The sequence below is a fragment of the Trifolium pratense genome, linkage group LG7 (assembly GCF_020283565.1).
Source record: "Trifolium pratense cultivar HEN17-A07 linkage group LG7, ARS_RC_1.1, whole genome shotgun sequence".
Lineage (NCBI taxonomy): Eukaryota > Viridiplantae > Streptophyta > Magnoliopsida > Fabales > Fabaceae > Trifolium > Trifolium pratense.
In genome coordinates this window covers 50,806,375-50,929,812 of record NC_060065.1, presented here as the reverse complement: position 1 = coordinate 50,929,812, position 123,438 = coordinate 50,806,375, and the positions used below count along the sequence as shown (strand labels likewise).

At 34.6% G+C, this 123,438-nt stretch overlaps 11 protein-coding genes, 1 long non-coding RNA gene and 3 other non-coding genes across 19 annotated transcripts; 7 read left to right on the top strand and 8 right to left on the bottom strand.

Moving 5' to 3' along the window:
- Positions 1 to 2,479: 2,479 nt before the first annotated feature.
- On the bottom strand, positions 2,480 to 5,016 carry LOC123899058 (putative dehydration-responsive element-binding protein 2H). 3 transcript variants are annotated; one of them, XM_045950109.1, is made up of 2 exons: positions 4,792 to 5,016; positions 2,480 to 3,360 (listed from the first exon to the last, which is right to left on the bottom strand). In XM_045950109.1, the coding sequence occupies exon 2, from the start codon at positions 3,300 to 3,302 to the stop codon at positions 2,727 to 2,729; it is 576 nt and encodes a 191-aa protein (XP_045806065.1). In that variant the 5' UTR covers positions 3,303 to 3,360; positions 4,792 to 5,016; the 3' UTR covers positions 2,480 to 2,726. The 3 variants fall into 3 exon arrangements, with proteins under 3 accessions (XP_045806065.1, XP_045806064.1, XP_045806063.1); XM_045950108.1 differs by having other exon boundaries at positions 2,480 to 3,328; positions 4,792 to 5,015; XM_045950107.1 differs by having other exon boundaries at positions 2,480 to 3,333; positions 4,792 to 5,013.
- Positions 5,017 to 9,003: 3,987 nt separating this feature from the next.
- Positions 9,004 to 9,656, bottom strand: LOC123898912. The gene is made up of 2 exons (XR_006805461.1): positions 9,244 to 9,656; positions 9,004 to 9,165 (listed from the first exon to the last, which is right to left on the bottom strand). It is a non-coding gene; the product is annotated as an uncharacterized LOC123898912 (long non-coding RNA).
- A 3,465-nt stretch (positions 9,657 to 13,121) lies between these two features.
- Positions 13,122 to 15,405, bottom strand: LOC123899414 (xyloglucan endotransglucosylase/hydrolase protein 9-like). The gene is made up of 4 exons (XM_045950529.1): positions 15,125 to 15,405; positions 14,777 to 14,877; positions 13,915 to 14,108; positions 13,122 to 13,788 (listed from the first exon to the last, which is right to left on the bottom strand). The coding sequence occupies exons 1-4, from the start codon at positions 15,282 to 15,284 to the stop codon at positions 13,365 to 13,367; spliced, it is 879 nt and encodes a 292-aa protein (XP_045806485.1). The 5' UTR covers positions 15,285 to 15,405; the 3' UTR covers positions 13,122 to 13,364.
- Positions 15,406 to 18,616: 3,211 nt separating this feature from the next.
- LOC123896584 lies at positions 18,617 to 19,974 on the top strand. Its single transcript, XM_045946955.1, has 3 exons — positions 18,617 to 18,847; positions 19,301 to 19,405; positions 19,503 to 19,974. Exons 1-3 carry the CDS (start codon positions 18,617 to 18,619, stop codon positions 19,866 to 19,868), a joined length of 702 nt encoding a protein of 233 aa, XP_045802911.1. The 3' UTR covers positions 19,869 to 19,974.
- An 11,439-nt stretch (positions 19,975 to 31,413) lies between these two features.
- On the bottom strand, positions 31,414 to 36,035 carry LOC123897773 (probable terpene synthase 11). Its single transcript, XM_045948551.1, has 7 exons — positions 35,783 to 36,035; positions 33,613 to 33,877; positions 33,142 to 33,514; positions 32,658 to 32,876; positions 32,219 to 32,357; positions 31,882 to 32,124; positions 31,414 to 31,768 (listed from the first exon to the last, which is right to left on the bottom strand). The coding sequence occupies exons 1-7, from the start codon at positions 35,960 to 35,962 to the stop codon at positions 31,490 to 31,492; spliced, it is 1,698 nt and encodes a 565-aa protein (XP_045804507.1). The 5' UTR covers positions 35,963 to 36,035; the 3' UTR covers positions 31,414 to 31,489.
- A 4,902-nt stretch (positions 36,036 to 40,937) lies between these two features.
- Positions 40,938 to 59,289, bottom strand: LOC123893549 (probable terpene synthase 11). The gene is made up of 7 exons (XM_045943277.1): positions 59,090 to 59,289; positions 45,567 to 45,831; positions 43,111 to 43,483; positions 42,447 to 42,665; positions 41,939 to 42,077; positions 41,596 to 41,844; positions 40,938 to 41,326 (listed from the first exon to the last, which is right to left on the bottom strand). Exons 1-7 carry the CDS (start codon positions 59,270 to 59,272, stop codon positions 41,027 to 41,029), a joined length of 1,728 nt encoding a protein of 575 aa, XP_045799233.1. The 5' UTR covers positions 59,273 to 59,289; the 3' UTR covers positions 40,938 to 41,026.
- A 2,966-nt stretch (positions 59,290 to 62,255) lies between these two features.
- On the top strand, positions 62,256 to 62,343 carry TRNAY-GUA. Its single transcript is given in 2 exon segments — positions 62,256 to 62,292; positions 62,308 to 62,343. It is a non-coding gene; the product is annotated as a tRNA-Tyr (tRNA).
- A 1,425-nt stretch (positions 62,344 to 63,768) lies between these two features.
- LOC123898089 (scarecrow-like protein 32) lies at positions 63,769 to 65,760 on the bottom strand. The gene has a single exon (XM_045948954.1). The coding sequence runs from the start codon at positions 65,664 to 65,666 to the stop codon at positions 64,296 to 64,298; it is 1,371 nt and encodes a 456-aa protein (XP_045804910.1). The 5' UTR covers positions 65,667 to 65,760; the 3' UTR covers positions 63,769 to 64,295.
- A 12,419-nt stretch (positions 65,761 to 78,179) lies between these two features.
- Positions 78,180 to 91,551, top strand: LOC123900121 (histone-lysine N-methyltransferase ATXR3-like). Of its 2 annotated transcripts, XM_045951446.1 has the most exons (20): positions 78,180 to 78,450; positions 78,674 to 81,206; positions 81,341 to 81,397; positions 82,157 to 83,311; positions 83,479 to 83,849; positions 83,938 to 84,486; positions 84,575 to 84,675; positions 85,050 to 86,085; positions 86,201 to 86,272; positions 86,912 to 87,022; positions 87,123 to 87,223; positions 87,755 to 87,854; positions 87,962 to 88,057; positions 88,607 to 88,774; positions 88,863 to 88,988; positions 89,436 to 89,489; positions 89,869 to 90,116; positions 90,206 to 90,314; positions 90,411 to 90,713; positions 90,943 to 91,551. In XM_045951446.1, exons 2-20 carry the CDS (start codon positions 78,785 to 78,787, stop codon positions 91,108 to 91,110), a joined length of 7,347 nt encoding a protein of 2,448 aa, XP_045807402.1. In that variant the 5' UTR covers positions 78,180 to 78,450; positions 78,674 to 78,784; the 3' UTR covers positions 91,111 to 91,551. The 2 variants fall into 2 exon arrangements, 1 of the variants encoding a protein (XP_045807402.1); XR_006805804.1 differs by lacking the exons at positions 87,962 to 88,057; positions 88,607 to 88,774; positions 88,863 to 88,988; ... (3 more) ...; positions 90,411 to 90,713; positions 90,943 to 91,551 and having other exon boundaries at positions 78,189 to 78,450; positions 86,175 to 86,272.
- A 2,479-nt stretch (positions 91,552 to 94,030) lies between these two features.
- TRNAK-CUU lies at positions 94,031 to 94,103 on the top strand. The gene has a single exon. It is a non-coding gene; the product is annotated as a tRNA-Lys (tRNA).
- A 5,210-nt stretch (positions 94,104 to 99,313) lies between these two features.
- Positions 99,314 to 100,678, top strand: LOC123899623. Its single transcript, XM_045950796.1, has 3 exons — positions 99,314 to 99,501; positions 99,704 to 99,906; positions 100,123 to 100,678. The coding sequence occupies exons 1-3, from the start codon at positions 99,403 to 99,405 to the stop codon at positions 100,292 to 100,294; spliced, it is 474 nt and encodes a 157-aa protein (XP_045806752.1). The 5' UTR covers positions 99,314 to 99,402; the 3' UTR covers positions 100,295 to 100,678.
- A 67-nt stretch (positions 100,679 to 100,745) lies between these two features.
- LOC123899622 (formin-like protein 3) lies at positions 100,746 to 106,569 on the bottom strand. The gene is made up of 6 exons (XM_045950795.1): positions 105,929 to 106,569; positions 104,368 to 104,962; positions 103,806 to 104,280; positions 103,514 to 103,710; positions 102,672 to 102,907; positions 100,746 to 102,219 (listed from the first exon to the last, which is right to left on the bottom strand). The coding sequence occupies exons 1-6, from the start codon at positions 106,073 to 106,075 to the stop codon at positions 101,329 to 101,331; spliced, it is 2,541 nt and encodes an 846-aa protein (XP_045806751.1). The 5' UTR covers positions 106,076 to 106,569; the 3' UTR covers positions 100,746 to 101,328.
- A 3,135-nt stretch (positions 106,570 to 109,704) lies between these two features.
- Positions 109,705 to 109,777, top strand: TRNAA-AGC. Its single transcript has one exon. It is a non-coding gene; the product is annotated as a tRNA-Ala (tRNA).
- A 1,279-nt stretch (positions 109,778 to 111,056) lies between these two features.
- On the bottom strand, positions 111,057 to 116,981 carry LOC123899491 (beta-amylase-like). 2 transcript variants are annotated; one of them, XM_045950637.1, is made up of 8 exons: positions 116,508 to 116,981; positions 113,931 to 114,002; positions 113,449 to 113,847; positions 112,586 to 112,750; positions 112,212 to 112,475; positions 111,874 to 112,083; positions 111,417 to 111,656; positions 111,057 to 111,335 (listed from the first exon to the last, which is right to left on the bottom strand). In XM_045950637.1, exons 1-8 carry the CDS (start codon positions 116,733 to 116,735, stop codon positions 111,120 to 111,122), a joined length of 1,794 nt encoding a protein of 597 aa, XP_045806593.1. In that variant the 5' UTR covers positions 116,736 to 116,981; the 3' UTR covers positions 111,057 to 111,119. The 2 variants fall into 2 exon arrangements, with proteins under 2 accessions (XP_045806593.1, XP_045806594.1); XM_045950638.1 differs by having other exon boundaries at positions 116,504 to 116,838.
- A 4,029-nt stretch (positions 116,982 to 121,010) lies between these two features.
- LOC123896583 (sulfated surface glycoprotein 185-like) lies at positions 121,011 to 121,487 on the top strand. Its single transcript, XM_045946954.1, has one exon. It carries the CDS (start codon positions 121,011 to 121,013, stop codon positions 121,485 to 121,487), a length of 477 nt encoding a protein of 158 aa, XP_045802910.1.
- Positions 121,488 to 123,438: the final 1,951 nt, after the last annotated feature.

Sequence of the window (123,438 nt, the reverse complement as noted above, 5' to 3'; positions counted from 1 at the left end):
ATCAAGGCAACTTTGGTCATTGTGAACATTAATTAATGTGTGATGTTGTAATAGTTGTTTAAGGTAATGGATAAGTTGAGATTCTATGGTTTCTAGTTTGAAGAGAAGTGTGAATGTTAAGCAAAGAAATGTGAGGGAATGCACAATGGGTGAAGGGGGTTTTATAGAGAAGGGGTGAAGGGCAAGATCCTTTCTTTGGGAAACTTATTTTGGGACTTAGATCCGACGCAATAACTACATCACTCAGGAGTGCGTCTTGGTCGTTCGATTAAAATCAACAGTTGAGATTAGTTATATGTGAAATTGTATAATTAAAAATAATATTAGATGAGAATGATTAATATAGAAAAACTAGTGGTCTTACTTCCACAAATTCACTCGTTTCATTTTTCACAATTATCAAATGAAAAATGCTAAATAGTGCTCTCGGGGCACTCTTTAAACATCTTAAATAGTAAGTTTTTGTTAAAATCGTCTTCAAAGTTTAAACTGTTCGACGTTAAATCAAATGGTCAAAATTACTTACGAATGTGCGATGTAATAAGATGTAATAACATCAGGGAATCGAAATCCTGATTTTGATAGGAGGTTCATCTGCCAATGAAGGGTCCCACTCCCACAGATAATTAATGTCCTATAAGTAGGAGTTTGGTTTTGGGATATAAATAAAAGAGCTAGGTAATTTAAATTCACCTTAAATTTTACTCTAACATTGCAGAGCAGCAGTGAACTTTATTTTTGCATTAAAAATAACGCGGAATACCTTCTCAAGTCTCAACCGAACCTTAACTTCATAGTGTGTATTTTATTATTATGCATCTTCTTTTTCCTTCATTCATTCATGTATTGTATACTTTGGATTTTGACTTCAAGTCATTGTCTTTGTTAACTGTAATTTATCATTCATTTAATGTTCATTTAAAACTAAACGTATAGTAGGAAATTAAAGTGTTTGGTGGTTCAAAGTATCCATCAAATTTTCATTTGCAACTTTGGACAAAAAATACAAGAGTTAGAAAGAAAAGAAATTCACTACAAATATTAGCAATATATAAATGCTTTTGAACATATGTAGCATAAATCCAGACCCTAGCAACCTTTTGAAACAAGATACGCCACACCACTCTCATGAACAAGAAATTAGTGAGTAATCCTTACATGATATACAAAAAGGTTTAGTTTAAATTTGCCTAGTGACTAGAAATTCTACCCTTAAGGTAGGATGACCGGGGTTCGAACCCCGACTCATGCATATATAATGTAATGTCATATCAACTGAACTAAGCTCACAAAATTTCAATTTGTAGGTTTATTCCTAAGAAACTTATCGCATTTATGTCAAACTCAAATATGAGGAGAGGAATATAAATGCAAAGAATCCTTTTTCCTAACTTTCCAAATAGAGTTTGGAATACTTGGAAGAAAACAGCTGACATGACATCATTTTGTAGCTGGAAATTAGAAGATGGCAAGACTAATGCATTGATTTCCAATCACTATCATTCATAGGACCATAGATATCATCGATCATTCTAACTTTTGGTCATAACTAACACTAGATAGCTGCGGATCAGTAATCATCATAGCATGTATAATATGGCATTAACAACTGTTTGCCATTGGAGCTATCAGCTCCCACCATATAACAATTATTCTTAAAGGCATAAATCTAGCATTTGCTATATGCCAAATTGATATGATTCATAACAAACCTTTTTTGAACTGGACCCCGGATCACCCTAGGTCACAATCACTTAGACAAACCATCTCATAGACACGTTTAGAGACGCATTTAAATAGGACCGAATGTTTCATCGAACCCGTTAGAGATAGTTGTTCATACGAAGGTTTTAGAATGAGTCACCCGCTTTTGGAAGATGTTGATCAACATCCACCCTCAACGACTCACACCCACTTTTTTAGGTCAAGAACTTTGGAATGTCTTTCTTGTAGATGTCAACATAAGTACCCCTAATACATATCTAAAAATTCAAGATTTTACACGTTCAAGTTCTAGAACTCGAACATGTAATTTACTTGTTCAAGTTGTAGAACTCGAAAATGTCCTATACATATCTAAAATTTTAAGATTTTACACGCTCAAATTCTAGAACTTAAATCTCTTTCTTGTAAATGTTAACATTTTCACCTTTAGTTAATTTTTAATTAAATATAATAATACTTTTCATGTAAAAGATAAGAAGTCGTGAAACTTAAATATCACATTAGATTCATCATGAAAAACATTTATTATAAGATTTGGTAAAAAAATTAAAACTTCTTGATATACTATTAACTATTCCATTCAAAGAACAGCCATTTCATACAATCCTATTATAACCAAACCATACAAATCAGTGTGATACTGTGATGAGTGTTACCAAAAAAATCAGTGTGATCATCAGTGATTGAATAAAATCTTACCAGGCCAAATCATACATTATGCAGTAAAAAACATATACTAGAGACAAGAACAAAATGTCGAAGAAATGTAGAATACATTTCATATCTTATAAGGTAAAACTTGACTTATCAAGAGTGCATAAGGCCACTTTCCAACCAAGTTCATTTTAGTTTTGCAAATTACAATTGCAAATCTACAAGTCTAAACATCAAGGTTCATTACTCCTAAGTTGATAATTAGCAGTACAAGAGCTAAATATACATGCCATATCGAAATCACAGCATGCAAAATGTACATCATGAACAAGAAGGAAGGAACAAAGTTATCCTGATTCACCTTCCTCATTCTCCTGTTTGACGCTTACGGATAAGGAAACAGGTTCCATATCAGTATCGTCGTCACCTCCTATCCCTGAGTTATTTGGTATTATCATGGATTCAGTATTTGTCAATACTGTCATTGAGGAACCAGAGTGATTTGCATCTGGAGAATCGTTTGAAGATTCCTCGGAGAATCTGGGAACCGAAACATTAGGAAAGTTGAGACGAGCGCAAGAACCATACATTGCCCTGGCTGCTTCATCATAAGCAAAAGCAGCACCAATGGCAGTTGGAAAAGTACCTAGCCATAGCCTACTCCCTCGGTTAGGCTCGCGGATTTCAGCAACCCATTTCCCCCAAGTCCTCTGCCTAACACCTCTATAGTTACACCGCGAGTTTTCAGGCCCTCCTTTACCTTTCATACACCCTTTCTTCGATCCCTTAGCTGCAACTTTTCGAACAGGCTTGTCTCCGTCGTTGCAGGAGGCTTCAAGTTGGGCATTATATTCCCTCCATCTTGCCAGTATCTTACCCAGGGACTTAGATCCATCCCCTTTTTCACAAGTTTTCGCCAACATATGCAATTCAACGCAAGTAGCACTCACTACACTTCATAATAATGAACAGGAAAAAATTCTGAAATGTTAATATAAAAATTGAGGCAAACATGTCTAATCAATTCAATAAATCACTCAATTCATATCAGAAAATTGCATTTTTGTAATTGTACTTGTGTGGACCAGAAACTTCCTATCCCGCTGGATTTGGTACACTAACTGCGTCGCGCAGTTTTCAATGTCAACTGTCCGATCTCAAAATGATCAAGATCATTTAAAATTGATTTTGCTATTCTGTAATCTAAACCATTTAATCTTAGATTAGCAGCCAACACTATTTACATGAAAATGCGTGCTTTTCCCACTGCAGTGAATCCAGATCCCATTTCTAGCCAACAAACCCGACAGCACTCTTTTTCAATGCAATGTCAAGTGATAATTCTGTCAAAGATATGGAGTTCAAAAAAAAAACTCTGGCTTTAAATGGGCCCCCCGCAAGTGGGCGGTGGGATTGGTCCCCTTGGATTAGTCGGTCCTGAGGCCAGATACCAAGTTTTCAAAAAAAAATATATGGAGTTCAAAAGTATGCAATCAAGAAACATACACATTTATTCCATTGAGAAGATCAAAGTAGCGAAAACCAAAAGAAAATTTTTCAGGACAGAATGAAGAGTAATAATTTTGTGACAAGGGAGGTTCCAATAGTACATAGTGCTCTACATTGAACGACTATGTACTTATGCTTCCGGCGACTTGTCAGGATTTTATCAACAGCAATATGTCAAAGACATTTGCATTGATAAGAAAGTTTTTTGCCGGCAAAAAAATGTGACATGAATAGCAGAAGTGACATAAATCTGAAATGTTAATGTAAAATTTAGACAAACATGTGTAATCAATTCAATAGATCACTCAATGTAACCCAATTTGTTAACCTATCTATCAGGAGAGCGAGACACAGAACCTTCATTAATGTGTTAATCATTCCATAACAGCTTTCATAATACATTAACCATCATTCCCCTCTCGAGTAGAATTGATTTAGCCTTTAGAATTAGTTCTAACATGAACCTAAAAATTGAAACTTTTGATTCTAGAATTGATTTTTACACTCAAATTTAACGTTCAACTCACTTTTACACAAATGTATTCAAACATAAATCACTTTACCTTGAACTCACTTTTAACCGGACTCAATTTTACGGAATCAATTCACTGAAAATCAACTATTATACCAAACATGCACAATTCAAAGTTCAACAGTATAAAGTACAAACAACATGTGAAATTCTAAGGCGCAAAATGGATAATGGATGTATATATATGCAAACCAGTGATTGTGGATTTTTGACTAGTTTGCAAATGGGCCATGGCTTCAATACACAGTAACATCATTAAAATTAGGAAAAACACAAAATTCAACAAAAACGTAAAAATTACATGAATCAAAACAAAACAGAAAAACCCTTCATTTCAAAACAAGTAAGAACATTAGAAGAATGAAAAGTACCTTAGTGGAGGTGGAGAGTAATTGGGTTACTGGTGAGAAAGGGTGTGAGAAAATGGAAGCGCTCCTTAGAGAGCTTCAAAGATGAAAGAATCAATGTGAAGAGGATGAGTGCATATTGGGAAATGGGAAAATGAGGAAGAAAACAGAGATGTGAGTTTTATTTTGAGGAGACAAAAGTCAAAACGACACCGACAACAAACTAGGGTTCTTGGGGCCGCTTATCATCGTTTTTAAGACAAGTCATGTGTGGTTTGTTTGTTTTGGAAAGAAAACGGGAGGAAATAATTGGTTCTGGAAAGAAAACGCGAGGAAATAATTGGTTTAGGAAAGAAAGTGGGAGGAAAGAAAAGAAAGTGGAAGGAAATAAGTTAGGTAGAAAATATGGGCAAACAACTTTTTTTTATTTTTTTTATTTACCACAGTATTCGGCTCAATGGATCGCATAATCTGATTCGGGGGTTAATTCTGACATCAAGTGGTTTCAGTCTCCTCCCGATCAAAGTTGTCGGCGATCGAACTATGATCCTCCCTACCAAATTCAGCGTCAATCACCACTTAACCAACTTATTTGATAGTGTAATTCGTTATTACAATAATTTTTAAATATATCGAAATTGCAAATAGATATTTAGTATATCTTTTTTTTTCATAATTTTACGTACTGATTTTCCTAATTAAAAACATCTTTGATAATTAAATTGACTACGTATAAATGGCTTCGTTCACCAAAAATAATTAATAAATAAGGTATTTGTCAATTTGTTTGTAATTTTAATACATTCAAAGATTAACGTGGCATAGAAAATAATAACTTGGGGGTTTAAATATAAACCAAATTGTGTTTGAGTACGACGATTTAAAATTTTTTCGATATGTTTTTTTTTTTATAAATGAATAAAAAAATGATTATACTAACTAGTGTTGTGGACACTGATTAAAAAAAAGGTTAATTTTAAAAAGGGTATTTTTTATATTTTTAAAATGTAAAGTACATAGATTTTAAAACTCTTTTATTATATTTAATTTTCTAATTAGTGCTTCTGATTAGCATTGTCGATTAAAAAAATAGAGATGACAAAGTGATATGATAGCTCCTTAGTTTGGAAGAAGATAGAGATTGGAGGTGAAAGAAAATGTATAGGTGCACCAACAAACATCTCCAGAGAATTATTGTTGATTTTTATTTATCATGGGGCCCAATTGAAGGGAGTTTTTGAACATTGGACTTATTGGTCAAGTTTGAGAGCCCATGTAAATAATTTTTTGGGAAAATTAGACTCACCTTTCCAGAGATCTATTAAAATAACACTAACATCCCCCCTAGATTTAAAATTTACACTAACCTCCCTTAAATTTTTATCAAACAAACAAATATATCCCTTATCTACTAACACTGTTAATTCTCCGTTAATTTTTTTAGTTTAACAATCATTAGTTGTATTGATTTAAATTTAATATTTTAGGGTTTCTCTATAGTTGAAGAAGGAGAAAGAAAACTAACCTTCTTTCAATATCGAGCCCAATAAATTGGATATTTATTGTTTTCTTGTATCAACAAATTGACACTATATTATTTAAAATTTTCACATATCAACGATGTCGCATATCAACGAATCAGTAACAAAAATAAGAAGATAGAAGTGAAAATTGATCTATTTTTTTTCGGATTGAGCCACAACATTTGTTAGCATAGTATATCATCATTGGTCAATAGTTGTTGTAGTGTTTTGGAGGTTGTTTAGTTTAGTTTTGTGATTGTGTGTGGTGCCTGCTTAGTGATTGTTGTTTTGATTCAGAAATTTGTACGTTTCTATGATTTTTTATTTTTTTTGGTAAGGTTTCTAGGATTCTTTTAACAAACTGTAGTAAAAAAAAAATAGAACTTGAACTAATAAAAAAGAAGTTAACAGAAAGTTAACGGTGTTAGTTAATAAGAGCATCCACAATGGAGCACTCCATTTTTGAGTACTTAAATGGTCCCACATAGACACATCATCAATTTATTATTTTTTTAATAATAGTACCTAATAGGTACTCAACCCCTCCAATGGAGCATTTCTTAAAAAGTTCTAAAATGGGTCCCATCAATAACTCCACATCATTAAAATTTAAAATTTAATTTAAAATAATATTGCCAAATTAAATTTTTTTGAATATATTAAATAAAGTGGGTCCCATAAAAAGAAGAGAGAGAGAGTTCTTATATTAGAAGTAGTACCTATTAGGTACTAAAATGTTTTGTGCTCCAATGGTAGTACCTAATAAGTACCATGAGTACCTAATAGGTACTACACCATTGGAGATGGTCTAAGGTGTTTGTATATTTGATATAAACTTAAGGGAGATTAATGTAAGTTTTTAAACTATAAGGAGTGTTAGTGTCATTTTAATAGACCTCGGGGGAGGTGGGTGTAATTTTCCCTATTTTTTTTAGAAACCATCGTATAAATTTGAACTTTACTTATAGGCCAGAACTAGATCAAATGCATCATCATCAGTCTTTTTTTTTTCTTTCATAAATCAGATATCATCGCATAATTTAGGGATATTTATTCATCAACCAATGAGAACAAACCATATGCATAGTTTGTTACAAGTTAGTTATAGGTATTATATGCAAATCAACTTGTGTGGCTTGTTGTTTTCATTGATTGATGGGTAAAATCTCCCAAATTATGAAGGGATAAAGTAGGCATCACCTTGTATTTAAACATTACTTCTTTCTTGCAATCGTTAGTTGGTTCAGTGATGATTGACGCTGAACTTGGTAACGAGGATCATGGTTCGATCCCCTGCAATTGCGACCGGGAGGAAGCTGAAACCACTTGATGTCATAACTGACCCCCGAATCAGATTAAACTGGTGGTGAAAAGAAAAAAAGCTGGGCCAAATGAGCCCTAAAACCTCGATAGTTTGGAATTCGCTTGTATTGTGATGTATTGGCTAAATATTGTTTCAGTACTCCAAATCATTTGTACTTCAATGAAGTCTATTAATCGTTTAATGATATATTATATTTTTTTGGGATTACCAGCTTATAAGTTTTCACGATCGTTTGACAGTAACTAATCTATGTCAAAAAACTTATAGAACACACAAGGTAATTCTCTTCTTTCTAATCGATTTTTTATATGCAAAAAACTAAGATCAAACCTAAACAACCTACTTAGATGGGGTGAACTAAAATGGGTAAACTACATTACTTCTTGTGGGATCAAATTTTAATGTATGATTTAAGCAATCTAAAGTTAACTTAAGTAGTTTTTACTTTATCCATGGTTAGTTTGTAAAAAACTCGAACTTAACCCCAGTGATTTGTTTTTATTAATTTTGAGTATAACATACTTTCTCTGGTCTCAATTATAAATAAAAAATTATTCTGTAGATTTATTGATTAACTAATTTATCTAGTCTATTTTATAGGCTATATATTAATTATTTAATAAACTTAAAAAAATGAAATGTTTATAATTGATACTAAATAGAGTATTATGAACGATTTGATTGATAAAATAATTTGTTATCCTTGAAAATGTGTAGTGTCGTTGCTTCTATAATTTCCGCAACTTATTTTACATTTTTACTTCATACACTTGTGATGTAATATGTTCTACAATGCTGGCCATTATAGTTTCTGTTCTTTATTAAAACACAAATTGAGCATTACAAATCTAGCCATAAATTGTTCTTAAGGGGCAAATCTTTTACCACTTGTATGACTTTTTTTTTAAAAAAATTGGATATCCTCCACACACAACTGCACAGATTAAATCTCTCGAATTTTGTAGGATTCAAATAGACGGCAACTCTCTCAAAGAATTTTATAATTCTCACACTTGTCATGTCATACATTACACAATGCTGGGCATAGTTTTTGTTCTTTATTAAAAGGCTTAATTAGTTAAATGGTCCCTTAAAGATATTTTTAGTTTCACATTGGTCCCTTAAAGAAAAAAAGTTCTAGTTTGGTCCCTTAAAGATATCACTGTTTGCCTGATTAGTCCCTTCTGTTAGTTTATCAACCCAAAATATATTAGGTGGACTAACATTATAAGTGGTTCACCGTATACCTCAATATATTTTTTAATCTTAACCGTTGGATCTTTTTGATGAAAAATAAACCATTAGATTTTTCATTAACAATGGATCTACAAAATCCAGAAAAAAATCAGCACAATCATAAAAGAAAAAAGTGAAGATTGAAAAAAAGAATGAAAGAATAAAAAATCATAAACAAAATCATCATCCAACACACCAGATCTGTACGAAAGAAAGAAAAAAAAATTGAAAGTGAAGATTGAAAAAGTGAAGATCTGGAAGAAAAAAAAATTAGATCCATCCAACCCATAGTCACACACCATAACCAACACGCATCTGCAAGAAAGAAAAAGTGAAGATTGAAAATTGAAATAGCCCATAATACAAAAATGAAACTTGATGAAAGAAACTGACACTGGTATCTATAGGGTTGATGGAAACGATGCGATGGTGGACGAGGAAATTTGGGATTTGCCACAATGAAATTTGGGAAATAGCCCATAATACAAAATCTCTACTTTTTCAAAATCCATCCAACTGCTATTTAGATGAGACATATCTAAAAAATTTGGGATTTGCCACAATGATTTTGCAGAAACTTTTGCTTGGATTTTGTTCTTTGATGAAGCAGAAATGATTTTGTTTAAGAAAAAAAAAATTGAGTTTTGATTTTTAAATTTCTGGATTTTTTTATTGTGAAAATGATGAATATTAAGAAGATGGTGATGAAGATGAAAAACGGAAGATGATGAAGAAAAGGAGAAAAAGTTAACTGTTGATGGTTCACTATTAGATATCATAGACTTTACAAGATTTATTGGTTTAGATTTTGATAAAATAATCAAACGGTTAAAAGTTAAAATTTCATTGAAGTTTATGGTGGACCCCTAAGTATATTGATTCACCTTAGACAATCACATGCTAACTGTTCATAAGTTAACGTTTTTTTCACAAAAATTAACGGAAGGGATCAACCTGGCAAACAGATATATCTTTAAGGGACCAAAGTGAAACTTTTATTCTTTAAGGGACCAATACGAAACCAAAAATTTCTTTAAGGGACCAAAATACTAATTAAACCTTATTAAAAAAATTGAGCATTACTTGTACCAAAAAAAAAAAAAAAAAAATTGAGCATTACCAATCCAGCCATAAATTGTTCTTAGGGGCAAAGTATCTTGCCACTTGTATGTCTTTTTTTTTTTTTAATCGGGTATCTTTTACACGCAATGGCAGAGATGACTCGTGTGTATCCTTTACTTGCTACTTGTATGCAGGGACGGACACACTAAGGGGCTGTGTGTGGCTAAAGCCACACCAGATTTTTCATATATTTTTTTTTTAATAAAAATATATGTAGTGAAAGAGAAAAATTGTGTGAGTAGTTATCGTATGGCATTGGTTAGCCAGACAGCCATTTTGCATGATTATTTTCATTCTTTATATAATATTAGTCGGTACAAGTTGGATATAGTATTTTTCATTATTATTATTATTATTATTATTATTATTATTATTATTATTATTATTATTATTATTCATCAAATACATCATTTATTTTTTTAGGACATGTCGTTTGGTAGAATTCGAGTTCGATTTTTAGTGGTAATAATTCTTAGCCAGATTTTTCTAACCTCGCGGCCGGACTCTGTATTATCGGACTCCCTTCGCCCAGAAATCAGAGAACTAATGCAAAAAAAAATAAAAATCATTTATTCAATTAGTTTAAAAAGTGAATATTTGATTATAATTAAAGTAGGAGAAAGTAGTTTCTTAAAAAAAATACAATTTTTAGTCAAAGAAAATAATTGTACCACTTTAATTCTTATGTTCGAGAGGACACAAATTTTGCAAATTTAAAAGGACTTTTAGATCTTTGTGCAAAACTTGTGGAAACAAATAAGTGCAACACATATGATTTGGTTTATAAGCTTTTGAAGTTGGCTTTAGTCTTGCCGGTAGCAACTACAAGTGTGGAACACATTTTTTCAGCTATGAATTAATTTAGTAAAGAGTCTGCTATGTAACAAAATGAGTGATCAATGGTTAAATGACCGTCTTGTAACTCTTATAGAAAGAGATGTTCTTGCAACAATTGACAATGATGTCATTTTAGCTCATTTTCAACAAATGGATGGTAGACGACTTTCGTTGTAAATGTATTGTACTTAACAATATTATATCTTATTTTCAGTATAATTTAGTTCATTGTTTCTTCATTTTTAAATTTTTTTTGTCACATTTTCTTTAAGATTTTAGCCACACCAAATTTTCATGTCTAGATCCATCCCTGCTTGTATGACTCTTAATTTCTTTTTAATCGCCATTATAGATTTGGTCTCTTTTTTTTTAATCGGGTATGACTCTCGAGTTTTGTAGGACTCAAATGAGCGACAAACTCTTCCAAAGAATTTTAAGTCAGAGATCGAATCCTAAACCCTGATTAACCTAAAAGAGACTCGTTCAATCTCTTCTACCTGTCTCGAGTACCACTTATATGACTCTAATCACATGTGATAACAACATGAAATAATTGAATGCTATAAAATGGGAGTAGAATCCGCTCCTCTTTGTTTTTTAGTTGATGAACAGCTCATCAAATCATTTATACATGGCCCTCAATTAAATCATTTGACCTAAGAAAGGGACTTATGTCAACCTTTTTAACGTCATCCCTGATTTAAGATGACCCATATACTACTAACCATCCATTTTAATTTTAACCCGGACGTAGCATGCGCAAGAGTCTTCCTATAGGCCCACACCACACATGAAAATCCTTACATGCATGCATGGGATTTAATATTTGTGTATAATTATTGGTGTCAAATGTCAATTATACATAATGACATATATATAACTTATAAGTAGGGGTGGGCATGGTTCGGTTTTTAAGAAAAACCGAACCGAATTGAATCAAACTGTTTTCAAAATTCATAATAATCGAACCGAATTGAACCATTTGTCTTTTAAATTGAACCGAATCGAACTGTTAAAATGGTTTGGTTTTATGATTCTGAACCAAACTATAACTAACTTTTGACTAAAAAGAACCGAACAATTAAGAGAACCGAACCGAACCAAACTGATAATCATGAACCGAACCAAACTATTTCATTTTAGTTTTAAAACTGTTAATTATAGTTCAGTTTTTTTTTTGTTTGGTTCAGTTTAGTTCTGCAGTTCAGTTCAGTTTTTGATTTTTTTTTTGCCCACCCGTACTTATAAGCATAGGTTTCACGGACTCAAATGGTTGTTGTCATGTTTATTAGATCAAGTGACAAAAGTTATTGGACACTGCCCTGTGAAATTTTAAAGGCAGACATGACCTCGATGACCATCGTCAAATTTTGTCCTTAAAGTGCAAATGGAAAACGAGGTCTAAAGTTGTAGTAATAAGCGAAAAAATTGTGAGAAAAAAACAAACTAAAAAAGTGCGAGAAAAGATAAAGATAAAGACATTAGTAAAATTTCAAGTATCTTTCAACATATTTTTTTGTGTTATTATGATATACATGTGCGAAGTTTTTAATTAATTTTTTTTTATACGTGCAGAAATCAAAAATCAAACTTCTCACCACCTATTTAAGAATCTCAAATTAAGAATCAAACTTCTAAACATCTACTCAAGGGACTCAAAATCTTTTTTTTTTTGTTTACAATGAGCTTGAAATCGAACTCATGATGAATACTAGACCAAACCTAATGGCTTAAAACTTTCTTTATTACTTAGATCAAATCTTTTTTAACTTAGAAATTGAACCGAGAGAGTATTGATTTTTTGTTGTTTTAAGAATTACGTGGATCAATTTATTTTTTATTTTGACTTAAACGTGGATCAATTTATTGTTGGAAGTTTGTTTTGACATTTTAATATTGACGTATGAAAAATAAGATAAAAAGGTTTAAATGGGAAGTTGAGAGTTCTTTTGATTCATTCTAGTCTAAATCGGCCAATTATTTTGTTACCTTAGAATTTCTCCTTGGTAAAAAACATTGTGACCATATCAAAGAATAATTCACGCAGAACATGGAAACAAACCTTACCCCATAAATCTAGGTCCTCGAAATTTAAATATTAGGGACCACAATGTTTAGCTTCACCATCTCAATTATTTTCTAACTTTATCCAAATTCTCCATACCAAAGCAACCCGTGAGTTTGCCGTACTCCCAAAGAAATTCACATTCCCCCACCAATCTCACTAGATTTTTATATTTTATGATCCACAATCCTTATAAATAAAATAAATAAAACCACAAGAATAAAATTGGATTTTGCACAATAAACAATAGAATAAAATAATTCACATAATTAATACCATTGCAAAATAAATAAATATATTACAATGTGACACATGAAGTACATGTTCACACACTTGTTTCATTCCATAACCCCTTCCAAAATCAAAATAAAAAGCTCGAATTATAATTTCAAATGCATAAATATCTAACTCTTGTCGCAAATTTCAAAATTTATTTATGCACCCAAAATTATAGTAATCGAACTCCCCATTTATTATGCACCCAAAAATATCACTGGTGATGGTGACGAACACATTCAACAGGTATGACGGGGAACCTAGCGGTATCAGCACAATAATCATAAACCATATGATTAGCCCTAACCCAAATAAGTTGATGACTTTGATGAATAGTGAGTTCAGATAACATAGGCTCATCCCACCAATATTTTTTATCTTCACTACTACTACATTTCTTAGCATTATCATTTGATGTCACTGGCACAGGACATTCACAAGCATTAATCTCAAAATCTTTGTAGGTAGCAACAAAAGGTGCATGACTCCAATCTGTTTTCACACGTCCACCTTGTGTGGCCCAATCATCTGCATTCCATATTGAACTGTATACCCCCATTGCTTGGTCTTTTGGAAAAGGAATTCCTTTGTGTTCCAAATTTGTGTGTACCCTTATTGGTGTCTCATCCACTAGAAACCTACACATTATTAAAAAAAAAAATTAGAAATTTAAATTAATTAAATGTGACATTGTTACTATAGTACATTTGTTAATTAAATTATAACATATGGATAATAATAATAATAATAATGTAGGTGCTTACACAACTTGACGTTGGTTCCAAAAAATTGAGTAGGTATGAAAATCCTTAGATGGATCAAACCATAGGTTAAGTCTTTGTTCCCTATTACCAACACCATTAACATACACATTGGTTTGAACTGAGTATGGTTCACCAGTGGTGTTGCCCAAAAACTCAAAATCAAATTCATTATGATTTGGGCCTTCTGATGACATCTACATAAAAAAATGATGATCAAATTTCAAAGTTAGATAGATACATTCAATTATTATTATTGGTACTAGTGGAGTCACAATCATTCATAAAGGGCAATAAAGTTTGGAATAAATTGCATAACATTATTACAACATGTTTTCAATAAAGAAAATTGGTTGTAAGATTGAGATATAGGGACAAATATAATGAATGCAAGAATTAATTTGATGTGGATACATATTCAAGAGTTAAAAAAACATGTAGGTAGTAGATGGCACTAATAAGTAATGATAACTCTAGCACTAGTCAATTCATTCATGGATCCTAGTTGTCCACATTTAACAAATGTTCATTACATTAAGCTTTGCATTTATGCAATATATTGGACAAGATACCAAAGGAAAATCATCTCTATAGATCAATAATAAGTTAGTACTATCTCTCGTCAGACAACTGAATCAACAAAAATTAATGTATCTGATTCATATTTATATATGAACTATGAATCAGATACATCAACTTTTGTTAAATCCACATTCTATTATTACAAAAAGCATCTGAAGGAGTAATAAAATAGTACTACTGATTAGTAAACTTCCTTAATAAAACATTTTTCATATAAACATTTTTAAAATAGAACTTAAAAGAAACTTAAAGTATATGAAAAAAATTATTATTTTTTGCTTACATAGAAAGCAGTAACAGTTCCAGCAGAATCACCCTCCACAAGCTTAAGCTGCACAGTCACTTTCCCAAACATATACTTGCTCTTAGATCCAAATCCAGCACCTGCAATGTTACAATATTTTTTGCCATAAGTAACAAAAAAAATCAATTTTTTAATTAAACCACCTATTAACAACCAGATCTAACTCTAAATAATCAGTATTAACTTAATGAACATTCTGTTTTAGGAAACAATAAGGTTTATTAATAATGTAATAATATAAAATGTCTCATTCTTACAACCTTAAAAAGACAAAAAAAAAAACATGTTTATAGTTAATTAATACTCCTAAGTTAGTTAATTAATTACCAGAATAATTGTCAAGTTTGAGTTTGAGTAAATCTCCTTGATGTTCAAAATGGTCCATAGCCCAACCAGGTTGAAAAAGTTCCTCAAATTTAGAAGAAGCAACTAACCCAACAAACAAAAAACACACAGAAAATCCCAAGAGACAAGACATCCTAGTCATTTTGGAAAGAAAGAAAGAAAATGCAGAGACAAAAAAAAATGAAGAGAAAATAACAAAAAGAGAGGAATTTTATGCTGAAGAGAGTGAGTGAAGGTTCTACTCTGAAAATGTGTGAGGGGTCACAAGAAGGGTATGATAGTATTTATAGTCACATTTTTATTATTTTTATTTTATTTTCCACGTAATTAATGTGTGTGCCATATCACGTGCCACGTAGGGAATTTAAATTCCCAAGGAATTGGACAAAAAATTTATTTGAGTAATAAAAAATGTAGCCGTTGTTGTGTGACCAGTGTTAGCTGGCAAAAGCTGTTTTAAAGATGAGTGGGTTCTGAAAAGAATTATAGCAGATCTTGTCCAATGGCAAATTGCCACGTGGAGACATACAGCTGGTTGAGTTAATTGTACAGTTGTCATCTGTTGTATTGCACTTGTAAAATCTACTACTACTGCTTTTCAGAGCAAGTGTTGTATTGGATTTTAAATATATGAAAAAAGAGCTTTCACAGCATAATTGATCAATTTGATTCTCTACTAATTTTAATTTTTTTTAAGTATTCTAAGATATAAAATTTCATGTTTAAGGCAAATAAGTAATTTATTTGGAGTTTAAATTTTTAATCTTACCTATAAAAAATATGATATTCTGTCAATCGAGATAAGTATATGGAACCTTCTAATTTTTTGCTCTATACTCTTGCATATAATTTATTTGGAGTATGTCTCTATTTATAAGATCGTACTACATTTTATGTATATTAATAAGGGTTATATTTTAAAAAAGAATACAAATATATATCTACAACTTTGCAAGAAATTGGGAGAGGATCTCTCCAATACATTATTTTGTCCGGCGAAAACTCAGACCACATTGTATTATCACTGTAATTTTAATTTTTTTTTTTCATTTGAAAAATGAATGGTTGGATTTACACTACAAGAAAAATTGCACATACCCACGGCTTTTTTACCCAGGGCTGTTTTCCGTGGATAATACCCACGGCTTGGCCATGGATAAGGTAAAAATAAGAAAACTATTCTTTCCCTCTAACTTTTTTTCACGAAAATGTTGTTCCCACCTAAAAAAGATTGGCGCGAAAATAGACTTTTTGTTACCCACGGCATATCCGTATGTAAGTATAAAATATAATTTTTGGTATCCACGGCATTTCCGTATGTATGTATAAAATATAATTTTATCTGTCTTTTAACTGTTCCCACGGCATATCCGTCTGTATTGATAAAAAATAATTTTGGTTTCCCACGGAATTTTCGTATATAAAATTATAAAATATAATTATAATTAATTTTTATCTTAAAGTTATTACTTTATACCCTTTCCTTTCCTTTCTTTTCCTTTTCACTTTCCCATTGCAACACAGCTCGCTAGCACCGTCTCCCTCTCAGCTATACGGCGATAACGCAGCTCAAGCACCGTCTCGCTCTCATCTCCGACGACCCACTCAGTCGGCGCGACCGTCTCAGCTACTACGAAGACCCAGCAGCGCCGTTTTCTTCCCTCTCAATTCGAACAGTGAGTTTAATCCTTACTTCTCAATCTTCTTATTCTTCTACTTGAATGATATAATGTTGTTCTGTGAATGTTAGAATCAACTTTGTTGTTGTTGGTAGACATGAAATTTTATGGGATTTGCTCTTAGTTAATTTGTTGGAATTTTATAATCTGTTGTTTAGGTTTTTTTTAGCATTTTCCTGCATTGTTTTGTGATTTGGTCTTGGTTTCATACAATAAGATTTGATCCATGTTTCAATTGATGGAGAAAGATGATGGTCTAGCTTTTTGCTGCTGTCTAGGTTGTTTTTAGCTCTTTGAATCCTTTTTTTAGTAACTTAATTTCACTATGTCCCAAAAACACTATGTCCCAAAATAACCAACACAGTCACATGAATTAGTAATATTGTTGAGTAATTCAAAACTAAGTTATTAAGGATTTGCTGAGTAAAAATTGAGGGATTAGATTCTTTTTTCAAATGTGTAGTACAATTGTATCATTCATTGTCGACAAGAAAAAGACTGGTCTTTATAAAGCTGCTTTGAGCCTTTAAAAAACAGCCACAAACTTGGAAATAAGACGTTAGTGTTATCAGTATGTTGAGGTGTAAAAAGCAAACAAATCAATAGATTATTAGTATTACAGTACATTTTTTTCCCAAAACATTATATTTTCCGATTAAAAAAAAGAACTATCATTTTCTCATCATTTGCATATATTTATCCATCCTTTGACCATTTGCAAATTTTGCTTCTACAATTGCATTAACACTCAACTTAATCATGGAGATCGTTGTTCATACTATTTATTTGTACAATCAAGTTTCAGCTTATTCAGAATCTACTTAGAAGAAAGTTATAATCCATTACTGTGTTTCCCCCTCCAAGTTTCCAACAACTTCATTTCTTCTACAATGAAGCACTTGCTCTCTTGTATCAAGTTTTCTACCTCTATTTCCTCTTCTTCTCAGTCTAGTCTCCCTCTATATTACAACCATTTTGACAAAAGCTGCTAAATTTTCTAGTAGATCAGCACAGAGCCACTAAAGTAGTTTAATTATTAAGCAAACTTAATGTATGTTACTGTAAAAGTATAAAAATAGTTGTGTGTTTGTATGTGACATAATGTAGAACTTTCCCTTAAATCTAAACTGAGATTTTGAAATATCTATGATTTGAAGGCTTTATGAAATTTCTAGATACTTTCTCATGTAAATCTTCGATTTTTACATCTATTTTTTCTTTTATTTGTGTGTGTTTGTTTGTTTTTGTGTAATTGTGTTTATATGTTTATGTGTGTGTGTTTATGAGGTAATGATATTGGGAAAAAAAAGTTCTGGTTTTTTTCTTTTGGGCCTTAGAATTGGTAGCTCTTCTTTCTTGACATCTTATAACTTCAGCCTTGTGAGTTGTTTTCCTATTTAGGAGCTTCTTTTGAAAATGAATGGCTACCCACCTGATCGTAGTTGGGTATATGATAGACTTAACCCTCGTTGAGGGGGGTTGAAACCCGCCTTTATATCTGGTGTTAAAGAGTTTGTAAGAAAGGCAAAAAGTCGACCTCAGTTTGTAAGCAATGGTGGAATCAGATGTCCTTGTGACAGGTGCACGTGTAGGCGTATACAGTCTGCATGTAGAGTCAAACTTCACTTGTATAAGTATGGGTTCAAACCAAATTATTTGTATTGGACTGGTCACGGCGAAGAAATCCCACGTATCGACCCAAATAATGTTCCAAGTAGTAGCGGACATATGGATAATGAAGATCCATTTACGTTAATGCAACATATGGTCGAGGATGCATTTGATCACTCAACATATGACTTCCAAAGGCTCGAGGCGTCTTTCTGAGATGTACATGGAAGCGAGGAACAAGTGTGAACGCCCATCTTGGATAGGTGAGGATGCTTGGAAAGAGCTTGATATTGAGTGGAAGAAGCCAGCCTATAAAGCGATATCACAGCGAAATAAGAAGAATCGTAATTCTGCTAAAGGTGGGTCTGTCCATACTGGCGGATCCATAACTTTCACCGAGCATACCTTACGGATGGTATGTTTTCCCTTCTACATATTCTAAAACTGATTTGCCTGAACCGATTTGCCTGCCATTAAAATGCTGAACTGTTATGATAGGCTGAACTTGTGATAGGCTGAACTGTTATTATTGTTATTATTGTTGTGATAGGCTGAACTTGCCTGCCATTAAAATGCTGAACTATTATGATAGGTTGAACTTGTGATAGGCTGAACTTGTTATGATAGGCTGAACTTGTGATAGGATGAACTGTTATTATTGTTATTATTGTTGTGATAGGCTGAACTTGCCAGCCATTAAAATGATGAACTGTTATGATAGGCTGAACTGTTATTATTGTTGTGATAGGCTGAACTTGTCTGCCATTAAAATGTTGAACTGTTATGATAGGTTGAACTTGTGATAGGCTAAACTTGTTATAGGATGAACTGTTATGAATTCTGAACTTGTTTTTATGCTTTATGAAAGGCTGAAGAGTTGGGTAGAGAACCCACAGTGGATGAGGTCTTTTTAAGAACTCACATTCGTAAGAAGGACTCAACTTGGGTTGATCTTAGATCTCAAAACACTTATGTAAGAAAAATTAAAGCATTGATTCATTATTTTTTTTGTTTTAGGTTTTAATATTAGTACTGTAGCATTTACATTGTTTTTTTAAAATTTTGAACAGGGTAGTTTCCAAAGTAATTTGAATCAGGCCTCAGAAGGTGCAGATGAGAGTGGCTCCCAAATGGTCGACTCTGCGACTCGTTTAAAACTGTGGGCCAAATCTGTTGGGGGGAAAAATCGAGGACGTCTATATGGTGTAGGAGATAGGTCCTCGAATTATAGACCAGGTGTTTCAAGTCTCGCCCCAGACACTGTTCCATCTATGGGTTGCAGCCAAGTTTCATCCCATTATTCTCATGAGATGGCAACACAGTTGGCCACACTTGAGGAGCGAGCAAAGGCAGCAGAGGATGAGGTTCGGAATACAAGGGAGGAGCTTAGGCAAGCAGAGCTTAAGCGACAAAAGGAAGCTCAGCAGTCAGAATAGCGTGCTGCAGAGTTCCAAATGCAGCTGATAGCGTTGACAAAAAGTGTAGCTGCCATGCAGGCCGAGCCCTCCCGTCGTCGACGTCGTCATCCAGATTATGATGAGGATGAGTCAGAGGAAGGGTCCGAGGATGGGTCCGAGGATGGATCCGAGGAAGGGTCTGAGGATGAATCCGAGGATAACGAGGAAAATTGATATTTAGTTTGTGTTGTTATTATGACTTCATCCTATGCTTAGATTATTAACGGTGCATTTTGTTATTATTACCGATTAAGCTTAGACTTGTGGCTACATCTTTTGTCGAAATTGCTAGTTTCTAATTTGGTTATTTTGACACTTGTTATAGTGTCAATTTTTGTTAACAATACATTTTAGTTTGATGAAGTGATCTTTTGATAACACAATTTGATTAATTTTAAATTTAGTTATGGTTTAGTTTGTTTGGAATTGGTTCTGATGTTGGATGAAATTGGAGTAAGCAACTCTTGACAATTGTTTCAGTTGTTTAGTTTTTTTGGAACAGGTTAAGAAAGTAAAAAAAAAAAAAAAAAATTGACATTACCCACGGCAATACCGTAGAAATACTGGTCTAAACCTTTTCTAGGTTCTGATGGTAAAGCCGTGGGAAAGAGACATTGATGGTAATGCCGTGGGTATTAGTCACGGCTAAGTCTCGAGTAATAACGTGGACTAGGCCGTGGGTAATGCGTGGGTAACTTTACCCACGGCATTTTCCTGGATAGCGAATTACCAACGAAGCAAAATGCCACGGACCGATGCCGTGGGTATGCCGTGGGTAACTTTCATATACTCAAGGCTAAGCCGTGGGTAATGATAAAAATGGCCGTGGGTATACACTGTTTTTCTTGTAGTGTTAGGTCTGAAGAGGGAAATTTATATGAAGGTACACAAAATCTTTTGAATAGTCTTATTATTAGAGATGAGGGAGTATATAACAGAGGTATTCTTAGATTGGACACAAAAATATAGACATATAAGATTTAAAAAGACACATCAAAATAATTAAAAGAAAAATAAAATGGTCATATCAATTTATTTAATTTTAATATTTTTTTCTTTAATTTTTTTTTTATGTGAATGTGCCTAAAAATAATTTATTTAGGTTTGTGGTCATATAAGTATTTCTCGTATATAAGATTCGTGTTCTCAATTTTCGATCTCAAATTCATTTCATTCTAATACGTTCATTTGTAAAATTTATATTTAAAACTGAGATTTTATTTAAACTTTATAAATTTTCTTACTTCACCACTGCAAGAGTACTACTCTTCTTGATGAGCCTACTACTAATTTGATGGAGTTGTGTTTAAATGATATTTTAGAAGTTTCTACTCTTTGTATTATTTATTTGTAATTTTCTCTTATAGGTTGTCCTTGTTTATTGGCAAAAACAAAATAACAATTGCTTAATTAAAGAAATTATCTTTCTCTCGCATTACTTGGTCTTGTATATGACACATAAGTTTTTTTTTATTTACTTGATTTCTTTATGTATTTTTGTTACATTATTATTCTTCTTCCCTACATGCCATAAAACGTGATGATACTACTAATTTTGGTTGTTGAAGAATTGTAAATTTAATCTTGATTGTCTCTTTACACGAATGAATTCATGAAGGTTTATGATTTGAAGTGGGTTCTATTTATCCGCTTTGTGCCCCCGCTTTTTATTTGCTTTTGCCGACCTCATTTCCAGCTGGACACTAAAATATCACACTTACACTACCAAATGCTTACTTAATTACTACATGTGAAGCCTCTACATATGACACTAACACGATATCGATATGATACGATACCGATACGGTAATACAATTTTTTTAAAAAAATTCTCGATACGATACGTTCGGGATATGTTATTTAAAAATTAAATATATAAATATACAATATATAAACATAACTAAAATCGATAATGATAAAAAATTTAAGAAAACAAAAATAGTAATTTGACATAGGAACTTGTACGGTCAACTTCTCAAAAGTTTAAAAATATTTTTTTTTATTCAAAATATTTTTTTTTTCACTAACCGGTGCCCGGGGCACCGATTAGCAAAACCCAAGATTTAATAAGTTGTCACAAAAATAATAATTTAATAATCTTATAACACTTAGATAAGAGCCGCGGATGCTTAAAAAAAAAGAGTTGCGGATCTCTTATATCTTAACCAAAGTTTTGTGTTTGATCTAGGACTTGAGCATGCAACAATGTTAACATTTTTAAGGAAGGTTTGTCACTCATTTGTATCCTAGCTACAAGGGTCGACGAAAGATTAGTTTATGCAGTTATGCACATATGATATATAATTTACACAGAAAAAAAATTAATAAATGTAATTAAATTTTTTTTCAAAATCACATTGAGTGAGTGATATATTTTGGTCTCTTACAAAAAAAATTGTGTAGTTCCGGTTAGTCTTCGAGAAAAAACGACCTTTTTTAGATTCTAAGGCTTTGTTTGGTTTGAAGGAAATAAAGTGGAAGGAATGAAAATTACGAAAACAGAAGGATGAACTTGGACTAGTAATTTTCTTTCCTTCCACTTTCTTTCCACACGATAATGTGTATACTTTATGATGTGGCATTAAAGGTGAATAAAAAGGGACAATTTATTCACTTGTTAATTAAAAAATATAGTAAACTAAATCATCGGACTCAAGTGGTTAACAAGTTTCACCAAAAAATGAATTTTGAGAGAATTCGAATTCAATCTATTTTCATATGTATTATACAAGTATGGAATAGAATCGATTGCACTCACAGAATGATCCTAACTGAAGTGGTTAATTGCTAATAAAATAATTGTGTTGTCAGTTATCTAAAGTGGTTATCTGCTTCAACGTATTATCGGTTATATCGATTTTGAGTGGGATAATAAATTCGTGTTTAGCCCTATGTTATAGAATTAAGATTTACACTGTATTAAAATTTCTCCAAGTCTGTGAGATCTGACATAGATGAGGAATTCAAAAGATATACTAGTATTTGGATTTTAAAATGGAATTTTGTAACGTGTTGGTACTTGGAATTGAAAATTATCATCTGGCTTTATCTTGGCTGTATTAGTCCTACACAATAATTGTACGGTTCATGGACTGGTCCCTTTTCACAAAGTTGTAGATAAAGACGGGAGGGATATCACAATTCCAGAAAGTATAATAGTACCCACTTTACTGCCAATTATACGAGCATAGTTTCTTCATCCAATGGAGAGGATTATTTCTCCAATTATACCTTGAAAAAGTAATTTTTTAATTTTTTTATATGCATATCAATCTTGAGTGATCAAAATTGATGATCAACGTGAAGCATTTTTTTTTTGAACGGCAAAATAATTATTAATAATATTTTGGTGATCAACATCAAGCATATAATCTGTCAAAGTTGAAACTGGTGGATTTCATGTAAATATTTCGACGATTATGTTGATATGAGAATATAAAGTGAGAAATTTTAGGATAGAAATTGCATACCTTAACACTTTGTGAAAATGTGTTTATATATATATATAGGTCTGGATGAGGGGTCTTTTATCATTTACAAGGGGATGATTATGAACGACACCCCATCAATGAGGTAATTATTGGCCGCGAAGGCTAGGGGTGTACATGGGTTGGGCAAATCCGGTCGACCCGGTCAAACCCACCCAATCCAATTCAAAAAAGTGGGTTGGGTCGGGTAAGTGGGTGGATATGGATTTCAAAAATGAAAAACCCATTAAAAAAATCGGGTTTCGGGTAAAACCAGACCCAACCCAAAAAACCCACTAACCCACTAGTGCTATGTTTCTTGAAATTTTTTTATGAAAATATTAAAGATTTTTTCATTTGATTATTAAATATTTTTATATTGAAAATGAGTTATACTATTTTTTACAAAAATAAAAAAGATTGAATAATTTTTATGAACAAATATGATAATTTTTCGCATTATTTTTTTAAAATTTTAAAAAATTGAATAATTTTCATAAACAAATATAGTGATTCATGGTTTAGTCATTTGATATTAAAAAATGCAAAAACATCATTTGGATAACACGCTATCCAACCCGTAAATTAGTAGATTTACACAAAAAAATGGGTGATTATTTTTTATAGTGAAAAAAGGTTAGCCTATTTTTCAAGAAAATACATTGATTGAGTTATTTTTTATGAAAAATATGATGATTCAACATTTAGATATTTAATATAAAAAAATAGAAAAATAATTTCGGTAACCCACAACCCAACCCAATCCAACCCGGAAATTAGTGGATTTGCCCAACCCGGCCCAATGTTATAACGGGTGGTTATTTTACTAAACCCAACCCGGAGTACCATATATGGTTTGAGTTTTGGTTTTGGCCAAACCCAACCCAATCCGGCCCACGTACACCCCTAGCGAAGGCGTTATGATCAATTACGATTTAAGGGAATTCGAGGATAATTGTTATGGTCTAGGGTGGCGAGGCACCTTTGGATTGGGCTGAATAACTATTTCTATCATTAGACCTTTTGTGGTTTAGTGTTGGCAAACATGAGACTTGAGTCAGTTCAGAACAATTGTCTCCCAAGTCATCATTTCGAAGTCATGAGTGGTGACTTATGGTAGCGTCTGTCCGAGGAGGAAGTTGAATAAGGAGGGAGAAAAATATGTCGAGCATATCCAACTTGTTGAAGAATGGATTTCAAACACATTTTGATAGAAGAGATGGGCATCAACCACAATCGTTCGTTTGCAACTTGCAAGAGATGGGTGTTGAGCATAATCAACTTGTTGATAAAATTATGTGTCAACCACATTTCAAACGATGATGTATAGGTTCAGAGTTGTTTATCCTTACGTTAGTTCGAAGTTGTTTTTCAAACAGATATAGGCTGGAGGAACACAATTTGGTTCTCAGCCCCGAGCAGTAACACCCATTGTGAGTTAAGCGCTCTACCTGACGTACTATGATGATGAAACTCTTGGTAGTTATACTTGTCGAGGCATAGGCTAAGTTCACGGGAAATGCTTAGCCTTGCTTGTTTAAATGTTTAGGGCTAAGCTCATACGTCGGCTTATTCCCATTGCAGGGTGGTGTGCGCTCTCGTTATTAGATGACTTATGTTTTGCCTACATTTTTATTCTTCTAAGTACATAGAAGAAATCATGATAATTTATTTGCATTTTGCTATTGAATGTTATTCGTTACATCGTTTGAAAGAGATAAGTACGAATAAATTTCAAAATTAACCATAGTACAATTTGATTTTATTTGCCTTATCGAGGCGGGTTTATTGGTTTTATTGCCTCCCAAATTATACCACAAAATACTAGAGCACATACAATATAGTATACGACTCGTGTAATGAATGGATATACGCATTAGAGATTAAAATAAGCCCAAGATGCATTAGTCAATTGTAGGTGATTATTCATGTTCTAAAATGATCTAGAATAATGATGAGTCATTGGTAATGACATTTGATGCATGTAATAATCAAACAAAAAATTAATGAAATGAGTTAGTTATTTTAGTTTAGTGTAATTTGTTAGTAGTTTTTAGAAATTATCTCTTCAAATTATGAACAATCAAAAAAGTTGTTCATAACAACCCCAAGAACTACATTTTTTCTCACTGCTCAGTTCTAAGAATCTACAAACGAGAATATATTCGCGCATGCAATTGCCTATTCATTTACAGGATTCCTATTTACATCTCACTATTGGGAATGAGACGTGACGAATTTATTTAAATTCATATTGATGATATTGGTTTTTCACAATTTTTATTTTCTTTTTTTCTTCACTTAATTATATTTTTGGTATCTTTATTTTCGCCCCTTCACGAAATTGGTCTCATTATTTTAAAACCACACAATTTTGATCTCTCTATTAAATTTTTGTACTTAAAAATAGTGATTTAACATATTTTAAAAGATGCGACATACAATCTGGTGATAAATAAATGATAAAAAACTATAAAATTATAGGAAAACTCAATAAAAACTTCGATTTGAATTTCAAAAATGAACCCCCATTTTTAAGTTCAAAAATTTGATAAAGGAATCAAAACTGAGTGATTTTAAAATACAGGTGTTGGATATGCCTTGAAATCTCGGTAACAAGAAGTTAGAAAATCATGTTTTTGAGAGATTCTGCCTGCTCACGCCCAGGCGTGGGAGCTGGCGCCCAGGCATGCAGAACTGGGATCAATTCTGTCTTCTCACGCCCAGGCGTAGGAGCTCACGCCCAGGCGCAGCGCGTTTTCACAGCATGTGTTGTTTTGCTGTTTTTTTGGGAAAAATCTTTTCTTGGAGGATATTCTGACTTGGATTTGTTTTATTTTAAAACAGATTTGTTACTAATTTTTTGGCATATATTTTTCTATAAATAGGGATCACTTTATTCATAGAAAAATTGAGTAGAGATGTAGAGACAAGGATTAGGGTTTGCCACCACACAAGGGCTAGGGTTTTAGAGAGGAAAAAGAGTTTTCTCTTGGTACAACTCTAGGGTGGGCAAACTATCTTTGTGGTACACCTTGGGAAACACTTATCAAATTGAGTCTCTTGGCCACGGGAAGAGATTCGGGTTTTTGGGTAGAATTAGGATTAATTCTTGTAACTCAATTGGAACTCTTTGTAAAGTTACTTGTTTGATATAGTGGAACAGAGGGGCTGCTCTCTCCCCCAGACTAGGTCATTATTGGACCGAATTGGGTAAACAAATTATCGTGTTCTTTCTTCTCCTTTATCTTTTATCGGTTGTTATTATTATTGCTTATTCCGCTTAATTATTGGTTGCCGTTCTATTGCTCCACACATCAAGTTATTCATTGGTGTGATTTTAAGACGAATTCACAACAACAGGGATCAATTTCATGAAAATGTGAAAATAGTATGACAAAAACTGTAATTAAGATTTTTCCTTTTAAAAAAGTTAGCTTATATATTTGTCTTATATTTGTTGCGTCAGACACCAGTTAAAAACTAACACTTTTATTTTTTTTAGAGATTGACTACGTTCGAGAAGATTTTACCGATTAGATTTTTTAACTAATGTTTCAGATACCTTGGTTTAACATTTTCATCTTTTATTTATTAATACACTTTCTGATCTCATATATAAATAAAAATTATTTTTTCAAGTTTATTGAATAACAAATATATCTGATTGATACTATTAGTCAAATTCAACAGTTAATCAATAAAATTAAAAAAATAATATTTCATTGTATATGAGAGTTTATTTATTAGTTTTGATTTTGAGGTATGATCCGAGTTGGATGACAACTCAGAGTTTCAATTCAAGTACCAAACTCAATTGAATTGCATTGATGGTTTCTTGTAGCACAATACTATATATAATAGGGATCAGAAATATGTAAGAGATTCTTAAATTATCACTGTTAAGTGATGTAATACTACGAGGGGGGCTCTGAAAAAATGCAATGAAATTTATGGGAGTTAAGGCATAAGGGGAATCATCAAGCATGGTAGTTTTAGTCGTAGAAGTAAGCTTCTTCTTTTGGTTTAAACTTAAATGTGAAGCTTCAGAAGTTCAGATTATCCACTTCAACAAGTTTTTATCAGCGCTGTTCATGAGATAGTAGTACATGTATAAGTTTTTGTTAAAAATAGCGGATAATTGATAAGATATAAGATAGTATTATAGTAGAGGTCAATTTTAATATGGAAGACTTCATCAACTTTTCCACGGTGCAGTCGTTTTTTTTTGTTACATTCCATGTATATATGGTGCATTCATTTTTTTTTTGTTATATTCGATGGTGCACAAGTTATCAATATTATTATAATATTATTGTAACGAATACAAATTTTATGATTGGGTGACGTCTCCAATCCATAGTCTCAAAATCTGTGAAACTCTGTCTCAGGCTGTGGTTAGCTGAGCTGGTGGTATACAAATATTTATGACTAATAGTAATATAATGAGCAAGATTGCTACTACTACTAGTAGTGGCATTGTGCTAGTATGCAGAAAAGGCACGTGAAATAATATGTCATTTGCCTCATGTAAAGGAAAGCAAGCCTATAACACATGAGGATGGGAATTTGGACCCTCTTTAGTGGCGGAATTAGAAAATCTAGCTTATATAAAATTTTAGTTTTATATTGAAAAATTTCAATTTTAAATAAATAAAAAACATGTGTTCCAACTGGCCTAAATTAATTTAAAATTTTCAGTTTTGGCCTAAATTCATCCTTAAAATGTCAAATTAATTATTAGAGTCTGGACATGTTGATTCGATCACAAAGGACAAAAAGAATAACGCAAAAGATATAAAAAGATAAAGTGATTGCTGAGATGAGGCAGGATGAAGAACATTAGACAAATGGTCGAAAAGGATCCTGATCCAACACATGATGATGAATGATAATAGTGATAATATAATGCATAGTATATTAAGAAAAGAAGAATGTTAACGTGTGCATATATGGCACATGTTAAGGTAGTAAAAATAGAAATTATGTCTTAGAATTTGTGCATTTTAACTTTTCAAGCATTAAATGTCTTGTATCATTAAATGTTAAATTTCTATATTAAGATACCTTATCATGTGCCCTATATGCACATGTTAACAAGACCCTTAAGAAAAATTGTTATCATAATATGTACTTGTACCTCGTACTATTAAGGAGTTAAATGTAGTAGAAGTATCATCATATTGGCACTAGAAATTGCTCATTTTCAACTCAGTTTACACACACGAAATTTTCAGCTCTAAACACCAGTTGTATAACAAAAGCTCATTTCAAAATCATTACAAACATATAATAAGGCCATAGAACCATCCTTAACAACTTAACTTGCATCCTTTAAAAAAAAAACAACTTAACTTGCATGTTAACTTGGATATGAGGTCTTTTAAAAATCAACCATAAAATTTGATATCTTTTGAAGTCTAATTAATTTTCACAATATTAAACAACAAAAAAAATAAATATTAAATGCATTAAAAAAAATTGTACATTTAACGTTTTCAAAAATTAAATTTTACTATATTATTTAATATAAAATATTTATGTTTAAATACTTTAATAATATATGTATTATAGCATGATCCATATATTACTAATATAGGGCCAGGAGTATTTAATTTCGTACTGTCAAAAAAAAAGAAAGGAGTATATAACTTGTGGCACGTGATTCTTACGTATGCTTGGATCTAGTTTTCAATCATGTTGTGTTGTGTGATGTGGTGCTCTGTTCTCTCTACCTTCTCCCACCCAATCTTGTCCTCTGTCAGATTTCCTAGTCGTGGATACAACACAAATGGATTTGGGTTGAAGGGAGGACCAGTCTGATTAGGGATGGGATGGCAACTTGGCAAGTGAAAGTGAGGCAGCCAGACTTCAAATTTATATTTAGTTATTAAATTTATAATTTTAATTTGATAATTTTATTGAAATTAATTATTTTAGATCATATTTTACTCCTCATAGAAATACTTACGTAGGCACATACATACTTAAGCTAAATATACTTAGACACAGATATATGATTTAAAAAAAATTGAATAATACTCTAGTTGATAATTGATATGACTAAATCATTTATCTTTAAATTTTTTTCTGTGATGTGTGTGCCTCAATATTATTGATTTGATATTTTGTGCGTAGGAAAAAATTACTCCCTTACGTAATGGGTGATCACTTGTAGGAATGACATAACGCTAATTCATGTTAACGGCGTGCTCCCTCTTTATTGCATAAAGTAGTGACAAAGGGTCAGGTAAAAGTGTTAACATGCAAAGAACGAAAATGCCGACAACAGCCAAATCTGGAGATGTAAGGATGCATACGAATCCAAGCACAAGCGGTGACCGCATAATTAAAGAGCACAAATCCTCAGCGCGGAATATAATCCACAAGTATTCCAAAGACTCAAATATATATTAAATAAAGATCTTTTTTAATGCATTTAATATTTATTTTTTTGTTGTTTAATATTGTGAAAATTAATTAGACTTCAAAAGATATCAAATTTTATGGTTGATATTTAAAAGACCTCATATCCAATTTCGTTTTAAGCTTCTAAATTGGTTGGACCAACTCGGGGTGTAGGCAACAAAAATTAGATTGCATGCAGTTACAAATTCATTGCAATTTGCAATATAGATTTCATTTATTGAGGGTGGGATATGTAGCTCAATTGACTATTCAATTTGAATGTATATGAACCGAGTGAAATGTGTATACTTTAAGAGTGATTGTATAAATGTATTTATGCATGAAGATATTCATAACAACCTCATGGGCCCCATTCCGTGAGTGGAATTGAGGAATACACATTATGCAGAGGTCATTATCTTTATGTGGATAGTGTAACATAAGGTAAGGTGTGCCTTAAAGTGTGGCGTGGATGAGCTGGATTGGGCTTGAAGATGTATTTGATTATCAAGTGTTGTGAATTTTAATTGTGTTTCTTAATTTAGATAAGTTTATTTAAAATCTATTTTTGAAATTTTAATTATGTTCGTATGCAAGATTTTTTCAAAAATAATTTTTAGAAAGTATTTTTTATGTTGAAAATAAAATTGTTATTTAGATTAACTTTTGAATAAAAATGTTTTAATTGAAGAGAGAAATAAATGTTGTTTATGATATCTATGCTTTTTTTATAGCCATATTAATGAAACTCTCTTTTATCATCTACTCCTATAATTTTTAAGTTGAATGCTTTTTAAACCATAGTTAATTATTATTTTCTTACAAATCTTTAAAGAATAAAGAATAATTTTTAAATTATTTATTCCAAAAAAATATAAAAAAAGTTGCATACATAACAAACAACCCTTAGTTGCATTGCATACATTTGAAGTCATAATTCAGTGATAAAAGTTTAACTTCATACACTCAAAATATGGGAATAAATTTATCTCGGAGACGTTGTAAAAGGACTATTAATATATCAATTAATTAATTAAATTTCCCTTTCCCTTTTTTTATTTATAAAACCCTAGTGATGTACCATATATGTGATAGGGGGGATATTTAGCCATTTATGATACACAAATAGTGAAACTTGCGCATGTAGACTGTACCCAAAAAAAAAAAAAAACTTGTGCATGTAGTGCCCCGAAACCCAATTAATTATTTCCGGCCAACTAAAATTTTTCCAAAAAAATAAAGTAGTTTAATTTTATTGTTGTCATTATTCTCAATTTCCTAATAAAAAATAAATATTAGATACTCATTTATTTAGGGTCATTTGGATTGACTTATTTTTGAGCTTATTCAAAACAGTTTATGTAAATAAATAAATTTTTATGCATTATTATAAACTTTTCAAAGTAGTCTATGAGAAAATATATTATAAAAATATAATTTTGGTTAGTAAAAACTTATAAATTAACATAAAACTTTATTTATTTGCATAAACTATTTTGATAAGCTCAAAAATAAGCCGAATCCAAATGGGCCTTAACCTACTAGTTTTGAGACCCGCATTTATTTATTAATTTCTGCAGTTGCATATGTTTCACAATATTAACATGTTTATCTTAACAAAACAGTTTGTCAAAGGAGTTCAAAGAAAGTGAATGAAAACTACACATTTCATTAATGATTATTGAAAATACATGTTATGTTTATAGACAAATTGACAAATTTTCATCATGATGTGAAGATCAATTTTTGAACAGAGTCATCAACAGTAAAAGTGCTTTTATCATCTCCATGTTGGTAAATAACTTGAGCAGTTCTAGCCATGTTAAGAGAAGCATTGACAATAGACAAAGGTATGGTTTTGGTCATAGCTAGACCATTGAGTTCTTGCCACAAGTTCCTTATTAGAAGCCTTATGTGTTTCCTTCCTTCATTTTCATCCAAAATATTATTCTCTCCCATCAAGCAGTCTATGCTAGAAGCATTATCCCCTCTTTCCTTTTCCTCCTAAACAAAAAATTAGTAATATATTATTGATCAAAATAGAAATATTTCAAAACAAAAAAATTATAACTTTTGTCTCTAATTCAACTTTTTTTTAGCAGTGATCAGAAAGATACCGTTGAAGTTCCTAAGTCATCCCATAGTCGAAGAATTTCTCCGCAACAAATGAAGAGTCTAGGATATGATTTCATCATGGAAATGGGTTCCTTTATATCACCAATTAGGAAAGTAGCATGCATCATTGCCATACATGATCCAACAGAAATTGCTCCATTGTCCAAATATGCCTTAAAACTTGGCACATATCTACTATTGAACCATTTTGCTTCTTCAAGATATGCATCAAACATGTCCATCCACTGCATCAATTAAGCATCAATCACTAATTATATTTAACATATTATTAACGATAGTATGTCATAAATAAATATTAAATATTCATATGATGCATACTGTTCTTTTCAAGTAAGAAACAGCAGTTAACCCATGTTCTTTTTGAATTCTATATGCAATTTCATTTGTGGTGTTATATAATGCCATATAACATATCTTCATATACTCAGGAAGCTGCTCAATAGCATCAAGATCCCATCTACAAAAAAATGAAGTTTAATATTATGATCATTATTTTTTTTAATACTCGGTATCTGGTCCAAAGACCGACTAATACGAGGGGACCAATCTCACCGCCCACTTGCAGGAGTCTCATTTAAAGCCAGAGTTTTTTTTTTGCTTTGTATGGACTAGCCTACCAAAATTGACACTAGGGAAAATCGAATCTGCCGAGATCTTGAGAGGAACACACTCCAAAGTCTCAAGTCAATAGTCCAACTCAAGTGGCTTAATTAATTTTAAATTTATTTCCTACAAACAAATTATATTAGAAGCAAACCTTTTGATAGCATTTGTGAAAAGAACAAGTTCATCTAATGTGCCATAACTATCAAAGATGTCATCAATAACATCCAAAATGCAAATGGTTTTTGTAAGTTCAATACGGCAATTTGAATAACATGGTTCTGGAAAAATTCCCACTGTCCATAAGAAGCACTCTGCTGGTCTATCTCTTGCAAAAGTTAATTTATCAGTAAGTCCCAAGTCTTTCCACCACCTATACAAGTCAAATAAATTTAAATTTTTAGGTTTTTCCCCGCTTATGAGGGACTTTTTCATCCACCATGGCCTGCCACAGTGTCACACATGTCTCATTATGGAATTAAGCGTCACTAATTTTAGTCCTTAACAAATACTTTAAAGAGACATTGTATATCCCTTAACAAATGTGGTGACACACTGACATGCCATTGTGGACGAAAAAGTTTCACATAAACACTTGAAGATTTTTATATAAGATATAATCTTAAGCATAAAGTCACCTGCATATTTCGGCTAATTCTTTTTGATGTAGTGACTGAATCATGTCAGAGTCTAACTTTGCCAATTCCAAAAGAGCTGGTATTTGATTACTTGATTTGCTATATTCTTCCATATAATTTCTAGCTTCTAACCTTGCCATTCTTAGATGCTTTGGAAGTGATAAGGCTTGGCCAATGTTCCTACTAACTTCAGGACTAAGGTATGGCCTTAAATCATTTAGACGAGCCTTTGAAAATTCCATTGCTTTCTTTAATACTTCTTCATCTTTTGTTCCTAAATATGATGCCTCATATAAGCTCAACATGCCCTTAATGTCTCTGGTTAGTGATTCCTTGAAATTTCCACTTTTGTCTAAAAATTTCCTGAAAACATCTATAACCAAACAACCATATAGTACTAATCAAAACATAAAGTTTATTTATGTTAGCAACATTAATTAAGGAAGCTACTTATACAAAATAATAATGTACCTGAGCATGTAGACCATCCATTATGCCTTAGTAGCCTAAATTGAAGGGATGTGGCAAAGAGGTCTTTTGAAGCATCCCAATCACATATCCTACCAAGTTGTACATTGATCTCATCTTTCAAATGGTGACCAATTCCTAGCCCTTGGATCGAGTCAATCATCTTCATTGTTACAATAGGATCACTTGAGTTTAGCAATGCCTCTTTGCTTCTTCTTTTTACTTCATCCAAACTTTTGGTCTTATCATCAGTTTGTAAAGGTGTCAACTAACACAAACAAAATGAAACACAATTAAGGTAAGTGAGATAAATTAACTCTATTCTTCGTGTGGTGTTTATTTTATTTTAGGTTAAAGGATTAAGTTCGATCTAATGCAGATCTATTAAATCTTTGGCTTAAATGCAGTTTTAGCCCCCCAAGTTTCACAATTGCTTGATTTTGGCCTCCCACATTTCAATTGCTTGATTTTAACCCCCTAAGTTTCACAATTGCTTGATTTTAGCCCTCCAAGTTTCAATTGCTCGATTTTGGCCCCCCAAGTTTACCCCCTTTTGCATTTGCTAGCCCCCCATTGACTTTTTTGATTAAAAATTGGTTATGTGACATTTTAAAATTAAATAAGTATTTAAAAATAAATAAATTACAAATTGTTTTTTAAAAACTATATTATAAAATATATTTTTTATTATATGTAGTTTATAAAATAATTTTGTTATATAAAAAAGTAAAAAAAATTATTAAACCTTTTTTTTAAATAAAAAATAATTATTAAACCTTTTAAAAATTATTTTTTTAAAACTTTGTAAACTTTTTTTAAAATAAAAAATAATTATTAAACCTTTTATTAAAAAACAATTTTTAATACATTTTTATAAAAGCAAATATTATTATTTTTTTATTTAAAACATATTTTTAGTTTTTTTAAAAATGTCACATAAGCAATTTTTAGTCAAAAAAATCAATGGGGGGCTAGCAGATGCAACAGGGAGTAAACTTGGGGGGCCAAAATCAAGCAATTAAAACTTGGAGGGCTAAAATCAAGCAATTGTGAAACTTAGGAGGTTAAAATCAAGCAATTGAAATGTGGGGGGCCAAAATCAAGCAATTATGAAACTTGGGGGGCCAAAATTGCATTTAAGCCTAAATCTTTTTGAATAGCAAGTCATCTCATAAAGTAACATAATTATACTTGAGCGAAACATGCTAAAAATTATGTTGCATTATGACAAGGATTGTTGGCTGGAGGCTCATTCAAGAAATTCATAGCGACCCGTAAAGTTTTTCACTCGTGTCGGGAAGTGAGTTCATTATTGTTATGGGGACAGGGACGAATTCAGGAATCTATAAAACGGGGGGCCGAAATAATTAAATTATAAATATTAAATAAATCATAATAATTATAATAGTACTTAAATATGCTTAATAAAAAATAAAAAATACTTTACACTGTTTATCTAAATTGTACATGACATTGCTCTATATCATAAAATTCATCAACAATTGAATCGTATTAATTAGTTTGAAATTTATTTTCTATCTTATTTCTCAACCTATTTTTCATAATCTTCATAGCAAGAAAATAATCTTTCACTTGTAACAAATAATCAAAACCAACTTAATTGAATTTGAACTTTAATGGTGTATAATATATATTATCAAAATATTTAAGCCACAAAATGTTATGAATGAGGATAAGATTTTTCTAATGGTATATTCTTTGGTACCTGGTTTCGTTTTCTTAAAGGTATATTCTTCAACCACTGGTTTTATTTATTTATTATTATTAATTAATATATTAATATAAAATATGAAATACATTAAATTTTGCCTAAAAATACCTATATCTAACTAAATTCTGAAATACCAAAATGTTTATCTTTTCTAAAGGATAAATTAGGAGTCAATTCATTTACCTATTTGCAGCTCTATGTAGTATAAAATTAACAATAACAATAAATAAATCCTTGCATTAATGTACTACTATTGTATTGTAGTTATGGCTTAAAGAGAAATCTAGAAACCCAAGTCACCATACACTATATATACCCAGGAACTCTGGAAATAATTAACATGACAATGTTTTAAAAACTAAATCATACGTTTATTGAAGAGATTTTCAAATTATAATTAAACTTCTTTAAATCAGTGAGAGAAAGATTACTACAAGCTACCTTGTCATTGAGAGCAGTGGAATTATTGATGGATAGTTTATGATACATAATCCTTGATTTTGATTTTTGTAGCGATAAGATGTGTGATTGATAAGTTGAAGACCATGTTTTGCAACAAGCAAGTGAATTTGGGAGATATGAAACTCTAAGTTCAGTAACAGCCATTGTATTTGCAAGCATATATTGAATGGAATTAATATTGGACGATTACTATGTATTAATTAACTATGTGTTTTCTTATATCAACATATTGAATTGCACACATTTATATATAGACTCTATATTTACCTAACATAATTTAAGGTAGTGATTTTTGTTTTGGTATAAGTTACTATCAAGTGCATATGTGTTGTTTGTAGTTTAAAACGTGGTGTGTATGCCATGCTTGGTTGTTGTTGTTGCAATTATTTTGAATACAAGTACAAAAATTGTTCAGTCAAATCCCCTATTTTTTAGCGAATGAAACTCCCTCCTTTTCTTTCTATTACATTTGTACCTTGGCCGGTGGGTCAATCATTTGTTTCATGTTGCCCTTCTCTTTAAAGTTGTCTACCCTCCTTCTTCAGTGGTAGGGGCGAGGCTTTGATTGATTTGTGACGTTTTAGATTTTTTTATTTCTCGTTGTTTTCGATTTATTTAGTCTTAGAAATGGATGTTGGGTCTAACTCAATCCTACAAAACTAGCTTGTAAGATGAAAATTATCTCTACTTTATAAATACATATAAGTCATCTCGCAATCAATTTGAGACTTCTTAACGCAACCCCTCACGCCCAGCGCTATTGAGGTTGGGGCGCGAATATAAATGGATGACCGGATCAGAAATTAATAACATGTGGCCTAAAGGGTCGTTGAACATGTCAAATAACTGATTATCCCAAAAGCTTAAGTTGTTAGGATAGAGTCACACAATGGTTTCACGCGAAGAGAGAAGAAGATAGGGACACGTGTGAACATCTGATTGGCTGGACGGATTCTTATCACATTAATACTTTGAACTCATTTTTTTCATCGCAAAATATTTTTTATTTTTTTTACCAAAATTCATGATTTTTTTTGTCTATAAACAGAGACTTTGTTCATTTGATTTGGACAAAGAAAAAAAAAACGGATTTTTTCACTATAATAATCTTATTATTATCTTCCTATTAGTGTTAATCTTAAAGTATTAGTCTTTTTTTTAGTGAAATGGATCTCAATAATCACTTCAACAACACCCAAAATTCTTCTAATCATCCCAACAATTATCAAAATCTCAACAAAAATGTATCGCAAATTTAAATTATTTGTATCGTACTAATTATCTTGCTTGTGTGTTGTATTGCATTTCAAATTATTTGTATAGTACTAATTACGTTACTTGTGTGTTGTATTTTAAATTAAGTTAAAATGATTTGTATCGTATAAATTATATAAATATATAAATTTTGTTTTTATTAAAAAAAACTAAAAAATAAATTGTTAAGTGTTTATTATTTTAATTTAATTTTAATCGATAATTGTAATTTTATGTAATCATATAAAGAAAAATATAAATTTAAATAGAGAAAAATATATACTATTTTCTAGCCCCCACTAGCAAAAATTTATGGATCCGCCACTAGCAAGGCCTATTATTCTTACAGAAGATGCTCTGATATCATCTTAGAAATGGAAGTTTTGGGTCTAACTCAACTCTACAAAGTTAGTTTTGTAAAGTTGAGTTATACCAAAATATCGATTTTTAAGATTTAGTTTTGAGTATTTCTTGTATTTTTTTTTCTCTTGTTATTTTCTAGGGAGAGAAATAGAGAGAGGAATAGAGAAATACTATATATTTCACTTTTTAAGTTATTGGAAGTTATTTCATGGAAATGGATCATGTGCAGGCAATTTTCAATGCAGTCGTTTTATAGCCGTCCGATCATAATCGGACGGTTTAGATAAATGCAATTAATAAATAAAGTTTTAAGTCATGACCGTCTGATCTTGATCGGACGACTGTAAATCAAGTGACTGCACGACTGCATCAAAAATTTGAATGCATGGAATCCTGGTCCGTTATTTCAGTTTGAAGGTTAGTGGCCGGAGAAGAATAAATCTTTCACTTTTTAGAGGGATAATTCTAACCATATATCACTGCATAATAATTGACTAATCTTTCACTGTGTCTGCTGTAAAGGCTATTATTGTGATAGATATATCATTATTTATGTGGTGCTAGAATTAAGGCTGAATACGTACAATAAATAATCCCATCCACAAACAATATGAGAATGCTTTAGTGGTAGGTAGGACCCTTCATAATTTCATTCCAGCCAAAGATGGCCTTCATAATTTTCAGAGTCTGTTTGGTTCTGGGAAAAGAAAGTGAGAGGAAAGAAAATTACGCAAATCAATGCATGAACTTGGACTAAAGTTAGTATAAATTCATGCATTGCTATGCGTAATTTTCTTTCTTTCCACTTTCTTTCCATAGAACCAAACGAAGTGTTAGGGTGGTAGGTAAGCTCAAACCCGTGGATCCACCCGAACCCGAGTTAACAGAAAAAATCCGAGTTGATTGAGTTTGAGTTCGAGTTCGGGTGACACTCGATATCTTGGGTTTGAGTTTGAGATCACTCAAATCCACAATCGAAACCACACCCAATTACTATATATTAAATTTCATAATTACCGCTGTTGTCCTCAAGTTAGTTCCATGATCCCTTAGACACCGTTTGGTAAGTCCAATAAGCTAACTTATAGTTTATTGGACTAGCTTATAAGTTTGTTTGATAAAAATGTGAAGTGTTTGATAACGAGCTTCTCTAACTAGCTTATAGCTTTTTTGTGATGTTATTTCAAGTAGCGTATGAGCTTATGACTTTTTCATTTTATTCCATATTTACCCTTATTAGTTTTATTTGTTTTTTAAATTATGTAATAACTATCCACTAACATTTACAAAAAAAAACTACCCACTAACAATGTACTTTTATGTCTTTTTTTACTTACAACTAGAGCTGAGTATACAGATCAAGGTCCGCGGGCCGACCCGTTTAACCCGCAGCCCGCACAGACTTAAGACCAATTTTTTTTGGCTCGTTTACATTTTTGCTCGTGTGGGTTGGACTGTTAAAACCGCGGGTTATGCGGGTTAAATTCACGGGTTCGCGGGTTAGCCCGTGGCCCGCCTGCTTTTTTTTATACAATTAATTACAAAATTTATCAAATATAAATAACTTGATTCATGTCCAAATTCAACTTTTTTAACCACAAAAAAAAAGGACTTAGTCTAAACCCTAATTATAAAAAGCAACAACACACTCCAATTTTAATCAAGTAGACAACATCACAAAATATCAAGTTTCACTATCTTTTACTTTGTCTTAACTGTATATACATTTGCTAGTATTTAAAAGATACATGTCCAAATGGGTAGTTATTTTTCTTGGGGGTATTTTCCGCTTATGTTTTGAATAATTTGGTTACCTTGATGTGATTTAGTTAAGTTGAATCTGTTAATCTTTTTATGCTTTTTTGGGTACATGTAGAAAGTTTTTCTCACTAAAATGGACGGTAAAAAAATGACGATAAGAATTAGTTGAATTTGATTTTAGTTGCATTACTTACAAAGAGAAGATAGATAAACTCAATGATATCATAAACTTTATTTATTTTTATTTGTTAGTTACAATTTATATGTTATAACATAAAATTATTAATAATATATTTTTTTAAGCTTTCATTATATCAATATTTTACTAATTTAGTTTATTTTTTAAAAAAAATGATTTTTTATTTTAATATTATAACTCGTTTATATTTGCCGACGGGCTTGTTCGCCCCGTTTAATATGCGGGTTTATGTGGGGCTGGTTAAACGGGGCGGGCTAGCCCGCATACCCAGCTCTACTTACAACAACTAAATTTGTCAAACACTTTAATTTTATTATACTAGCTTTTCAGCTATAAGCTATTAGTTATCAACTATCAGTATCAGATATAAACTAACTAACTTTTCAGCTATGAACTAGCTTATCAGTTATCAGTTAGCTTATAACTTATTTTTACCTAAGAGATCCTTAATCTATTTTTGGTTTTCAATTTTCTCTTAATCTGATTTCTAGCCACTAGCCTACTAGAAAAAGAAAAAAAAACAACACATGTGAAAAAGTTAGACAAATAATAATTCCATTGTAAAGAGTTAAATAAAGAATGTGATGAAAAATAATGTTTGGTCACACATTATTATTTCTATGTGCTCTTCCAGCGGGTTCGGGTTTGGATGGAAAAACCTGAACCCAACGAGTGTGAGTTTTGTTATGCCACTCAAACAACCTTTGAATTTGGCTTCGGGTGCCGGTTTGGGAAATGTAAAACTCACATCCGACCCTACTTGTTGCCATCCCTAATAAGTTTTTGCTTAGAAAGTCGAGATTTGATAATGTGAAATAGTCTCCGATCATTTTTATAATTATAAGAGATAATTGATTCGAGTAAAATTACTGATCTAGTTGTCTCTCAAAACAAAAGACCAGAGATAAATATTTGAACAATTTTTTTTTTTACTATTTATTTAATAGAAATAAATATTGGCTCATGACAAAAATAAAATAAAATAAGTATTGGCAATACATTGAGCACTTTTTTTTGAAAAATGATTTTCTTTTTATACAAAAGGGCCGAAACCCAAAGGAAAAAGAGATTGAGAGAGCTTGTTTCAAAATATAATTGTAAATTCAGTTTTGTAAATTACTTTATTATCGGTTAGAAGATGTTTACTCTATATATAATAAATTGTGTGCAATGTTCCAAAACTGAATTTACAATTATTCTTATTTTTTTAAAAGTAATTTAATGGTTAAAATTTCATATTTTTAAGCTGAATAAGTGTGGAGTTCTACATTTAAACCTTAACTCTTGTGTATAACAACGTCTTTGCTAAATAAGCTACACTTGCGGGAACACGTATATCCTTATTTAATAGGTAACAAGTAAAATAAATCAAAATGAAGTTCCTTAAGTCATGACAGTGCTCGAGATTCAAATATCAGATTCTCTAATTCTTCACGTTTAAACTTTAAAGTATGTGAGTAAAAAAAATTACTTTTAAAATATACTAAAAAATTACAACAAAGTTTTCATATTTTGAATAAAACACTTCATTGTCATATTTTCATGTGGAATCAATGAAGATTGAAGGGGATAGAGATATTCTAATTATCAAAGTGGTAATTATTAGAATCTTAAACTACAATATGAATACGATTTGTTCATTCAATTCAATGGATATAGCTAGTAGGTAATGATGTGAAGATCAATGTTTGCACATAGTCATCAACAGTAAAAGTGCTTTTATCATCTCCATGTTGATAAATAACTTGAGCAGTTCTAGCCATGTTAAGAGAAGCTTTTACAATAGACAAAGGTAATGTTCCGGTCATAGCAAGACCATTGAGCTCTTGCCACAAGTTCCTTATTAGATGCCTTATGTGTTTCCTTCCTTCATTTTCATCTAAAATGTTATTTTCTCCCATAAAGCATTCTATGCTGCTAGCATTATCCCCTCTTTCTTGTTCCTCCTGAACATAAAAATTAGTAATATATCATTAATCATAAAAAATGAAATATTCTCGTGAGTATAGTTTAGTTAGGAGTGACATTGCATGGAATATGCAGAGATCAGGTTTTCAATTCTGGTACTCCAACTTATTCATCTTAAAATGTGAAATTGTAGCCACAAGACTACTTGACAAAAAAATCAGAAAAAATGAAATTAATCTCTTAATTAAGAGTGTCTCGAGACAAAATTATAATAATTTAATTTTTTTAATAGTAATTTGAAAAATACCGTTGAAGTTCCTAAGTCATCCCATAGTCGTAGAATTTCTCCGGAGCAAGAGAAGAGTCTAGGATATGGCTTCATCGTTGTAATGTTTTCATTTGAGAGACCATCACCAATGAGAAAAAATGTATGCACCAATGCCATGCATGATCCAGCAGAAATCACCCCATTATCCAAATATGTCTTAAAACTTGGCACATATCCACTATTGAACCATTTAGCTTCTTCAAGAAATGCTTCAAATATGTCAATCCACTGCACCAAGTATATAATTATTAGCATGTTACATTTAAGTATTTAACTATACTTTGTATAAAATAATATGTAGGATATTCAGATTAATTCTTACTGTTCTTTTTAAATGGGAAACAACAGTTAGCCCACGTTCTTTTTGAATTCTATATGCAATTTCATTTGTGGTATTATATAATGCCATATAGCATATCTTCATGTATTCAGGAAGTTGCTCCATTGCATCAAGGTCCCACCTACAAAAGAAAATTTAGTTTAAAATTTTGATTATTAATTTCAAATTTATTTTCCTAGTTCACAGAGCAATCTGGATTTTTTGGAGTCAGCATTTTCACGCAGTCAGCCCATTGGTGATCGTTGTGTCAAGATCAGACAGTTCAAGATTTGAAAATGTAGATTGTTCAATCTTGACTCAACGGCCACAAAAACATTGAATGTGTGGGCAGTTGACTCCCGTTAAATCAAAATTTGGTGTAGTCAGCAATTCAACGCATTTACGTGTCAACACGTCGTTAATCGTTGGATCAAGATCGTACGATCCAGATTTCAATGCATATTTTGTGATTAAAAAATTGAAATACATATAAAATTCTAAAGAAGCACACCTTTTAATTGCATTTGTGAAAAGAACAAGTTCATCTAATGTGCCATATGTATCAAAGATGTCATCCATAACTAGCAAAATGGAGATAGTTTTTGTAAGTTCAATACGGCAATTTGAATAACATGGTTCTGGAAAAAGCCCCACTGTCCACAAGAAGCACTCTGTTGGTCTATCTCTTGCAAAACCAAGTTTGTCAACCAGGCCCAACTCTTTCCACCACCTAAACAAATAAAAAACAATTAGCTATTCTTTTTTGTAATATTGAGAAAAGGAAAATGATCAATAGTTTTAATATTCATTTTCCAACTGTCACATAAAATTTGAATTTGGTCTCTTAAAATTACAAAGTAAATTTTGGTGCTTATTACTAAAGTGACAACTCATCATAAAATGAATTTCTCAAAGCGTAGTAGAAATTGAGAGTTCTTTGGTGCATTTACAAATTTTACACGGTCTAGATCGAATGTAACATAAAACAAACATATTTTTTATATTTTTTAACTAAAAAATATCGAGTTTGAAATCTGCACCATAAAATTTTCATCCAACAACACCGAAATAATAAAATAACTGCGAAAATTTTGTGACTCCATCAAATCTAAATCCATTCAGTACATTTTTTATTCAATTTTTTTGTTATGGCATAATCTTAGAGATAAAATCACCTGCATATTTCTGCTAATTCTCTTTGGTGTAATGACTGAATCATGTCAGAGTCTATCTTTGCCAATTCCAAAAGAGCTGGTATTTGGTTACTTGCTTGACTATATTCTTCCATGTAATTTCTAGCTTCTAATCTGACCATTCTTAGGTGCTTTGGAAGTGTTAAAGATCTTTCAATGCACCTACTTACTTGAGGATTAAGATGTGGAATCAACTCTTTTAGGTGAGCCCTTGAAAATTCCATTGCTTTCTTTAATACTTCTTCATCTTCTGTCCCTAAATATGATGCCTCATATAGATTCAACATACCCCAAATGTCTTTGGTCAGTGACTCCTTGAAATTGCCACTCTTGTCCAAGAATTTCTTGAATATGTCTACAAATCAAACAACCACACTAATCAAATCAGTAAATTTATTTATTTTAACAAATTTATTTATTTTACCAATTACTTTAACTTAATAGCTAAATGTAGGGTGAATCATGTTAAAAGTTTTACATTGAACACTATTTATAAGTGTGAACAGTTCAATATAATATTTTTCTTATAAACAATGTTATTTATTTGTATTATAATGTTATGTTAGTTTTTTTTCCTTTGTCAGGACTTGAATTCTAGACCTCCTGCTCCTTAACCCTTAACTCAACTAGCTTGACCAGTTGAGCTATTCATCCAACCCCAAATTTTAATATAAACACATGTAAAATAAAAACTACGCTCACTTATAAACATGTGTTCATGTTACATACATTTATAGATAGTTGCTCCATTTTGTACTCATCAAATTATATATTTCTGTAAAATTCGCTTGTCAAAAAAAGTTATATATTTTTTGACTAAAAAATAATAATATATTTTGAAATATATATGAGAAAGTATTATTTCTATGGTAACATCTATATCTATATCTATATCTATATATATATATAATTCCTAAATAGTTATCCTAATGTTTATCTAAACCCTAATTCATTTAAACCAATCAAATGTTTTCATTTAACCATGTCATCCAATACATCCAATTAAATCACTTTATCATGCCACATCACTTCCTATTTCTCTCTAAAACTCAATTTAGTAGTTAATTTAATTCTTGCACCTCTTCCAATGCCCACCAATCAATATGTATCAGTTTCTATATATATAATTCCTAAATTGTTATCCTAATGTTTATCTAAACCCTAATTCATTTAAACCAATCAAATGTTTTCATTTAACCATGTCATCCAATACATCTAATTAAATCACTTTATCATGCCACATCACTTCCTATTTCTCTCTAAAACTCAATTTAGTAGTTAATTTAATTCTTGCACCTCTTCCAATGCCCACCAATCAATATGTATCAGTTTTATTTTTCTTTTCATATGCAACATTTACTTTGAAGAAATTATATGCCTAATAATATATTCACCATTTATATGCATTATCTTTTCATATGCTCTTTTCAAGTTTTTTTCCCCTTAAATGTGCATATTCATTACCCCCTATATATATATATATTACCTTCATTCATGCAACTTTATCCTTCTCTTCATTTCCAAATTATGTGATTATTTGTTACCATTGTTTTGTAATATTTCCTTTTTGCAAATGGGTGACCATCATTCTTCTTCTTAATTTTTGTTTTAATCTCTTTCTTTTAGTGGTTTTGGTATTTTTGTGATGATTACATCCAATTTTTTTTTCAACACTAAATACTTCGCATTAATCTGTGTCATTTCTTTGTTCATATGATTCATCCTCTTTTACGAATTAGCAGGTCTTTTGTGTGGAGTAATTCAAATTAGCATTCCTATGGTAATTTCAAACCAACATAAATCTTCTATACTAACTTCCAAATAATTCAAGGTGTGATTCAGATGACTGGTCCTATTGTTGTTCCGTTAGCCGATGATTTAATGCAAACACAAAGAAAGACTATTGAGAAGTTGTTCGAATCCCCTATTTATAGATTTATAAAACTAGATGCTCTAATTAATTATAAATTTGATATTTTTATTTGTGGACTAATTAAGCGAAAACACTTCAACCATGCTATGATTGGAGTTTGAATCTCGGATTCTCTATTTTATTATTTTAAAAATATTTATTGTTTCAATTTCTCCGATTATAATATAAAACAACGCATCACACCCGTGCATCGCACAGGTATGTACATATTAAGTATTTAAACTTTTTTGCTTAAAAAAAAAAGTATTTAAACTTTTTTGACTTCATATATGCCTCTTTCTTTGATTTTGGCCCTGTTGAGTGAGTCCAAATTCTGTTTAAATTTACAATCCCACTAGAGTTAGAAATGGAAAAACAAATGGATGTTGGATTATCTCTATTTCATTCTCATATGTGATCATGTTTTGTTGTTTATTTCTCTCTTGACTTGACAAAATATACCAAAGCAAAAGAAAATTCAAAGCATTAACATAAACTTGACCAAAAATACAAATTAATATTGTACCAGAACTTGTTGACCAGCCGTTATGCCTTAGCAACCGAAATTGAAGTGATGTAGCAAAAAGGTCATTAGAACGGTCCCAATCACATATCCTCCTAAGTTGTACATTAATCTCATCTTCCAAATGGTGACCAATTCCTAGCCCTTGGATTGAGTCGATCATCTTCAATGTTACCATTGGATCACTCGACTTTAACAATGCTTCTTGGCTCATTCTTTTCACTTTATCCAAATTTTTGGTCTTATCATCAATTTGTAAAGGTGCCAACTAACACAAACAAGATGCAATTTTTAGAAATCTTAAAAAAAAAATTGGTACAAAGAAATCTTTAATTTATATGTACATTTTGAGTCTTAAAGGATCTAGTTGATCCAAAAGAGAAATTAAAGGACATGATATTTTTTATTATTATTATTATCATACAAGTATAAAATTTTAACTGTCGTTTAACAATAACTAATCTTCGTCCACAAATTATGAGATATACAAAATAAATTCTCTCTTCCTAACTAAATTTTTCCATATACAATAAACAGTGATCAAATAACATTTGTTTGTCTTTTTTATTTTATTTTTTATATATGCCTCATATATAGGACAAAACTCATACATTTATTTTGGGTCCAAAAACTCAATCATTGTCTCTAACTTGTTTAGTAGATCCTTCAAAAAAAAAAACTTGTTTAGTAGATGTTACCTTAGACATCGAGCTTTTTTTTTTTTAACTAAACCTTTGACATCAAGCTACAAATTAAATTTTATTAATTGGGGGAAAAATGTATCCAAAATTGAATATTTCAAGTTAAGAACATGAGTATGTGTTTATGATCCATTGAAATATCAACTACTCCATCTCTTTTTAACTGATTGTTATTTTATATAAGTAGAATAATGTATATTAAATATCGTTGTTTTAAAGATATACCATCATTTTATCACTTTTGACTTTTGATCGTACCTGGTGATCAGAATAGATTGATGGCCGGTCCGTTGAGCAAGCTTCCACACCGAAGGGGGGGTTTGTACCTGCAGGTGCTCCGATGCCTAAGTCAGCAAAGGTAACAAGAGAGATACAATAGAAGAGAGAGAAAGTATCGTGAGAATGAATCAGAATACCTGGCTCTCCTGTATAGGAGAGCTTATATAGTGCCCCCAGCGCTGGGCCAAAGGTTGGTCTATTGGGCCTGGATAACCGGCCCAATAGACTCAACTGCCAAGATAGTCCCTGTATCGTAGGGGAAGGCCGTTGTTTGCCTCTATCTTGGTTGGAGCCGTTCCGCTATTCGCGGGTAAGGGATAGGCTCGATGACAGGTGTGCTTGGATAAAGGAGCACGTGCTAAACGTGCTGCTTAGCTGTTAAGCTATGGTTGAATGGATCAGCGTGCATGGATAGACGAGCACGTGATTAGCGTGGAGCTAATCCGTTATGTCGAGCAGGACACGTCATTGGCTGACGTGTCGGGGAAGTCCCCCCCTTATTGGGCCGTGCCCTAAATGTCGGGCAGAAGAGATTGGGCCAGCCCTTGGCCCAGTCCAGAACAGGAGCCCCCCAAGTCGTTGCTCCTAGTCATAGGAGTAATGACTTAAGGTCCATGCCCGTATGTCGAGGAGTTGTTTTCCTCGTCAATCCTAGGAGGAGTTCATAATTCATAGATTATGTTTGTTGCTTGTTTGCGCGAGGAGCACATTTGTATGTTGCTCGTAAATTCCTCCTTGGCACGACGAGGAGAATTATCAAAAGGGGGAAGCTTCCTTTTGCTCGTGACAGGTGCCAGGATGTTCGTGGAGGAAATTACGGGGAAGGAATTTGCCTTTGAGAGTCGTTGGCTTTTTTGTTCCTCGACGGGTTGTCGAGGAAGTGTTGTGTTAAGTGCATCTTGTCGATGCTGCCTGTTTTTGCGGGCACGTTCACTTATGTTTGTTTGGCTTGCCCGTAATTCGCGCTTGTCCGTTTCGTCGAGGAGACGTTTTCGTTGGGGATAACGATGAGTCCCTCGAGGATCGTGTCGTCAGTTCGATGGGACATGAAGAGATGGGTTTTCTCGCCTTCCAACGCCACGTGTGTGGGCTAGGAACAGGCGTAATAATTGCTTTGGGAAAACGCGCTTTAATTGCGTTGGTTTACGAGGAGGCTTATTAGCCATTGGATTGATCGTGCCTCTTCGTTTTCCGTAGAGTGAATCAGAGCCATTTGATGGCTTTTGATCAGGATCGTTGGATCTTGATCAACGGTTATGATGTGCTGTGGCGCACAGGTTCGTGATAGAGGTGCATTGATGGGGAGTCTATAAATAGAGGAGGAAAGGTTCATTTTGAACTTTTCACTTCCTTTTCTCTTGCGCTGTTGCTGCTACTACCTGCAATTCAAAGGCTTTCAGCATCCCTCAAGTTCCAATCTTCGCTATTCAAGTTTGAATCTTTCGCAACACAAGGTAAGACAGTTCTTTCTTTGATTTGATTTCCTCCCTTGTGTTTATTTTGAATGTGTTTTGAGTTTTTTAGTTTGTACCCATTTTGGTTTTGGGTTGAGCCCCATTTGTTAGTAGTTTAGGCCACTGTTTTTAGTGGGATATTGGCGTTTGCTGGTGCCAAACGTCATTTTTGTGTGTCTCACTGTTTTGGTTACTATGATTCAACCATATATTCGTCATTTTTCTGGACAAAATGAAGAACACCCTTGAATATTGATGTTTTCTGGGTAAGGGTGACGAACACACGATGAAGATGATGAATTTCTGGAAAATGTGGTGATGGAGGCGAAGAACATTGATGAATGTTCATATCTTTCTGGAGATTTGTGGAGAATGTTCATACTTTTCTGGAATTCCTATGTGTTTTTCGCGTCGGGGAGGAAAAGCGTTATATCTCCCCGTTTGTTGTAGCGAAAAATGAGTTTGTAGAAACTCTTTGTCGGGGACCTTCTCCCTACTTTCGCCTTCGCGAATATTTTAAGTGTCTTCGTGAATTGTATGAATGTCGGGGACCTTTTCCCCGTTTTTACGTTGAGTTTGTAAAAACTCTGTGTCGGGGACCTTCTCCCCGTTATTTCGCTGGGAAATTTCCGTAGATAGATGAGTTTGTAGAAACTCTGTGTCGGGGACCTTCTCCCCGTTTTCGCTTTCGCGAATGTTTTAACTGTCGGGGACATTCTCCCCGTTATTTCGCTGGGAAATTTGTGGATAAATGAGTTTGTAAAAACTCTATGTCGGGGAGCTTCTCCCCGTTTTTAACTTGGGATTTTATCCAAATTAGAGTTTGGTTTCAAGTGTCGAGTCATGTCTTGTGTCGGGGACCTTCTCTCCGTTTTTTAGGCTTTGTTTAATGGTTCTCCTCGTTTCCTCTGTCTTCATTGTTTGCCATTTTGATAAGGGCTTTTGGTCGGGGACAGCGTCCTCGCCCTTTTTTACGCCCTTTCACTTGAATTGCGGTGAAAGGGTGGATTTGATAACTGTCGAATTCACTGTCTTTTCGCTGCTTTTCAGGTGTTCAAAATGTCAGACACAGAGGAGGCTACGGGGAGCCAAGCGGCGTCAAAACATAAGTTGGTCGACACAATTACAGATCCAGAGCTGGCCTGGATTGCGCCCGAGCCGAGGGGCATTGCTTCGACGATTACTGCCCAGGATCCCCGGCTCTTTACTATCGTCGAGGAGGATGGCCCGGTTAACTGGGAGGTTCACATACCTGCTGAGGGGGAGCGGATTTGTTCGCCGTACACGGAAGGTGGATTTACCATGTACGAAATGGCGTTCAAGGAGATGGGATATCGTTTGCCCTTCAACAACCTCGAAGCCGAGATTTTTGGCCGGTTAAGGGTAGCTCCCTCCCAGCTTCATCCAAACGCGTTGGCGTTCATCCGGGCGTACCAGATTCTTTGTCGATATCTGGAGGTGGAAGCCACTGTTTCTTTATTCTTCTATATCTTCAAAATCCAACGACAGAAGGTCGGGGACCAGCAAGGTTGGATTTCCTTGAAGCATCAATCGAGCAAGATATTTAAGATGTTCGTGGAGTCTGCTCGGGGTTTCAAGGAGAGATACTACGTGGTGAAGCCGGTGACGGAGTTTGCTTTGAACTCTCTATATATGGATAGGCCTGTGTTCCTCGAGGATGGGTCTCCTCAGTTGGACGAGGAGGGAGAGCAGGTAACGGAGTGGAGCCTGCGTTTCCCGCTGTCATGGTCGTCGGGGCATTTCTTATTGCGGACCGACGAGTACTTAACGGCTGGCGAGGACCTGTCCCCGGCAGAGATGGCGGGCTTTGAAAAGCTGAAAGTGTATGTGGATGGCTTTAAGCCTTGCAAAGTTGTAACCAGCTTAGGGGATGTTGCTTTGGATAAGCATGGTAAACCGAGGATCGAACCTCGTTTTGTTAATACCAGATTGTTATTGTCGTGCAAAACTGTTTCTGCCGAGGACACTCTGTTGGGTATCTATTTTAATTCCTGCCCGTTTTTTACTTGTCTTATATTCAGCACTTTTGATGTTTTGAGTTTCTCCCCGTGTTTCTGATCATGTTTCCATCTTTGCAGGTAGAATGGCTGATCTTGCTTCCGAGTTGATGAGGATAGCTGCTGAGCAGAAGGGAGAGAAATCAAAGAAGAAGGCGAGGAAATCCAAGCCTAATGTTTTGATTGTTGAGCAAGCTGCTTCGGGGAGCATTAGCCAGTCTTCGCCGGGGGGAAGTTCGGCTGGGACCGGGTCTGGCCGGGTAAAGAGGCAGAGGGAGGAACCGATGACGCCTATCGTCGACTTGTCGGAGGGGGAAGGTGGCTTTGTTCTCCCCGCGTGCTTGAGCAACAGGAAATTTTTTGATGCGAATCCCCTCCAGGTGCCTGCATCGGAGAAGAATTATGTCTTGGGCGTTTCTTCTGCTGCCCGACAGAACCAACTCAATGAAGATATCGCTGCTGTCATCCGGCTGGCGGAGACGGCCTTGGTATTAAATGAAGGGGGGCCAACTCATGAGGTGGAGAAGCTGGCTGCCCGGAATGCCAAGCTGGAGGGAAAGATTGTGCTGATGGAGGGTGAGCTGATCGATCTGAGGGGGAAGCAGGAGAATTATGGCCAGCTGCTGAAGGATGTCAGGGAGAGCCGGGATGAACTGGAGCTTGCCAAGAAAAATCTCGAGGAGGTGGAGGCTCGGAGTGCCGAGGAGAAGAAGAAGCTGGAAGAGGTGATAGCTGACCTGCAATCCAAGCTTGCTCCAGCTGCCGACGAGGCCGTTGAAACTTCCAGGCTGGTGAGTCGGGCAGACTTGGTCAAGGAAATTAAAAGACTGGGAGGCTTGATGTTGGCGAGCATGGTGCATGGGTGGAAGAATGCGATCGCCCAACTTACGATTGTGAATGCCGAGCATGGCTTGATTACTGATGGCATTCACAAGCTCAAACGGGTTGAGAACGGGCAGATTGTTATTCCTGAAGAATATAAGCAAATGGCCCTTGAGGAGGAGAATGAGGAAGAGGAGAATGATGGTGATGACGGGGAGGATGATGTTGAGGCGGAGGCTGTCGAGGAGGAGAAAAATCCTGATGGGGATAAGGAAGGCCACGATGAGAGCCATTAGACTTCCTCGACGAACTATTTGGGCCTGCGCGCCATGAATTTGTAGTTTATTTGTTTTTCATGTCATCACAATTTTTTGGGGGCCTGCGTGCCCGGTTTTTGTAATATCCGAACAAGTGGGTTTTTATGCCCGGTATTTTTATGATAATGCCCGTTTTATTAATCCTGCTCGTCTATCTCATTCTCCTCGTGTGTATGTTTAAGTTATTGCTCTTTGTTTTTGCTAAGTTATGCCTGTGTGAAATATGCATGTCTTTATGCTTGCTCGTTTTTAACTTAACAACTTTTTGGTTTTGATATTCGTATACTTGCTCGACATTGTTGTATGCCTGCTCGACAAAACCGTTTTTATATTTGTAAGTTTTTTGTTGCGAGCGCGTTTCGTCGAGGAGGTCGTCCTCGGATTTTACTTAGAAAGTTTAGGGAACTAACTAAGCGCCTAGAGTTGTTTTCTGAGGCTAATACGGACGCCGACACGTTGTTGTGCCCGCCCCCGCGGCTTGAACTTCCCATCGCGAGCTGGGCGTTAAGCCTTGGCACGAAGACGAGGAGCTTGTCTCAAAGGTCATCCTCGTCGGGGAGACGCTCTGCCCTTCCTGAGCCAGAGTATCTCCTTTTCAGTTATTGGATCGAGCACGTGTGCCCGCGTGCTCTCCGTTGTCGAGGTGTCGGGCTCGTTGCTAGAGGATCCGAGCAGCCTTTTAGAAGTGTTTTTTAGTTTGGCAATAACTTAGCTATAATATTGTTTTAATTTTTGGGCGTTCCAAGGTCGAGGAAGTTTCTTTCCTCGAAGATCCTCGAGATAATACGCGCCGTTTTCTGTTTTGTCAATGACGCGATATGGTCCTTCCCAGTTGGCCGCCAATTTACCATCCTGGGAGTCCTTAGCATTTCGTCTTAAGACGAGGCTGCCCACTTCAAATTCTCTTTTGATGACTTTGACGTCATGTCGGGCAGCTATTTTCTGTTTAAGGGTGGCTTCCCGAAGGGATGCCCCCGTTCGGATCTCTTCGACGAGATCAAGCTCTTCACGGAGAGCTTCGTCGTTCATTTCTTCTTCGAGCGGTTGCTCGGTTCGGCGAGATGGCTCGCCCACCTCCACGGGGATGACTGCCTCTGTTCCGTATACCATTCTAAATGGAGTCTCCCCGGTTGTGGAGTGTGGTGTTGTGCGATAGGCCCAAAGGACGCTTTCGAGCTCCTCGACCCATTTCTTTTTATTTTGGTCCAATCTTCGTCTTAGGCCGCGCAGGATTACTCTGTTGGCGGCCTCGGCTTGCCCGTTAGTTTGGGGATGTTCCACGGAAGTGAAATGTTGCTTGGTCCCCAGGGCAGCGAGGAAGTCTTGGAATCCTTTGTCCGTGAATTGTGTCCCGTTGTCCGTGACGACGGCTTGTGGTATCCCAAATCGGCAGAGTACGTCGCGTTTGAAGAAACGGAGTATTCTGAACGACGTTATGTCGGAGAGGGGTTCTGCCTCTACCCACTTGGTGAAGTAGTCCACGGCGACTATTAGGAATTTATTTTGGTGGAGTCCCTTTGTGAAAGGGCCAAGTATATCCATGCCCCACCAAGCGAAGGGCCATGGCGACGACATAGATTTGAGCTCGTGGGGAGGAGCAAGGTGCATGTCCCCATGTCGTTGACATTTGTCGCATTTTTTCACATGGTCCTTAGCGTCTTGCTGCATGGTGGGCCAATAGTATCCTGCCCGAAGAGCTTTTCTGGCCAGCGATCTTCCTCCCAGGTGCTGGGCGTTGATCCCCTCGTGTACCTCGCGCAGGATGTAGTCGACTGTTTCTTCGTCGACGCATTTTAGGAGTGGGATTGAGAACCCTCGTCTGTATAACTTTCCGTCGAGGATGACATATGCGCATGCTCGACGTCTTATTATTGCAGCTTCTTTCTGATTGTCGGGGAGGGTTCCATTCGCGAGGAAGTTATAAACAGGGGTCATCCAGCAGTTTTTGTCGCCGATGACATTTATGTCGAGGATGTTGGTCGTTTTCTCGATGCTTGGTCGAGGAAGTACTTCCTGAATGACGGATTTGTTTCCGCCTTTCTTTTTTGTGCTCGCCAGTTTGGACAGGATATCTGCCCGTTTGTTGTGCTCGCGTGGAACGTGTTGCACCTCCACGGATTCGAACTTAGTGATTTTTTCCTTCACTAATGCTAGATATTCAGAAAGATTATCATTTTTGGCTTGATATTCTCCCAATACTTGTGAGGCAACAAGTTGTGAATCTGTGAAATTTTTTACTTCTTTTGCCTCCATGTCCTCGGCCAACCGTAGCCCTGCTAGGAAGGCTTCGTATTCTGCTTGGTTATTTGATGTCGGGAAGGATAGTGCTAGGGAAACTTCGATGATGATCCCATTTTCGTTTTCCAGGATAATTCCTGCTCCTGCTCCCGTGGAGCTTGACGCTCCGTCGACGAATATTGTCCATTTGTCTGCCTCGCTTGTCGAGGAGGCTGGACTCGTCATTTCGGCCACAAAGTCTGCTAGGACTTGTGATTTTAGCGCTTTCCTGCTTTCGTAACGAATGTCGAATTCGGAAAGCTCGAGGGACCATTTGAGCATCCTGCCCGCCATGTCTGGTCGACCAAGCAATGATTTGATGGGTTGGTCGGTTCGTACTATGATTGTGTGTGCTAGGAAGTAGTGACGTAGTCTTCTTGCTGCGTTGATCAAGGCGAGGGCCACCTTTTCGATTTGTGTATATCTGAGTTCGGGCCCCTGTAGAGCCTTGCTCGTGAAGTACACTGGTTTTTGTCCTTGCGTTGTTTCGCGGACAAGGGCTGCGCTGACGGCCTCGGATGCGACGGAGAGGTAGATGTATAACACTTCCTCGACATCCGGGCGTGAGAGGACTGGGGGTTCGGACAGGGCCTTCTTAAGATGTTGGAGGGCCTGCTCGCACTCGTCCGTCCATTCGAACACAGCTTCTTTCCTTAGTAATTTGAAAAGTGGTAATGCGTGTTGAGCAGATTTTGCTACGAAGCGAGATAATGAGGTCAGCATTCCGTTCAGGGTTTGTATGGATTTTTTGTTGCTCGGAGTTGGGAGCTCCGTAAAGGCACGACATTTGTCGGGGTTGGCTTCGATTCCTCGTTCTGTTAGGTAGAACCCGAGGAACTTTCCTGCTCGTACCCCGAAGGTGCACTTTTCTGGGTTGAATCGCATGTTGTGTTTTCTGGCCTGCTCGAAGACCTTACGTAAGTGGGTGGTATGGTCGATTTCCTCATGGGATTTTACGATCATGTCGTCCATGTAGACTTCGAGCATGTCGCCTATTTCTGCCCGGAATACTTTGTTCATCATCCGCTGGTATGTAGCACCAGCGTTTTTTAGACCGAAGGGCATTACGTTGTAGTAATAGTTGCCCGACTCGGTCATGAAAGCTGTTTTTCCCCTGTCGGCCACAGCCATTGGGATTTGGTTGTATCCTGAATATGCATCCATAAAAGACAATAATTTAAAGCCAGAAGAATTATCGACTAATTTATCAATGCAAGGTAAAGGATAGGAATCTTTAGGGCAAGCCCTATTGAGATCGGTATAGTCAACACACATGCGCCATTTTCCATTAGATTTTTTAACTAGTACAACGTTTGACAACCAGGTAGTGTATCTGGCTTCAGAAATAAAATTTGCCTCTAGGAGGTCTTTTACAGCTTTTTCAGCAGCCTCCGCTTTTTCGGGAGACTGCCTACGCCTACGTTGCACTACGGCACTAGCAAGTGGGTCGACAGTAAGTTGATGACAAGCGATGTTTGGATCCAGCCCGGGCATGTCGGCAGCGTGCCATGCGAATAAGTCAGCATTTTCTCTAAGGCAAGCTTTCAGCTGCTTCCTCGCCAACTCGGGGAGCCCTGTCCCAATCTTGACTCCTTTTTCTGGATCCTCGCCAAACTGGACTATCTCGAAGTCTCCGTCTGGAATGGGGCGATAATGCTCTTTGCTCGCCTCGTCGTCCATCTTCTCCTCCTTCCTCAGCTTTTTCTCCTCCTTATGCTCTTTCTTGGAGGTGCGGCTATCAAGATCAACAGAACTCACACTTGGACCGGGCAGACTTGGTGGTACTTCCGGGGATGGCTTTCGTGCTTCCGAGGAAGGCTTTTGCTTCTTTGGGTCAGGAGCCTTGCCAATGAAATTGTTGCCTTTGGACGCTGCGTCAAAGCATCTTCTTGCAGCTTCAATGTCCCCGTGTAGAGTAGCAACCTGCCCCTTATGAGTATAGTACTTCATCTTCAGGTGGGCAGTAGAAGGGACAGCAACCAGGTCTGCTATGGCCGTCCTGCCGATGATGCACTGGTAGAGGCAAGGGCAGTCCACGACCAAGAATTTCACCCTGATCGACTTAGCAGTCTCTTCGGAACCAAAGGTGACGATCAGGTCGACATAACCCCAAGGCCTAGTAGTTGTTCCATTGAATCCTGTGAGGTCTGAGCCCAAGTACGGGGTGAGGTGTGTCTCGTCCAGCTGTAAGGTCCTGAACAAACTGGCGTACATAATGTCGCAGGAGCTCCCCGAATCGATGAGGACCCGACGAACGTCCATGTTGGCCATGTCTGCCCGGACGAGGAGGGGAATTTGGAAATTGGCTGTCCCGCCGGGCAGCTCTTCTCGATAGAAGGCTAAAGGCATTGATCGCCCCTTCGCCTTGTCCAGTGTTGCGTTCATATTCGAGGACGTGTTGATGAGATCCTCAAATTTTCTTTTTATTGATCCGACGGTGTGCTTGTCCATGTGACCGCCGGATATGACGAGTGAGTCTGTGAAGTAGTCCCCCGTGCTAAGCGTAGGACTAGTATGGGTGTCCCCAAAACCGCTGGGGATAGCAAAATCTTCTGGCCGGGAGACGCTCATAGCTATCTGCTTGGCGTTGTTCTTCCCGGCTGGTTGGGGAGGTACTTCCTCGACCGCGCGTGTCTCCGCGGCCTCTGGTCGAGGGTCGTTGTTTCTCTTCACGAACTCTCGTAACTGTCCGTTTCTTATTAATATTTCGATAGCATCCTTCAGCTGGATGCAATCGTCGGTCCTGTGACCGTAACTCTTGTGGTATCTGCAATACCTATTCTTGTCTTGGCCGGGCTTCAGGGGAGTCGGCTTAGGCTGTTTCACATTCGCTCTGTTAAACTCAGAGATGTGAACTTCAGCAAATATTTCTCCCCGTGATTTGACGAGGGGGGTGTATGTGGCGAATGTGCTTGGAGGGCCACGAGATTCACGCCTGTCGCCCCTCCTTCTGTCTCTGCCCCTCTCGCCGCCCCGATCGCCGCCTCTATCATGTCCCCGGTCGCTTCCCCTGTCATCGTTCCTGTGGGTGGACTCGCGGGCAGGGTGGCTGCTTCCAGGTCGGGCAAGGCGAGCGACATCAGCTGCCTGGACCTCCTCGTAGTCGATGTACTTTTGAGCTTTTAGGAGGAGGTCGTCCCAGGTGGGTGGCTTTTCTATGCCCACAGCTTTGGCAAAATCGCTGCCCGGGCGAAGGCCCCTCTGCAGCAAATACTTCTTCATATCGTCGGTTGTTTCGACCTGCACAGCCTCTTTGTTGAATCTCTCGACGAAGTTGCGGAGAGTTTCGTCTTCAGCTTGGTATATGGCCTCCAAGGCATGCACGGTCTTTGGGTGCTTGCGGGAAGCAGTGAAGTGTCTGCAAAACTGTTCAGTAAGATCCCTCCATGAATGGATGGATTGAGGGGGCAGGCTTTGATACCATGCCATTGCTCCCTTCCTCAGCGTGGTTGGGAACAGTCTGCACCTAATAGCACCACTTATGTTCCTGAAATCCAGGTTCGCGTTGACATTGGCTATGTGATCGTCGGGGTCGGTCAAACCATCGTACGCGGGGAGCGTAGGAGGTCTCTCGAAACCCTTTGGGACACGCTTCCTCAGAATGTCTGTGGTCAGGGGGCATCGGGGATCACCCTCGTCGCTCCCGTTAGGAGAATGGTCCTCGGAAGACCGGGGAGAATAGTCGCCGGGCATGGGCGTTGGACTGCGAGATTTGCGAGGACGGTAGCTGCCCGACGCGCCATGCTTGGCCATGTTCGCCAACCCTTGAGGTGAATGGCGGCGAGGGGCTTCGTGCTTCCCTTTCTTGCCCGGGGAGAGCCTACCCTCGCGATGTGGAGGAGTACGGTCCCTCTTCCGAGGAGTAACTTCGACCCTCTCTAAGTCGGGGCGTCGATGTTTGACGGCCGCCGGTCGAGGAGGGGAAGGAGTAGCCTGGTGTCTCCGTGGGGGAGAGTTGGTCTTTCTGCGACGCCGGCTTTTCTCCAGCGCGGCGATTCTTTCGCTCTGCTCGTCCAGTCGACGATTTTGAGCCTGCATGGCCTCCGTTGTTTGTTTGAGGGCAGCGATCAAGGCTGCGACCTCAGAGTTGGCCAAGACGGCGGGCTGTTCGGCGTTGTTTGCCGGAGCTTCTTGTTTCAACTGCGGGCGTTTGCCCAATCGACGATCGGTTAGGTTCTCGAGGTCTTCTTCATCGGAAGAGAGCGAGGTTTCCCGTCCGTCGCGGGAGTCGATTTCTGGACCGCGTGTTACGGTGGTATCGTCGCGCACCGGTGATAGAACGGTGTTACGCTGCGGCGGCGGTGAGGGTGGAACGTTGAGCACGTTCTCGTCGCCGGTATCGGTGTTGAGTTGCTGTGATGAACTAGCCATGGTGAAAGTTGTTGAAGAATGGAATCGGTTTTGATCTTTGTTTCTTTAGGAAAGATTAAAGAAGGGGAGGAACTCAGTCCCCACAGACGGCGCCACTGATCGTACCTGGTGATCAGAATAGATTGATGGCCGGTCCGTTGAGCAAGCTTCCACACCGAAGGGGGGGTTTGTACCTGCAGGTGCTCCGATGCCTAAGTCAGCAAAGGTAACAAGAGAGATACAATAGAAGAGAGAGAAAGTATCGTGAGAATGAATCAGAATACCTGGCTCTCCTGTATAGGAGAGCTTATATAGTGCCCCCAGCGCTGGGCCAAAGGTTGGTCTATTGGGCCTGGATAACCGGCCCAATAGACTCAACTGCCAAGATAGTCCCTGTATCGTAGGGGAAGGCCGTTGTTTGCCTCTATCTTGGTTGGAGCCGTTCCGCTATTCGCGGGTAAGGGATAGGCTCGATGACAGGTGTGCTTGGATAAAGGAGCACGTGCTAAACGTGCTGCTTAGCTGTTAAGCTATGGTTGAATGGATCAGCGTGCATGGATAGACGAGCACGTGATTAGCGTGGAGCTAATCCGTTATGTCGAGCAGGACACGTCATTGGCTGACGTGTCGGGGAAGTCCCCCCCTTATTGGGCCGTGCCCTAAATGTCGGGCAGAAGAGATTGGGCCAGCCCTTGGCCCAGTCCAGAACAACTTTAAACGTGATTCATTCAAATTTATTGTTTAACTGGTGTATACTCCATATTTGCCATTCAAATCCTTCAAGACAGATTTCAAATCCTTTTCTGCAAACTATTTTAGTTTTATTTATATATGATATATATTTGTAATTCATTCAAATTTATTGTTTAATTTACGTATATATTTTTTGTCAAAAAAAAAAAAACTCGTGTATATATTTAAATATAAATTACTTTAAATTCAATTTATTTATTACAATTTATTCAAAATTCTTTTAACTAAACAGATTCATTTTGCAAGTTCGTTATTACCGGTAGTTTTTACAAAGGATCATACTAATGATGTATTATACACTACTAGAATTCTCGATGTAGATGCTATACATAGTTGATTCTCATCCTTCAGAGACTACGAGTATATATAGTATAGGAGCATCCGTCAATAAAAGGATCACCATAAGATGAGAATCTCGTGGCTATTGAGAACGAATCAAATCAGATGGTTAAACACACTTTATATTGGATCATTAAAATTGAAACCCTGCATAGAAGATCATATCGTTATTAATTAAGAGACATATATAATGAGAGAGAGATTATTTTAAGTTACCTTGTCATTGAGAGCAATGGACTTGATGGATAATTTACCATGCATCATAATCCTTGAGTTTGATTTTTGTAGCGATAAGATCCGTGATTTATTAGTGAAATTCCAAGAATTGAAACTAGAAAGTGAGTTTGTAAGATATGAATTAACTCTAATTTGAGTAACAGCCATTGTATTTGCATGCATGGATATTGAATATTTGTTCCTTCTCTTTAAGCTTATTTTGAATTCGTGATAACACAAATTGGATTGTCCATTTATATAGACTTTATACCAAGCTTACATAATTGACTGGTTGTTTTATTTTGCTTAGTCCTCTCACTTTCACACACAAAGGGAAATATCTCATAAGATCTTTGAATTTTTATAAAAATTTGTGGAGTTGATCTACTCAATAAGATCTTTGAATTCAACGGTTGAATTGAAGAAATATAATGCCGATATCGAGTTATTAAGCGGAGTAAGTCAATAGAGACTTACTCTTGGAGTCAACGAATCCCTCCTCATATAGATATTCTTCGTCAAGTTAACTGCAAAATTTAATTATCTTCAAATTTATTTTAACAAAAGTTTTGACTGGATTTATTTTTAATAATTATATAGTAATGGTAAAATTATTATTTTATGAAAACAAAATCGATATGTTTTATAGTTAGGAAATATTATGAATTAAATGAAATTTACGATTTATAATACCTATTTTATATAATTATTTAAAATAAATACGTTTTTTTATCAAAATAAAAAAAAATTGGTTTGTAAATCAGCCTTATCTGACCCAAAAAAAATCAACCTTATCTAACATATACTATTATTCTTTATCAGTGCTGACGTTGAATAAAAACAAGAATTAAGAAAACATAACATTAGATGCAATTTTACTATTCTAGAACCGCCCTCACTTGTTGAAGAGTTTTGCAAAGCAAAAAAATAATCATTTGTCATTATTCAAACCAATTTTAAATAGAATAATAATGTTAAAAGAAAATTGAGCAAGAATATGATTGCATAAATGTTACGTTAGTCTTTCGTCAGAAAGAAAGATGTTTCAATTAGTTTTAACCAAAAAAAAAAAAAAATTGGTTCAATGTGTGTCGTTGACTTGTTTATGGATACAAATTCTAGCACTCATGAGTCATGTCTCATGAATGAGAATTGGTAAAAAAAATCAAAAAATGTTTTTCTTTTTTACGAAACAAAATGTGTATCGTGTTGACTTGTTTAATGAATGATGCTCGGTGGCTGCTACATGTGATGAGAGTGATTTAGCTTCATAAAATAAGAATATACTGTCAAGAAGTGTTGTTGTAGACATGGTACATAGAGCTGTCAAAACGGGCGGCCCGGCCAATTTCGGGCCGGCCCGGTCGGGCTTCGGGCTTCGTCGGGCCGGGCTAAAAAGCCCGGATGAAAAACGGGCTACCAAAATTAGTGCCCGAGCCCGGCCCGGTACGGGTAGTCGGGCTTTCGGGCGGCCCGGTTTATCTTTTTTTTTTTTTTTTTTACTTTTAGTGCTCAAACTCAACTATATAAATAGCATTAATAATTCTCGCGCGTCTTATTTTTTACTCATCCGCTATAAATATTATATAATTCGCGCGCGCCGTATTTTTACTCATCCCCTATCTACGAGTTTCTCGCGCGCCCTATTTTTACTCATCCACTACCTACGAGTTTCTCGCGCCCTATTTTTACGGATCCGCTACTTACGAGTTTCTCGCGCGTCATATTTTTACTCATCCGCTACCTAGGACTTTCTCACGCGCCCTATTTTTACTCATCCGCTACTACGAGTTTCTCACGCGCCCTATTTTTATTCATCCACTATGTACGAGTTTCTCGCGCGCCCTATTTTTACTCATCCACTACCTACGATTTTCTCGCGCCCTATTTTTACGCATCCGCTACTTACGAGTTTCTCGCGCGTCATATTATTACTCATCCGCTACCTACGAGTTTCTCACGCGCCCTATTTTTATTCATCCCCTACGTACGAGTTTCTCGCGCGTCATATTTTTACTCATCCGCTACCTATGAGTTTCTTGGGTGCCCTATTTTTACTCCTGCTACTTAAGTAGCGGATGATATTTTATAATTTATATTATAAACTAATTTCAAATCATCCGAAACAAATTATTTATATTTATATTTATATTTTATTTTATTTTTAATTTTTTCGGGCTTGCGGGCCGCCCGCGGCCCATTCGGGCTAGCCCATATTTTAATCGGGCTTTGTCGGGCCGGGCTAAAAAGCCCGGAAATAATTCGGGCTAGGATTTTCAAGGCCCGAGCCCGGGAAAAAATCGGGCTTGGCGGGCCGGCCCATTCGGGCTAGCCCATTTTGACAGCTCTAATGGTACATGCGCAAAATAACATATAATTCGCTATTAAGCAATGAGTTTATACAACATTGTCTCATCATAATCCTAACATTCAAAATGTTCGAGGTTAGGGATATGGTGGATCTAGTAAAATGCGTGCAAAGTTAAATGATTTACGAACTTTGATTCTTCATGAATGTCATTATTATGTTCATTATATGATTATCCATCAACTCTAGCTTGTTCTTTTTGTATTATCTAAAGAAGTACCTGGTGTTAATACTTTTTTTCTCAAATTTCATACTTGTCAATGTTGTGTGTTCTTTTTGTAAATGCAATGATTGCAAGCTGCGCATGAAACTTAAACTTTCTGTTTGGTTGAAATTATTCGATTTTTAAAATAAAAAAATTAGATGTTGTGCATTTTAGAATCGAGTATTGAGTCTTAATCAACCCTATAAAATTGGCTTGTAAGGTGAGAATTGTCTCTACTTTATACAACTCAATTGATAATTAACTGCACAGAAATATAATGGTCCGAGTTCGTACTAAGAATTTCATATTTTTCCATGTTAAAAATGTGCAAATTTAACCACTAAACTACTATATAAAAAAAAAAAAAAGAGAGAGAGAAATTTCCTATATCATTAATTTATTTAATTATTTCTAGCTAGCTAGCGTCAAAACCTTGTTTTTTTTAAAGCTTAACAATATTATAACCAACCAAACAATGCCTTATTATTATTATTGTCATAACTCATAAATACAAGAACAATTGATGCACCAGAAAGAAGCTTAGTTCATTACGCATACGTTATTAGATTGCAGATGATAAGTATTAACATCAACCGACCTTAGCTCAGTTGGTAGAGCGGAGGACTGTAGTGGGAAACCTCAGATATCCTTAGGTCACTGGTTCGAATCCGGTAGGTCGGATTTTTTTATATTTTTTTTTTCAATGCTAAAATTAATTGTCTTATCTTGAAAATTAAACAAAACAAAAAATTCACAAGAGTAGGGACCTCTGTAGTATGGACCCTTTTACTGGAATGAATAATGGGTATATGAATCTGGTATATACATGCTATAATCTATGACTTATCATTATCAACAATTATATACACCAAAAACCAAAATATAATTGTTGTTTGGACCTTTCATCTATAGTACATATTCATATTGAATATGACTACTCATTGAATTTAAAAATTTTCAGTGGTCCATTTTTATATGTACACGAATCTTATAAATAAGACTGTAACAATCAATCAAAAATATTAGAACTACTTAAAGAATAAAATGTGTTTAGTTTTATGGTACGTATTTCAAAATAGTAAAAATGAAAATATATGTATGGTTTCACATTTTGGAGAATACAAAATTATTTTTAGAGGTATGTTTGACTTATATATGGTTGTGTTTAGAATAATTGATTTGAAGTTAAAGCTAGAATTTGGAGGGAGAGATGGTGGATGAGTAACTAAAGGAGTTATAGATTTAAAAGATCATAGTTTTAGTTCTGATGAAAGAGAAAAAATATTAATATTATAACAATTATTAATTATTTTTTTTTTGCTTAAAAAAAAAGAGAAGAATTTGGAGCTTTTCATTTTAGAACTGATTTTTGGATTTGAATTTATTGTTCAACCAATTTTTATATATTAATTAATGTTTGTAAATATAGATTATTTTACCTTCAATTTACTTTGTCAAAATCAATTTTACAAAATATATTAGTTGAAAATCAATTTTTATCACAGTAGAATCAAACACACACACACACAAATATAAATATATATATGGTAAATTATAACTTTGTAGTTTAAAAAAAAAAGTTACTTTTATTATTTATTATAACATTATTTTTTATTCTCTTATATAACTGATTTCATCAAAAAAAAAATTAAAAATAGAATATACATATAGCTTTTAGCTTCTACAATTGATTTTAGCTTTGAGTTCATTGTTCAATCTAGTTTTACATAGATGTATTCAAATAGAAATCACTTTTTTGTATAGAGAAATCACTTTTCAATCAACTCATTTTTAATCGAAATTATTTTTAAAAAATAATTCATTTAAATTAATTTTTGTCACTGTATAACCAAACACGCATCGAATAGGCATTATGTTTTGCAATAATATATCAATTGGTTGATAGGTTATAAGAGTTTTTTTTGGTTACATAGGTTATAAGAGTTTTGGTTGCTGAAGAGTATCAAAATTAGTTATGGGAATGTAGGATCAATGATTGATCTAACATGTTTATTTTTCATTTGGTAGAGGGGTCAAAATAGGACATATTTTTCATAAAACCTTACATGAAAATTCATATACAATCTTTTTTTTTGAAGCAGCATATACAATCTATTAAAAGCTAATCTTAAAAGTTATATTATTAGAACTGAGCAATACATAACGATATTTTCTTACAACCACTTATAGAGGTGTGAATAGAAACAAAACTAAAGCTGCATAAAAGAGAAAAACATTGCTATAAGAGACAACTTTGTCTCATACAAAGGACAACGTACACACTTCTTTATTTTCCTTTTTGCCTTTCATGTGACCCTTCAATTTGCAGAGGTTCTTCACACATTTACCACAAAGAAATAATTCTCATCATAAATGCATAGCCGTTTTCCATAGAAGCCCATATCTCAAAATTGTCTCTTAAGGGATTTGGATTCTCTACCGTCATACAATTACAGTCGCGCAGTAAGCAAGTCTGATTTGTTCGAATGACTCAACTAAGGTTAAAATATGAAATGTCTAGATAAGCCAATTTAGGTCTACTGACTACAAGACTGCATGAAAGGTCTAGATCGGACAATTCAGGTTTACTGACTACAAGACTGCATGAAATGTCTGGATTAGACACTTCAGGTCTACACATGTGCATTCAAACCGATATGATCCCTAATTTCGTTAGGGACCCAAGCGGTCGCGTACACACAACTATTTCCTTTCCATGTAAGAACCAACATGCTTTCATCCTTTTTCATTCCCCATCCACTAGCATGTTCATCAAGCAAACCCTTAACTTCCAAAATAGTTTCATCACAAAATGGAACACTAAAGTAACCAGCATTTTTCATTCTTTGTGACATTTGCAACGCTGATTCCAATCTCTCAATTCTTTGATTCCCTTCATAGCTTATAATGTTCTCAATTTTTTGTCCTATGTCAGATTCAAACTCTGTCCTTTGACAACTATCTTTTGGTAAAAAAGTGTCTAATGCATCAAAGGGTATCCATAAATGGTTAAAAGAAGCTGTAATTCTTGATGTTAAACTTGATGAACTAAGATCACAATCCTCATCAACCAATAGCACAATTTGAGGGTTAAGTCCTTTAACTAAATTTATAAAAGCATCTCGAATCGAAATATTTTGACTTTTTCGATCATCGGACAAATATCGTAGCCAATTTTGACAATTTATAACCAAAGCTTCATCTTCCCTAAGACTTAACATGTTAGGATTCAAGAGATTCAACATTGATTCAAAATGAAAATTTGTTGATTCAATATTGCTCAATTCTTCAGAAGTCAATGAAACATTATCTCCAATAACATTAAATTCAAAAGGGACATCCTTAAACTTTGCAAAATTACCTAAACGTTGACCAACTTCATGTATTGAGATATTGACCAAAGGAGGAACCATTGGCCTAAAAAATGGAACTGTGATTCTAAGTGAAGGAGGACCTTCTTGTAATTTAGCCAAAGAATCTATAAAAGTAGGCCATTGCATACAAGGTGTTATGCTAAAATCTAAAATATGTACCCTTTTAAATCCTTTAATTGCTTTGAAAATTTCATTATTTGAAGCACAAAATCCAAACCTATGCCAAGGAATTAAATCAACATACCCGGCGAGTTCGGTAACCGACATCAATCTTCTTTGAATTATGTTACTTCCTTTGAAATTCATTGAAACAGGACAAATTCTTGAAGCTCTAGAGATTAATGCTCTAAGGAACCATGAAGTAAGTCTTTGATTTGTGTCACCTAAGGGTGAAGCAACGTTGTTTAAGACCCACATAACTTGTTGAGCTAAGGTTATGTCATTGCTTTCTAAAGCACTTGCACAATGAAGTAAAAGCTTTTCAATACATGCTCCATCTAAGCTTCCTAGACAACCTTTAAGTGCTTCTGGTTCAGGTAGAGGAGGAGTGGTTTGGTGTGTGTTGAAGAGTGTTTGGTTTTGGAAGGAAATTGATGCTGCTTTTAACTCAGCTTTCATGTGGACGTGCATGTGTGATTTTCTTGAAGTTGAGAAATAGATGAAGTTGGTGAATTATGTTAGAAAAGCTATTATATTGAGATATGATATAGGTTAGAAAGGAAGCTAGCATATACTTCATGAGAATCTCTAAAGCTTATTATATAGTAAAAGATTGAGCCAAATCTTAGGGTGTGTTTGGGTTACTACAAAAGTTTATCCCAAAATAACTAGATAGTCATTGGCATAATGTTGAACATGTTTAGGATGTGGAATTACATGTATAATTCTATTTATTTATGATGCAAAAAAAAAATATATAGGTGAAAATTTTATAAGTTTGAGGAGAAGTTTGATTTTTTTTTTCTTTTAAAAAAATCAAGATATTTTAGCTAGGTTTAAAAAAATGGACCGCTTGTAAGAACATTTGATATGTTGGGACAGATGTTCAAATTCACAATTTTGCACTTCTCCAAATTTAATGTGGTATTTTTTTCATGAAGAAAATTTAAGATTAGGGAATTGTGTCCCAATCCAAGACAAAGAAGATCTTAGGATTTGAAACACACTTAAAATATTTATATCTACCTCTCTTAAGAGTATATTAGCGGGGTTAACCCCTTAAATTCAAGATCTATCTTTTTGTCAATAGATCAAACTCTTAGAATCTATTTGGATTGATGAAATATAATGGATTGTCGCTTTTTTTTTTTTAGTACTAGGAGTGCTTTAGCACTTTTTTTTCTTCTTGAAAATCTTTTTCTTTTGACTTTTCTCTACCATTTTTTTAAGTTACCATGTTATATTTAAAGTTTCTACTATGAAATAAAGAATAAAAAATAAAAAAGATTTCTACTATTGAACTCGTACCACTTATTTAAGAGTTTTAAAAAACTCTTGCCACATATATTATTGGGTAAATAGTGTCATATCCCCCTGCAAAATAGGCGAGTTTTGCGTTACCCCCCCTGCAAAATATTTTTTTGAGATTACCCCCCTGCAATGTCAAGATTCCTTGCGTTACCCCCCTGGCTCAACAAGTGGGCATATGACATGGGCGAATCTTGACGTGGCATGACACGTGGAAATTAATTTATTTTTTATTTATTTTTAATTGCCAACTTAGTAATTATTTATTTTTTAATTAAAAAAAATGAAAAAAACTTTTTTTTTTAAAGAAACTTTTTTTTTACGGTAACTTTTTTTTTAAAGAAATCTTTTTTTTTTAAAGAAACTTTTTTTTAAAGAAACTTTTTTATTTAAAGAAATTTTTTTATTTAAAGAAACTTTTTTTTTTCGTTCCGTTCATATGCAGCGATTGTTATTCGTTTTCAATTTCAATTTGGGGGTTAGGGCAAAGCGATTGTTCTTGCGTTACTACGTGATTGCAGTTTTTTTTTTTTTTGTTACTCTATTATTATTAGTTATTATTATTATTATTATTATTATTATTATTAGTTTTTTGGTTACTATTATTATTATTTTTTTTTTTTCATCTTCGTTTTTTTTTTTGGTTACTCTATTATTAGTTATTATATATATATAAGAATTTTTTTTATATATATAATAACAACTTTTAGTCAAAAAAAAAAAATTTCTTTTAAGTAAGTTCATAAAAATATAACAACTTTTAAGTTTTTTTTCATTTTTTTAATTAAAAACCCACATTAATTAATGAGTTGGCAATTAAAAATAAATAAAAAATAAATTAATTTCCACGTGTCATGCCACGTCAAGATTCTTCCATGTCATATGCCCACTTGTTGAGCCAGGGGGGTAACGCAAAGAATATTGACATTGCAGGGGGTAATCTCAAAAAAATATTTTGCAGGGGGGGTAACGCAAAACTCGCCTATTTTGCAGGGGGGTATAACACTATTTACCCTATATTATTTCATTTTGATTATAGCCAAAACTACATATGCGGTGGTGAATCATGAACACAGCAACTTCAATATTCGTATGAGAAAAATACCATGATACATGAAAATATTTCTAAATCCCCACAACTAATTTAATCTGACTCTGATGATGATTCTTTATGTTCTTTTATTTTTAATAGACCATAGATCAAATCAAACATAATTGAGTCATTTCATTTGGACGATTTGACGTACGTAGAATTTATTATTTTATTTTTGTTTGGTGGTATTGAGGTCAATAAAAACTTGAAATTATCTTTGCACATTTGAAAAGGAGTAGTAACAAATAATTAGAGATTTTTTTTAATGTTATAAAGTAATTAGATAATTTTATCAAAAACAAGCTTTAGGATAATAATGAAAACTTCAAATAATGCGCGCGTGTATATATATATATTGTGTAAAAAAATAACAATCATTCATATATGATTTCAAAATCTTTTATGTTTAAATTAATGACATGTTTAGTGAATCATGAGGTGCATATATGGTCAAACATATAGACTTCTAATCAAAGAAGAATTCCATTTTTGGATAAATATATTGAAGAAGTACTACGTGACATTATAAGTTGATGGAGAATGAGCAAAATACATGCAAACCTAATTTGGAGGTTTCTTAATCGTTTATTTATTCAAAGCATGATTTGTTTTGTAGTATTTTTTGAATAATTTTGTTTTATAGTAATGATTATAAGTTAAATAAAACACATGGTCGCAAATAGGTTAAAAAGGGTATACTAGCCGGCCCACTCTTGTCGAATTTGTTTTCATGAAATGCCTATTTATTAATTTAAACCAAGATCCAAATTATGTTTACCGCAACTAATTTGATTTTCCTTTTGCCTTCATTCAATTTTTAATATATAAATATAACTAACTTTCGCCAATAATAAATTGGTCCAAGTAGTATAAATTTTGGATCTTTTATGCAAATAGTCATAGATTCAATTTCTAATTTTTATATGTGTGAAAATAATTATGTTGAGAAGAAAGAATTCATCTTATATACTTTATAAATTTATAAAACTTCATACTTATATCATGATAACCGAAACAAATAATTGAGTTGTGGCATGAGATGCCAAAACTAAAGACAAATGAGAAGTCTTCGTAGTAGGACATATTATTAGGGTCACTTTTATGTAACGTTCTTTCTCCTGTTTTTTCCTATCTCTTCTTGTTTGAAGAAATCAACTTGTAATGATAATTAGTAAAATAATCACACATAATTAGACAAGTGCACGTTGTACTGGATTTTGTTCACGTATGTATAATTCATAAATCAATGAGTGTAGTGTGTCATGCATCCATTTGAGGTCAGTATACAACGAGTGAAAATTAATTTCAGGTTTACACATGACTGACTTAACAGTCAGGAGGAATTCTATGTGATGTCATAAAATAATATGATCACTACTATGTATAAAACGTTATTCTTATATCCTCATTTCTACACCAAAGTCAATATATTTTAAAATTTGGAAGTCATTGAACTAGTAAAGACATTAGATCACAAATCATTAGTTATATTCAGCTGTGCAAATCGTGTTCAAATATGAAATTAAATTTTCCATATTTAAATCATCCTAATGGATGATGTAACTGATTTGGGTCGTCTGATCTCTGGTCAACGGTTGTGATCGTTTTATTTTATAAAACTGTATTTTTTTTTTGTTATAAAGAGGCCTAAGTCCAGGAAAAAAAACTAAACAGCAATGATCCTAGGGGTAGTTATCCCCATAATTTCAGCTAACAACAAAAAACTCATCATGGAAGGGCATCTATCATATAAACGGCAACTCGGACCATAGTCATAACCCATATTAACAAGGGCGTCCGCACACGCATTCGCCTCACGGTAAGAGTGACACACTTTAATCTCCCAATTCAATGCAAGCAAGCGACTGATCTCCTGGACCAGACGCCATCCAACAACACTCCCACCATTATTGCTATTGAGAGTCTGAACTTCAACATGCACTTTAACCTTTGTTACCCCAATATGACGGGCAAGGCAGAGACCATCATAAACACCTCAAAGTTCTGCGAGATAAGCACTACAACGACCCAAGTTTCTGGAAAAACCACCTAGTCATTGCCCTTCTGAATTCCTAATTAATCCACCACACCCTGCTGTTACATCTCCTCTACTAGCCCCATCTGTATTCAAGCTAACTCAGCCTTCCTCAGGACATTGCCAAGCAATATCAATCTCTACTCTCTGTCGTTCATCCGTCACAATGCCACTGACATCCGCTTGCTTGTATTGTAAAATCCAATTCGATATGTAACTCCATGGCTGGAACGGCCTCATTCGAGAGCCACCATGAACATCCCTGTTGCGCCATATCCATAAAAAGTAGTAACTCACAGCCCACACGCTTGCCTAGTTTATGGTGCTATCTCGGCCGAGCTGCTGATGCAAATTCAGCGTTATCCAATCGCCAATCGCAGTAGTAAAGAAAAGCTCCCTAGCCTTGTTGTTTAATAAATTACACCACACACTCTTTGCTAAGGGGCAGTCCCTTAAAACATGCATCGTATTCTCAACAACATCCACACAATGGTAGCACCAAGGCTCTCCAATATGCATTTTGCTCTTCCGAAAATTAGTTATTAAACGATCATGTCGAATGAGCCAAACAAAGCATCTAACTCGCTCAGTCACTTTAATTTTCCATATATGTTGTCAATCCGCATGCCTTTCATCATCATTAAATTGACATAACATCATGTAAGCAGAGGCAATAGAAAATTTACCCGATGGTGTGCCACTCCACGCTCTACGATCGTCATCGCTATCCATGCTAGGAGGCATAACAGCAATTAGTTTGCTAATGATGTTAGGTGGCAGCCACGTGTCCAAAATATCGAGTCTCTAACTTCCATTAACATCAACAAGATCGCTAACCATCATATTTTGCAAATTATCAGGTACCACAAGGCCAAAGTCTTAGATGGATTTTCCTTGAAAGAGCCATTGTCTTCCCAAGCTCTCACCATATTCCCTTTACCAAGCGACCAAAACTCATATATGTCGAAATTACCCCAAATATTAACCAAATTTTTCCATAAGCTAGAATCATGCGTTTTGGAAACAACTTGATCAAAGGAAGGATTGCCTCTACTATATTTTCCTCTTATCACATCAATCTTATCCACGTAGCTGTCTCACCGCTTCTAATAGCTCAAGCTAATTTCATGAGACAAGCCTTATTCATGTGAACAAGGCGACGGATACCCAAACCACCAAGAACTTTAGGTTTAGTAACGTTTTCCCAATTAACTGCATGGTATTTCCTGCCTCCATCCTCTTCTCCCCATATAAAGCCTCTTTAAATTTTTTGGATCTCATGAAGACAAGCTTTAGGAATAGACGTCGTCACCATGGGATAAATTGGAATTGCTTCAATAACAGCTTTTGACAAAGTGACTCTGCCTGCAAAAGACAATTGATTAGCCTTCCAATTTGATAGCTTGTTTTTGACTTGGTTGATCAAATAATTGTAGTCAGACCGTTTGGGTGCCCTACCAACAAGAGGAACGCCAAGATATTTCTCCAAAGAAAGAGCTTCATTAAACCCCGACCGTCGAACCAACGCTTCCCTCACGTCCAGGCTTACATTCCTAGAAAACATAATGCTTGTCTTCTCATGTGAAATTTGTTGACCCGACATTTGATAAAATTGTATGTTGAATATGAAAATTATAACTTGAAATTGTGTTATGTATTGACACCAGTGAATCCGGATCCATTCAATATATATGTGTATATATATGGTCATGATCAAATGACACCAACTAGTTTGACACCAAATGTTACACATCTCAATAATGTTTTAACCGATATAAACTTTATAAAATCTACCGTTGGATTGAAAGTTTATATCATATAGATCATTTAGGTAAAACTTCAGACAAATCTAAAATCAATTGATATGTTATTGAGATACATCAAAATTAACGGTTTCCGTCTTTTTTATATTCCGTTAATTTTTATGTGTCGCAATAGCCAAGACTTTGATGATCGAAGCTTCTTTGATGAGTGAAGCTTCTTTGAAGCAATTGGATACCTAAAAGAATGAGAGTATGCTGAAAATTTTGTTCTGTGTGGAGAAACATGGATCGTGTCAATTATGGGTATAAGGTAAATGGTGTTGTGATAGAGAGTTGAAGCTCTATCAAGCTACACTAAGCTAAACCTAGGAAAACAATAAAGAAATGCAAATAAATAAAGATAAATAAAAGACTTCATTTTCATTCATTATGTTAAAATATGAAAGAACACTACATATATAGGACTCCTAATGGGCCTAAGAGAATAAAGCCCATTTGACAACCTGCGGTGTTTGTGGGTTGTTGTGCTAGTAGACAAAATAATTTGGACATGTGGCAATTTTGTATTGGAGGGATTTGTTTAGTGGGTGATAGGTGGCATAAGGAGGGATGTAGTTTGTCCCCTAGTGAATTGATAGTACCGCTGAAACCGCGTGAAGATATTTGCAGCAGAACAAGTAAGTCTGGTGGTTTGGCTGGTGGAGGAGGCGGCGGTGACGCCGGAATTAGAGATGAGAGATTTTCCGGTGGCCGCGGTAGTGAGTTGATGAGCGGTGACTTTGAGAAGCACGGTGGTGTTCGAAGCTGAGACTGAGATATGAGAAAGCTTGATGATGGATCTGGCGGTTTCGACGGCGGTCGACTCGCCGGAGGTGGAACTGAGAAGGTTTCTGACAGAAATTTTGGATTTGATGGTTCCGGCAGTTTAGACGGCGACTTCAACGCCGGAGAGATGTTGGTTTCCAGTGACTTCAGGAGTTGTTTGGACGACGGCTCAAGTAGAGGAACAGGTCCTTGTGGTGGTGGTGGCAGCAGCGCCGGCGACGACACAGTTGAAAGAAACTGTGGTGGTGGCAGTTTTGGACACGTAGGTGGAAACTGTGATAATTCCTGCTCTTTCTCCTCTTTGTTTTCTTTCTCAATTATTTCAAGATTTAGATCGGTCATGAAGCAAATATCACTCCCACCAGTAACAAATTTTTCTGCTTCTTCTATCACTATTGGTTCTTTTTCTTCAATTGAAGCTATGAATTCACCGTCTTCTTCTGGTGGTTCCTCTTCACCATCAATGGGTAAAATGGGTATCCATTCAGGCTTGAATTGCCGAAGCAATCCACATGTGAATGAGTCCCAACTTGGCCTTCGGTGTGTGGGAAACCAGCTGAACCACCATGTGAGAGCAGCACCTCTCAATGCTAAAATACTTTCAATTATTTTCTCTGCATCTGATAAGCTATGATTCCTGTTGTTGAAGGATTTTTCAGAGCAAATAATCCACCAATAAGCATCTTCGCTTCCATCAAAATTAGAAAGTTTTGTCTCTAATCTTGAAGGAGGGAGTGTTTGTGGTGACGGTGAGGAGATATATGGGTTGGGTGAAGGTGAGGGTGAAGATGATGGTTGTTGAGGGGTGGTAGTGTGGGAGATATTGAAGGGTGGGTGTGAAACCCATGGAAAATGGTTACTGATATGGTTTTGGGGTGGATGTTGGTGGTAGAAGGAATTTGGTGAGACACAGGTTTGTTGTTGCAACGTATGGGTGGAGGTAGGTGGTGTGGTGGTAGAATAGAATGGAGGAGTGTGGGAGGGATAATATGAAGATGGATCTGGAACTGGGGTGGTTATGGGATGATAATATGGAGGTTGAAGGGTTGAATAAGCCATGGGAGGTGTTGGTGTTCAAGAATGAAAGCACCAATTGATAGAGAGTTGAAGCTCTATCAAGCTACACTAAGCTAAACTTAGGAAAACAATAAAGAAATGCAAATAAATAAAGATAAATAAAAGACTTCATTTTCATTCATTATGTTAAAATATGAAAGAACACTACATATATAGGACTCCTAATGGGCCTAAGAGAATAAAGCCCATTTGACAATCCAATAACATAAATATCAAACTAATAATATAAATAATATATCTCATTAATATCTAAATTACTTAATTAAATACTACCTAATAATTATTTAATTAACTACTATTAATCTTCTATCATGTTGATACTTGTTGAATTGGATTTTAATGCTATGAACAACGTTTAATACATCACATGGACATAAGTATTTAAAAGGACTAAAAAATTACAGGGACTAATACATAAATTCATTTTTGAAGATTCAAATCAATTCATTATTTTAACGACAATGTCCAAACCAATTAAATTGATTAAGTTTTTTTTTTTCCGTGTTTCGTTCTAAAACCAAACAAACTCAACTTTCAATAGTTTGCATTTTTTTTCATATCATTCAAAATTCATTACATAAGGCCCAAACAAAACCACTATTTTTTTATAAAAAAAAAAAATTAAGATGAGGGGATGGTCTCCTATACAAACAAGGCAGAAAAAACCTTTAGAGCACCTAAAACACTTACAAAATAATTTCATTACCCTTCTCCAAGAACACTTTAACGTTACTCAAACTTAGAACCTCATAGATTTATATAATTATATATATCACTAAATTTAATATATGTTAGTATATTAAAATTTGCTAATTTATATCCACCTATTTTTTTAGAAGGTTAATAGTTAATACTCTTCACTTTATTCATTTGAATAAAAAACCACCTCTTCTTTTAATAAATTTTTTTAAATAAAATGTATATTGGACTAAGACCCAACTAGACTGAAAATAAAATAATTTTTCTCTCCCCACCCTGTGTTTCTTTTCCACCCCTCGATTTCCTATTCCTGCCATTGAATAAATATTTCAGAATGCGTTTTTTGATTATTTTTTTTTTCTGCCTTGGAAAAAACTTCGAAATGTGTTTTTCGATTTTTTTCAGAATTTGAACTAAAAAAACTTCGGAAAATTTCAGAAAATACGTTTTGAAGTTTTTATATAAGGGCAAAAACGGAAAACGGGGAGTAGAAAAGAAACACGAGGAGTTGGAAAGAAAAAAATTCATAATAAAAAGGGCTAGTTGACACTTCTCCACCCATTCAAGCCCAAAAGGGAGAAATGGCCTGATTAGATAAATAAAATGGGCCGCAGTGTAACTTTTTTGGCCCACATGCAAAACCCGATTAACTCAAGTGACAAGATTAAGAGGTTTATTTTTACCACCATTATTTTTAGTCCTTACATTTTACCATATAATCAAGAATAGTCTCTTTAACAGACCGCTAATATGGCGCAGCTATCCAATAACATAGTGACACACTTCTTCAAAAAAAAAAAATTACATGATGACATATGTTTTCTTCCACCAAATTTATTGTGGACCTTTTCATACCAAATCTTCCCTTCTATATATTTTCCTCCACCAATCACTCTTTCCTTCTGTCTTTAAATTCACAATGTAAGATGATATATTTGAAACTAAGAATGAAGATTCACACTTAATTGGTAATTTATACATGTCTTTGTCAATTTATTTGTTATACATTTTATTATAACATTAGATATTCAACTATTATATTTATTTTTAAGATATAGTATTATTGAAATTATAAATTTAATTAATTTCAATCTAATATACTATATGCATGTTCATGCACACAACCTTATTTAATGTCTAATCCGTTTCCAAATTTACTTTTAATATTTTATTTTTATTTTTTAAAACTGATTTTCTTTATTTAACAAAAATATATCAATAAATAACATAAATTACATTGATCATATCCACTAAATATTTATTTAATTTCTAATTACTTTGTTTTTCTTCAATAAATTTCTTTTTCTTTGATGTGATAAAAATTTCTTTTTAAAATTCTCAATATTTTAATTTTTTTCTATTTTTTAAAATTGATTTCGTATTTGACATAAATATTTCAACAGACTATGGTCCCATTTGAATTGACTTATTTTTGATCTTATGTAAAATAGCTTGTACTAGGTGAGTCCCCAAATTCGATTGGGCCCACCAAACCAACTGAACTGGAACAGATAAGTACAACTCAGAGATGAGTTATTAGATAGCTCCCCTTTTACAGGCCTCATGAGCCGAATGACTAGGGAGCGAGCCCAACTACCCCTCCTATTAAGGAGGCGTGGCCGCCACCCCCTCTAGGTCTAGAGGGCACCTATATAAAGGCCGCCGATCAATAAATTCACTACGTTTTATTATCACGTTATATTAAATCCTAGCTTAACATTCTTGTTGATTGGGCATTCACACAAATAACCTTAGCATGAACACATTTTATGTAAATGAATAAGCTTTTATATATAATTATAAGTTTTTAAAGATAGTTTACGAGAAAACGACTTATAAAGATACAATTTTTGTTAGTGAAAACTTATAAATTTTTTTTTTTTTTTTTTTTTTGAAAACTTGATATTCGGCCTTAGGACCGACTAATCCAAGGGGACCAATCCCACCGCCTGAAAACTTATAAATTAACATAAAGGTTTATTTATTTGCATACGTTATTTTTATAAGCTAAAAAATAAACTAAATCCAAACTAGCCTATATAGTATATATAGTTCTTTGAACCTATCCACTAAATATTTAATTTAATTATAATTATTTTATGGCATAAAATAATTAATATATAACTAAATTTTAACCTATTTTGTTTCAATAAATTTATTATTTCTTTGTATTTTTCGATTAGTCAACATTTTCATTTTTCTTTTCTATTTTTCAATTTTCTTTATTTAGCATAAATATCTCAATAAACTATATATATATTAATTTGATCTTATCCACTATATTTAACTTTAATCTTTTTAATCAATTTCTAATTAATATATGGTTGACTTAATTAATGTCTAATTTGATTTTATCATAATTTGTTTCAATAAATTTAATATTTTATTCATAATTTTTTTTTTTTTAATGCACATGTTAAAACCACAAAGTGGGTTCGATTCCACCAAGTAACATTTTTAAACCATTAGGTTTGGTCTAGTGGTGAGAGATTCAGATGAAAATTGCTCTTTAGACCCCTTATTCGTCTCCCAAAACCCCCATGTTCACCGCTTTGCCCTTGGAAAAAACCGTTCGGTACATGAAACCCGAAAGTACATAGATTCGTCTCATATAACCCGAAATATTGCTACGCGAGGGAAACATAGGGGGGCTGTAAACTCAATTTCGGTAGTTACCACCTGAACGTTTTTTTTTAACCGTTTCGGTTTGTAGGTACCGAAAACGTTGGGTTCCGGTCGCAGTTACCGAAGTGACAGAAAACTGTACTTTCATAATCACTCGGACACTCAATCGGGATTGTTGCGATCTACGGCGTTTTTGGGAGGTTTTGAAGGCATCAAAGCAACAGTTCATCACTCAAAAAGGGATCCTATACTCATTTGGAGTCATACAACAGGTAATCTTTACTTTAAACCGTTTATCCATCCGAAATTTGTTGGAATCAACACCATAAACAAGAACATAATCAAATCAAAATCAACAACATAATAAAAAGCAAGAAAATGAGAGAGATGAGTTTGAAATCTTACTTGTAGAGATGGGTTCGAGGATTAGCAGAGTGAAATGGAAGGATCAGAGTGAAATCGTTGTTCTACTGATGAAACCCTCAATTTGCGATAGAAATCCTCAAAATCGCCCTATGCTCTCCTTGCAAACCGTTTTCATGCAACTGATGAAGGTTTTGGGGGTCTTGCTGGTATATTAGACACTTTCGGTTCGCGCATACCGAACGTTAGCGTGTTCGGTACAATACTACCGAACGTTAGCGTTTTTGGTACATACCTACCAAACGTTAGCGTTTTCGGTACCAGCCTATCGAATTGGAGTTATTCCTGGTTTTGCGCCCTAAGATAGCAATGAAACACGCTTACGGTAGTTACGAACCGAAAATTTAACCTTCGGTTCGTATGTACCGAACGATACTCAGACCAAAACCGGGGGTATTTTGGGCGGTTTCGGAGACACATGAGAGATCTAAAAAGCAATTTTCGATTCGGATAGTATGCTAGAGGTCGTGGGTTCGATTCACAGCTCCATTGTAAAAAAAAAAAAAACACATTAACACTTTTCCTAATTTTTGTAAATAAAAAAAAAAAACTTTTCCTTATTAAAAACTAATTTTGTTTTTTTAGTACAAAAAGAGTCAATTGTCCAAAAAACCATTTTTCTTTTGACTAAAAAAAAAATCATTTTTCTTATAAAGCATAAATATTTCATTCAATAATCGTCAAAAAAAAAAAATCATTCAATAATTAATTCGGACAACATTAAAGAGACACACTAAATTTGATTATGCAGTAGCGAATGAAAAACCCGTTTGGACTTTCCCCGTTGAGTCAACCCCAAGCCCAAATCTATATCATCACTCATTAATTATTACCCCTCCATAAGGGTATTTTCGTATTTCAATCCAACGATAAATAACAATAACAAAAAAAAAAGAATTTAATTTATATGCACCGTCGGTGTAAAGTTATTTTGCACATGCATCCAATAATATACCGACACATCATGTATGGTAATTAAAAACACATGATGTGTCACATTCATTAAATGATGTGGCAACGTGTTATTGGATGCATGTGTAAAAAAATGTTACACTGACGGTGTACAACAATTAAACTCAAAAAAAAAAAAGTTGAAAATAATAAAACGAAGGTTTTCGTGATTTGGTCTTTAATTAATTAATTAATTAATCCATTCCAGAGCGAGCAACAACAAGAACGAACACACAAACGCAAAGAAGAAGAAAAAACGAAGCGCGAAAGAGAAGAAAGAAAAAAGAAAAGAAAAGAAAAAACCCACTGTTACTAATTACCCTATTATTCATTCATCAATTTTCATCTCGCGATAAATTCACACTTCTCGATCTCATTTCTTCTCAATCTCGTAGATTCATCACCACCATCACCACCACAACGCTTCTTCTCCGATCTATCTCTTTCATTTTATCGGTAATTTCTCATCTCCATCTTCATCTTCTTCCTCTCGTTTTTCTTTTCAATCTAGTAGCTTCTTACTGTTCAAATCACGAACCGATTTTTTTTTCTCACGTAAAATTTCTCGTTCGGTTGAGTATTTTGGTTTTGAATTGAATTATATGCATTTTTTTAATTTGTTTGTTTGTTTTAAATTTTAATCTGTGTGCTAATTATTTTTTTTCTGGTGTTAATTTAGGGTTTTTGATTTTGCGAGCATTAAGAAGAGGTGAAGAATTTGCAGCATGAGCATCAATAGTCCTGGAGAAAGGGAGAGTTAGGGTTTTCTAACGTTGAAGGTGAGATTTCCATGGGCGATGGAGGTGTCGCATGCATGCCTTTGCAGTATATTATGGAGAAGTTATCGAGTTCAGAGAAAACGCATTGCGGAGGCAGTAATGGGAATGGCTTCAACTCCAAGTTGCTTAAGTTTTCTGATAGTGAAAGGAAGAATATGAAGTCGAGGAAGAGTGAATTAGGGTTGGATAGAGTGAGTAAAAGGAGTAGTGGTGATTTTGAGAATGGTGAAATGATATGTGGTGATAAGGTGTTGAAGGAAGAAGTGGAAGAAGGTGAGTTGGTTACTACTACTTCCAAGTGGCCTAGAAGTGAAATTGAAGTTGAAAATGGAGAGTTTTTGCCGGAGATGAATTTGATGCCGAGACGAAGTGAGATTGAGAACGGGGATAGATGGAAATCAAGGGAGTTTGAGAAGGGAGAGATTCATTCTTGGAAGTGGAGAAGAGATGATGTGGAAAGAGGGGAGATAGTTTCTGAGAAGGGTAGGAGAGGAGAAAATCAATATGGACCATGGAGAGGTATGAATCATGATGTTGAGAAGGGAGAATTTGTTCCGGATAGATGGTATAAGGGTGAAATGGGGAAGAATGATTATGGTAGCAGCAGTAACCGAAGACATTATTCAGGTAAGGACAAAGGGTGGAAATTTCAACGCGAACGTACTCCACCACCTTCTTGGAGATATACAGGTGAAGATTCTTTTAGGAAGAAAGAGTTCATTAATAGAAGCGGGAATCAGCAAGCGAAAAATTCTCCCAGGTGGGAGAATGCACAGCAGAGGAATGTAAGGATCAGTTCAAAGATTGTAGATGACGAGAAAAATGTTTATAACAATGGTAAGGATCATACACGAGATTACACTTCTTCTGGAAGTCGCTTGAAGAGGCTCGGTAATGATTTTGACAGCTATGAGCGGAAGCATTCTGCAGATTTTACAAGTTTAAAAAGTCGAAGGCTTTCTGATGATAGCTATCGCTGTGGTTATTCAGAGAACTATTCTCGTCGCCCTGAGGAACAGTCTTATAGAAATAATAATTCTACTAGACTATCTGCTGAAAAGTATTCTTCTAGAAATCATGAATCTTCTTTGTCTGCAAGACCAGCTTATGACAGGCATGAACGCAGTCCTGTTCATTCTGAGTGGTCCCCACGTGACCGAAGCAGGTATTATGATCATAGAGACCGCACTCCAGTTCGCCGATCACCCTTTGGTCGTGAGAGATCTCCATATAGCCGGGAGAAATCCCCCCATGGTCGGGAGAGATCTCCCCATGTTCGGGAGAGGTCCCCATATACGATGAGCTGGGACAGAAGTCGACAGCATGACCATAAGTTGAAAACTCCAGCACGCACCGAGCAGTCACCCCAAGATCAACGTTGGCGACAGCATGATCATAAGTTGAAAAGTCCAGCACGCACCGAGCAGTCACCCCAAGATCAAGGATGGCGACAGCATGATCATAAGTTGAGAAGTCCAGCACGCACTGAGCAGTCACCCCAAGATCAAGGTTGGCGACCGCATGATCATAAGTTGAGAAGTCCAGTACGCACCGAGAAGTCGCCACAAGATCAAGGTTGGCGTCATGATCGCAGGGATTTGACTCCAAATTTAGTGGAACAATCCCCCCTTGATCGAACTAGGAAAGATGTTCATGAAGAAACAAGTTGCAAAACCTCATCAAGTGAAACGCATAACTCCCCAAATAGTTGTAAGAGTGATGAAGATAAGCACATTCAAAGGGAGTCAAATTGTTCAGTTACAGAATCTCAAGGTGAAAGAAACATCCAAAACATCAATGAGTCAATTGAGAAAGATATTAGTAGTAGTCAACCTGTTGACGTTGAGGAACAGCAGTCCTGTAGCCCAACTGTTAACAAGAAAGAATCTCCTCACTGTGAGCCACAACCACCTCCTGATGAGCTGCTTTCAATGGAAGAAGATATGGACATTTGTGATACCCCTCCTCATGTCCCTATGGTGACAGATTTGTCATCAGGGAAATGGTTTTACCTTGACTATGAAGGTATAGAAAATGGGCCTGCTAAATTGTGTGACATCAAGGTCCTTGTTGATGAAGGGGTACTAATGTCAGATCACTTTATCAAGCACTTGGATAGTGATAGATGGTTAACAGTTGAAAATGCAGCGTCACCATTGGTTGCTCAGAGTTTTCCTTCAATTGTGTCAGATACAATAACTCAGCTTGTAAATCCTCCGGAAGCTTCTGGTAATCTTTTGGCCGATACTGCAGATATTCAATCTGGTCCTGAGAATCATCCGGAAATGCTGGCCCCCACGCGGCCACACATACACCCTAATGAGAGTGTGCTTACGTCTGAACGTTTGGACAACTTCTACATTGATGAAAGAGTTCAAAATCTGTTGGAGGGTTATGATGTCATTCCTGGGATGGAACTTGAGGCAGTAAAAGGTATTTTATTCTGTGAACGTTATTCTTTTGAATTTCCTTAAATAGTGTCAAATATCTCAGGAATTTAATTTTCCCCCTCTATTTACTCTGAAATATCTTTTCCAAATTTGGTAATTATTATGTTTTATTTGCAGAAGCTTTGCAAATGAAATTTGAATATGTGAAAGAGGAAGGATTAGGAGACTATGAAGGTATGTATTCTGCTTTGGTGATTTTAACTGTTGGTCTTTTTGGTAAATTTCATTTTGTTTTGGTTTTAGGTTACTTGGCATTATTGAGGTTGTTTTATTATGGGAGTTGTCTGTTTGCGCATTGTCTTGATGTTGGTAACAATTGAGAGATTATACATGTTTCAACGTTATATATAAGCATTGACTTGTTTTGTACTGTGGTTTGGTCAGTTTTAAGTATATGCATTATGAGTTGGTGCCTGAAATCTAAATAGCTTTTGAACGGTCTATAAAACACTTTGGTGATTATTTATAAATATTTTGTATTTTGCAATTTGCATATCATTTTATTCTTTACTCAATAACCCTTTTCTTTTGTAAAAAAAAAAAAAACATTTTCTTATGCTTGCCTAGTTTTTCTAATTCTCTCAGTTAAAAAAAGTTTTGGTCAATCCAATGGTTTCTTTTCATCTTTGCCATTGATATCGTGAGTTGTGATGGTCTGAAATTTTGAATTCATTTATACATTGGAAGCAGATTAGCTGAATAAAATCTTACTTCTAAATTTTTATTTAAAAAATGCAAACCAAGTCTGGTTATAATTTGCATCTTATGTGGAACTCAAAGTTGCAATTTAATTCGTGGTGTTATTCCAATGCACCAAAAACTATTTTGTACATTATCATTATTCTTCATCTGGGAAATTTCAAAAGTAAATGGACATGCACTTAGAGTTATATTTCTTGTGAGGCTGTGACAAAAGTGTTTGTCTCTGTTCAGGTTTTCCTTGGCATGTTTCCTGCAATAGGGAAGATTGTGATTCAAGTACTGATTTAGCATCAAGAGATTCTGAATCTCAGATAAGTATATCTTTTGACAACAAGGATAATGGACTTGGCATTGGCATTCCTAATGATTGGTTTTCCACTCGTTGGTCATGCAAAGGTGGCGACTGGAAGAGGAATGATGATGCCCAAGATAGATCTTCTAGGAAAAAACTTGTTCTAAATAATGGTTTTCCATTGTGCCATATGCCAAAGTCTAGATGTGAAGATCCTCGATGGCCTGAAAAAGATGACTTGTATTTTCCTTCTCAAAACAGGAGGCTTGATCTCCCTTTGTGGGCTGTTGGTGTTGATGAGTGGGTTGATTGCAATGCTGCAAGTAGGTCAGTACAAAGTAAGCCTCCTTTTGTCAAAGGAGTGAAAGGTAATGTTCTTTCGGTGGTAAGAATAAATGCATGCGTTGTCAATGACCAGGGATTGTTGCTCTCTGACTCACGCCACCAGACCCGAGGCAAGGATAGACAGCATCCAAGGTCAACTCGGCCATTCACTTCAACCAGCGATAGTAGGAGATCATCAACTGAAGAAGATTCTCAGTCAAAATCAGTTAGTGATCAGGGTTCTTACCAAAGCACGGAGTTCATTAGTGTCCCTAAAGACCATCTCTGTACTATCCAGGAGTTGCAGCTACATTTGGGTGACTGGTATTACATTGATGGTTCTGGGCGTGAGAAAGGGCCTTCATCATTTTCAGAGCTACAATATTTAGTAGATCAAGGAATTATAAAAAGGCATAGCAGTGTTTTTAGGAAATGTGATAAACTCTGGGTTCCTATTGCTTCTGCCGCAGAAACTTCAAATGTCTGCCACACGAGCCACCAAAAAAGCAGTTCAACGTTGGGTGCATGCTCTGATCATCTGTCAAAGCAAACTCAAGGTGTTTTCTATGATGAGTTTCACACAAGTTCAAGTTTGTTTAACAGAATTCACCCTCAATTTGTTGGTTTTACTCGTGGGAGGCTGCATGAACTGGTTATGAAATCATACAAGAGCCGGGAGTTGGCCGCTGCTATAAATGAGGTTTTAGATCCTTGGATCAATGCAAAACAACCGAAGAAAGATATTGAGAAACAGATATATTGGAAATCAGGTAATTGTTAGTCCTTCACATTCCCCCCTCCCTTCTTTATCTCTGTAAATTTTGTTCTTGTCTGCTTTTGCTTTTGTTTCAGATTAGACTTATTCTGGAAATTCCATTCAAGTGGTCTCATTAATTTTATTGATTTATTGTGTGTATCGGGGTATGTAAATTATCAGAAGGCGACACACGAGCTGCCAAAAGAGCCCGGATGCTGGTTGATGATAGTGAAGAAGACAGTGGTTTGGAAGATGATGTTACCATTGACAAGAATGAACCCACTTTTGAGGATCTATGTGGTGATGCTACTTTTCCCAAAGAAGAAGTTGGTATCGCTGATTCTGAAGTTGGAAGCTGGGGCTTATTGGATGGTCCAGTTTTGGCACGGATTTTCCACTTTTTGAGATCTGACTTTAAGTCCCTTGTATTTGCATCAATGACCTGCAAGCATTGGAGTGCTGCTGTAAGGTTTTACAAGGAAGTTTCAATACAGGTCAATTTGTCATCCTTAGGGCATTCTTGCACTGATACTGTGTTGTGGAACATTATGGTAGGTTTGATATATATATTTTCTGATTCACATTTTCGGTATGTTTTTTATTCTTCCTCCACACATGACTTGTTTATTTTGTCTGCAGAATGCTTATGAGAAAGCCAAGATCAATTCTATAATTCTAATGGGCTGTAACAATATTACGGCTGACATGCTTGAGAAACTTCTTCTTTCATTTCCCGGTTTATGTACCATAGACATCAGAGGATGCAGCCAGTTTGCTGAGCTAACTCCTAAGTTTACCAATGTGAAATGGATCAATAGCAGAAGTTCACGCAAGGATAGAATTGCAGAGGAGCCTCATAAAATTAGAAGCCTTAAACATATTACAGAGCAAGCTTCGTCTACTTCCAAATCCAGCAATTTAGGAATGGATGATTTTGGTCAGTTGAAGGAGTATTTTGAAAGTGTTGAAAAGAGAGACTCAGCAAAGCAATTATTTCGTCAAAACCTATACAAGCGGTCCAAACTTTATGATGCCAGAAAGTCCTCTTCCATTCTATCTAGGGATGCTCGTACAAGGCGTTGGGCAATTAAGAAGTCTGAAAGCGGTTTTAAGAGGATGGAAGAATTCCTTGCTTCAAGACTAAAGGAAATCATGAAGTCAAACTCCTGTGACTTCTTTGTGCCCAAGGTAATGTGATGTATGTATTCTTTAAAATTCATTACATAAATATGCCTTTTGTTACTCATGATTTTTGTTTTGTTATTTTTATCAATAGGTTGCAGAAATTGAGGCCAAAATGAAAAGTGGTTATTACAGTAGCCATGGATTGAGCTCTGTCAAAGAGGACATAAATAGAATGTGCCGTGATGCAATGAAGTAAGTTCTCTTTTTCCTGTTTTTCCTTTTTTCTTGGGAGAAAGTGATTGTTCTCATTTTCTCTCAATGCCTGGTTTATATACTGTCGTTGGACACATTGAAATGAAGATGGTAGGGTTTATTAGTTTTGAGGACACTAGGATGCAAAGATCTTATAGTTCATAATTTTGTCCAAATTCTGATTAAGTACTGTATCATCTTGCCTTGGAGGTTCATCCATTTGATTCTCATCTGTACTCTACTGTTTTACCGTTAAAGCTGTTTTCCATCCATGTTAAGTTTAGTGGGTTTGTATAAATCCTAGTATCTTGCCTCCCCACCTGGCCCACAATATTTATGTTAAAATTTGACTCATGTTTGCTTATTCATTACAGATTGAAAAATCGGAGTGATGCTAGTGACATGAATCAACTTGTCACATTATTTCTTCAGCTGACAACACAGTTGGAAGCAAGTTCTAAGAATGTGCACGGTAGAGACGTCCTACTGAAGTCATGGGACAATGACTTGCCACCAATGTTAAGCTCTACTTCCTCGAAGTATAAGAAAAGTAGATTAGTGAATGAAAGGAAGTACAGGAGTAATGGAAAACATAATGTTTTGGACCATGTAGAGTATACCTCTGATAGAGAAATTAGGAGGCGCTTATCAAAGTTGAATAAGAAATCCATGGACTCAGAGAGTGAAACATCTGATGATCTTGATAGGTCTTTTGAAGATGAAAAGAGTGACAGTGATACTACGGCTGAGTCTGAAAGTGACCATGAAGTACGTTCACAAATTATGGTTAGGGAGCCAAGAGGGGATGGATGCTTCTCACCAGAGGAAGAGTTGGATTTTATAACTGATGACCGGGAGTGGGGTGCTCGAATGACGAAAGCAAGCCTGGTTCCTCCAGTTACCAGGAAATATGAAGTCATTGATCATTATTGCATTGTAGCTGATGAGGAGGAGGTGCAGAGGAAGATGCGGGTTTCATTACCAGATGATTATGCAGAGAAGCTGAGTGCGCAAAAGAATGGCACAGAGGAGTCAGATATGGAACTTCCCGAAGTCAAAAGTTTCAAACCTAGGAAGCAGCTTGGAGACGAGGTTATTGAGCAAGAAGTTTATGGAATTGATCCTTACACACACAACCTTTTGCTTGATTCTATGCCAGAGGAGCTAGATTGGTCTCTGCAGGAGAAGCATTTGTTTATAGAAGACATGCTCCTTCGAACATTGAATACGCATGTTAGGAGCTCTACTGGAACTGGAAATACTCCAATGAGCTACCCTTTGCAGCCTGTTATTGATGATATTAAAAGACGTGCTGAAGAAGGTTGTGATACAAGAATGATTAGAATGTGTCAAGGTATTCTAAAGGCCATCGACAGTCGTCCAGATGACAAATATGTAGCTTATAGAAAGGTATATGTTCTTGTTATTTAACTCCAATTTATTACTATCATCCAATGGCATTTTTTCTTTTACTGCTTTTAAACTGTTTTTTTACCCAGACTGTCTGTTCGGATGGATCATGCAGGGGCTTGGTGTTGTTTGCAACAAGGAAGAAGGCTTCTCTCAAGATGATTTTGTTGTGGAGTTTCTGGGAGAGGTAAGGCGTCATATATGCTTGTGTAATTTCACCCATGAAGCTTCTTTCTGTGATTATTAGATGTGGAAATTCTGCATCTTTTGCGGTTGCTCTTCCTTTGGACTAATTGCATGTTCCTGGAATAAAGTCATATGGATACATTCTGTGTTCTCTAACTTGATTAAACTGGTTTTGATCCATTCTTTCCAAAATCTAAACATTTGTGTTTTACATATGCTCTGCATAATATCAAATTCCTGGGCAATAATCTATCTACTAGAGAGAATAAAAAACTGTGAACACATCTAATTGCTGTGGTACTCTTGTCATGAATAAAATAAGTTTTATTTTGAATGGCTCATGAATAAAATAAGTATCATCGATTCTCTACAATTCTTGACATTTCTATGCTTTACATGTAAAACATATTAAGTAGGCATTAGATCAATTCTTGTTTACTTTGCCAGCTAAGGTTTTGTATTGAATGTTTCCTGATTCATTCACAATGTGTTCATATAGCTGTCTGTTTTTCTGAATAGATGTATTGTTATGGTTTAGTTGTATCTTCTATAAATTAGAAGGTCCTGTTTAGAAATCCTTGTTTTGGCATCATATGTTTTCATGGGGAGGCATTGCAATTATATTAAATCTTTTTTACAGGTTTATCCTGTGTGGAAGTGGTTTGAGAAACAAGATGGGATTCGATCTCTGCAGAAAGATAGTACAGATCCAGCACCAGAATTCTACAACATCTACCTTGAGAGACCAAAGGTGCCTGTCAATTCAAAATGAAAAGCTTATGATGTTTAACTCAATACCATTCACCCATCTTTTAGTCCTGCACTTACTAATTTAGCAATGTTCATGATAGGGCGATGCTGATGGGTACGACTTAGTTGTCGTTGATGCCATGCACAAGGCTAATTACGCCAGTCGAATATGTCATTCTTGCCGACCCAATTGTGAAGCCAAGTAAGTTGTTTTATCATTCATGCCACTACTCACATCCACAAAAACTATACATTCGCCTATTTACAGTCATGATTTGATTTTAGTTACAATCATGATTAATTTTGTTGTACATTTTATATCATTATCTTCTTAGTTTTCCTTTATTTTGGATGTGTCTTCACCTGGTTTTCTTTCGAAAACCGGTGACAGAAGGCTTTTAAATATTATGATGGTTTCTATGGCCAAATAATTGTTTTAACATGCTAAAATTTTAATAGTTTTGTGCATGTGAAAATAAAATAAAAACTCAATGTGCGAAGTTGTTGCTTCTATTCTCTTTTATTTTTTGGTTACATACAAAAAAAATCATTGTCCGTACTTTTTTATTTTTTTATTTTATTTTATATTTTCAGTGTTGTCCTCAGTAATGGTTCTGATATATTTATTGATTAGCTGCCGAGGACTATAAATCTGGGGCATAATCCTTTTGCTACATTTTCCATTTCGGTTTATCATCTATTTTTTTTAATTTATTTTTTAAACTTTTCTCAGAGTCACTGCTGTTGATGGTCAGTATCAAATTGGTATTTATAGTGTTCGTAAAATTCAACATGGCGAGGAGATCACATTTGATTACAATTCTGTTACTGAGGTTTGTCCCATTGCCTGCTGATTTCTATTTATTCAAGTTAGTACAAGTATCCGCGTTTATACTATCTTTGTCTAATGAAAACCTATTATGTATTCATCTCACTGTAGAGCAAGGAGGAGTATGAAGCATCAGTTTGTCTGTGTGGAAGCCAAGTATGCCGTGGGAGCTATCTGAATCTGACTGGTGAAGGGGCTTTTCAAAAGGTTTGAGCTTGAACAATTTTCAACTTATAAGTGCTAAGAAAATAAAAGGAGAAATGTGATAATTTGAAGAGTTCAGTTAAAGTACTGGACGTGCTTGCCATGGTTGAAACAATTACATAATTTTATATGATAGTATCAGAGCGGGTAGAAAAACAATTTGTCTGCTTTCCTTTCCCGATAGAGTCAATAAACAAATTGCTTTTCTACCCACTCTGATACTACCATATAAAATAATGTAATTTGTGTCTATACTCAGATCTCACAACTGGTATTTATAATAGTGTTGCAACAAATACATTGAATGCTTAATGAATAAGCGTTAACCTAGGAAGTTGTATACTCTAGGAATTTTATCAATCAATTTAGGAAATTGTACAGTTGAAGGAATATCTAAAGATGTACTCAATTCTAATACTCCTCAATTACATAATGAAACCCTGGTTGCAATACAATTTATATTTCCATTTTTTTTTAATGGCAATTTGTATTTCCATTTAGATCGCTTGGTTACTTCATCTGTTGAGTGAAATTTGTTGTCCCTTCTCTCAGGTTCTGAAGGACTCGCATGGAATTCTTGATCGGCATTATTTGATGCTAGAAGCTTGTGAATCAAACTCTGTGTCTGAAGAGGACTATAATGACCTCGGAAGAGCTGGTTTAGGAAGTTGTTTGCTTGGGGGCTTGCCAGATTGGCTTGTTGCCTATGCAGCTCGCCTTGTATGTGCCTTCTGTGTTTTTATCAATATTTTTTGGTTTTTGTAGTGGCTGTGTATTAAATTTGCCTGACATTTCTCCTGTTTTGAAGGTGAGATTCATCAATTTTGAAAGAACTAAACTTCCCGAAGAAATTCTGAAGCATAATCTGGACGAAAAGAGAAAATATTTTTCAGATGTATGTCTTGACGTTGAAAGAAGTGATGCTGAGGTTCAGGTGTGCACTCTGTTCCATTTATGTATTATCATATATAAAGATGACATTTTTTTTTTCTTTTGAGTTCTATGTGGATGTAATATGCCCTTTTAAAGATGTTATAGGTGGGAGATATCTTTCACCTTACAAGCTGATTTTGTAGGGTTGAGTTAGACCAAACCCAAATTTTAAGATGGTATTCGAGCCTACCCTTAATTGGTTGGATCATTTGTTATCGAGCCACTCAGCTCATGTTCTAGATGGGCATGAGGGATAGGGTATTTTTGTCCCACATTGAATGTGATATGATAGTCTATAGGCAGAAAAATTTTATAGGTAGGACACATCACTCAACTTAAAAACCTGTTTTGTTGGGTTGAGTTGGGTCAATCCAAATTCTCCAAATTTTGAGAATTCTCGGATTCTGTTGAAACTTTTATTTTCGTTTAATATCTTTGTTTGACTCAGGCGGAGGGAGTGTACAACCAAAGACTTCAGAATCTTGCTGTCACTCTGGATAAGGTGAGTGTGCCTCTCTATTTGCTTATTTGTTATTCTTGTTTATAACTTTATGAAGAAAAAAATGTTTGGCACTTAAAACATGTTCATAAAGGAGGAATGCTAAAGACTAGTGTTTCTATTATGGGCTTGTTAAAAGAAGCACCAAGCTAATACTGTTAAGGTAGGAAGGTTAAATGTAAAATGTAATGACAGTTTCTAGATGATCGAGAAATTTACGTCTCATGTTGAATGTCATGTATGCACTTCACCAATATTCCCTTCTGTGCATGTTTTAGGCGAGAAATGAACTCTTATACAATTTTATCTCACTGCACGTCAGCAATTTTCCATTTAACTTTGTAGTTTGGAGAGGATTTTAATCTTTGATGGGATATTACAGGTAAGGTATGTTATGAGATGTATTTTTGGTGATCCGCGGAAAGCACCACCTCCTCTCGAGAAGCTCAGTCCTGAAGAAGTTGTTTCGTCTCTCTGGAAAGGAGAGGGCTCATTTGTTGAGGAACTTCTTCAGTGCATAGCTGCTCATGTAGAAGAAGGCATCTTGAATGATCTCAAATCCAAAATCCATGCTCATGATCCTTCAAGTTCGGCAGATATTCAGAAAGAGCTTCGGAAATCTCTATTATGGTAATTGATTCTTGCTTCTAGCTTGTCTGTATTTTAACCCGGCAGAACTTGCGATCTTTAAAGTTTGTTTTCTCCCACTTTCTATATAGGTTGAGGGATGAGATTCGAAGTCTTTCTTGTACATATAAATGTCGGCATGATGCTGCTGCTGACTTACTCCATATTTATGCTTATACCAAGTACTTCTTTAGAATACAGGTATGTTTTTCCAAACATGAATATCTAGCTGCAAGGGCAGTGGATTTTTCTTTGCATTTTAAACTTCGTATATTAAATTGTCTTGTTTTCTTTCAGGAATATCAAACCATTACTTCACCGCCTGTCCATATTAGTCCACTTGACTTAGGCCCCAAGTATACTAACAAGTTGGGAGCAGAGATTCAGGAGTACCGAAAGGTATATGGTGAAAACTATTGTTTAGGGCAGCTGATTTTTTGGCATAATCAGAGTAATACATATCCAGATCAGAGCTTGCTTAGAGCAAGCAGGGGGTGTTTGTCTTTACCAGACATCAGTTCCTTTTATGCCAAGGCTCAGAACCCATCACAGAATCGTGTTTATGGTCCAAGGACTGTCAGATCTATGTTGGCAAGAATGGTTAGTTCTTTTTAATATTGAAGTTCTTAACTTATTTCCTAAGTAAGCTGCGTTCTGGGGAAAATAATACAACATATGGGAAATGTTTTTCCATAGGATAAAATTTTCCCTAAAATGATATGGTTCCATCAACAATAGCAATGCAGTCTTATTCCAGTAGATGTAAGATATGTTTTCTGTGATTTTTTGTCTTTGATGTCGGTGATGATAATCTGTTTTGTTTATCTAGGAGAAGCAGCCCCAGAGATCTTGGCCCAAAGATCAGATATGGTCGTTTAGAAGTTCTCCGAAATTCTTTGGCAGCCCAATGTTAGATGCTGTAATAAATAACTCTACACTGGACAGAGAGATGATTCATTGGCTGAAGCATAGACCTGAAGCCATGTGGGACCGTTAAATTCTTGCATTTTCACGGAGGAAGTGGACAGAGACTTCCTGGTGAAACAACTATTATCAAATATGGAACGGTTCATCATTCAGAGCTACCCGCCTCTTTTAGAGTGGGGTTCTGTAATTATTAACCCAAGGCGTTTTCCCATGTGCCGCTTTTCAGTCATTCTTGTGTACAGTTTTCTTGACCATTGGATTCTAATTCATTTGATTGTAGGGTATTGTTTACTCCTGTGTAATATGAAATGATAGTTAGGAAGGGAAAAAAAAAAGAGGCTAATTCAAGGCCTTGCTGTGTTATCATCTAGTTGTTAACTAGGACAATGTTTTATATGATAAAATGTGCAATGTAGTTTTCTTGATGAATGAATGGTCTCAGAGTACTAGAACTAGAATGGATTTGGTATTAGTTTCATAAAAAAATGAGGTGGAGTTGCTTTATGTTTTCCATCCAACTCGCATATTTCTTGTAAATTAGTATATTGTGGGATGTTTGTACTCTGGTGCTGGTGTCTTTGCCTGAGCTGGCAATAGGACTAAGCCATATGTTTCTTTTCATATTGAAATTTCACATAATCTGCATACCTTCAACCTATAATTTGTAGCTTCCCAATATTCACGGTGAAACTATTTTGGAACACGAGAAAGAGTAGACAAACGACGAACCAAACATTTATGCTGCTGGCTGGATTTGACATAATTTAAACGATATTGCTTGTAATCAGTAGCTGAAAACCTATGTTGTCAATGGAGAAATGATATTACCTCAATTATACAAAATAAAATATATTACCACATCAATGTTTTTGAGTTTTTAGGATGCTATCAAAGCGTCTCTTCGTCTAGTGGTAGAATTCAATTTGGGTTCTTAACTTTTATTGATTTACCAACTATTTTTCACTAGTGTTGTCAAAAACTTCTATTGGCTAGAATAATTCCATAAAAGAATGGTTCTTACACAAATAAGCTCCAACATTGTAATACATTTTTTTACATACATCACACACATAAGTGGGCATTAAAGATGGACACAAAAACTGATTAACCAAAGGGAAAATAGATTTCTCCAGCATATGAGCTGCCAAATTTTGCTTGCCTTGAGATTACATCAAGAATTTTTTGCCATAGAAGAACAGTTAGTTAAAGGAAATATGGTTAGCCTTTTGTCTTTATTTGCTTGGCTGATGTCCTTACTAGACGCATAAAACTCTGTAGTACGATTTTGTGTGTGCATAAAGCAGCATGCATGAATTTGAAAAGCAAATCGTTTTTCTATTTTATTATATTATATTATATTATACATGATGGTAGTGTACAATAGTGAGAGAAATAAAGAAGTGCCAAGCATTTATTAAGAGAAAATGACATCTCAGTACAATTTGTTTTAGAGGATAGTACAAATTATTTTAATGCTTCTGTTTAGTAAAAAAAATAAATTATAAACTTGGATACATATTGGCAGCTTAAAATATTTTTAGCCAGTAGTTATTGTTAACTCTAAAAAAAATAGTTATTTTTAACGAGTAGGCTTCAAATAAAAATCAACATTCATATATATTGAGTTAACATTAGCTATACATTATTACATGAATATGGACATAATATATTGGTTTTTATATGAGTCACAACAACAAGGTACAAATAAAGAATAGATAAAATAAGAGATTAGAGTTTATTTGTACGTTATGTGGTGGTTAATGATAAACTGACTAGTGCCAACAATCAGAGGCTGGGTGTGCAGAGGAGACAACCCTATTAATTACAACCAGTTTTGTAATATTGGCTACATCTGGTGGTGGTAGCATATCACCTAAAAGAGACCCTTTCCCTAATTGTTGTACTAGTACAGTCCACATTGTTGACTGGTTTAATTAATATTCATCAAATTTATTGTTATACTTTATTGAATTTAATCAATTTTGAACCATACATATATACCAAAAGAGTCAGGATCCGTTGACACCAACTAGTTTGACACCAAATGTTACACCTCTCAATAACGTTTTAACCGATATAAATTTTATAAAATCCACCGTTGGATTGAAAGTTTACATCATATAGATCATTTGTGTAAAATTTCAAATAAATCCAAAATCATTTGGCATGTTATTGAGATACATCAAAATTAACGGTTTTTGTATTTTTTTAAATGCCGTTAATCTTTATGTGTCTCAATAGCATAACAAATGATTTTGGATTTGTCTGAAATTTTACACAAATGATCTATATGATGTAAACTTTCAATCCAACGGTGGATTTTATAAAATTTATATCGGTTAAAACGTTATTGAGAGGTGTAACATTTGGTGTCAAACTAGTTGGTGTCAACGGATCCTGACTCATACCAAAAATGGTGTTTCATTTGATTTTAAAATTCACTACCTAGATTAGTCTAAATAAGGTCATATTATATACTATATACTGTATTTGGTTACTAGTATAAAATGAATTAATGTGGATGAAAATTGATTATGAATTGATGATACCATAGTATGTTATATTATATGCAACGAGTGTTTAAGAAACATCTGACATTTATATGTCGGAGTTTGTCTGGAATTTGTAGTGATACTACTAATACTAGTATAATAACAATAACAATAAATGCAGAGTTCATTCAGTAAAACAACATTATACTGTACGAAGTAGTGATAATTCGTAATTGCAGCATGTGGTTAAGGTATATTGCTCCATTTATAGTACAATTACGTACTAATGGTGTGTACATATATATGGTTATATATGCATCATCATGCATATATATATGCATCCATGGATGTGTGTGTGAGGGGGGAGGATATTGTACCCATATTGCCCATATGATGATGTACTTACAGCTTATCCACATGCACTCACTCATCATTATAATTTATTTATATGTATATATTCGATTATATTCCCACCAAAATCAATTTCAAATTACTACTACATGTTTAGCTCAGTTGGTAGAGCGCAAGACTCTTAACCATGTGGTCGTGGGTTCGAGACCCACGGTATGCATGATATAAATGTAGAAGTAGGGTGTGACCATAACATAACATGGTGATGAAATGTGAGTAGTGTACTATAGTAGTATGTTCATGAGAATCATGACATATTATATAAAGCCGTTGGATGGGGGATTTTTAGTACATAGAATTAAACCATCTTGATTACATACATCATACACTATCTTGTGATGATGATATGATTATATGTAGAAAAGAAGGGTATATACGTGTAGCTTGCCCTGCGTGTGATGAGAAAAAGACAAAATGGAGAAACATGGATATGGTGGTGTGTGGTGATATACAGACCTGCAAAACGGCTACAAACAGATTGTATCAGACAACACAACAGAGTATAACAAACCGTTCTTAATTCTCTCTCTCTCTCTCTCTCTCTCACACACACACACACACAGCTAGCTAGCTGTACACGTACTACCTCTCTCTCTCTCTCTCTCTGTCCAAAACAAAAAATTATCACAAACATATGTTATTATCATTTAAAACAATGTTATTAGCTTAATATTTTCATATAATACTCCCTTGTATGTTTTTTAAATGTTGTTTGAGAATCGTACGCACTAATAAAATGACTAGAATTATTAAAAGGATTAAGGATGAAAATCATTTCTATACACATAGATCGGTGCATTGTCGAAGAAAAATCCTTCTTATATATATATGGATCGATGAATTTGAGAAAATAAAATTCAGAAATGCTCGTATTCATATAACTTATTTTGATCTTAATTCTTTTATTAATATATAAAAATAAATTAGCAGGTAAGATTTGTTCAATTTGTCTTAATAAGTATTTTTAAAATATAAAATTTTCGTAATTTTTTATATTAGATAATTAAAAAAATTGCTGATCAAATTTGTGCATTTACGCATGTCGACATTTGAAAAAAAAAATGCAAATTTGGTGACCAACACTAAATTAATTACTCCCCTTTTCATGAGTTTTTACTACTTACTTGCTCAATTGATTTTCAATTATATGCATAAGCATTTTTCAATAATTCAATCTGTTAACATTTTGTCTTTTATGAGAGACAGTGTTAACATAACACACACGAATAAGTACTATATAACAATCTCATTCTTCATTCACAACATTTTCATACTTATTATCACTCTCATTTTCATTCAATGGATCCAAATTTCAACCTTAGTATGTTTTCTGGTGAAACCTCAGACCCATTGTTCTCCAACCTCAGCCTTCAATCACTTCTCACTTACAACAACAACCCTTCTTTCTTCTCCGATCACAACACTCCTCCACTCCCTAATCTCCCTGAAACCATCACCGACCAAACTCCTCCAAACAACAATGAAAATCTCTTCTTTGTTCCAAAACCAGAAAACCCTTTAAACCTTCTTCCTCCATTAGACCAATTTCTTCCTATTCAACAACCCTTCAACTTCTTCCCTCAATTTCTTCCACCATCACCACCACCACCACCACCACCACCCTTTGAATCCTTCAACCGTCTCCCCCAGCTCATTTCTCATCACGAACAACCCTCTAACAGAAAACGTCTCCGCCACCCTGAAACCACCCCACCACACTCTGTTTCTGGAAAATCATCTTCATTGATTCGTCAGAGCAAGTTTGCAAGAGATAGAAGACAGAAACTAAGCGAGAAAACTCGTTGTTTGCAGAAACTAATGCCATGGGATAAGAAAATGGATCAAGCTACTCTTTTGGAAGAAGCTTCCAAATATGTTAAGTTTTTGCAAGCACAACACTCTGTTCTTGAATCAATGCCATCACACTCAACCACAAACTACTGTGGCGAAAACGGCGGCGGAGCTACTAATGGTGTTTTTGGTGACTTGGAAATGCTGAACAGAAACCAAGCTTTGCAAGTTCTGGTGAACTCACCAGTTGCACAAACAAAGCTTTGTTCACAAGGTTACTGTGTTTTCTCCATGGAACAATTTTATCTGCTCAGAAAGTTATCAGAGAGAAGACAATTGCAACAGCAGCAGCAGAAAAATTTGGCTTTGTCTGATCATGGTTCTTCCAAAACTTTCTTTCACTGATGAGAATGAGAAAACAAAGAAACGACACCGTTTTCATGTTATTGCATTTAGTTTTGTTCTGTGTGCTTTCTCTCTGGTTCTGTCAAGTTTTACTACCTCTCTACTGATTTTCTTGGTTTTTGTTTTTTAAGGAATAAGCTTTTTCAAGTCAAAAAAAGGAATAAGTTTTTTCTGTTTAGGGTTTAGAGTTCTACTAATTATGGTACTTAAGCTTTGTTAATGATGCTTATTATAGTTAAGTGTAGTTAATGACTTGTGTGTTTTTCATTTTTAGTTTTGTTTTACTGTTACTAAGTTTTTTACTGCTATAGTACCATGGTTATTTTATTTCTGGATGAGTAACTTTAACTATTGACTGTTGATTTTGATAACCATAACCATAAGGAGTACAAAAAAAGCAATACTATATACTATAATAATCATTAATGAAAGTAATTCCATAAAGCATGATTTATATACTATAAGTAGTTTGTGTCATTTCACAAAAATATAATTAATTTTGTATGCAAATTAAAAAATTACGGGTTAATTTACAAAATTGTCGAATCAGACACATTGCACCGATCGCATACATCACTCATGCAAAGTGTGAATTTTCAATTGTAAATGAAATTCAAAATACATTTGCAAAACAATTCTCGGAGAGGATCAAATATAACATAGTATTTTGAACTTTTTAATGTGTACAAATTTATACATGGTAGAAAAACTCATTTTGTATTGAGGTATTCGAAAAATTAATACTAAGTTAAAAATTAAACTAGATTTTGTTTAGTATGAGTTTGAACTTAGATCTTAAAAAATGAGACCCTCAACTCTTTGTAGGCTTAAAATTTTGAGACTAAAACCCTTAATTGGATGGCTTGACACATGGGCGGCCATGTAAATAACAAACTTGAAGGAAAATTGCAGGAATTAAACGCACGAATTTGCCACTGAGCTAGCAAGGACAATATAATGGTAAATAGGACTCCCTCGTCGCAGGTAAAAATAATCGTTTACGCGGTGTTTAAGAAATTTAGTTAAGTATAATTAATTTTTTTGATTTAGTGTAAATCATGAGTTAAGTTTAGTATATTGTCCTTTTTAAATTATTCTCCTTAGAAATCATACAACTTTTGCAAAGTAAAAGTGAAATAAATGTCTAAAATGGTAAAATTAAATAAATGTGTATTAGGAATAGTGGTATTAATTACTCCTTTCGTCCCAAAATAATGTCACAATTTAACTGTGTGCACTATTCATATAAGTTACTTTGACCATATGTTTTACTAATGTATAAAGATAAATATTAGCATATGAGATCTTGTTAGATTTGTCTCGATGAGTACTATCAAAATATCAAATTTTCATAATTTTTAACAATACACAACTTAAGATATTAATGATCAAAATTGTGCATCGGCAAGTGTGCAGTAGTAAAATGTGACAATTATTTTGGGACAAAAGAGTAGTTTAAAAATTGTGACTAAAATTTGAAGTGTTTTTTTTGCTGATAAATGTGACCGGAAGCAATATATATATATATATATATATATATGGGGAGAGATCAAATTACACCGGTGTAACATTTGAGTAATGTTACACCGCTCAATAACGTTTTAACGAATACAAATTTTGCAAAATCCACCGTTGGATTGAAAGCTTATATCATATAGATCATCCATGTTGAATTTTACAAAAATATAAAATTGTTTGATATGTTATTGAGACTGATGAAGATTAATGGTTTATTCGTTTTGTTTGATATATATATATTACAACAAGTTGAATAAGAAGCATATGTATATTGAATTGGCTAAAATAAAAAATAAAACTATTGTGGAATTTGTAATTAACTTGTAAATAAATTATAGCAGATAAAGGAGTCTACATTAATTTTCAAGATTTAACAATGATAAATTGATTTGATCAATAAAATATTAAGGTGGCATCAATTAGGGATTTGGATTCTGCTGTTAGCACCTCTAATGGTGCAAGCAACCCATCACCGTTCACTTGAATGGATGCTAGAAATAAAATTTACTCATTCTCTCCACTATCCTCAAAGTGTACGTTACGTCCAATATACAGTTTTAAAATCAAACACAATAGTTTTAGTCTTTTCTTTTCTAGAGAATAAAATTTAATCTCAAATTGTCTGTATAAGGCTTAACTCATCTAACAATGTCAATATTGTTAAATTAAACATCTTCATCCAAATTTAAACATAAATTTTCGTAATTGTAAGGATGAATTTATAGTGTTACTTGTCACTTTCATCTATTGCCTTTTTTTTTTTTTTTTTATAAATTAAAGTAATTAGTTATCGAGAGGGTTTAGTGTCACTCACGACATTAAGAACAACTCCTCAATAAAAATAAATATTCTTAGGCTTTTATGTTGATGCCTCGGCTCGTGCTCATGTGATGGGTTACTTGATTGATGGGAAAACAAAATGTAAGAGAAGGGAATTTTTTCTGTCACTTTCCTAATATCAATTCTTTGCTTTCTAACTATGCGAATAATTTTCTTTGAATGCATGGAGAGTACTAGTTTCTTGTGAAAAATTGTTTCATAATTTATTTTTTGGGTACGATACATTAATTTGATGAGGTAATAATAAGTGCAAGATATTGGTTTTGCACGTGTGTGCAGAAAATAAATTATTTGCCACTCCATATAGCAGCAATATATAATTATTGAAATATGAAAAAGAAAAAAAAAAAATCACAATCATTTGGCCCACTTCATATAGATATACCTAGATGTTTTCTCTTCGGGCTCCCCGTGTTTCTTTTATACCCCCTGAATTTCCAATTTTGCCCTTGCAAAAAACTTCGGTTTATAGAAACCGAAGTTTTTTTTTGCCTTGAAAACAAATTTCGGTTTATAAAAACCGAATTTTACTCTGAATTTGTACTAAAATAAATTCGGTTTCTACGAACCGAAGTTTTTATCAAGGGCAAAATTGAAATATTTGGGGGTATAAAAGAAACACGGGGGCCCGAAGAGAAAACATCATATACCTATAGTCACGTTATTGTATGAGTTGGTTTATACCCTTCTTTTCTTGCACCTTCATCAAAAGAATCCAACATTGAGAAGAATAAAGAAAGAAAAAAGACATTAAAGTATACTTATTAAAGTTTATTTTGCATCTAGTTAGTATAAAACAAGCTTTGCTCACTATTATGTCGAATGTGATTTCATCCCTACATCTTTTCCTCTCTTTAATTTCTTAGCTACCACTTGGTAAAGAAAACCACACTAGAAACAAAGAAATGGCTAGAGGATTAGGCATTTTTCTATGTCTTTTGATTGTTATCATGGATGCCACAGCTGGGATTCTTGGCATAGAGGCTGAAATTGCTCAAAACAAGGTATGTAGAAAAATTGTATTACCATAAATATAGATTGTGTTGTTCTTCGATCACAGTATAACATATTCGTAGTGTGATCGAAGAACAACACCAATAATATCCATGAAAATGTACATAAGTTTTTTCCTTGATTAAGAAAGACAACTTATGTTGCAAGCAATATATTAAGATGTGATTTTTTTTTTCCTTCTTACACAATCAGGTTAAACACTTGAGATTGTGGATATTTGAGTGTAGAGATCCAAGCCATAAGGCCTTCATGCTTGGTTTAGGGGCAACAGTACTTTTGGCTTTAGCCCATGTTATAGCCAATTTGCTAGGTGGCTGCAATTGTCTTTGTTCTCAAGAGCTTCAAAAGTCTTCACCCAATAGACAACTCTCAATGGCTTGCCTCATTTTAACATGGTAATATATCCCTAATCCCACTACTGTTTTATACGATGTTTTAAAAATCGAACCGAACTAAATGGTTCAACCGCAATTTTTCCATAGTTCCAACGGTTTAATGCATTTGAATCATATACTGAAGGTTTCGCCGATTGGATGTACGGTTCAATTTTTAAAACACTGGTTTTAGAGGAAAAAGATGGTAACACTAACACCATGAGTATTGTTGATCAGGATTGTTTTGGCTGTTGGATTGAGCATGTTAGTGATAGGGACTACATCAAACAACAAATCAAGGGGTTCTTGTGGTTTCACACACCATCATTTTCTATCCATTGGTGGGATTTTGTGTTTTGTTCATGGCCTATTTTCTGTTGCTTATTACGTTTCTGCCACTGCCTCTTAATTAGGGACTAAGGAAACACCTGGAGTGGAGGCCACTTCTGCTCTTGCTTTTGTGCTTTAGAGGTTTTAACTTTACCAAGTTTGTTGCTTTTACTAATATGTCCAAGACATTTACACTACTTGTACTATATGGGGGGTATAAAAGGAAAAGAAAACCCCACCATTTTTAAGGACCCCATTTTTAAATGATCACCAAATTATCATATCCACTAATCCACTGACATGTGTAGTGTATGATTACCACAATTATAATTTAGGTTCTATATTTCCTCCTATTTTCCAAAGGCATTGGCCAATGAAAGATTGTAATGGTAATGCTGAAATAGGCTACATGGTGCTAAATATATCTTTCTACTTTTTTTAAAACCTTATTTTCTTTTTGTTTTTATTTTAACACCATGATTAATTATGTATTGGTGATGTTCAAGGTTGGATTATTAACTAACTATAGATATGTTAATCTCATTAACATTGATCACCGAAAAGATTTAGAATATATCATTTCAATGAGTAACAGCTCAAACATGTATCATATACCTTTCCTAAGAAAATGCAGTATCAAGATTGTTCCCTACAAAAAAACTAATGATTAAATAGAAAGGAATCTTGAAAAAAAAAAAAAAAAAAAAAAACTACCTCAACTACTGTCATACATTCTATTGACTTTGAGATTTCACGATGATCGAAAACAATATCCGTCAAATAAACGGAGGAGAAAAGAAACAATAAAAACAATCTCTCCCCCTCCTAACACCCTCTTTCTTTTGGGTTGGTAAGAAACCCCCCCCTTGTTCACACATTGATGAGGAATGCCATATAGTTGACATCCAGTAGTTTCCATTGATCAACAAGAGTCACATCGACAGAGTACACATTCCTTCCCTTCTGTAGCATTATAAGACATACACTTCAGCAAAGTTTGAGACCTTGCCCTTCAATTCTCCGACTTTACAGGCAATAAAACCTGTTGCATGATGAAGTAGAGAACAATATACACTGATAAGTCAAACTCACTTGCATAACATTATATCATAGCTACGTTGGTAATCTCTCATTATCATCATCATCGTCGTCGGAACTAGAGTCGTGCATTCTCCTCTCTGCTATGGCTGGAAAGAGCCTCCTATGCATATCAGAAGGTGATGGTTGCTGAGTATCCGGAGAGGATGACATTGAAGAAGCCTCTTTCTTGCATGAAGAAAGATCCTTAATCGCTACTGTCTTGGTTGATACTTTAACCTCTTTGCACACCTTGTCCAACATTAACAAGAAATCGCGTACAATCACAAACAAACGCAGCCCTTCATCTTTTCCTGCGTTTCCATGAAAATAATCTGCAGTATTCTTAACCTCGGCCATTATCCTCTTCTCTTCCCCTGTTAACCATTTCACTTCCTCTTTTGATTTCTCCACAAAATCTGCAAGGGAATATTGAAACTCACTCTCTTCTTCAAGATTCTTCAGATCATTATTCAACAGATCTTCGGTTTTTGCCAATCTATGATCAAGTTTCAATACTGCAGCTGTTAGAGCATCTCCATCTATTAGTGCTGCCTTTTTCACATCTTCTAGTTCGGTGCTTAGACCTGAAACTACTTGAAGGCCAAGGCTGCGGTAGTGCTCTTCTGATTGCCTATTTGAATCATCAATGGAATCCTCGGTTTTCATACTAGAATGGCTTGGGCTTTCTTTTTCTGTTCTTACAGCTCTTATGCCCTCGGAACGTATGATCTCTTGAACCACAAAGTGTAACAGTGTGGTCTTGCCGTCTGTTCCTTTTACATCTGCAAGTTTCAAAAGTGTGTCAAGCTTAAATGCTTGAGCCCCACCACGATAGGTGCCATCGTTCAATCGGTTTCCTGTCTTTAGAACTGCTTCTAATAGCTTTTGGAAGAGCCTGCTTTTTCTTAGTTCGTTGCAAGAAATCTGCCATTAAAATGAGATACAACAATAGCAAACATGTTATACTATTAATATGTTCTATTTTTTGAGGTAACTAACCACTAATCATATGTCTTGAATGCATAAATATCATTCCAATTTGTAATAGTATAAGCAGGAGGGTAAAAGGCAAAACTTGACACGAAGGTTTTAAATCGTTGTCACATGGCCTTTGATGGTGCAGAAATTGCGGTCAAATATGACTGGTGTGGTCGCAGTTCTTTATATAAAACTTGGACCTGTTTCGACACAAGCAAATCTAATAGATTATCACAAATAATAATGTTTCCCATTATATTTGTTTTGGGTCTTTTTTCTCTATCACATCGTATGAGAGAATCTAAATTCGTTTCTCTTATAATCCTTTCATTTTTACTCATAGCCAAGAACCGTAATATAGCTATAATGTTGTAAAGGTCCATGAATCCAATTCTTACCTCTAATGTTGTAAAGCATTCCTTAATGTTTGAAGCCTCTTCTGGAAGTGTAAACATGAATAGTAGAGACTCAAAACGTTTGAAAGCTAGTGGAATATCAACCAAGGCCTTGAGAAACCTCTCTGCAGGGCCAAGTTGAGAAACGTCGCCTGTGTATAACTTTAGCTTTGATTCCTCATCCATTGTTGGCCACATCTTCAATACTGTTTGGATGAGCTCAACAGGAATCTCATTACCTGGTTGAATCAACATATTGCAAGTAAATCACTTTGATGTAGTTATATGGAAATGTTAATATAAGAGAAATGCTGAAAAACATATATCGCCTTAGAATTTTGAATGTGAAAATGGATGAAGCAGAATCGTAATCGAAAGAATCTTAAAAATGCCTTTATTGTTGTATGTGCAATCTATGAAAAAAGCTACATCACAGTCACCAAACAATCATCAGAATAAGAGTTTATCATGTCCTTAATACAGATAAAATAAAAACAAAATGACTATTTTTTTATATCATAAACGTACAAATGTCAAATGAACAATATATATTAGTAAGTTAAGCCCTACTGGTTACTAACTAACTTTAAGTAAGAGCTTTCTTAGTGTGAGGTTATTCTATGAAATTGGCTTAGAAAATCATATCATGAACATGTCATATAAAATAGAAAAGTAATCATCAAATAAGTACAATTTTTTAAGGAAAATCTACTTGATTGGAGTTAAAGTATCATTATTGGCCACAATTCTTTTATGATTGAGATTAAACTAGCATGCCCCTCATTGTCATCGCCTAGAGAAACACACACACACACACACAGAGAGAGAGAGAGAAAGAGACTCACCTTCATTAAGGGCGTCGGTAACTTCTGTTGTGCTCACATTCAGAGCACGTAAAAGAATTGATAAATTCTGTGCTTTCTTGGGCTCAAGAATCTTAATGTACTGGACCGAAGGTTCTAAAGAAGGAGCATCTTTTCTTCTTTCATTTCTGTTCTGGTTGGGGCAGCCAAATAAAGACTCTATCTTCTCTTCACTGAACCTGGTAAGTTGTTATAAGGTTCAGCAATCATATTGATAAATTTTACAATTATTCTATGGAAAAATTGATTTTAACATGACTTAAATGTTTCTTACTGGAATGACCCGGCTCTGATCTCATGCCAGACCATAGCTTGATCAGGATTTGCTGAAACCTTATCCCAGAAAAATGGCTTTAATTTAGGTTTTGGAGCATCGGAGTCATCACTAGTACGACGATGTGGTCCTAGAGGTGATTTTTGGTTTCTACCTGCCATTGGTTTGGGAGGAGCAGGTGGAGCCTGAGACATTTTTGGAGGAGGTGGAGTCCGAGTCCGAGGCTGAGGTGCAAGAGCAGGTGGTGGAGGCGGCGGTGTTGGTGGAGCCTCAGGGGCTGATCTTCCTGGAGGATGTTGTAATTGTGACACCGGTACTTGTCCCTTGTCATCTGATAATGTTATCTCATTCAGTGAACCATTGTTGACTTCATGCTTAATGGGCAAATTCCTAACAGTAGAAGGATTTGTTCCATAGTTAATACCATGTTCTCTCATATCAGAATTTTCAAAAGCAGTAGACTTTTGTGAACTACCTGAAATGCAAAAGAAACATTTAAACATAAATGTTTTTCTATTATCAATGATTATAGGTTATCATAGAAAGCCGAACATAAACATACCACCAGAGAAGTCACTTAATATGAGTAAAGGCCTGTCATCTCTCGCAAATATTTTTCTCTTCTTCACCTCGCGATAGCATAAGAACAAGCCTATTAAGATTATAATTCCTGATGCAACTCCAGCAATAATAATTGATTTCCGTTGTTTCTCGTCATCAAGAGTAGCACGAGAAGGAGGTGGTGGTGCAAATGGTGGAGTGAGCAGAAAATCATCGTATGGAAGTCCAGGAGCTGGAGGTGTCAAATTGACTTGTGCTGCAACTTGACCTTTTGGCTTCGGTGATGATCCAGATGATGGAACAGAATCAGGACTTGGTGGTGTCTGATTATGTTGTAACTCTGAGAGAAAATATCTATGTCCATCTGATAAACCAAAAAGTGACTCATAATGCTTCTTCAACGAATATCCCTCTTGTTCCGAAGCAGGAATAGGAAAATTTCTGTTTAAGATGCAATCTAGAAAGTGTTGTTTCACATTGGGAGGTAGAAATTTAGATCTCTTTTCGCCCATCTCATCCAATAAATGCAAGTCAAATTCGATATCATAATTCCTCTCTATCATTTCATTCCTGCAATGTTTCCACATCTGCTCTGCCTGTATCAACCAATTGAACGAACACAATCCATCATACAACAATTTTTTTTGAAAAGGCTAAAGAATTTTATTAAAAAAAAGGCACAAGGCATGCTAAAATTTTACAAGCCAATACAGGTCCACCCCTATGCCACAATCAAAACAAGGATAGGCCACCAAGATGCCACTAGACGCTACTCCAAACCTAAACATAACAGACCCTCCTTTGCAGAAAACCAAACACAGAATGATAGCATAACACCGACCACACCATTTGATACTATAACTCTAGCACAACACCCTAACTCAACAAGCATCTCCATTTGATAAAACACACAGAAAAATGAAAAACTGCAGCAGGTATGACCAAGCATTGCAGAAGGATAGCTAACACCATCCTCTTGGGATCTCGGTCCTAGCCACAAACGACCACCGGACATCCGAAGAGAAATGCAAACACTACAATCACGACTAATCCGATGACACAACAGACTAGGAGATGGAGATGCAACCAAGACGGCACATAATTTGAATAGCTTTCCAAGAATTCAAGAGAACCCTCATATCGGCTCCGATTCCAAAACTCCACCATACAACAAATTAACACCAAAACTTACATAATTGGACTAGTTCAACATGTTCTTTACCTAAATCTTGAAGTTAACTACTAACTAGGCATATTTTTGTTAAATCAAGATGCTTTAAAACCTTAATAAATTCCTTGGAGTGCAAGATTAAATTTTTTTGACAAAAGTTACATGGTAGATAATAGTAGACTTCACAAAATTCACAAAATAAATTATTTTAGGACACTTGTCTGAGTCGTCTGACACATGTTATAAGAGTGTCAGACACTGTGACACGCTTAATCTGCGACACGCTTAATCAGAGAGGTGTTGGTGCTTCACAAGTACAATTTTGGTTAATGCATTGAGAATACTAATAATAAAAATGATTAATAAATGAATGAAATACAGAAAATAGTACCTTTATTCCAAGATAATATCTATAAAAGTCCTCATTTTTCCACCTCTTACCCTCTGAACCTCCTTTGGCTAAAGCGCAAAGAAGAATGACATAAACAACCAAATAACTAGGTTTTGTCATTTGTCTTGTTCCTTTTAATAAATTCATCAACAAAGATGCATAATCTCCGTTTCATCTCATCGAATTTTCGTTTTAACTCTTAATTAATTGATTAATAATAACAGATTGATTAATGAATGCACCTTGTAGAGAAGAATAGCCTAATTAGCGAAATTTGGGTTCCGTGTAGAACAAGGGATGAATGATGAAATCAGAATGTGTGTGATTGGAGAAACACAAGTATGAAGAAAAGGGTTGAATTTGTTGACACGTTTTGTAAGGTTTGGTTGGACAATGTAGGTATTGTGTTGTGTTTTAGATGTACTAACAAATTAACAATATAAATGAATAATAGATGATGAATTTGAGGTTGAAGTTGAACAAGTTGTTACTTGTTGAATGTTGTTGTTGTTTGAAAGATGGAGAATGGGACGTCACGTCACAGAGAACAGAACAGAGAGAGACAACGGTGCGTTGAATTGGAGAGAGAGACAGACGTGGGGGGAGAATTATTGATGTGTATCCGCCATCAACGTACCAATGTCTTTTATTTTACTTAATAGTAGTATTTTTTTTATATAATATTTTAAGAAGTTTATACCGTAGTTAGCGATGACTCGACTAATCTCTAGGCGTGGCAAAATGGGTCCAATTCTTTGGGCCGGCCCATTTGTCTCGTCATTTTTTGCGGGCTGAGCCTAAGTTTTGAGCTCGACCTCTTTAATTGGCCTGTCCCGCCGAACTCGCTTAAAAAGCGGGGCGGACATGGGGCGGGGCGGGCCGGCTCGCGAGTTACATAAAAATATAAAATCTATTTTTTTTAGTAATGAATAGTATAAGATGACCCAACCCAATAAAATACAAGACTTATTTAAAATAAATTTAGTTTTTTTTCTTCTTCTATTCATTGTTACAACCGGTGACAAATTTAGGATTACTTGTTGTCGTTTTTCTCTCTTATTGTCGTTCTTGTTTCTTTTTGTTTCTTCGGTCTTCATACTTGTTCTTCTTCTTCACCGGATTTCTAGTGTAACTTACTTTTTTTATTCTTTTACTTGAATCAACATCACATATGGTGTGGTTCACATTTTTCCCCGATTCATTACCTTAAACACAGAGTCAAATAATTTCTTGATAATTAGAGTGACTACATACATCTTTATAAGTATATAATCAATGGATTTATGACATACTTCCTTGATGATTTTGTCTCATAAGCTATATACTTGTTTTTCGTAACAACACAAGTGTCATAATAAAAAATAAAATAAAAAACAAAAACAAACTTTTTGTTTGACGGGCCGGCCCGCCAACTCGCTTGTCCGCCGTTAAACGGGGCGCCCTGTGATTTTAGACTCGGCCACCTAAGTTGACTCGGCTCGTATCGTTTTTAGGCGGGCTTAAGCGGGCCGAGCCTAAACGGGGCGGACTTGCCCGCTTTGCCACCACTACTAGTCTCCATCCGAGAACCTGTGAGAGACATATAGTGGGTTTTACCTCTCTCAACCGAATTTTCTTCATACACACATGAAGTATTTATTTATTTTGTTTAGTAAGTCTAGTCATTAAAATTTCATGTGTCAAGATGTATAGCTGGAGCGTGCGAAATTCGAACCACTATATATATTATTATATTTTTAGCAACCGAACTAAACTTATATAGACTATTTTTCTTTTCTTTTGGGCGCAAATAATCTTTTGGACATGTTATTAGGGTCCATTTGGCCCAACTTTTTTTAGAGCTTATGCAAACAGCTTATGCAATATAAATGATGTTTTATGCAATTTTATAAGTTCTCACTAGTGAAAATTATAATTTTATAATCTATTTTATCATAAACTACCTTGACAAACTTATAATAATATATAAAAATTGCATTAGCTGTTTGCATAAGCTCTAAAAAAAGCTGGGTCAAACGAGTCCTCAGTATATTTTGAGTTATGCTAATAATCGGTCTAATTGTCGACTAATTTATAAATTCAATTTCATCATCTATTGTGGGATGATTCAAACATGAGATCACTTTTAGCTAGGTTTAAAGCATACACTATATACCATCAACTTAGGGGATAATATGTTGGAATTTGAATTCCATAAAGTGAATAAAGTGAATGAAGTGTAAAATGAAAAAATTAAGAGTAGGATTTTCAATTGATTTGAACTAAGGGTAAGATGAGTTAATGAATCCTAGAGATTAAGTCGTGACAAGGTGAAAAAACTAATATTAACAATTACTTATTAACTTTGACCATTTAAAAATAAAGTAGTATTGAAATGCGTTTAGATCTCTAAAGTGATTAAAATATAAATTGAGAAAATCAAGAGTCTTTTTTATTTATTAATTAACGGTTAATATTACTTTCTTTACACTTTAAAATAGACCCCTTAACCAATCGTTAGTTGGTACAGACGTACAGTGATGATTAGCGTTGATCTTGGTATAAAGATCACGGTTCAGCTTCAGGGCTAGAACCACTTGATACTAAAACTCGAATTTATAAAGTAATTATCCTTTTGATCTCTTAACCATATATATATAGGGTCATGCTAAACAGTGCCCCCGGGGCACTTGTTAAGCATACCTAAAAAGGAAATAAAAAATAAAATTTATATTGAAAAAACAACTTTTTGTACTTTTGAGGCATTGAATGCACGTATTTCGAGACAGAATTACACATGATCTTAATAATCGAACTCGAATTCTTCCGAACAATCCGTCATTTAGTGAAGCTCATTGACCGCTACCATTTAATTTATGTCAACTTCCACTTTAATTTCATACGTTTTTAAGGGTTTCAATTTAATTGCTTATGTTAGGTAACATAGGATAGGATTAATTGGTTTATTCGGTTAAATCTTGACTTAACAATAACATTGTGCACCTGTCAAAAAAAAAAACAATAACATTGTGCAAAGATATTTTTCTCAACAAAAAAATAATTGCGTAAACGTATGATGTGTCTAACGAGAATCCAATAGGCCTATTTATTTAAACATAAAATCTTAATTTAAGATCTACTCTCTTACATTTATTTTAAATTTCAGTTTGATACTCCAAAAAAATAACTAATCAGATGAATTATAAAGCTGTAGAGTTAACATAAATGGTTTTTTTTAAGTAGTTAATAAGCAACGAATTATTTAGAAAAATTCGAGTTTAATTTTTAATTGGAACAATTATATAACTAATCAGCTCATATAGTTAACATAAATGATGTTTTCTTTAACCAAATCATTGAGTTCAAGGAGTTAATAAGTTGAACAAATTGTTTGAAAGAATCTGATTTTGATTCTTGGTTGGAATAATTATTAGTCAGACACTTTAATAGACCATTGAAAATCAGAAAGTTAATACTTCCTCCGGACACAAATATAAGAAAAATACATATTTTAGATTCGTTGAATAATGGATGTAGGCCAGATACATCCATTATTCAATAAATCTAAAAAATGCATTTTTTCTTATAATTGTGTTCGAAGGGAGTATCAAACAAAAATAAAAAAATAAATGTATTTTCTTCAATAAACGAGAACTTGCTTATCATTCATTAGTATTATTTGGTTGATGTATTTTCTAATGAAAAAAAAAAAATCATGGGAGGAATGCACAGAAGGATTCATACTTAAAGCATGTTTTACAGTTGATATAAAGAACAGGATAGAAGCATTAACACAAGGGGATGTAGCTCAGATGGTAGAGCGCTCGCTTAGCATGCGAGAGGTACGGGGATCGATACCCCGCATCTCCACATTTGTACTTTTTCTTTTCTTTCTAAAAATCGATTTTGGCAATTGTGAAGACAGTGTAGGTTTCTTCTTCCACCTCTTTCACGGTTTCAATTTGAATTTCGTTAGTTGTGGGAAGCACTATGCTGTAATTTCTACTGCAAAATTGGTTTAAATTAGGAAGAAGAGGGAGTTATTTCCAAACTTGTCACAATTAATCAGTGATCATTGCAAGGGAGTTATTTCCACATGCGTAGATTTTTTTCTGCAGGGTAGGGGAGGTTGTCCTTCCAATGGTATTTAGGGGAGGGGATAATTACCCCCACTGCTGCGCGGGGAACGGGGATAAAGTTAGAGGGTGTGGGAGTACCCTCCATATCCCTAGTTCGTAGTTTATTTATCTATTGATACTCCTTCCGGCCTTATTTATAAGCAAAAGTTACCAAATTCAAAATTTTTTTTTTGTGAGAATTTGGCTTATAAATAAGGCCGGACTAGTAGTATCTAAGCCTCGTAATGATTGACAAAAATAGTTTGTAGTCTATCTTGTGTGTTGCAACTTGCAACTATGATTACATTTTGCTTAGTATTTTAGTTGCCAAAAGTTATTGCACCAATGAGCTACAATTTCTTTGGTGTAAAGTAAAATCCATGAAATTGTGGCGCTATTCAGCATATAACATCACAAACAAACATCCATACATAGTTTGTCCTTTGGCGTGTTGAATTTCAAGTTTGTATTATATATATACTTGATGCTTTTTTGCAGGTAGTAAACATATTATTGTAGCAGCAAAGGGAGCTAAGCCATGAGCTTTTGAAATATAAGAGGTCATGTGCATTTTGCACAAATGATCATAAAGGAAGAAGGTAAAATAAGTTGTTAATTTAAGCATTCAGTTGAGTAATATAAGTTTCTACAACTTGTTTAAATTCTATAAAATATCATATGCATATTTGTCTATTAGATTTGTTGGCGGATACGAGAGAGTTGGTTTGTGAGAGGTGTGAGATGATACTTCGCAAATGTTTATTGGCATTATTCTTATTGCATTCGGTTTCAAAACTTAGATGCTCTTATGGTTTGGTTACACATTATTGATTAACTGCTAGATAAAAGTTGTAGTTAACAGTTACTCTGCAAAATTGATCATGGGATTGGGATACTGACATAATGCTATTAAGTATTAGTAATTTTTTTATTTCATTGTCGCACAAATTCAAATTCTTTACCTATATATATATTCTTAGTGTGCAAATTCTGGTTTGAAATTCAAGATGATAACACATAAAGGAGGCAGATATCTGAAGTTGTTTCGTCTCCGATTTTATTATTGATCAATCATTTCCTTTTCATATACATTTTCAGTTTCGGTTTCTTCTAAACACACTCAAGATTATTGCTATTATATCAGCAAAAAATCCACTAGCTTCACTAACACTCATATCCGTTGCTTCAAACCATGGATATGGCTTCACTGGTTTTGTTGCTTCAAGAAGATTCTCCAATGGAATCTTTGGTTTTGACCTTTCCATCGGAACCGTGTAATGATAGTATTTCTCTGGGTCTGGACAAAGATCCTGCAAAATTTCACCTTTGATTAGTCCACTTCAAAGACACCACAAAATATGAAAATATCAACATCTTTTAATTTACAATACCTGATTAGCATGCATCTTTTTCACAAAGATTTTGAATATATCGAAATTTTGTTTCTGGAATAATTTTTCTGTCAAACGTAGGTATGTGACTCCATACATCCTTAATTTTGGAGGGCCCTTTTTGTTAACACCATTTGGTCTAGCATTTAGAAGGATTTGGTTATAACCTTCACTGTCATACCTTGGAAGTGCATTTTCCCCAGCAACTTCAAGGTTCTCTCTCCACCCTCCACTTAAGACCTGCAAGCAAATATACCTTATAATAAACTTCTAATATGAGAAAAGTTTGAGGCAAATATCTAATCATATTTTATCATGATTTTTCGACGTTACTATAGGCTATACTATGAGTAACTTGTTTCATGAATAGCAACATTTCATGGAATTTATCAATCACAAATTCTCTTTGATTTTGCAGAGAACATATTAGATTAGATTTGAAGCTGGAATAAATTACCTGCTGAACAAGTTCCTGTGCACAACTTTTGGCTTCTTCTGGTTGCTCAGAATTTCTCATCTCAAGACATGTGAAATTCAAAATAGCATTATGTCGACCGAACATCCTTGCTACGGGACGGTAACCATCTCTATCATTTAAGTTGTAATATCCTGAAGTAAGCTCTGCAGCATGGCTTTCAGTTTTATACCACCAGTGGATTCCAGCAATCTGTTTTTTACGAACCATTCAGCTTATTGATTTGAAAATATTAACTCGCAAATTTACCATATATCTACACTAGATGGTTAATTACAAGATGGTTAATTACATTAAGTAGATGCGAAAAGAGAGTTTACTTTTGCTGCTAACTTCACCCTGCAACCTAGGAATACTTTGTTGGCTTGATCCAAGATCTCATCACCATGTGTCAGCAACTTGTTGGAATACCATGTGAGAAAAAATTTCCCTTTCTCTGTTTGGTAAGTTCCCTTTGATCTGAAAAATTTTGTAGACTCAGGTATGTCATTACATAACCCTGCATCATCAGGCAGCTCCCATTCAGGATGGCCTGCCCTTGTTGCAGCCTCTTTGAAATCAGCTTGAAGATATTTGTCATAGCACTGCATGATTTCAAATGCATGTATAGAAAGTTTGAGAATTGGAATAGTTTTAGTTAATGTTATGTGCAACTGTGCACAAATTTCTACAACAAAAAAAGTCACAAACTCACATTAAATTCTCCAATACCAGGAAATTCCCACCCTTGAGATTCCTGATAAGAAGGATATCTGAGTTCTCCAGCAGGGCCAAGTCCTACTTCAACGTCTATCAGTAACTCAGATTCTAAGAAATCTGCCATATTCTCTCGAAAACTTTTCATATAGTCGCTATACATCTGCATCAAACAACAACTTTATCAACAATAACTAAACAAACATGATAACTCTTAGTATTGAGAGTTGAGCTTAACTCAACCCTACAAAACTGGCTATAAGGCGAGGATTGCCTCTACTTTATAAACATATATTCAGATCCTCTCACAACCGATGTGAGACTTCTTAACACACCCCCTTGCGCCCAGCACTATTAGGCTTGGGGCGCAGATATAAATGGTGGATGGCCCGATCAGAAACATGATAGCAGGCGGCCTACAATAGTTTGTCCTAATGACGTTGATTACCAACGACACAAGTGTATGTGGATGATGAGGCTTCCTGTAAAAAGAGAAGGTAGAGCATCATTGATGCAAGAAATGAGCGTAGGAAAGGCTTGAAGAAGTGCACAGAAAATTGACGTGAGATAGGCGCACATAAAATTTGATAAATTGGTATAAATGATAAACCTCGTATTTATACATCTCAAGGACTAAGATCAAAGTGGATCGTGAAGTAGGCTCTTATACCATCTTAGTATTGAGAGTTTGGTCTAACTCAACCTTACAAAACCGGCTTGTAAGGTGAGGATTGCTCTCACTTATAAACATGTTCAGGCCATATATGGTTAAACTTGAGTTTCAAGTTACATGCTGAGTCGAATTCCAAAAACAATAACATATATGAAATAATAATTTTCAAAAGAAGTTTATTAGCTAACCTGAACGGGAGTTCTTCCATTAAAGAAAGGTTTGTTATCCACACCAAGTGAAATACATTCCTTATTCCTCAAACCTGAACGATTGGTATAAAAGATATCAGGGTTTGATTCACCAACTTCAAGTACCCATTTAGGTAATGGAATGAAAGCAGAATCTCCAACATTCCCTCCACATTGATGAAATGACATTATAGCTTGCAATTTCAGTTTACAATCCTGAACAAGTTGAAACAAGGACCTATAAGCTGACCAATCATATTGTTGAGGACCCTTTGATTCAACTATTCCCCACCAGACATCAACCATAACACCATCAACACCTGCTGCTCGTAACTCCTTCAGTTGTTTCTCGAGTTTTGCTTTGTCTTCTAAGACATTGTCGTTTGTAATCACTCCTAGCTGGTAGGAAGGAACCAACACAATGATGAAATTAATGGAACAATGTACATAGAAAGAAGTTTGAAAATGATTTAATGACTTACTTGGAGCATCACATATATAGGTACATAATTTGCAAGCATCGGTTCTTCGTATGTTTGAGGAACAATTGGTGCCTGCATTTTTTGACCAAAACTGTTATGTTAGTACTATATCATAATTTATGTTTTCTATGTCTGCATTATTATGATTTATGATCTTGATATAAGGGACACCCTGCAGGCTGCATGTATCTTATGGCTCTACAGAACAAGATTTGTTTATTCTATTACAAGGCAAACTGCACAATATTGTTTAAAGTCTTAAGGTCTGTTTGGGAGAGGATTTTTGGAGGGGAGGACTTGTTTTTATTTTTTAAGTCATGTAAGTGGTAAAATGTTTCTAAAAATGACTTAAATTTGATTGAATCGTCATTGTTATATGATCATATACCACAATATTCTTTCATTTTTTTAAAAAATGTCAACTATAAATTAAAATATAGATCTAGCCATCCAAAACTCTCCAAAATCTACTCACACAATCAGACCCTTAACCCCCAATTTCAATTTATATTGGGAAAATAACCATTTTGGTCCCTGAATATGCAACTGCCTATCATTCTGGTTTATGAGTCTTACTCAAGAAAAAAAAATACAAAATAGTCTCTAATTCTACAATCTATTAGTCACTTTGATCTCTGACATTAAAAATTAATAATGTGACATTTTTTGGGACACGTGACTTTCTGGGTCCCTGAATCTTCTCTTGTTTTTATAGACGGGTGTAATGATCTCTTAACTTACATTTAAAGTATATATAATAATAGTGATCATAAATAAATTATAGGGGTTGAGTATATATTATACTTTTCTTTTTTTCATGTTAATCAAAGGGTTGAGTATACACCAACTTCCTCTGTTCCTTACTTCCTTGTTAACTTATCATTTCTTCCTCCGTTTTAAATTATCACGTTCTTACCTTTTTTTAACTTCTCATTTCTTTTGGTTTCAAAAAAAAATTCCCATCTCTTTTGTTTATTGAATTTGTCACAAAAAACTTAAATTATTATTTAATATTATTAAATAAAAATCATGCTCTTATTATTTTAGTTTTTTAATGTATATTCTATAGTCTCCCTTATATTATATCTCCTGAATGCGTGGACCACTGAAATAACACGTGAGTAGTTTAGTTTGTTGAGAAAATACAAATAACATGTTAGAATAGAAAATATTATAATATTATTTGTTGAGAAAATATTTTGATTTGGTTTGTTTATTCTTAACCCTATAATAAAGGGATTTAGTTTAGATTACCAAGGTAGTATCATACTATTTGATTAATGTAAATAATGTAAATATTGTAATTAGGGTTATTGACATCATTATCAATAATATTTTATTGTTTACTCAAATTTCAACATGGTATCAGAGCCATGGTAACCACCTTGAAACATAATTCCGCTGCAATTTTCCCCGAGATTTAACTCTCAATTATTCTTCGTTTTACTTACCTTTTTGTTCATATATGCTTTAACCTTTTTTTCATATAAACCCTAACCGTCATTGAAATTTCTTTTTATTTTGTTACCCGTTTGTGATTCTTTAATCCGCGGGTCCCAGTTACCTTTAATCCTGTTACCCGTTTGTGATTCTTTAATCCGCGTTTGTGATTCTTTAATCCGCGGGTCCCTGTTACCTTTAATCCCGTTACCCGTTTGTGATTCTTTAATCCGCGGGTCCCGTTACCTTTAACCACAGTTACCCGTTTGTGATTCTTTAATCCGCGGGTCCCGTTACCTTTAACCACAGTTACCCGTTTGTGATTCTTTAATCCGCAGGCCCCCATTTGTGATATTTCAATCCGCGGGTATTTTTACTTAATTTGATATGGATTCATCTCTTCAGCCACTCCTCTACTGCTTCTTTGGTTGCTACTCTTCGTTGGCTTGCTATCAATGGATTTATTTTCAGGGTTAATTTTGTAACAAGCTTAAAGCTTAGTAAGCTTTAGCTTGAGGGGGAGTGTTAGAATAGAAAATATTATAATATTATTTGTTGAGAAAATATCTCGATTTGGTTTGTTTATTCTTAGTCCTATAATAAAGGGATTTAGTTTAGATTTAAATTTATTCACTTGGTTATAAATACCAAGGTAGTATCATACTATTTGATTAATGTAAATAATGTAAATATTGTAATTAGGGTTATTGACATCATTATCAATAATATTTTATTGTTCCTTATTATTTTCTCCTATTATTTCACCTAAACTCCCCAAATTTCAACAAGTTTCATCTTCTCACTCACACCCTCACCTCACAAGTCACAAACAACACCAGCAGATAGAAATAGAAGATGGGGACATTATGGTAAAACTAAAACCAAATTAAACTTTGGGTTTTTATTTATGAAATTTTGCTTTGGTCACAAGAAAATGCGAAAAGGTAAAAACAAGAGTTCAACAAAACAACAACAACGAGTGAATGCATATTAAAAAAAAAAAAAAAACAAATTTAAGACTTTGTTCAGCAATATTATATTAAATTACTAATAATAATAATAATTTATTATTAAATTTGGTACTACTATATGAAAATGAAAATGAAAATAAAAGAAAATGGTTGGTTACTTACTAACCTCTGGAGGTTGAGCAATGGCAGCACCTTCGAATGCTGCAACAGACACAGAACGTTGTTGTTTCTTGAGATGATGAGCACAACCAATATTAATATTATCATTCAATTTCAAGGTTTGTTGTTTTATCCTTGAATTTGGCTTCTTTGCTCTTTCCACACGTATAGGTATAGCCATTCCCTTTTGAAAATACCTTTCGTGAACCTCAAATGTGTTAATCGTCATCCTCATTCTTCTAATCAACAATATTACTCCCACTAATTATTAATATTGCTGATTCAACCTTAATTGGTTCAATGCATAGGTCTTAGATTATTGTTATAGTAAAATATATATATATATATGGACCAAATTTGAGGTGGAGAAAATAATAAAGAGAAGTGGACAGTGTTGGTTCTTATTTCTTGGACCAATGATCAAAGATAATATAGAAGAGAGAGCTTGTAGACCGTCACTGTCCTTTTTCACTCGTGTTTCTTCATTCATGTGCTTCTTTTCTATTTATGCCGACCTCTTTTTTTATAAAACGAGAAAAAAAACTCCTTGGGCTTTGATTCTTAATTGGGCTTCACTTAAATGGACTTTAATTTGAGAAGTCCTCAAGTAGATTATGATCAATCGATATTGGCATTTTAGAATGAAAATATATGTTAATCATACCCCCTATAATACAGATTGTACTACTCCAATTTGATGGGGAAGAGAAACACACTTTTAATATAGAGATAATAGATATGTAAATGATTGAATGAAAAATTATCACTACTCTTTCTGTTATAGTGCCTTCTTATTTATATAGACCACACTTGGTCAATTAGTCACACATTAGTTATTAGTCATTGACTTGGGACCTGAAAGTATGTTCCTCTTTAAAGTTTCAAGTTCAATTTTCTGTGATGTCAATTTGGATTGACTAGTTTAACTTCTTCAAAAAACAAAAACTCAACAAACATAACAAAATAAACAACGACCGTCATTTAAATTACTCTACTCTACTACACTTTCTTTTAATTGAATTCCTTTAAACACAAATCCTACAATTTAGTATTATGTCAAAAATAACCTTCTTAAATTTCACTCCCTTTTCTCCCCCCAAGATTCTTGTGTTTACCACAAAGATTAGTCGTTGTGTATTGTCGTATATACATGTACATGTTTATATATTGTAAAACTCTACTATTATTGTGGACTTAAGGTTCTAAGAGTTTTTGTGTAAATTAATTGATTAGTTTTGTTATTTGGAAACCAACTAAGTAGAGGGAATATGATTGGATCTAGATCCTCTTCAGGTCATCTACTATTCAGTGGCAGAGCCATGAAATTTATAAAGCGTAGATAAAATTTCAGTTTTGAACAAAAAATATCAATTTGTCTCAAACTAACTCTTAAAAATCTCATATTTGTCATAAACTAATCCTTAAAAATATCAAAAAAATTGGGAGAGCCTGAGCAAGTGCCCGAGCTTGTTGGGAGATGGAATTACCCGTACCTCTACTGTTGCATGTGTTGTCATCATCTCAACCGTTCATTTATGTTTTTTTTTCTCTTTTTAAAATTATTTATTTTACTATCAATCATTTGACGAAAAGCAGCAAGGATAATAGGACAAAAAGGACAGTAGAGATTCAATTTGAACATGATTTCCTATTGTAACTGTGTTATATCTAAATGCGTCAAGCAATTACAACTTTTCAAATGAAGGATTGAAATCAAAATTTAAATTTTGAATCGTCTGATATATATCAAATTAACGGTGTATATCTATTTCTACTATAGAAAAATATTTCAGCAAGAAATGTATACCCAAATTAGAGGAGAATGAATCCTCTCCAATTTTTCTATTCCATATTATTCTCTTAAATTTTTTTTTGTTTCAATTGGGATGATTCATTATCCAAGTAGAGTATACACGCAGTCACACACCACCCATAATGTACTCTTCCGTCCCAAAATATAAATAAAAGTCGGTTAAAAAAATGAATGTATTTGGTTCAAATTTTTAACCAAATATATCAATTTTTTTAACTTATTTTTACTTATATTTTGGGACGGATTGAGTAGATACGAATGCATTAAGGGAGGGTCACTGTTGGGTCAGGTAACTTGAACAGGAAGACACCCCTATCACGGAGTTTGACGTGGCAAACATGCATATCTGTCAGGCTCAATTCTCTATATTGACAGCTTCCCCTTTTAACGGTTGCTATTGCTACAAAGTTCAAACAATATTTTAACTTGTGATTCATCCTCGTTCACCATAGATTCCCATTTCCTCATCATGTCAAATGGACCCCGATAACAAATAAATACATTGCCCTGCATAGTACCAAATCCTTATTACTTGCCAGAATATTCAACTTCATCCTGTCTATGTATCATTATCAAATCAACCATTGTTATTCTTCCGGACAAAGTGAAAATGAACTACTACTAATGTTTATCAACATTTATGAACAAAATGAAATAAGCAGGCAGCAACCCATTGATTTAATAAGTCTTTTCTTTTTTTTCCTTTACTAATTTAAGAGTAATTAAAAATTTAAAACTAGGTTTCCAAGCTCAATGTGTATCTTCTTCTCCTATCATGTAATTCCTTCCGCGCGCTGCCATGCCAAACCACTGCCGCCCCAGTCACGCTTGTCGTCTAGTCATGCATGTTCATTGTCATATTCTGTTTTTTTTTTCCGCTACATTCACAGGCATTTAGGTGAAGTTTAATAGGAAATGTAAAAATAGTTTTTTGTGTTTTTATCAACATTTATGAACAAAATGAAATAAGCAGGCAGCAACCCATTGATTTAAGTCTTTTTTTTTTTTTCCTTTACTAATCTAAGAGTAATAAAAAATTTAAAACTAGGTTTCCAAGCTCAATGTGTATCTTCTTCCCCTATCGTGTAATTCCTTCCGCGCGCCGCCTCAGTCAGGCATGCCAAACCAATGCCGCCCCAGTCACGCTTGTCGTCTAGTCATGCATGTTCATTGTCATATTCCGTTTCTTTTTCCGCTACATTCACAAGCATTTAAGTGAAGCTTTGAATCAATCGTTTCTATTTTTTTGCTTCTATTTATGTTTTGTTTTTCGTTTAAGGTATGCATTTGTTCCGTCGCATTGAAATCTCTTTGTTTCTATAATTTCAATAATTAGAAAATAATAAGTGGAAAAACAAAAGTTTGACGGGTTGACTCATCAATTCGCGAATAAATAGAGCAGTGTTTGAGCTTGAACTCCTAAGCTGATCTATCCTATTTTTTAACGGTGTTAAATGGGGTGAACTTAAACGAGATAAATTGTCCACTTTGCCACCCCTATGTGTAGGTATTTGGTGTAGGTTTTTTGTTTAAGTAGTATTTTTCTAAAAAAAAAATGACAGTAGCATAACATTGGCTGGTATATGTTTTTAGAAAAATGTATCCTTATATAATACTACATGTTAAGAAGTCACATATGAACGCATCCTCTTGAAATTTGTGTGATCAATTACTTCCTTTATCTCAAATTATAAGAATTTTTTTCACACTTATTAAGAAAAACAAAACAAAATAATTTGAAGCATATTTTTTTTTGTGTTTTTATTAAAATAAGTTTAATAAGAAATGTTAAAATAGTTTTTATTGGTTATTGATTATGAGAAAAATGTGAGAGAAAACAAATTAAATGCAATGAGAATGAGTAAAAATAAATTTTAAAAATAATAAAAATTGGTTTATTTTGCTTATAATAATAAAAATTTAATTTTTTTTTCTTATAAATTACTTAGACGGACTCAATTTTTTTTTACAATGAGCTGAGAATCGAACTTAGGACCTCTAGCATACTAACCAAGTCTCTCACCACTAGAGCAAACCTAGTGGCTTAATATGCCGACTTTTTTATTGTGTGTTGAAAATGGCTAATTTTTTTTTTTAGTTTTCACCACCAGTTTAATCTGGTTCGGGGTCAGTTTTCCAACCCCCTCCCGATTGCAGTTGCGGAAGATCGAACCGTGATCCTCCCTACTAAGTTCAGCGTTAATCACCACTGAACCAACTAACGATTGGTAGCTAATGTTTTTTTTTTTTTTTACAAAGAAAAATGGCTAATGTTAATGGGCAGAATTAAAATAGGTTAGCATGGGTAATGGTTACAGTCTGTCACTATAAACCTCTTATTTATGGCACACTGTGGGCACTGGGCAGTAGTAAAGTGCAAAGCGTCCTTGACCTTGGTCCTTATTTGGGCATTACCAATACTCGTCGCATTCACTTAAATTACCCATCACGTGTCTCCAACTCAATATATAGCCCCTAATTTATATAAGCCAGTTAGAACAACCAGTAACAAAGCTCTTTGATATGCACACTCTCATAACACCATGAGAAAAAGACGAAAAACAACCCATAAATCCCACACTCTTATCTCTCTCCAAAACAAACAAAAAAACAGATAGATACTAAAATTCAGAAACAGAGTCCCCACTATTTTCTTAACTCTACATCTTGCAGAACAAGTTCAGAGGAAAAATCAAAATGTGTTACGTGGGTAAAGCAACAAAGATCTTCATCTTCATTGTTACTGCTTTGGTTGTTACCGGTCTGATCTTAGGATTTGGTCTCTTACGCCACCGTCACAGTAACAACAACAACACTAAATGCTCAGATGAATCTTGCAGTTCTTCTTCTGGGAATTTCCCGACACCCAATTTCAATTCTCCTCCTTATTCTCCGGAAAATCCCATTTCTCCACCAGCTCCTCCAGCACAATCAGAATCACCACCGGTAACAAATCCAACACCTCCTCCTCCGTCGCCTGATTCCAGCTCCAGCTCCAATACACCTCCTCCTCCTCCGCCTGATTCTAGCTCTAACACTCCTCCTCCTCCTCCAACGCCGCCATTGATGCAGTCTCCGCCGCCACCTCCGCCGCAGAGTGTGGCGGAGCCGCCCACACCTACTATGCCTGGTTCGGCGTTAGTGAGTCCAGGTCCTGTACATGCTATTTTCTAGATTGGCATTTTTTGTTTTTGTTGATTATTGATTATGATGATTATTGTACTGGGAATTGAAGAAAGTGGGAAAATTTGTTGGTGGGGTTGTTGTGGATCTGACAATTTTTTTACTTTTTGATACTTTGTTTTTTACTGAGGGAAGTGAGTGATGATGTTTTGATTAAGGATGGGGGCATGATGGGGTAAGCATCTTTGTGAGCTGGCCTTGTAAATTTAATTACTGAGATGTCCCTACCACTTTATTTTAATAATAATAATCACTCTTTGGTTAAATTTTTGTGTTTTTTTTTTTTTTACTTAACTCAAAAGTTAAATAATCACTCCATTGATTTACTATGATTGCAATGCTGTGGTTGATGACATTAGAGGAAATTGTTTTGATGTTACTGAGTATGGCTCAATTTTGGCTTTCATAAAACGGCTACTGTCTTTTAATCTAAGGTAATGTTAAATGCTGGCACACTAATTAAATATATTAATAAAAAAAATTATTATAAAATTTATAGTTTCTCTATTAATTAATTAATTTTTTTTAAATATGCATAGACATTGTTAGATGACCCTTTAATCAGAACCATAGAGTTAGTTTCGAGAATGGATTGTTTCCGGCGACAATCACACTAAGAGAATAAAGTGCCTATCATTATCTTTTGTTATATTTAATTTTTAATCAATAAAATAATTACATAAAAATGGAGAGTTGAGATTTCATGGGAGAAAAATTTACATCGGAGATAATCTCCTCGTGTTAGTTTCTCTATGTGACAAGCAAACCTTACGGGTGTATTTTTAGTTTATAAGTTTAGTTTATTAGTTGCCTATTTTTTTGGGCTTTCTGTTATGGCCTTTACATATTTTTGTAAGTAATGGCCCAAGTTTTATATTGGCAAGTTTGAATCAACAAAGGGAGTTTTTTTTGTCATTCCATGAGTTTCTCAAACACCATTCCCTACTCATTTACTACTCAAGACGACAAAAGAAACTCTCATCAACGAATGGTTATTCAGTTGAATTTCAAAGTCCAATAACCCAAATGCCAACAATACTTAGGATCTCTATGCATCTAAGATGATCATGCATGCGAAACATTTGGGTGGATTATATTTATTTTCTGATCTGGCTTGGAATTGCCACCTTTTCCCGGCTTTCCAAATAAAGCCCAAGTTCAGTCTATCTAATTTATTTTTCCCATTCCAGGACCGTCCAGGCAGCTATCTGAGTGCAATCGGCAAAAGCAAGTTTATTTTATATTAATAATATAATTCGTTCTAATGTCAAAAGTAGGAGAAAATGTCTGATCATTTCAATCAAGCGACTATCCGCACATATGATGTGAGAGTAACCACAAAAACAAACAACAACACAAAGATGTGCGTCATTCTCAAAGATACAAGATATGCATCATAACAAAATTGTCTAGTTAGGGTAATTCAATATTAATACTTGAACTTTAAAGCTTTACTCTTTAACTTTTTTCACCCTTAGTTCAAACTAGTTGAACTAGTCATCTCACACTATCACTAAATATTATTAATAAGTATTCTATATGTCCCGTAATATAAGCGAATATTGATATATTTAATAAAAAATTATATTAAATACATCAATTTTTTTGACCAATTTTTTTTTCTATTTATTAGCTACCAATTTCATTTAATCGGTTATCCCTAGATACTGATTAACTATTTACTTACCCGACAACCTTAATAATCTATTATTAACTTAATCATTCAATTAATTTTTATAATAACTTAATCACTAATCAATTAATTAACTCCAATTATTAATTTTAAAAAATATTTATTCAATTAATTTATCAACTAAGTGTAACCAACAAACTTAATCTAATTACGAGTTTTTCAGTTATCCTCTAATAATCGATTAATCATACCTTTCTAGTCGATTAGTTCATAATTTATACAACGCCTAATCAATTAACCTATAAGTCA

Bases quoted from the DNA above. Each gene is read 5' to 3' on its own strand.
- LOC123899058 (XM_045950109.1), bottom strand. From the start codon at position 3,302: ATGTTGGCGAAAACTTGTGAAAAAGGGGATGGATCTAAGTCCCTGGGT.
- LOC123899414 (XM_045950529.1), bottom strand. From the start codon at position 15,284: ATGACTAGGATGTCTTGTCTCTTGGGATTTTCTGTGTGTTTTTTGTTT. The intron at 14,878-15,124 runs GTAATTAATTAA...GTAACATTGCAG, and splicing joins CAAACTTGACAATTATTCTG to GTGCTGGATTTGGATCTAAG. The intron at 13,789-13,914 runs GTAAGCACCTAC...AATAATGTGTAG, and splicing joins TGGAACCAACGTCAAGTTGT to GTTTCTAGTGGATGAGACAC.
- LOC123896584 (XM_045946955.1), top strand. From the start codon at position 18,617: ATGACTTCCAAAGGCTCGAGGCGTCTTTCTGAGATGTACATGGAAGCG. The intron at 18,848-19,300 runs GTATGTTTTCCC...GCTTTATGAAAG, and splicing joins CCGAGCATACCTTACGGATG to GCTGAAGAGTTGGGTAGAGA. The intron at 19,406-19,502 runs GTAAGAAAAATT...AATTTTGAACAG, and splicing joins TTAGATCTCAAAACACTTAT to GGTAGTTTCCAAAGTAATTT.
- LOC123897773 (XM_045948551.1), bottom strand. From the start codon at position 35,962: ATGCTTGCAAATACAATGGCTGTTACTGAACTTAGAGTTTCATATCTC. The intron at 32,877-33,141 runs GTGACTTTATGC...TGACTTGTATAG, and splicing joins GAATTAGCCGAAATATGCAG to GTGGTGGAAAGACTTGGGAC. The intron at 31,769-31,881 runs GTATCTTTCTGA...TTTTTTGTTTAG, and splicing joins ATGACTTAGGAACTTCAACG to GAGGAAAAGGAAAGAGGGGA.
- LOC123893549 (XM_045943277.1), bottom strand. From the start codon at position 59,272: ATGCATGCAAATACAATGGCTGTTACTCAAATTAGAGTTAATTCATAT. The intron at 45,832-59,089 runs GTAACTTAAAAT...TGTTTGTGTTAG, and splicing joins CCATTGCTCTCAATGACAAG to TTGGCACCTTTACAAATTGA. The intron at 41,327-41,595 runs GTATTTTTCAAA...TTTTATGTTCAG, and splicing joins ATGACTTAGGAACTTCAACG to GAGGAACAAGAAAGAGGGGA.
- LOC123898089 (XM_045948954.1), bottom strand. From the start codon at position 65,666: ATGCACGTCCACATGAAAGCTGAGTTAAAAGCAGCATCAATTTCCTTC.
- LOC123900121 (XM_045951446.1), top strand. From the start codon at position 78,785: ATGGGCGATGGAGGTGTCGCATGCATGCCTTTGCAGTATATTATGGAG. The intron at 83,850-83,937 runs GTAGGTTTGATA...TTTTGTCTGCAG, and splicing joins CTGTGTTGTGGAACATTATG to AATGCTTATGAGAAAGCCAA. The intron at 88,058-88,606 runs GTTTGAGCTTGA...CCCTTCTCTCAG, and splicing joins GTGAAGGGGCTTTTCAAAAG to GTTCTGAAGGACTCGCATGG.
- LOC123899623 (XM_045950796.1), top strand. From the start codon at position 99,403: ATGGCTAGAGGATTAGGCATTTTTCTATGTCTTTTGATTGTTATCATG. The intron at 99,502-99,703 runs GTATGTAGAAAA...TTACACAATCAG, and splicing joins CTGAAATTGCTCAAAACAAG to GTTAAACACTTGAGATTGTG. The intron at 99,907-100,122 runs GTAATATATCCC...ATTGTTGATCAG, and splicing joins GCTTGCCTCATTTTAACATG to GATTGTTTTGGCTGTTGGAT.
- LOC123899622 (XM_045950795.1), bottom strand. From the start codon at position 106,075: ATGAATTTATTAAAAGGAACAAGACAAATGACAAAACCTAGTTATTTG. The intron at 104,281-104,367 runs GTATGTTTATGT...TTTGCATTTCAG, and splicing joins ATTAAGTGACTTCTCTGGTG to GTAGTTCACAAAAGTCTACT. The intron at 102,220-102,671 runs GTAAGAATTGGA...TTTTAATGGCAG, and splicing joins AATGCTTTACAACATTAGAG to ATTTCTTGCAACGAACTAAG.
- LOC123899491 (XM_045950637.1), bottom strand. From the start codon at position 116,735: ATGAGGATGACGATTAACACATTTGAGGTTCACGAAAGGTATTTTCAA. The intron at 112,751-113,448 runs GTTAGCTAATAA...TGTTTGATGCAG, and splicing joins ATGGAAGAACTCCCGTTCAG to ATGTATAGCGACTATATGAA. The intron at 111,657-111,873 runs GTAATTTATTCC...ATTTGCTTGCAG, and splicing joins CACAGGAACTTGTTCAGCAG to GTCTTAAGTGGAGGGTGGAG.
- LOC123896583 (XM_045946954.1), top strand. From the start codon at position 121,011: ATGTGTTACGTGGGTAAAGCAACAAAGATCTTCATCTTCATTGTTACT.